Source organism: Tachypleus tridentatus, chromosome 7 (genome assembly GCF_004210375.1).
Source record: "Tachypleus tridentatus isolate NWPU-2018 chromosome 7, ASM421037v1, whole genome shotgun sequence".
In the NCBI taxonomy this organism is placed as follows: domain Eukaryota; kingdom Metazoa; phylum Arthropoda; class Merostomata; order Xiphosura; family Limulidae; genus Tachypleus; species Tachypleus tridentatus.
The window spans coordinates 171425679-171547574 of NC_134831.1; the positions used below are offsets into that span (position 1 = coordinate 171425679).

At 34.3% G+C, this 121896-nt stretch overlaps 1 protein-coding gene across 3 annotated transcripts; it reads left to right on the plus strand.

Annotated features, from left to right (window-relative positions):
- The first annotated feature begins 38183 nt into the window (after nt 1–38183).
- Nucleotides 38184–119440, plus strand: LOC143257223 (suppressor of lurcher protein 1-like). Of its 3 annotated transcripts, XM_076515636.1 has the most exons (15): nt 38185–38698; nt 66549–66647; nt 71636–71705; nt 80060–80240; nt 82003–82217; nt 83097–83313; nt 87595–87821; nt 89928–89963; nt 99376–99568; nt 102496–102686; nt 108046–108084; nt 110835–111003; nt 111539–111738; nt 118094–118141; nt 118638–119439. In XM_076515636.1, the coding sequence occupies exons 2-15, from the start codon at nt 66633–66635 to the stop codon at nt 118712–118714; spliced, it is 1878 nt and encodes a 625-aa protein (XP_076371751.1). In that variant the 5' UTR covers nt 38185–38698; nt 66549–66632; the 3' UTR covers nt 118715–119439. The 3 variants fall into 3 exon arrangements, with proteins under 3 accessions (XP_076371753.1, XP_076371751.1, XP_076371752.1); XM_076515638.1 differs by lacking the exon at nt 89928–89963 and having other exon boundaries at nt 38184–38698; nt 118638–119440; XM_076515637.1 differs by lacking the exon at nt 66549–66647 and having other exon boundaries at nt 38186–38698; nt 118638–119438.
- The last annotated feature ends 2456 nt before the right edge of the window (nt 119441–121896 follow it).

The following is a 121896-nucleotide window of genomic DNA, read 5'->3' on the forward strand; positions in this document are numbered from 1 at the left end:
TTTGTTTTGTTTCTTTTAAAACGTACTATACATTTGTATAAAACATTGTTTACCATTATTGTATTTAACATACTGTGTTAATTCAGTAGAAGAATAGATAATAATTACATTAATTTTACTCATTTTCCAAAGAACATTTTAATTACAAATTATTATTTATTTAATCATATATAAAGACTCCAATAACTCATTTTTTCTCCATTCTTATACTTGATCAAACATTTTCCCACATTTAGTTATATTATTTTCATTTTTTTCATTACACTGAATTTATATTATGAAATACATTTAGTGATATGTATCAAACATTCGGATACATAATCTCTCTTTTTAGTATTTGAATTTTATCCTTTAATCACAATTTTCTATTAAGGCGTAAATAATTGTATATTTTACTCCCAGTATTCTATTAAATTATACATAATTTTACACTTTACTCCCAGTATTCTATTAAGATATACATAATTTTATATTTTAATCCTACATTTATTAATACCACTTCGTCCTTTGTTGATGGATCTTCACAAAACTTGGCATGAAGGTTTGCTACATCTGTGTGAAGATATAAGTAAATTTATGATTTAACATTTGTGTGTTGCAGCTTATATGAGCGTGTTTTACAATTACCTACACGAGAAGTAACTTTCCATGTATTAAGTTTTACCTTTTATTAAATATGAATTTACATAACTCACGTGCAGGGACGGATTCTCTATCTAATTGAAAAATAATTTACTCTCCCCGAACAATTTTATAGTGCTTGCGAGACAGTTTTAATTTGAAAATTTATTTCTTGTAGCCCTCCAGTGGCACAGTGGTATGTCTGCGGACTTGCACACTAAAAACCGGGTTTCGATACCCGTGGTGGGCAGAGCACAGATAGCCCATTGTGTAGCTTTGTGCTTAATTCAAAAAAACAAAACAAAACAAACTTATTTCTTGTATATTTGGGTTGTTTTGAATTTCGCGCAAAGTTACTCGAGGGCTATCTGCGCGAGCCGTCCGTAAATTAGCAGTGTAAGACTTAAGGGGAGGTAGCTAGTCATAACAACCCACCGTCAACTCTTCGACTACTCTTTTGCTCACGAATAGTGGGATTGACCGAACATTATAAAGCCCACACGGCTGAAAGGGCGAGCATGTTTGGTGTGACGGGGATTCGAACTCGCGACCCTCGGATTACGAGTCGAAAGCCTTAAGCACTTGGCCACGCCGGGCCTTCTGGGATAATTAGCAGAAGCAAAAATTAATAATAAATCATCAGTAAACAAAGAAATACAATAGATCACATATATGATTTATGTGTGTTACAAAATGAATGTGCTCAAGTAATAGAACCCTGTGGAACATCAACTTTTACTATAGCTAAATTATAAAAGCCATTTCTAATAGTTTAATTTGTGCTATTTAGGTCATCTTAATGCAGTTTTATCTAGTAATACGTGATGTGATACTGTTTTTATCAAATACTTTATTTAGATCTGAAAATACACTGTGTGTTTCTTTATTATTACTTGAGAACTCACAAATATTTTGCCTGAAGTATAAGAGCTACTTTTTAGAAGAAAATAATTACATTGAGAGACATCTACAACTTACGTAATTATTCCTCTTACTCTTTACGTATATCGGAATTACTAGAGCATTTTTACAGTTCTGAAAATAATTTTATTGTTACAGGTAAATAATAAATACATATCAATTATTCTGTCATATAATTTATACACTCTTTAACTATTCCCACTGAAATTTCATATCTTTTAAACTCATAATTACCGTTTTCATTTTGTCATTACCCGTAGGAAATAAATACATGAAATTATTATTTCTCTTTGTATTCAATATTTTTACATAGTTAGTTATCAATTTATTTTTATTTTTTTTCTTTAGTTGCCGAATTTCTAATTACTTTAACTTGATTTTATCTTTCACCCAAAACACAATTATTTTTTCTTTATTTTATTTATCGATCTTCTGACAAAATTTCAGTGTATTGTGTGCCTCTCTTACATTTAAAATATTCTTTTATGGTATTTATTTTCAATGGATGTTATGTTTCGGCTTTAGGCTTACATAAGACAACAATGTTAAAGATCGCAGGAACAGTGGAACAAATGTTCGTATATTTGAATAAACAGTTCGATCACACGTAAAGTTTGTTTTAAAGCAAAGCAGCATTGGGAATCAAATCCCAGATTTTATCCTTTTAAATAAATAGACTTACCGCTGTCCCAGAATATGATTTATAGGTTATTATTTCAAAAGATAAAGTTACATAATTCTATATATTTATATATGTGTGTATGTGTGGGTGTAAATGTAAGAATATATAACTACGTCACTGATTAATCGCTGTTTCTCAACCCAGTTTTGTATACAAAAGTAAACGCCATAACAGGAAATAAAACCATTCATATGTGTAACATTTTTCTTAGTTACAAAATAATGTGGAATTTATCATTTTTACAATAGATTAACTATCCATGTTACTTAAATATCTTTTAACGGTAAATTCATAATTATCAAACGTATATTAATGTATAACCTTGTGAAAAAAAGCAATAATAAAATAAGAATTATTCAAACTTATGGTACGTGCCAGTCATTGTTAAGTAAAACAACAATGAAATAAGAATTATTCAATCTTTTGATACTTGATAATCATTGTTAACTAAAACAACAATGAAATAAGAATTATTCAATATTTTGATACTTGATAATCATTGTTAACTAAAACAACAATGAAATAAGAATTATTCAATCTTATGGTACTTGATAATCATTGTTAACTAAAACAACAATGAAATAAGAATTATTCAAACTTATGATACGTGCTGATCATTGTTATCTAAAATAACAATGAAATAAGAATTATTTAAACCTATGATACGTGGTAATCATTGTTAACTAAAGCAATGAAACGAGAATTTTACGAAAGAAACACATTGTAAACTAAAGCAGCTGTAAAATAAAAATTACTAAATCGTCTGATTTGTTAATCGAAGCAAAAATAACACAGCAACTATTAACTATATACATTATTAACAAATTTCTAAGCCTAAGTAGTAGAAGTAAAATAATAACTAAAGTATCTGAAGAGTGTATTATAAGTATTTCTACGGAATAAATACAAATCAGGCATCCAATGAAAATCGAGGTAAGGATAACCCACTTTAGTTTCGTAGCATCTTAAAGGTGAAACTTAATAAAATGACTAATTATTTATTTAATAATCATATCAGTCACATAACAAACGGCAGTGAAGGTACTTAGTTAATAAATAAAGCTGTCAGTAGCTGATTAAAAGAACACTGAGTGTTAATATAGCAACAGTAATAAGAAACACTATAAAACTTAAACAAACAAACAAAGAAACGATATCTCCATGTTAAAATCTTAACTTTTCTTCACATATATTTTTTATGAGTAGACTGTTTTGGATATTATTCTTAACCATCGTAATTGGTTTTAAATTCATAATGAATTAAGTCAAATTGATAAAAGTTTGCTCAAAGCTACACAACTGTAGTTTGACCTGATGCACTAGAGGGAAGCTAACTAGTCAACAGCGCCTGTCACCAACTATTAAACTACTTCGGTGTGAGTAAATAGTGAGGCTTGAACCACGAATCCTGTGATTTACAGCTTGGACCCAGTCCCTTAATAGTAACAATAATATTAATGTTTTTTTTTTTTATTGACAAAAGTAACTTTCCGCGAAGAATACAGAATTGACTTATTTCTTTCGATCTTCGGGCTCGGCATGGCCGAGTGCCATTACTTGAAGAAATTAGGATTGTAGTAAAACCTTCTTTGGACTAATAAACACCAGTTTTATTTGAATGTCCTTCTAAAATAGCCTAGGGTTTCAAAGGAACCAAACTGATTCCTTAGACATATGAATAATATGTAGAAAAACACAACTATCTTCCTTTCATTAAATCCAGGAGGCGCAGATTTCTTCATTATTTCACAGAAGACAGTGTTGAAGAGGAACATGGAATTTAATGATGAAATTTCAGCATGTAGAGTTTAGTTGTTACGTCTTGCCCCCATACATGAATATAGTTAACATAAAAAGTTCATTTCAAAGTACAGATGATACGATCTCAATTTTAAATTACAACTTCATCTATTTCTTGAGAATATATCAAAAGTATGGCGGTAATTTTTCTGGATATTGACAGAAAGAAGAAAACACGTGCAAGGTCAAGCAGGTGCTTCAAAAAACATCTAAGCACTGCAGGGTCTATGGGTGTCCCACAAGAACAGATGCACTCGTCCAGAATCGAGGGAGCGTCATGCCATTTATTTGTTCATTTGTTAGAGTATAATTGGGTACAGATACATAGAGCGAACCCGGATGCAGACCGTATTTAAAACTCAAGAGCTTGAGATGAATAGAAACATAAATTTCTGAAAAATGGTGAACATTAAAAAACAGTTCAACAAAGGAATACTGATACTGTCTGTTCAGTTCTTTACAACGAAGGAATATTGATACTGTCTGTTCAGTTCTTTACAACGAAGAAAGATTGATACTGTTTGTTCAGTTCTTTACAACGAAGAAATATTGATACTGTTTGTTCAGTTCTTTACAATCAAAAAAAAATCTGGAGCCTCTTCAAGAAAACAGTTGGAATTTCTAAAACTAGAACTACACCTAAAGTACCTGGACCTAAACGGCCAGGTCAGAGACTCTTAGGAACTACTGACCAGAAGGTAACCAGTGCTACTAAAAAGTCTTTATACTTCTCTCTGAAAAGAATGCTATGATATTTTGTGACTTCTATAACGTGTGCACGACTAGAATTGCTGAGCAGGTTCTGCGACACCCACATCTCGAACCCTAGATCGTTCAACCATAATCCTTACACATGAACTACCAGGCTAGTCCACGGGAAGTCTGGAATAACAAACCAACTTGTATAGATTGCCAAGAAAATGTATGAACTTTATTTAGTTAGCTTATATTTCATGCTTCGAAGTTAACGAAAAGTAAGGTAGTTAATCAAAATATTTGTGTTTAATTTGTCATTTATGTTGCAGCCCTTCAATCGATTAGCTAATAAACAGCGAAAGGCAAACTAATTGTTCGTTACTTCAGGTTGTAAGTAGGCTATTTTAATTAAATATCGTGTCAGCCTACGATTTTTACTCTAGGAATCCTTCATTATTTAGCTATATGATAAATTTCTACCATATGTTACCTCATATGGCTGTTGTTTCTGACTGGAACTTTATTTGCATGCAAAATGTCTCAGCGATTCTTATTAGTAGAGGTTGAAGATATATCAAAAGCGCATTTTTCTGAGCCACAAAAGTAACTGGTACTAATTTTCCCTAATTTTTACATAAAGCTACCCTAATTTAGTTATAATTAAACAATACAAGGTTAATTTAAACATAAGTTATTCTTCTTATATGTTTTTGTTTTTTCGATCTTAGAAATTTGTGACGACGCTAATATGACAGCCTGTCGTTGAATTGAATGAAATTAGTTGTACTCCTGTAGAAACAACAAATATCTATTTCCGTCTCTAAGTAACAGATGCTTGACTTTGTTTCCAAGCAATAAATACCCACTTGTGTTTCCAAACGACATACAATAAATTTGTTTCTTACTATTAGATACGTAATTTTGTTTCCCAGCGACGATTACAAAATTATGTTTGTCAGTAAATGATATCTAATTTTGTTTCCCAGTGACAAGTACAGTTATGTTTCTAAGTAAGAGATATACTTTTTACCAAAGTGTTCCCAGTAACAAATACAGTTATGTTTCTAAGTAAGAGATATACTTTTTACCAAAGTGTTCCCAGTAACAAATACAGTTATGTTTCTAAGTAAGAGATATACTTTTTACCAAAGTGTTCCCAGTGACAAATACAGTTATGTTTCTAAGTAAGAGATATACTTTTACCAAAGTGTTTTACCAAAGGTGTTCCCAGTAACAAATACAGTTATGTTTCTAAGTAAGAGATATACTTTTACCAAAGGTGTTCCCAGTTTTATGTTTCTAAGTAAGAGATATACACCAAAGTGTTCCCAGTGACAAAGTAAGAGATATACTTTTTTACCAAACAGTTATGTTTCTAAGTAAGAGATATACTTTTTACCAAAGGTGTTCCCAGTGACAAATACACTTATGTTTCTAAGTAAGAGATATACTTTTTACCAAAGTGTTCCCAGTGACAAATACAGTTATGTTTCTAAGTAAGAGATATACTTTTTTACCAAAGTTCCCAGTGACAAATACAGTTATGTTTCTAAGTAAGAGATATACTTTTTACCAAAGTGTTCCCAGTGACAAATACAGTTATGTTTCTAAGTAAGAGATATACTTTTTACCAAAGTGTTCCCAGTGACAAATAAGAGATATACTAAGTGACAAATAATGTTTCTAAGATATACTTTTACCAAAGTGTTCCCAGTGACAAATACAGTTATGTTTCTAAGTAAGAGATATACTTTTTACCAAAGTGTTCCCAGTGACAAATACAGTTATGTTTCTAAGTAAGAGATATACTTTTTACCAAAGTGTTCCCAGTGACAAATACAGTTATGTTTCTAAGTACCAAAGTGTTCCCAGACAAATACAGTTATGTTTCTAAGTAAGAGATATACTTTTACCAAAGGTGTTTACAAATACAATGTTTCTAAGTAAGAGATATACTTTTTACCAAAGTGTTCCCAGTGACAAATACAGTTATGTTTCTAAGTAAGAGATATACTTTTTACCAAAGTGTTCCCAGTGACAAATACAGTTATGTTTCTAAGTAAGAGATATACTTTTTACCAAAGTGTTTTACAGTTATGTTTCAAAGATATACTTTTTTACCAAAGTGTTCCCAGTGACAAATACAGTTAGGTGTTTGACAAATAAGTAAGAGATATACTTTTACCAAAGTGTTCCCAGTGACAAATACAGTTATGTTTTTAAGTAAGAGATATACTAAGTAAGAGATATACTTTTTACCAAAGTGTTCCCAGTGACAAATACAGTTATGTTTCTAAGTAAGAGATATACTTTTTACCAAAGTGTTCCCAGTGACAAATACAGTTATGTTTCTAAGTAAGAGATACACTTTTTACCAAAGTGTTCCCAGTGACAAATACAGTTATGTTTCTAAGTAAGAGATACACTTTTTACCAAAGTGTTCCCAGTGACAAATACAGTTATGTTTCTAAGTAAGAGATATACTTCTTACTAAAGTGTTCCCAGTGACAAATACAGTTATGTTTCTAAGTAAGAGATATACTTTTTACCAAAGTGTTCCCAGTTACAAATACAGTTATGTTTCTAAGTAAGAGATATACTTTTTACCAAAGTGTTCCCAGTGACAAATACAGTTATGTTTCCAAGTAAGAGATATACTTTTTACCAAAGTGGTCTACTTATGTTGCCAAACGAAAAATGTTTATATTTCAATACTAGATGGTACGTCACTTTGTATGTTTTTTTCGCTTAGAAACACGTTTATTTTTTTCGGCTTTTCTATTCAAAGTTGCCCTACCGCCGCACAGCGGTATGCCTGCAGACTTACAACGCCAGAATCCGGGTTTCGATACTCGTTGTGGGCAGAGCACAGACAACTCATTGTTCAGCCTTGTGTTTAATTACAAACAACAACCCTATCTCCATTGGCTACTTAAAGACTGGGTACAGCTGTTATTGGCCAGTGTGGCTGTTGACCACTACCTTGATATTACAGTGTGAGTTTTGTTTCTACTTCTAGAATTTTCTGCAATGATAATTTGATTATATAGGTTACCAGTTTATATAGGTTTTGTTTGTTTTTGAATTTCACGCAAGGCTACACGAGGGTAATCTGCGCGAGCTATCTCTAATTTAGCAGTGTAAGACTAGAGGGAAGGTAGCTAGCTAGTCGTCACCACCCACTGCCAACTTTTGTACTACTCTTTTACCAACAAACAGTGGAATTGACCGTCACATTGTAACGTCCCACGGCTGAAAAGGCGAACATGTGTGGTGTGACGCGGATTCGAACCCATGAACCTCAGGTTACGAGTCGAGCGCCATAACCACCTGGCCATATAGGTTACCAGAAGTTGTAATTATCTACAAAAATCCAGAATATATTTACCATTTTGTAACAATAACAACAATAGTTGCCTTTTTGTGGTAGCAAAGAGTAATATATAAACATTTCCAAGGATATTTGGAGGAAGCTAAGAGTGGAAAAAAATCTTTCTAGGAAGGGCCGAACTTAGTTTGAAACACGTTGAACTACTTTGTAAACAACAGATTTCAGAAAAGAAGACAGTTTACTGTTTTCAACAAGCCATTGAAAATTTTGAAGTTCTTTGTTAACGCATGAATACGCGTGCTTGTTACTAGAACTTGAAAATGTTCTCATAATTCTGGATTTTCTGTTATGGGTTTTTGAAAAGGGAACGAATGTCGGATAAAACCACTGTCCAATAGAGAAAGGAAAACACGAATGTGTTTTCTTTTGGATGTCAAACACATGCACACATACACGCATGTTTGACATCCATAAATGTGATGAAAATGAATTATGAATCATCTAGGACGATGCTGAGCTGAATTCGAAAGCAACAGAAAAACAAAATAGTTGGTGTTCTTTGGTAATCGGATATTTTCTAAGAACTGAGCTATTAAATAAACTACGAAATAAAAATGATTGAATGTAGTACGTTACAGAGTTAGGGTTCTCTCTTTTCTGTTTCTAGCCAGAATACATATGTTTATGATACATAAGTTATGATTTCATTTTGAACCTACCACGCCAGTCCCAACCACCACCACCAATACCACGGTAAGCTTGAAGGCTTATAACACTAAAAGCCAGGTTTTTATACCGGTGGTAGGTACAGCAGAGACACCCTACTGTGTAGCTTTGTATTTAATTAAAAACAAACAAATCATCACCCGCTGCTCTATTGTTAAGCACCAATCATCTTATGCGGTCAAACTAGAGTATCACAGAAGTTGGAAGTGGGTACTACTAACTAGCGGCCTTCTCTATTGTCTACCAGCTTCATCTTACAGAGGTCTATGCACTTATAATCTGTGTATCTTTGCGCGAAGTTTTTAAAATAAACTACCAAACCAGTCTTTAAGATTTAATCTTTTTTTTACCTTTTGAAGGTCCCCCGGTAATACAGCGGTAAGTCTACGGATTTACAACGCTAAAATCAGGGGTTCAATTCCCTTCGGTGGACTCAGTAGACAGCCCAATGTAACCGTGCTATAAGAAAACACATACACACCCTTTTTAATAATAACACCACCGTTGTTTCTTGTCATTAACAAATCACTTACTTACGAAGTAATAACATTTTAATAATCTTATGATCTTAATTGAAAACATTTTTTAATATATTTAAAAAATGCCAGAAGCAAAATCTCGATGGAAACGGCGAAACGAGATAAAAATACCAAGTGATACCATCAAAGTCAGCGGTCGCTTTCTATATCTATAAAAGGTCCAGTCAGCTGACATCCTTACGGTCAAAGATCCAGTCAACCGAGTAGTCTATAAAAGCAGTCAGTTGATATTCTCTTTCTGAAAAAAGGTCCAGTCAGCTGATATTCTTCAAACCAACGGTAACTTTCTGCAAAAGGTCCAGGCAGCTGATATCCTCCAAAAAAGTAGTCATTTTCTATAAAAGGTCCAGTCAGCTAATATCCTCCAAACCAACAGTCATTTTCTATAAAAGGTCCAGTCAACTGATATCCTCCAAACCAGCAGTAACGTTCTATAAAAGGTCCAGTCATCTGATATCCTCCAAACCAGCAGTCACTTTCTGCAAAAGGTCCAGTCAGCTGATATCCTTCAAACCAACGGTATCTTTCCGCAAAAGGTCCAGTCAGCTGGTATCCTCCAAACCAGCAGTCACTTTCTGCAAAAGGTCCAGTCAGCTGATATCCTTCAAACCAACGGTAACTTTCCGCAAAAGGTCCAGGCAGCTGATATCCTCCAAAAAAGTCGTCATTTTCTATAAAAGATCCAGTCAGCTGATATCCTCCAAAAAAGTCGTCATTTTCTATAAAAGATCCAGTCAGCTGATATCCTCCAAACCAGCAGTCACTTTCTATAAAATGTCCAGTCAGTTGATATTCTCCAAACAAGTAGTCACTTTCTATAAAAGGTCCAGTCAACTGATATCCTCCAAACCAGCAGTCACTTTCTATAAAAGGTCCAGTCATCTGATATCCTCCAAACAAGTAGTCACTTTCTATAAAAGGTCCAGTCAGCTGGTATTCTCCAAACCAGCAGTCACTTTCTATAAAAGGTCCAGTCAGCTGATATCCTCCAAACCAGCAGTCACTTTCTATAAAATGTCCAGTCAGCTGATATCCTCCAAACAAGTAGTCACTTTCTATAAAAGGTCCAGTCAGCTGATATCCTCCAAACCAGCAGTCACTTTCTATAAAATGTCCAGTCAGTTGATATCCTCCAAACCAGCAGTCACTTTCTATAAAATGTCCAGTCAGTTGATATCCTCCAAACCAGCAGTCACTTTCTATAAAAGGTCCAGTCAGCTGATATCCTCCAAACCAGCAATCTGCATCTAAAATGGTGCAGACAAGGTTCATCTTCGATAAGTGAAGGGAAAAAGTAAAGTTCTCTCGCTTTCAATAAGATGAATACCAAATTATGGAAATTTCGAAAACTCTAACCATTAATCTTGAGTCTAGCGCTTTTCTTTTGTGACATTACAATCTTTTCGTCATCTGGTATCTTCCGTCTAGCTGTTTCATGCAGACGAACTATAGGCCTTAATTCACTTCGTTTCATTAAAAAAAGAAAACTAATGCAGACAAGAAGAGAACTTTTATCATAATTCTTTTTCGCTTCTTTACATTTGTAAGCGTTGTTAAAGAAACATAAAAAATTCATTATTTCCAGAACGAATGCAACCATCATCTTGATATATTTATATTACCATTTCCGACTATAGGCAAAAAATTTATATATTTGTTTCTTTATCTTCCAACCTTTTGTCTCTCTCTATCTGTTTAATATTGGCGCAAATAACATTTAAAAATGTATTGGTGAGCAGAGGTGACTAGTTCAGTCTTTCTTTTAAGATCTTAGGCTTAAGTCACGTGGCAGCCATGAAATATCGACAGACCAATCGCTATGTTTTCTTATTGTAAATTTCGTATACAAATCAATTTTCGTCTGTGAGTTGGTAATGAATTGCTTATTTAGTTGAACAAAAAAGCGCCATGAACTTGAATAATAAAAGCGCTAACACTATAGCCAGACTGCACGTTCTTTGCTCGCGGAAGCCTTGTGAAAGCTCGTAAGATATTCTAGAACGTTAACGTGGCTTAGTGGTTAGCATGGCTGGTCAAATTCCAGTGTTTAGTAAGAAAAGAGTTGACGGTGAGCATTGTTAACTAGCTGTCCTCAGTATAGTATGTCAATCAAATTTAGGAAGAACTAGGTGCCAACGGCCGTTGAGTAGCCTTGGGAAAAAATTCGCAATAAACAAACTGGAGAATAAGGCCCTATTTATTGGACCATTTTGCCCTTTGCCTTTTGTCAGTATTCGTGTTCGTTTATTTATATTTATTCTTGATGTTACACGCTGCTAAATTAGGGACAGCTGGCGCAAATAGTCCTCTTGTGGCTTTATGTGAAATTTAAAAACAAACGAGCAATACATTTGTGTTATATCTACACACCTATAAAAGATATATTTACTCATTTGGTATCGATATAACTGATTATAACTATGATATACATTTATTGTGTTATATTTACTCAACTATAAAAGACAATCTTCTTTCGTGTAACGTTAAGCCTTATGAAATATTTAATAATTTGTGCATGCGTTACTAGTATAATGCTAATCTCTGGCAACACATGTAAGATAAAAAAAGGTCGTTTTCCTAGACACGTGAGATAATATTTAATCTTTTTAAATTCTAATAATTTATCAACGAAAACAAACAAAACATGTAATGACAAAAAGAATAACAACAGAAAATGGTGGAATGAAGTAAAATCCACGGATTTTCTCCTTACCGCACAACTCCACAGTCTAAGCATCAGCTGGTGACATCAAGACAGACACTCAATGACATGTTCTAATTACCAAAAAGCATGTCACTACAATACACGGGACGGGCATATTTTTATATGTATTATGTACAGTGTGGACACGGTTAAAACTGTAACCTTGGAAACGTTGACCAACAGCTACAACAATGACTATGACGAACTAGACGTTTGGTTATCCTTGATGACTAGTGTAACTTTACAATAACGATATGCAAGCAAACGTTTAAGGAAAATAACTTTTAAAGGATTCCGATTTAGCATTGATGTAACGTTTCATTTGCCATAAACCTTACCGAAGACAAACTACCTGAAAGACAGTATAATTATACTTATATAAGGACATCGTGATCTTCTTTTGTTTACATCCTCATAAGAACATCGTGATCTTCTTTTCTTTACATCCACATTAGGACATCGTGATTTTCTTTTGTTTACATCCTCATAAGGACATCGTGATCTTCTTTTGTTCATAAGGACATCGTGATCTTCTCATAAGAACATCGTGATCTTCTTTTCTTTACATCTTCATAAGGACATCGTGATCTTCTTTTGTCTACATCCTCATAAGGACATGATAGCTTCCTTTGATTACATGCTCATAAGGACATCCTGAGCTTCTTTTGTGTACATCATCATAAGGACATAGTGATATTCCTTTGTTTACATCCTCATAAGGACATCCTGTGCTTCTTTTGTTTTCATCATCATAAGGACATAGTGATATTCCTTTAATTGCATCTTCATAAGGACATCCTTTTGTTTACATCTTCATTTGAGTGTGATGATTTTTATTTGCGACGATACTTAACATATTTATTAATAGTCATCTATGAAATATAAGCACAGTAGGCTTGGAATTTCTTTCTTATTTCATTATACGAATCTCTTTTCACGGATATAGCTGTGACAGATCTTTTAGACATAAATCGCACGTGGCGGCACTGTCGAATAGACGAGAATTCGCTGTTTGTGAAAACATATTATCTATGTTCGAAAGTTATTTCATTAACATATACGAGGGCTGTTCAAAAAATACGCGGACTGTTTCAAATGCGCGGCTCCAGTTGGTTCAAGGGGAATCCGCTTGGTGTTGCTAGGTTCGCACAAATCAGCTGATTACGACGCCATTTCCCGATTGCAGATATCTTCATTTGTGTATTAGCTACGCGGTTTTAAGTGAAGTGCGATTTTTTCGTTTGGCGGATTTCAGAATGAATGACCTGAAGGAGCAACGACTTGCTGTGAAATTTTGTATTAAACTTGGAAAATCTGCAACTGAAACTTTTGCTATGCTTAACACGGCTTACGGTGATGTTGCTATGAATCGTACGGCATGTTTCAAGTGGCATGAACGTTTTAAGGATGGTCGACAGTCCATTGAAGATGATGAGCGTCCTGGACGTCCTTCCACGTCAACTGACGAGCCACACGTCGACAAAATCAACACCCTGGTGCGGGCAAATCGACGTCTGACTGTCAGGGAGCTTGCTGAAGAGTGTGGGATATCAGTTGGATCTTGTTACGAGATTTTGACCGAAAAATTGAAGATGCACCGCGTTGCTGCGAAATTCAGCCCTCAGAACACGTGAGTTTTTGGCCAAACACTCGATCACTGTTCTTCCCCACTCCCCCCTACTCACCTGACCTTGCTCCTTGCGATTTTTTCTTGTTCCCCAAACTCAAAAGACCCTTGAAAGGAAGAAGATTTGAGACAATTCCCGAGATTAAGGCAAATGCGACGAAGGAGCTGGAGGACATTACAAAAGAAGCGTACCAGGACTGTTTCAACAAGTGGAAACACCGTTGGGATAAGTGTGTGCGTTGGGGAGGAGAGTACTTTGAAGGGGTCCCAGACCTGTAACTTCTAAATAAAGTACGTTTTGTTTTATGACGTCAGTCCGCGTATTTTTTTAACAGACCTCGTACAATTTGTTCTATAAAGTGAGATTAGCTCTCTATAGAAGTACGAGAGAGAAGTCCAACATGGTAACCATGTGTAAGGATACAGTGTTTCACCAAGTTTTAGAATAATTCAATATTCATCAGATTCCTTAAGCTACTTGCCTTACAGCCCTTGCAAGAAACAGTCCTGAAAAATTGTTACACTTTAGTGAACAACCGACAATTCATCTATATACATTTCTATTTAGTTCGGGAATGCTTTTAAAATAACATTTTAATTACGCTATTTCTTTCAGAAAAAGGTTTTCAGATATATTTTACTAGCCTCCCATTGGAACTTTAGAATTGTATTTTGTATTCTGGAAAATTAATTAATTAATAGCCTAATTAATTTAATAACCATGTCATGCCCAATAAATAAATATAGAATTAATACATTATTATCGAAAGTAAGGAAAACATTCCGCATATGTCGTTATTACATTTTATATTGTACTATTGTTTTGTTTGTAACTAAGCATAAAACTACACAATAAGCTGTCTGCTCAATTCGAGTATAGAAACCCGAATTCTAGCGGTGTGAGTACACCAACATACCGCTGTGCCACTAGAGAGACATAGTGTACTATATATATTTATATATATATACATATAAAAGAGTTAAATGTAAATCACAACTCTGTATCTTGAAATCTATAAAAAGTCGACTGTTGCACGAAACGTCAGCGCTTTCTTCCGTGACAAGCAAGTTTATCGTTTTAAAATTATTTCATCCATATATATGCACCATTTTGGAAATACAGTTAGTTTTGAAGGTAAGTTCGTAGAGATCGTGACAAGTAATAAACTTCAATTGGGTATACGCGCACACCACACTTGGTATTGCTGGTGCACAAAATTCATAATTACTGATTATTAACCAAAATTCTCCATAATGTTTGCTAGATTATCAAGGAGACACATTGACATAACATCACCAAATTTTGTGCAATCGGAACTCTCGGATATAATAAACATTATGTTTAACCCGCAGCACATATCAATTTTGAAAATGCCCAAACTAAAGTGCGCTTTTTCATCTCATTAGGTTAACAAAGCTCCAAACAAGGAAGGCAGTCCAATGAGAAAATAATAATCATTCTCCGTATCTATATTGTTATAACATTATAATTAATTTTATAAAACATGTTTATAAAACATTTATTTAGGAATACATTTTAGAATGAAAATGAATCACTATTCCGTCATACAGCTGGCATTCGCCCCCCACTAGTACAGCGGTATGTCTTCGGGTTTACAACGCTACAATCAGCGGTTCGATTTCCTCGGTGGGCTGAGCAGATAATCCTTTGTGGCTTTGCTATACGAAAAACACACACACACAGCTGGCCGTCACCATGTTCATGTTATAAAACATTATTATTTTATACAGATGTCACCAGTATATACAATAAATGTTTAAATATGTGAAATAAAGCCTGACACTTATGATTATAAACTTAATATCTTAACTAAAACATAAGAAAAAAAATATTAAAATTACAACCGTGTTAACTCCATTTTGAAAAGTTCAAAGGTAGAATTGATTCATTATTTAATTAGAATTTGCAACTTTTAAAATGATAGTTTTATTTTTTACAAAATTAATACCACGATGGTTTAAAATCCGGACACGCAAGTAATTTGAAACAACCAGATGATAGGGAAGTATTTTTATGAGCTTACGTATTTTATGAAATCAGGAAAACTACTGAAGCTGAAAGATAAAGAAAAATAAGAAATCACAAAATATATTTATAAATATTCAAAATATACTAGCTACCAGATGGCGAGAAAAATTGCGAAGAAGTTACGTGTAAGTAATACTGTACGTTCATAAACAGTTAAGATGATAAGGGTCGTATAAAATAGGAACACGGTACAGTGTATTTATTATTTTATCAGTGTTCTGTTTACAACATCTGTTTTAACCAAAAAACGAAGATACTTTTCGTAAGATTTATAAGAAACAAGTAATTATATTTATTCTTCTAACGAAAAAAAAACATTATTGATTGAGAAATAAATATTAACTATGGTTAAAAGGATTAGCAGTTATTTATTGATACCTATTAAAGGTGATGATGACGAAAGAAGGAAGTTAACAAATAGGTGACTTTTAGATCTGTGCTTTAGTCGAAGTTTTATCTACGTCATTATATTTGTTTGTTTTGTCAGGATATTTTTGTGACGATATCTGACATAACAGTCCCTAATATTTAACTGATAGAATAGAGGGAAGGCAGTTGTTCAACAATACCCACCGCCAACTCTTTGGCTATTGCTGTTTGACCAAGTCTGGAATGCGATTTTTTCTTAGTACGGGATCGATAATGTGGACCCGTGGATCTATAGTTCGGCATGATGTCCACTGGGCTGCGCTCAACTCGCATTGTTATAGCAAGATATTGATCTGTGTTATCAAGAGATAAATATACACAAATTTCTCTGTCTCAGATTTCTACCCATTCATGATAACGTGGTAATACTTCACATGACAAACCGATGTTCACTGATGTCACCAGAGATTTCACATCCTAATAAACTAATTTATTTAAAACATATAAAACGTTTTAGCTGCGAATACAGAAAATAAAACACCACAGCTGAATTTATAAGTTAATACAATTTAATGCGTTTTATTTCCAGAAACGACAGTATTCGATTCCGATTAACTTGAATAACATCAGAGGTCATCATATACTATTAAGAAGCGGCAGGGGCCCGGCATGGCCAAGCGTGTTACGCCGTGCGACTCGTAATCTGAGGGTCGTGGGTTCGCATCCCGTCGCGCCAAACATGCTTGCCCTTTCAGCCGTGGGGCGTTATAATGTTAAGGTCAATCCCACTATTCGTTGGTAAAAAAGTACCCCAGAGTTGGCGGTGTGTGGCGATGACTAGCTGCCTTCCCTCTAGTCTTACACTGCTAAATTAGGGACGGCTAGCACAGATAGCCCTCGAGTAGATTTGTGCGAAATTCAAAAGAAAACAAACAAACAAGAAGCGGCAGACATACAGTGATGGGGTCCGGAATAGCCAGGCGTTTTAAGGCGTTTGACTCGTAATCTTAGGGTCGGGGGCTCGAATCTCCGTTGCACCAAACATGTTCGCCTTTTCAGCCGTGGGGCGTTATAATATGACAGTTAATGCTACTATTCGTTGGAAAAGAGTAGCCCAAGAGTTGACGGTCGGTGGTGATGACTAGCTGACTTCCATCTAGATTTACACTACAAATTATGGACAGCTAGCGCGGGTAGCCCTCCTGTAGCTTTGCACGAAATTAAAAACAAACAAACATACAATGACAAGAATGTATATACACTGCTAGCCAAAATCTTAAGGTCAATGAACATAAAGAAAAATATACATCTTTGCGTTGTTAGACTCAACCACTTATTTGAGTAGAGTTTCGAAAGATGAAAATAAGAAAAGGGAAAATAAAAAAAAAAACTTTTTAGCATTTAATAGGGAAAATGTGAACACTAGGAAATTAGTCTGAATACTAGCTGGTCAAAAGTTTGACACCATACCAAAAAGAAGTCCTAAACAGGGTAGGAAATGCCCAACAAGAGATCTCAGTAGTGAGTTGCACGGCCGTCATTGCGAATAACTTCAAACAATCACTTTGGCTTCTCGATATAAGCGTTTGCAGAAGGCTGGTTGGAATGTTATTCCAAGTGGTGGAGATGGCTTCACGAAGATCATGCGCTGTTTGGAATTGATGTCCATTTCTATAGACTTTCCTTGCCATCCACCCCCAAATATTTTCAATGGGGTTCAGTTCGGGTGAACACGCTGGATGGTCCAAAATAATCATGTCATTCGCCATGAAAAAGTCCTTTGTCCTGCGGGCATTGTGGATTGCAGCGTTGTCCTTCTGAAAGATCCATTCATTTTCACACAAGCGAGAGCCTTCAGTCAATAAGGATGTTCTCTCTAACACGCCAATGTTGCCAGCTGCTGTTTGACGCCCCTGTATAACCTGAAGCTCCATTGTTCCATGGAAGGAGAAAGCACCCCAGATCATAATGGAACCTCCTCCACTGTGTTGTGTAGAAAATGTCTCCGGTGGGATATCCTTATCGTTCCAGTAACTTTGGAAGCCATCTGAACCATCCAGGTTAAATTTTATCTCATGAGAGAACAAAACCTTCTTCTACTTTTCTACGTCTCATGTTTGGTGCTTCTCATCAAAGTTTAACCAAGCTGTTTCATGATGTGGAAGCAGGCGTGGCCTTTGAAGACGTTTACGGTTTTTAAAGCTTTCTCTCGTAGATTTCGTCTTATTGTTCTTGAGCTGCATTCTGCGTCTGCAAAGGCCTTAATCTGGTTCGACGATCGGCTGGTGTCTTGCCGGACAACCCGTCGAATCCTCCTGCTCAAGGCCGGAGAAATATTCTTGGGCCGATCACTTGGAATTCTCGTTCCGTATCCCTTAGAAATTTGCAACAGCAGTTTTACTACGCCCAATCTCACCAGCGATGGCACATTGAAAGAGACCTTGCTTTTGCAGCTCGACAATTCTGCCACGTTCAAACTCTGTCAACTTTCTAGCCTTTGCCATGTTTTTACCCAATGTAACACAGGAGATGTCAGTGGGAGATGTTGACAACGCTAATGCGTGAACACAAATGACTAAATTTCGTTACTTGTTTACCGATTAACGCTTCGTTTCAGTATGGTCTTAAACTTTAGACCAGCTAGTATTTAAGCTAACTTCATAGTGTTCATATTTTCCCTATTAAATGCTAAAAGTTTTTTTTTTCCCTTTTCTTATTTTCATCTTTCGAAACTCTACTCAAATAAGTGGTTGATTCTAACAACGCAAAATGTATATTTTTTCTTTATGTTAATTGGTTTTTAGATTTTAGCCAGCAGTGTATATATTTATATTCAGCGCATGCTTTGAATAAAAGAAATAACACTCCGCTAACATCTTACGTTGTTTAAAGAAAGTTTTGTGTGTTTTTTGTTAAGCACAAAGTTACGTTACGAGTATCAAAATCAGAATTTTCGTGTTGTTCAATCTTCATACACACCGCTGTGCCATTTGAGAAGTGGGATGAAAAGGAGGCTTAAAGTTCTCAGCAAACAATGTTGTGTTCCATTCTTACCAGCAGATAAAAGTAATGACGTCATGATTACGTAGTCGTCCACCACCAATAAAATGTTATTTGTATATTTGAATTTGGTCTTGAAAAAGAAAGGTCCACCTTTCGAAAGCACTTGGGTTATAGGGTTTTTATTTCATCTCTGTTGTCCTTAAACCTACGTGTTTTTCTAACATCATTTGCGTTATCTCTCAAGAATTTTCATATTTATATGCATATATTTACTTTACTAAATAATTTATTATTTAACTTTGAAAATGGAAGAGACGGACATAAACCTTTTTTTACAGGGCGATCGAAATAACTACGAAGAGAAAGATGAGTCCATGTAGTCCACATGCTCTCTGTTATTGGATGTTGTTACGGGAGTAAACCAGGATGGTGTTTGAGTCCAATAAATCGACGGTCTATACGTGACGAAGGAGACAGAAAAGTAATTGTCCTAACTTGCGTTTTAACTTTCTGTAGTTTCACGAGTTTAGACTTCTGCAACTTCAGAGGCTGTGATAACAGCGTTGTCATTTCACTTCTACAAACGGTTATCACGCTTTATTTGTTTTAACATCATAAAAAGTTGTAAATTTTAAGAGTTCATTTATCTAAAACAAAAACAACGGTTATTTGAGCCGTTGTAAAATTACACGTTTATAACAACTAGCTCCTACTTTAAATGAAAAAACATTACAATATTTGATTTATGATTTAAAAAATGTCAAAAATAAGCAGGTGGTTAATTAAACGAGTGAATAAATAGGTAGTTAAATGACTAATTAAATGGTTAATTAAATGTTTCCAGTGTTTAGCTTAGGGAAGTTACAACTCTGACAAGAAGAATGACTCGCTGAGTATGTTAATGTTTAACTCAGGGAAGTTACAACTCTGAAAAGCCCGGCATGGCCAGGTAGGTTAAGGCATTCAACTCGTAATCTGAAGGTTGCGGGTTCGAATCCCCGTTGCACCAAATGGCTTGCCCTTTCAGCCGTAGGTGTGTTATAACGTTACGGTCAATCCCACTATTGGTTGGTAAAACAGTAGTTCAAGAGTTGGCTGTGGGTGGTGATGACTAGCTGCCTTCCCTCTATTCTAACACTGCTAAATTAGGGACGGCTAGCGCAAATAGCCCTTGAATAGCTTTGCGTAAACTTCAAAAACAAAATCAAACAACTCTGAAAAGAAATTGGTTTCGATACCTGTGATAAACACAACACAAATAGTACATTTGGCAGCTTTATGCTGAAGTACAAAGAAACTGCCATGCTGCATACCAACATTATTTTGTCACACGTTTACTTCCAGTTTTGGGACAATAAAGTTCTGAAAAAAAACAAACAAACAGAGCACTACGAAGGACTCTAACGTTACTTCCAATTGTATTAATTCATTAAGGTAGGTGTTGGTTTTACCACCTTTTTAAATTCTGTATGTGTGTGACATTCTACTTTAAAACGACTTTAATTGGTCAGACAAAATGTAAAAACGTCGTTAATTTGTTCAAAGAAAATGAAATAAATTAACTTAATTGGCGTGAACAAAAAAGGCATAATTACGCTACTACTTGCAATAAATACTTGTTACAATGACTTCTTCTCACCAGTCAATTAGTGATTGGCTTGGGATCGTATAACACTAAAATTCATGGTTGGATCCCTGTTGTTAATCCAGCACAAACAAAATTTTAAATTATATGTTTGATAAGTATTTTATAATGTTATTAACAGATCAGCAGTAAGTGAATTGATTGTTGTAGTGATGGAGGTTTGGTAATTAGACAGGATGGTAAAGCGAAGGAAAATGGCCAAACACCTACGTATTTAGAAATTAGCCAAAATTGAATTACACAAACTCACGTGATCATATGTTTTGCAACTGATATGAGAACGTAATTACTAAAGCCAAAAATAGTATCTCAAACATGAAGTATCTGTAGGTGTTATATAAATTATTTAATTTTCACCTGTTCATAATATTTAATTAATCTCGGAAATTTGAGATTTTATTAATCAAATTTTTCGAATTACATTTCCCTCATTAACTCACGCGACACAATTAGGAAATGTCACATCTAAAATTATTACCTTAACAGCCATTTGTGTCTTATTCGACCGAATCGTAACTACAGTGTTAAAAAAGTTAATTATCTGTCTATCTGCCTGTCTTTCTATCCTTTTGCAAGTTTATAAATTTACTGAGCAATGAACTTCACTTATGTTTTGTTCCTTTATCTCATCGTCCGCATTTTCTGTCTGTTGATTGGCTTAATTAGACCACGTGATATCTGAAGTAAGCCTTGAACATTTATAAACAAAAAAATAATTTTAATGTTAGTGAAGACTGAGTCACTGTTAGTCCATCTAAATTAAATCCTACTGTCTGTTGCATGTCCATGTAAATACTTCACAGGTTGTGGATAGACATTCACCAAAATGGACATTATTAGGTCCACGCAGGAGTATATACAAATTTTCAGTTTGCGTTTTGCGGTTTTTATGGGCGTGTTTGCTTTTTCTTTTACCACTACTTCGCCCCCTCTAAATGGATCTTCACCAAATTGTTATGGAAGTTCACTGGGTCCATTGGGAGATAAATTCCAAATTACGGTTGCACATTTTGTGTTTTAAAGTTTTTATGGGTGTTTTTTTTTTACAATTACTTATAAAGGAAGCAACTTTCATGTCCTAAGATAACCTTTTGTTATTCACGAATTTACATAACTTCTGTCCAGGAGACGGAAACTCTAGCTAGTATATAAATAAAGTAAAACATAAGAGAAGAAACAACAGCAGTTAACACAGTTTCAATAAGAGAAGTGGTATCACACACACACGAGAAAACATGGCCCACCTTCTGGTTGTATTTAGGAGAGATTTATTTGTGAAAACATTCCTGACATCAAGAAGTAAATGTACAGTCTGGACCTATAAGCTAGTAAATAACCAGCGACCTCTTTAATTATACACACCTACAGATGTTTAACAAAACAAATAGAATAAATATGTTTATACATACATAGTTATAACTCAAAAACAAGCCGAAACAAAAACAAATTAACCAAAAACGCTGCACCAACTGAAAATATTCCAGAGTACAAATTACAGTGTGGGATTATAAAATATACCCTAGGTTTTGGAGGTGACTGCGGAAGTAGGACTCACATACTAGCGGTTGGGAGCTATACTAGTTTGTTTGGACAGCTAGATGGGACGCTTCATGTTGGTATAGTTCGTGTGCTGTGTTGTCACTTGGTGCCTTTCTACTATATTAGGGTCTGGAATGCTACATTTAAGAGGTAAGTTTTTATCTTACTTACCCCCAAATGGTAGTACCATATTTCCTTATTATTTTTATTATATTATTTCAAATAATTCTTTACTTGGGAGAGCAGTAAGCTTCCAACAACTGTCTGCAGCCAGTGAAGGGTGATACAGATGTGGAACGTTGTGAGCCTGAGGACCCACATCTCGCTCTCCTAATTTATATTTCTATATCTAGTACCACTCTTTATTTCTTAGGTGAGACTAGCAAATGGAAGCTAAGACTGAAAGATGATGTATTCCCACCACAAAGTGAGTCCTACTTCCGGACTCACTCTCAAAACGTAAGAAACATTTTAAAATCCCACATTGCAGCTGGATTTTTTTCAGTTGACGCAACATTTTGTTGTTTCGGTTTGTTTTCAAATATAACAAACTAATATAATTAGTCAGAGGTTTAAATTTGCTGTTTTAAACGCAGTTCGTCCTAGTGATTTTACTTTTTTACTATTTAACTTCATTAAAATGTATTTATTTTCACTAATATATATATACAGTTATATACAGTAAAAGGAAATACAAGAAATATGTATTTATATATATTGTTATACAGAGTACAGCAAATAGAAGAAATGTGTATACATACAATTGTATAGAGTACACCAAATAGAAGAAATGTGTACATATACAATTGTATAGAGTACACCAAATAGAAGAAATGTGTACTTATACAATTGTATAGAGTACACCAAATAGAAGAAATGTGTATATAGAGATATAGTTGTATAGAGTACACCAAATAGAAGAAATGTGTATATAGAGATATAGTTGTATAGAGTACAACAAACAGAAGAAATGTGTATATACACATATAGTTGTATAGAGTACAGCAAATAGAAATGTGTATATATAGATATAGTTGTATAGAGTACAGCAAATAGAAGAAATGTGTATATATATAGTTGTATAGGGTACAGCAAATAGAAGAAATGTGTGTATATATAGTTGTATAGAGTACAGCAAATAGAAGAAATGTGTATATATATAGTTGTATAGAGTACAGCAAATATAAGAAATATGAATTTACATACATATAGTTATATGCAAAGTAAAACAAATAGAAGAAACATCTTTATATTTATCCGTTAAAAGCTAGCTATGATTAGTGGTCGATTATTCGAAAAACAAATCCAACAAAGATCTGATTATTTTAAAGAGAAAGGGCTTAATAGAGCGATGCGTGATGTTCTGACATCAAGTGTCCGAGTTTGGCAATTAGTGTTAGTACCTTTAGTGTGTGTGTGTGTGCATGTACATGTGTATACAACACAGTAGAAACTCACCATTGTTTGCCACTTTTAGTAGTTTTCGTTTTCAGATGGTGTAGTGTTCAGTAATAATTGTCACAGCTGTAGATTCTCAGTTAGGAAAAGCCATGTTGATTAGTTGACGAGTGGAAACGACGTAACAAACTAATGTATTGTTCATCATAGAGAATTCTTCCAATTTTAAGATTTTTGAAAAGAAAACGCCCAAGGACCAAATTAAGACAGTTTTTTTTTTTTCTAAAAGAATGATTAGTTTTCACAATGAATCATTGCTGACGGTAAGGGATGTTGCCACCTTACGGGAGTTGTGTTTTGTTTGTTTGTTTTGGAATTTCGCTCAAAGCTACTCGAGGGCTATCTGTGGTAGCCGTCCCTAATTTAACAGTGTAAGACTAGAGGGAAGGCAGCTAGTCATCACAACCCACCGCCAACTCTTGGGCTACTCTTTTACCAACGAATAGTGGGATTGACCGTAACATCATACACCCCCACGGCTGGGAGGGCAAGCATGTTTAGCGCGACGCGGGCGCGAACCCGAGACCCTCGGATTACGAGTCGCACGCCTTACGCGCTTGGCCATGCCAGGCTATTTACGGGAGTTGAAGAAGGAAATAAATTATGTATTTAATATATATATATATATTAAAGTTTACTTTTATTTTTCTTGCATGTTGAGATTGTAAATATCTTGTGAATGAAGTTAAACCAACTTTTTCAGAAAGTTATGAACACTAAAATAAGAAAGTAAAGCGAGTTCCCGGGTTCGAATTATAGTTTCTCTGACTTTCACCTTATTGTAATAATCTTCCATAAATTATAACCTCTTTGCCTTTTCCCTTACAGTTCTTGGTTTCAAATTTTACGTCTAACCAAAATTTGTAAAAATATAACAGTTTATAGCAAAAACGTCTAACCACAATTTGTAAAACTATGAGTTTATAACAAACTAAAAAAACTTGTAACCAAAGTTTGTAAAAATATAACAGTTTATAGCAAAATCGTCTAACCACAATAAATGTATAACCAAATATAACAGTTTATAATAAGTTTTTTTTATTTTTGTTATATCTTTACAAATTTTGGTTAGACGTTTCTTAAATTTGTAAAAATATAACAGTTTATAACAAAACGTCTAACCAAAGTTTTTAAAAATATAATAGTTTATAGCAAAAATAAAAAAACTTGTAACCAAAATTTGTGAAAATATCACAGTTTATAGCAAAAACGTCTAAATAAAATTTGTAAAAATAGAACAGTTTATAACAAAAACGTCTAACCAAAATTTGTAAAAATATAACAGTTTATAACAAAAACGTCTAACCAAAATTTGTAAAAATATAACAGTTTATAACTAAAACGTCTAACCAAAGTTTTTAAAAATATAATAGTTTATAGCAAAAATAAAAAAACTTGTAACCAAAATTTGTGAAAATATAACAGTTTATAACAAAAACGTCTAACCAAAATTTGTAAAAATAGAATAGTTTATAATAAAACGTCTAACCAAAATTTGTGAAAATATAACACTTTATAGCAAAAATAGAAAAACTTGTAACTAAAGTTTGAAACATTTAACAGTTTATAACAGAAATAAAAAACGTCTAACCAAAATTTGTAAAGATATAACTGTTTATAACAAAAACGTCTAACCACAATTTGTAAAAATACAACAGTTTATAACAAAAATAAAAAACTTTAACCAAAGTTTGTAAAAATATAACAGTTTATAGCAAAATCGTCTAACCAAATATAACAGTTTATAAAAAATTTTTATTTTGTTATATCTTTAAAAATCACAGTTAGACGTCTCTTAAATTTGTAAAAGTATAACAGTTTATAACAAAACTTGTAACCAAATTTTTAAAAAAAAATAGTTTATAGCAAAAAAAAAAAAAACTTGTAACCAAAATTTGTGAAAATATAACAGTTTATAGCAATAACGTCTGACCAAAATAAATGTATAACCAAATATAACGGTTTATAAAAGTTTTTTATTTTTGTTATATCTTTACAAATTTTGGTTAGACGTTTCTTAAATTTGTAAAAATATAACAGTTTATAACAAAAACGTGTAACCAAAGTTTTTAAAAATATAATAGTTTATAGCAAAAATAAAAAAACTTGTAACCAAAATTTGTGAAAATATAACAGTTTATAGCAAAAACGTCTAAATAAAATTTGTAAAAATAGAACAGTTTATAACAAAAACGTCTAACCAAAATTTGTAAAAATACAACAGTTTATAACAAAAACGTCTAACCAAAATTTGTAAAAATATAACAGTTTATAACAAAAACGTGTAACCAAAATTTTTAAAAATATAATAGTTTATAGCAAAAATAAAAAACTTGTAACCAAAATTTGTGAAAATATAACAGTTTATAACAAAAACGTCTAACCAAAATTTGTAAAAATAGAACAGTTTATAATAAAACGTCTAACCAAAATTTGTGAAAATATAACACTTTATAGCAAAAATAGAAAAACTTGTAACTAAAGTTTGAAACATTTAACAGTTTATAATAGAAATAAAAAACGTCTAACCAAAATTTGTAAAGATATAACTGTTTATAACAAAAACGTCTAACCACAATTTGTAAAAATACAACAGTTTATAACAAAAATTAAAAAACTTGTAACCAAAGTTTGTAAATACGTAATAGTCTATAGCAAAATCGTCTAACCAAATATAACATTTTATAAAAAGTTTTTTATTTTTGTTATATCTTTACAAATTTTGGTTAGACGTCTCTTAAATTTGTAAAAGTATAACAGTTTATAACAAAAACTTGTAACCAAAGTTTTTAAAAATAGTTTATAGCAAAAATAAAAAAAAACTTGTAACCAAAATTTGTGAAAATATAACAGTTTATAGCAATAACGTCTGACCAAAATAAATGTATAACCAAATATAACGGTTTATAATAAGTTTTTTATTTTTGTTATATCTTTACAAATTTTGGTTAGACGTTTCTTAAATTTGTAAAAATATAACAGTTTATAACAAAAACTTATAACCAAAGTTTTTAAAAATAGTTTATAGCAAAAATAAAAAAAAACTTGTAACCAAAATTTGTGAAAATATAACAGTTTATAACAAAAACGTCTAACCAAAATTTGTAAAAATATAACAGTTTATAACAAAAACGTCTAACCAAAATTTGTAAAAATAGAACAGTTTATAACAAAATCGTCTAACCAAAGTTTGTAAAAATGTAACAGTTTATAAGAAAAACGTCTAACCACAATTTGTAAAAATATAATAGTTTATAACAAAAATAAAAAACTTGCAACCAAAGTTTGTAAGAATACAATAGTAACCCGTTTGAAAGGTTGACTTTTCTTCGTCAGGGTCCAAACAGTTTATGATGATGTTCATTCAAAGCTAAAGCCTCCTGGTGACACAATGGTAAAGTTTACGAACTTAAACGCTAAAGTCTAGAAAAAAGAATTGATTTGTAATTTAATTGTGAACAATGCTTTTAATTCTATATTTCGAGTGGACACGGCTTAGCAAAAATAATTTGCACTATACTTGCAGGGGCCGTTGTATACCTATATCACGTATTTTATTATACTTGTCACATTGCATGGCCTATTGTCGTAGATCAGAAGGCTCAAGGTTCGATCTACAATACATTGTTGAACACCTTCTATACTTTCAGGCATAGAGCATTACAAGTGCAACAGTCAACCTTGATATTTAATTAAGAACAACTGCGGCGGGTGTTGTTGAGTGGTTGTTTTCTTTCTGTGCAGCAATTCCAAATTAAGATAATAGCTACGCCTGAACTTTAAGGATCCCTTATCTAGCTATTTATCCCATGTGTTGCGTAAGATTATTTCAGGTTAAAGACAGTCGTTCATTATTTTACATGTTTAATATTTAACTTCCCCTAGATGACGGTAGAGGGAGATTCATTTTAAATCCCGTAAAAAACTCTGAATGTTTTCATCAAATTTTGTTCAAATTTTTCACAAAAAACAAAGAATTAAATTTCTTTAAATATATATCAAAAGGCAAGATCACAAGGATATGAATTATGGTGAGATTAGAAAACTGAAACCGAAACCTCTACAAGGAATGGTAGTTTTACCTTATAATGTCCGAAGAGCTTGACTATAGCATTTTCAATTATCACAGCTGTAGCGTAACATCAGGCGTTATTATAAATGAAAGAGATGAATTGAAATCCTTATTTGTTATGTCAAACCTCTGAGCGAGAACCTGTGTATCTATAAACCTAGCTGACATCACTCACTTCTTCATATGCTTATAACGATAAGCCATTTTTCTGACCCTTAAATTAATAAACAAATTCATATGTACACTTTTCATTTTTCTAGAAATGTTTTCCAATTGCTTCTCTTATGTCGATCACTAAGGTTATTCATTAGCCGCATCTTCGTATATATGAAGCTGGTTATCAATCACATATTTTTTACCCTTAAAATAACCACAAACCGTACCTTCGTATTCACAAGTCTAACCATTAGTAACACATTCATATAGACGTGTTTTCATCGCATACATCAGTTAATTTAACATATTTCTTCTTCACTAGAGAACTCATTAGCCGGGCTTTCGTATCCTAAAGCATATCACCAATTGCATCTTCGTATCCATAGGTCTAGAAATTAGTTACGTGCATTAACCCTAAAGTTGCTGCAAAGGCGAAACGTTGTTTTACAAGAAAATATTTTATTTTTTATTTGTCTGGAATATAAAGGTCGTTTTTTCTTAACTTTTATCAAAATGTAGAAATTAGCCGTAGTTTTGTATCTCTAAGATTATACATATGCTACCCTTTCGTATCCATAAATCTATTCTTTAATATAAATTGTGTATTATTTGATTTATTAATTAGTCGCAACTTCGTATTCTAAAGAATACCACCACTATCCATTTCGTATTCTTATGCTTAGCCATTATTTTCGGAAAAATACTTTGATTGTAAAATTCGTAGACAGGACAAAAACATATCACAGTCTTAAGCAACTGACCCCTATATAACTTTACTTGACCAGGGTATCCCTCAGTGAAAGGATAAATAAGTACCACTGTTTTCTCAGAGGTTCAGACAGACGCAATCAAAGTAGCAAAACTGAATATACTAATATAATGATTGCCTTTATGACAATAAGAACGGTCATTATCGAGGCATAGAAATCTACATAAAAGTTCTAACTACCATGTGGGCTGCCATAACAAAAATAGTACCAACATGTTTTCATCATTAGCACTGTACACACATACGATACAGTCCTTAAACACTTAAGGACTGGTGGTAGTGGCTGGTCACAGGGCGTACGACTTTCATATTAAAGTTTAGAAACAAAACTGTGAGGTCGCTTTGTTAAATTTCAGGGTACAATCCGCCTACCTCTTTCTAACTATTATTTAAAGCATTATCGCCTCGTTTACGTAAGAACGAAGAAAGAACAAAGAACCGAGTAATTAGTTTATAGCAAAAACTAAAGATCCCATACTTGTTTTGTTTCTGCGTTCCTAAACACAGGTTTTATCTTTGTAAAGAGTATTTTGGAAAAGTTTGAACCATAAATCTAAAACTCTTCTCATTGGATAGAAAAAAGCAGCAGATTAAAGGAAAATTTGGCGTTGTAAGTTCTTTAGCTTACCTGTGACCTCACTGGGATCAACTGCTGCTCAAGTTAATTTAACGTTGATATTAGAGCCAAACAGAAGCACAAACTCATCAAGAATTAGGCCTGCTATTAGAAATTACAAAAAAGACAAACTAAAAACAAAAGATCAAGAATTAGGCCTACTATTAAAATTTACAAGGAGATAAACTAGAAACAAAAATTAATTTAGTTACATCAGACAGTACACGTTACGTTTCCATCTCCAGCCTATATCAGCAAAACTGAATAGATCAGGGACCAAAATGACATAATGCAAATTTAGTAAGTTTTTTTTTGCATTTTTTTTCTCTTTTTGAAAAACGAAACACAACAAAAAACATTTTCCCCGCACAAATTATTTACTTCACAAAGTAATAATTACCACCATATGTTTAAAAATTAATTAGACAAAATTTATTCCACAAAACAATTTGTGTGGTCATTTATGCCCTGCTTAGAGAATTTCAGCTTGTAATACTTCAATATTTAAGCGTTTCCCTTAAATGTTGTAGTTGATTCGAGTAGTCGAAGACATCTTAATTCGAGTGTAACAAGAAACAGTTTTCTTACGTACCACGCACCTTGTAGTAGTGACGTCACTTCTGAAAGGGATTGTCAGGATCATTGTGTTGAAAAATCACTTGCTTCGTATTCCTTCACTGGGAATGATTTATGACACAGTAGCTTTCAAAGGAAATAGAGCGTCACTCTGCGTGTGTAGAGACATAGCGTTGTAAACGTTCAGTTGGCTTTACTAGCTCACAGAGAATGGAACGTGAACGTCTGTGTCCGATATATTGATCAGGTTCCTTGCGCTCGATCACACTTCACGTGGTCAACAATTGTTTATTTTTTCTTTTGCACTTCAATATATTCTTCTTCACACACACACAAACATTCTGTTAAGGGTACAGTAAAGAAAGGTTTTTGATTTAGATTGATTAGTAGTTCTACTATTCTAGAAGTATGGATGAATCTTAGTTATCATTCAAATAACTTTTTTCACTTGTTCAAAAAGGGTATATTTTATTACTCCGCAATGTGAACATAAGTGTATTAATCACTCATATATGTAGTTGATTCTTATTTCACTCCTACAAAGGTCTACATGGCCTTTTCATCACTCCCACAAAGGTCTACATGCGTTATTCTTCATACAAAGACGTACGTGATTTTTGTTATTATAGCACACGTGACATGTGTCTAGCGTATAATTTTTTTTATAGTACTAACTAAAGTCAATTTATTGAGGTATCCTAGCTTCAGTTTACTAAACTGTTGACTTCCACAACCTCTAAGTGTTTTTATCAGACATTTGGACATGCTGTCACGATGCATCAGACAGAGTTAAGTACGTTAGGTATTTATATTTCACCAAGATCATTTTCAAAGTTAAAGACTCGAATACTTACAAATATTTTCCATCGATATACGAATAGTTCCTGTATATTATAGGATTCAGTCATATAAAAGTCTAAATCAGTGAAGTAGTTCTTAACTATTAGGCCTAGCAAGGAAGGTTAAATCATGTCTGATTGAAGCTAGATATATACTGTATTTTTTTATATTTTATGTGATTGGTACTCTAGAATCAAACACAATTCTAATCGCACCTGTTAGGCCTAATTGGCTCTGTATTGTAAAATGCAGAAAACCAACCATAGATGTTCCTCTTATGCCTAAAGCGCATGTATTGTAAACTGAAGAAAAATAAATCAATCATACATACTCTTGATAGGCCCAAAGAGTATTTGTTGTTAGCTAAAAAAAAGTAATTAATCGTACGTACTAACGTTAGGCTTAAAGAGTATGTATTCTAAACTAAATAAAAAGAAATCAACTGTAAATACTTTTGTTTTGTAGAAAAGACAAATATTTAAAAATTATTAATAACTGGGCGTACTAAATCGAGTTAAAAGGAATGGGAATGTAAATTAATTACTGAAAGTTAATCTGTATTCATCCTTAATAAGAAACGTTTCAATTTAAACACCACAAGAATTAAGACTAATCACTATTTTTTCTTATGACACGATCTTTAAAATTGAAATAGATGGTGTTACTGAAGCAAACTAAAAAATAAATGTTGTCAATAATAGTCAAAATATTCAATAAAATAAAAATTAATCAAACTTAATAAAACAATACATCACTTTGAATTTTCCTTCTATAAAAATAACCTGTTATGCTGTGTGAATAAATAACGTCCAGTTTCAACCCATACAACCATGTAAAGAAAAAGTTTACTAAAAATTCATATAATTAGTAACAAATAAATTTGTTGTAAAGAAATTGTTAGTGTTGGCGGTTTTTCTTCTTTCAGTGCGAAAATATGCAGTGGACTATCTGTACTCTCTCCATCAAAGGGAATCGAGCCCAAGATCTCAGAGTTGTAAGTTTACAAGCTTACTGCTGGCTCATTGGAGAACTTTTATAGAAATAACCTCATAATGTGATTTAAGTAAACCTTTATTTTGAAACTTGTTCTCAGCTATTTCTTTGTACCTTCTGGTTGCTACTCTCAAGGCTTATTTACTTAACATTGGAGGACCAGTGCTGCTAACACCACCTTATGAGAAGAAGTAGATCTGGTCAATATATAGGTCGGCTTTGTGGACTCTTCTCAATAATTCTGTGGCACATTAGTGATTGATACTGCCAGTGTAGATAACGCGTTGGTAATATCAAACATATCAATCGTTAAATGTTAGAAAGAAGAAACCGTTTATGGCACATTCTGTATAAAGTAGTACATTCAATACCCGTTTTCTAGCAATACTAACTAATACATTTAATACAGATCTCCTAGAAACACAAAAAACACATTTTCACACGCGTCTTACAGCAAGATAAAATCATATACGGGGTCACGAGGTTGAAGGTAAACACAGTACACAAATACGATTTATTTTATGTTTCATTTTACCATCACTAGAAGCACTTTTCATACACAAGAAAATATATTACAACGTATCAAGTCATCAACGTCAAATTGCCAGAGGAAATTAGTTCATATACAAAATTTATCAATTCTCATTTGAAGTTCAGCTAGCACGATTTCAACTTAATTACTCAAATTCTAATCAAATAATTATCATTAGGACTCAGGACACGACAGTTTATCGTAATCAGACTCTGGGATGTCTCACATTATCTTATTAACTTCGTGTTTATCATCACGTCAGCTCCCATTCTTTCAAAAGTACCGAAAACCTTCGAGTAATCAGACCTTCCACAGCTAGTGTTAGGAATGTTGCCTTATACTGGTCAACATCCAAGTCTATCAACGTTCCTTTAATCAGTAGAGAAATATCAGCACGAGAAAGACTTTGACATTCTACCAACTCTCTACTTCTAATGTGCGCTGCTGTGAAGCTATAAGTGAGGCTATAAATTAGAACGAACGAACAGTATGACAAGTACCGTGTTTCTCCGAAAATAAGACAGGGCTTATATTAATTTTCACTCCAAAATATGACACTAGGGCTTATTTTCGGGGGGATGTCTTATTTTGATATATTAAAAAAATGAAGTTACAAAGTAAAACTATTAAACTAACCATTTAAAATAAACTATTAAACTAACTGATTAATACTTAAACAAACTAATTAACTAACTATTAAACTAATTAATAAATTATTTTTTTTATTTCTTTCCTCTTTCTGCCACTTTTAACTAGGGCTTATTTTAAGGGTAGGGCTTATATTAAAACTATCCCCAAAAATCACACTAGGTCTTATTTTATGGGTAGGTCTTATTATCGGAGAAACACGGTATATTGGAGGAGAACAAGAGATAGAAATGGCGTCGCTTTGCTACCGGTCAGTCAGAAGTTGGCTGTCAGAAGAAAACGAGGAACAATTTCACTCCTGCTTTTACTTACACAGATTAGAATGTTTTGTTTTATCAGTTTGATACCCTTACTTTTAGTAAATCTATACGTTTGATGCTCTTAAGTTAGGAAAAAATCATTCAATCACGTAATAGAATTCTAAGTTTGCCTGGTCAAAGGAAAAACGCATTCTTTAATTTAAATTTGTAGAAAGGAAATGGGTGCGGCGAACATATAAACTGCTCAGGATTGTGTGCTTATTTGTATCATTTACTCACGAAACTATCAGGATACGCAAACATCAAGAATTTAAATTAGCTATATTAGCGAGTTGAAGGCTCTCAACCAATTAAAACGCGGTTCTCATTTTATTTGTAAATCACGTTTATTTCCTGTACAGCAGACTAACACACTGGGTTCGAGAGTACAAAATGGCTATTACATTTTCCCAGCATGTTCTAGAAACGTCCTTGAATCATATTTGTGCTACATAATTTTGATGTCTGTTTAATCCGCATTAACTCAAACTCAAAGTTTAACATCTTGCAAGGACTAGCCAGTATCTGTCAACACTTTAGAGAAGATATCTTTACTATCGGCTCACGTGCAGTGGTTGAAAAATTTACTATGTATTTTATAGCAGGTAGTTAGCTTACTTTTTTCTTTGCTATTAGTAAAGTTTTTATTTCTATTGTCGGTATTAAATTAGAACACACATAAAAAATTGTTTAATTAAGGAAAATTATTTTGCTTATTGCCTGGTCTGTCCCTACTGTCTCATTGGTAAGTTTGAAGGCTTGTAGCGCGAAAAACTGGTTTCGATACCTGTGATGGGCACAACACAGATAACCCTCTGTGTAGCTTCATACTTCACAACAAACACACGTGTTATGTTTACCAGGAATTTTTCTCTTCATACGTTTTATTCGTACATGTTTATATCTTCTCAAGTCTGCGGGCCAACCATGAACTTGTGGTCAGCGTGCTCAGTCTGTGAATGCGAGAGTTAACGACAGCTAAAACTCACTGTTCGGTGTAATAGGAGTAAACTCAAAAGTTGTTATTAGCCTACCAGTACAAAATTAGTGACGGCTATGCACCAGAATTATAATAGCCCAAAAGTTGTCAGTGAGTGGTGTTGACTAGCTGCGCTGTCACTGCTAAATTAGGAACGTCTAACGCAGATAGTCCTAGAACATATTTGCGCAAAATTTAAAACAAACCAAACAAATAACGTAATAATTGACTCTCCCAGGTCTTCAAGAAATACTTAACACTCCCAGGTCTTCAAGACCTGAATTCCGGTGACAATCCCGAATACCGTTGCCTGGGTTGTGTTTATAGTCATTGTCCAAGTAGACTTGAGGGCTTCTGAAAACCTGACAAGATAACTGTTTTAAAATCGACCTCATATTATTCCAGAATATTTTAAAAATGGATTGTGTGGAATCAATTGTGGTGGATAATGACAGTCATAGAAGCGAGTGTGATTAATTAAGTAGCTCCAAGTGGACCATGGGACATTGTGCTAATAAATCACAATAAACGCTAATTGTATGATTAATAACAGTTTCAAAGCTCATAAGCCTATACCTACTTAGGTTATTTAAATTTTTAAACATTTACCAAGTTTTATACACAGTGCTATAGGCATTCGGACTTTGAATAAAGTTTGGCTAAATATATTCTGGTAACTTTTACTGATAGTACAATAACCATAATTAAAGCTAATTTAAAGAATTCGTTTTAGTAAACCTTACAAAGACTGTTCTAATACAGTAACGATAAACAATGACATTAATAAAATTAGTACTGGAAAAGACACAAAAAATGAATACATTGTTAACGAATCAGCACTGGAATAGTTAGGTCCGGCATGGCCAAGTGTGTTAAGGCTTTCGACTCGTAATCCGAGGATCGCGGGTTCGAATCCCCGTCGCACCAAACATGCTCACCTTTTCAGCCGTGGGAGCGTTATAATGTAAGTGTCAGTCCCACTATTCGTTGGTAAAAGAGTAGCCCACGAATTGGCGGTGGGTAGTGATGATTAACTGCTTTCCCTCTAGTCTTACATTGCTAAATTAAGGACGGCTAGCGCAGATAGCCCTTGTGTAGCTTTGCGCTAAGTTCAAAAAACAAACAAACAAACTAGTATAGCTATGGTTAAAAGTGACAACTTGGAAAATATTTTATACTTAAAAATAAACCGAGTCCAAACATTGAATGAATAATAATGGAAGTTAAGTTTTGTTTAATTACAAATCACTGTGTCAAGAGTTTCTTGAATAACTCGCCTGCTTCCTGCTGGTGTTCTCAAGATTGAACGATTCTACGGTTTGAACGATGTTTCGAAACGACTTATATCATATTTCACATTGGATTTTATAAGTAATTATAATCATCAAAATAAAAAATAATAAAAAACAGTTCGTCCTCTAACCCACCATTCTCACGACCTCTAATCCTCGTTTCGAAAACTAGAAGGATAATTAGAATTTGTGAGATTTGAAACGAAGTGTACGCCTTCCCCTAGCTTCCTATACAAACCTGTTCTTTAAAACATTTCCCACACTTGTCAGTTTGATGCACGTGCACATGAACATGAAGAGAAATGAATGGTTTTTACCTGAACCCTATTTAAAATGTAATGATTTTTCACAAAGAAAGAAGTTTGCAATATCGACTGATCTGTACATATAAAAGAAAATTCTATAATTTTGTATTTTTTTTCATAGTCCATGTTTTATTTATTCGACGTGGATGAAATAGAAAGTGTTAGGAAAACAAATAAATAGTGACGAAACAGAGAGAAAGAAATGTATTGATTTTTATCAAGGAGTTTTAAGTTAATTTTATTCAAAACGAAGATGTAAAAATTACACTCAGTGTTACCATTACGTTATTTATGTACGGTACTACAATCACAACATATAATTAAATATGTCTGCAATCTTAAACAAACAAACAAAAAACATCATTGCATATAAATCCCACCATATTTTAGTTGATATATTCAATGCATATTTAGGAGAATAATGTAGACTACCCAGGAATGTAACTTCTGACTGTGAGTAGGAGAATCAAATAGGCTAACCAGTAATAAATCAGCAAGATGAAGTACTAGCCAATAATAAGTCAGCAAAACAAAATGCTAACCATTAATAAGTCGGGAAGTTAAAATATCAACGTATCACAAATCAGGAAGATGAAGTATTAACAAATAACAAGTTAGCAAGGTGAAATATGTGTGGTAATGTTTGTCTTTGGGATAAATTTAAAAGGTAAACAAAATACTCTGTTTGAGTATTTTTTTAATTTTAAAACTCTTTTCATGAAGTTTCCTTCAGATAAATCATTTGAGGTGAAACTAGGCATAGCATGAAATCTTAAGTGTGAATTAAATACATATTTTGTTCAGTTTTCCTATTTTATTGTGAACAATAAGAGAAACTTACAACAGCAACGATTCTAGTTATCCAGTGATCCGACATGGCCAGGTGGTTAAGGCACTTGACTCGTAATTTGAGAGTCCCGGTTTCAAATCCCCCATACACCAAGCATGCTCGCCCTTTCAGCCGTAGGTGTGTTATAATGTTACGGTAATGTTAGTTGGTAAAAGAGTGGCCTGAAAGTTGGCGGTTGGTGGTGCTAACTAGCTGTATTCCCTCTACCCTTACACTGCTAAATTAGGGAGAGCTAGGGCAGGCAGCCGTCGTGCAGCTTTGCGCGAAATTCAAACCAAACCTAATCACCCATCTGTCAATAAGTAGAGCTGTCATAACAACTTATAAGATTAATATGGATATTTAAAAACGTATATTTTAATCAAACTTACCCTTACATTTTAATATATAATGTAAGTTATTATTAGTATATAAATATATTAAGAAAAACATATTGTGGTATATCTAAGGGGAATCAATTAGTTCCTTAATTACTTCAAAGATGGCGCTATATAGTGTATGAAACTGCAAAAAGAAAACTACGCTTTTATACTGCGTGGAAAACATAGTGTTGTTCATATTAAATTACGTAATTTCAATATCTAACAATTAAGCATTCCCATGTTATACCTAGCAACCTAATGAAATAAAATAAGGAACGACGAGCATCGAAAAATTGTTCTGTTTCGTCAGTCCTAAGATGTTTTATGAAGAAGAGAACCGCTAAGTGTATGAATTATTATTATTTTTTGGATCGAAAATCCTCAACTTTTGATAGTGTGCATAACGACCTATAATAATATTGCATACATTAGTTTCACTGCCACTCCAGGTGTCAAGTATGTTCTTCCAAGTGTTATTGTCATGATGCGAAAACGTCAGTTCATTTAATATTTATAGCTTTCTAGTTTCCATAGCAACAATTACATCGCACATTTCGATAATGTTGTCGTTTGAGTGCTTACTACACGAGCCTTGTCTCGTGGAAAACATATTTCCATCGTGACTAATTCTCGTTCATCCAACTCTAGGGTCAGATATGTATCCGAGAGTGCATCGTGATGTCATTTGCTTTTATGTCAATTTGTTGTACACGGCAGCACGTTTTAAGCTGCCAAAAAAGACATTATGAAATGAAACCTGTACGAAATGATTTAACTTCAATTGTTTATTGTTTTTTTTTATTGTTGTTTGTTGTTGTTTTTTGCTTCTTCGTACTTCGTAAAATAACAAAATGAACGTAAACAGGCTGGACCGTGTAACGTTATGCGATGTGTATATCCCGGGGCTAGGTTAAGCGACATATCCTATAATTAAAAACTGTCGGTCATAAATAAGGAAATAGATTTTAGTGTCATATTAAACCTCCCAAGGCCAAGAGGTAATACTAGCACAACGAGCTGTTATAACTATATAAACTTTTCTTAATTGAGATATAGGAAAGTGTTTTTTTAAAACTTAATTCCATTCTATAGCCAATTACAGTTTCCTCTCGCTTCGTTTTGCATGTGGCATTGCAACAAACGATCACTGGGCTTCGGTCATTTCGTGTTGATTTCACGTATCTCCCTTTGATCATTCACGAGCGCCATCTGTGGAATTTATGTCATATATTATCAACGGAGTCGAACATTCGTCACGAGACCACAATGTTTTTCACGTTCGCCGCGTAGAGAACGTCAGTGCGATCGCGTCTGTGAACGATCACTTCTCGTACGCAGGTACTCGTTTTCGTCGCTATCGAATCTCGCTCATCTTCCCGCGTTAAACGCGTTTGTTTATTTCTGTCACATAATTTCAAGGCAGTCACATGCATAATACTTATGTATTCCACGTAACCGATTAATTGAAAACGGCTACTGCCTAAATGCTGTTAGAACAGTAGAGAAAACAAAGAAACTCAATTAGGCTTGTAAAAACAAAAACAAAGAACTAATCCGGTCTGGACGAGAATATACTTTTCAAGAATTTATTTAACTGAAATTCCTTCGCTATTATGTATCAGCAGGTGATATACGTATACATGAAAAACCGTTAAAAAGGATTGGAAATAGAAGCCAGGACTTTTCAAACTTTCACAGGTGAGTCCGATAAACGGACGACTAGTTAAGAAAGTGTTATATGTACCTAAAGTATCAACTACTTAGAACGTTATAATGTAATGGAAATAACTATACATCTGTTAGAAAACACGTAGGTTCAAAATTTTTTGATAGAAATGAATAAAAACCCTGTAACCCGAGCGATTTCAAAAGGTGAAAATTTCTTTTCTAGCCCAGCTTGGCCAGGTGGTTATGGCACTCGACTCGTAACCTGAGGGTCACGGGTTCGAATCTCCGTCACACCAAAGATGTTCGCCCTTTCAGCCGTGGGGGCGTTAAAATGTGCGATCAATCCCACTATTCGTTGGTAAAAGAATAGCTCAATAGTTGGTGATGGGTAGTGATGACTAGCTGCCTTTCCTCTAGTCTTACACTGCTAAATTAGGGACGGCTAGCGCAGATAGCCCTCACGTAACTTTGCGTGAAATTCAAACTAAACCAATCTTTTCTAGTTTGCCTCTGAAGAAGAAAGGCCCACTTTTTGAAAGCGCAGGGGTTTTTATTCATTTCTATTTATCTATCTATATGTCTTAAGGCCTATTTTTATATTTCTCCCTTTGTCTGCTTATTTATTTATGTATTTGGTAGTAAGTCTGGAGCCTTACCTGCGTATTAATCTGTTTGTTTGCCTATTTGCTTTCTTCATAACTGTCTGCCTTCTGTCTATCTGTATATCCATCCATTTATCTATGTCTGTCTGTCTCTTAAAGTACATGATTATGAGGAAGATACTAAATATTCTTTACTTCATTCTTCTTTCAAGTTTTAAAACAATCTTTATTAATAAAGGAAAGAAAATATCTTCTGTTTGTGTTTGAGAACTGACGTGTAACAAGTATCCTGTGTAACAACTATTCTGTCTGACAACTACCCTCTGTAACAAGTATCTTGCGTAACACGTATCCTCCGTAACAATAATCCTGTGTAACAAGTATTCTCAATAACAAATATCCCGTGTAACAACTATCTTGTTTAGCAAGTGCCCTCAGTAACAAGTATCCTCTCTAACAACTACCTAGTGTTTGAACATAAATGACTGGATGTGCCCTACGACTACAGAAGTTCGATTTTGTTACGTGAAGTGAGACAAAAAGAAGCTACAGACAAAAAATACAGAATTGGTACGACAGGTGTAGTAGAGCACACACACAAAAATAGACTAGAATTTTCTTACCCTGAAGATTTTCGGAAGCCTAAAAGAAAGGTTATTACAGGTTTTATAATCTCACCCATGGTGTGTGAAAATCTTAGACATACTGCCACAAAAAAATTATTTTCAACTCATGGTCTCGATCAGTAATTCTTAACGTTCTGACAACTTGCTGATATAACTTTAAAACAGGTACTTATTTTTGATTTAAATTGCCAGGGGTTATAACGTTAACAAGGTTATCTGTTAAACGATTATCAGTTTAAATAACATTGTTACGGATAATTTATCAGGTTTCAGTGAAAAACGTTTCATAACATAACTTCGCTAACTTGAACAATTTGGAGATTATAGTTTCAGATATGGTAATATTGAATCTTTAAATATATAATAGCACTGCCCGTGGCCCGGCATGGCCAGGTGGTTTAAGACGTGCGACTCTTAATCCGAGGGTCGCGGGTTCGTATCCCCGTCGCACCAAACATGCTCGCCCTTTCAGCCGTGGGAGTATTATAATGTCAATCCCACTATTCGTTGGTAAAAGAGTAGCCCAAGAGTTGGCGGTGGGTGGTGATGACTAGCTGCCTTCCCTCTAATCTTACACTACTGAATTGGGGACGGCTAGCGCAGATAGCCCTCGAGTAGCTTTGTGCGAAATTCAAAGATAAACAAAGCACTGCCCGTTGTGTGTTCATGTAACTGCTTTGCAGAATGTGGCTGGACTTCACCAAATTTAGCATGGAGGTTTACTGGGTCCAGTGGTAAATAGATAAGAATTTTCAGTTTTGTATTTTGCGATTTTAATGGGCTTTTTTTTTAAATTTTACAATCAAACTTAAGAGAAGCATATTTTCATGTGCTAAGATAACCTTTCATTAATTATGAAATTACATAACTTCTCTCTAGGGGGCGTATGTTTCACGTAGTATTAAATAATTTTAATATTATAATCGACACCACTGTGTCTTTTAGATAATCTGTTCTGTACTTTAGCTGAAAGCCCCCTCTCTAATGGCCCAGAGGAATGTCTGCAGACTTACAACACTAAAAACCGGATTTTGATTCCAGTGGTGGGCAGAGCACAGATAGCCTGTTGTGTAACTCTGTGCTTAATTACAAACAACAACAATTTATCTTAAAGCTATTTTTTTTCTAGAAATAACACATAATGTAGATTGAGGCTACAATATTTTTAAACCTGTACGTGACACATGGAACAAATGACCAGTTCACAGACCTACTGACCAGAAGGAGGATAACCAACCAGCAGCACCATCCGCCACAAGATCTTTTCCAACCTAAAACAGAATAATGATGTTTCCTACCTCTGTATAACGTATGATATGACAGTGAAAAGTGTGTTCAGTGGCGAACCTTGGACCTTCCTCTTTATATAGGTTGGCCTAAAGTGATTGAAAAATCTGAAAAAGAAAATTCCATCGGAGTTCAATTGCAGCGTATTTCCTATAGATTTTTCAAACCAACTTTCTACTAAAAGCAGAAGAAAAAATATTTTTATATTATTGTTTATCCTTAAATCACTGTAAATGTCAAATGACCCTAGAAGCTAATTTTTGCGGTTAAACAAAGGCCCTGAATAACAATAATTAAAAAGGGTGACAAAATGAGTTTCCGAAAATAAAAAATCCTGAAAAAGTAGACTAGGAGATCTAAATAAACGAAACGTGTACATATGAACAAAGAATACCAACATTGTGGAACACAAAACTACGTGTTAACAGTAGTTAGACGGGAGAAGAAACGAGCTGAGAACTTTTTTTTAGTAGACCCTTTAGAATTAAGGTCAGACTTACTGAAGCAATTTAAATAGAGAAATTCTTTAATGAGCTACACTGTACTCCAGAACGACAGCTCTCAATCTGCGATCTGTGGAGAGGTTGCATAATTAGGGAAAAGAAGTTATAGCAGAGTGTACGGATTCAATGGCGGTCCTCGAAAAAGTATATATAAAACTCAGATTGTTAGCGAACGTAAAACTTTGAGAATTACTGGTCTACAAGAACTAGAAATAATGAATTATCTTCCAATACTTTTTATTTATTTTTTCCAGTCAGACAAAATATTTCAAGAGGAATCCTACTCCCTCTAACTACCAATGGTTCAGTAGTAGTTTTAAACCTTATACCACTGTAAATCGGGTATTAATATAAACGGTATGCACGACATAGATAGCCCATTCTGATAAAAATCAAACAAGCTAATCCTACATTACGATAGTTGAGTGGATGTGGTGAAACTTTGCATACAGTCCCTTTTAAACTAGGTGATTCCAAAGAGAGAGAAATGAATGTTTCACATACATACAAAGTAGTTTGATAAATTATGGTAGAAAAAACAAAGAATAGAAAACATGATGTGTCATATATATAACAGTATCGATCAGACTAAAAAAAAATGTTTGTTTTTCTTAAGCGCAAAGCTGCATAATGAGCTATCTGTACTCTGCCCACCGTGGGTATCGAAACCCTATGTTTAGCGTCGTAAGTATGCATAGTAATCACTGATTACTGGAAGGTCCCAGACAAATAAAATATCGATTTAAAATGTGTTTGCGCGAATTTAAGTAAGACTAGAGACATCGGTGTTAGAAAGGTTTATTATGTTTGTAGTTTCTAAGCCATAAAGCTACTAAATGGGTTGTGTGTGCTTAGACCCACACGGGTATCGAATATGGATTTTAGCGTTGTAAGACTCGAAGACTTATTATCACTGTGCCACAAAACTACACAATCCGGATATCAATAACTTTTGTTTTGACGGTATAAGTCCGCAGAAATAGTGCTGACACATTGATAGGTGGGAACAAGTTTGGGCAAGTTTATGATAAGACATTTTGTCACGAGAGTCTTGTTGTTAAAGACATTAATAACACACCAGATAATTGTTTTGGTTATGTAATGTCTAAAATAACATAAAAAGTAAAAATTCCATTCTGAACCAGAAATGTAAATCTTTGCAGAGGTATTCATTTCTCAACGAATTATTTCAGTCAAAACTATTTGCTCTTAAACATCTTCCCACTGTTAAAAGCCAGTTACTATTAAAGCATGCCTACGGTGTGACGTTTGTCGCTCTCTCAGTTGATTGGATGAACTGCGTAGCGTAAATGACATTCTTACAGTTAATTGGACGAACCACGTGACGTAATAAACGTCGTTGCTAATTTCTTATAGTTCTCAAAACTGGCATTAGTGTCACGAATTACACAGTAAGTAAAAACTTTCGAATGTTAGTTTTTATCCTAGACCAGGGGTTCTTAACCTTGTTGGAGGTACTAAACCCCGGAAGTTTCGTACTTGCATTCACTGAACCCTTCGTAATTGGAAAAATAAAATATGATTTTTTTCAAATTCAGAACTCTGCTGAAGTTCAATGATTTCGTCGAGGTATTCATCATTGACATCTGCTGTTGCAACACTAAACGGGAACGGCTGTCTCACCCATGCTGGGTATAACTCTCTGGTGGCGAAGTATCCGTCGAGAGACTTTCCGAGCTCATCTAAGTGCATGGCAATTGCTTACTTCAGTTCCCTGGGTACGGAAATGTCTCCGATTTCAGACACATCTTTGATCTTACTTACACAGTCGTCCAGCAGGGGAAAGTTTGCGAAGTTATCATTCTCTGTTCGTCGTTTCCATAACGGTAGCTTTTTTTGAAAAACCTTCAGGTTTTCTTCCGCTTCGATGATGTTGACTCCACCGCCCTGCATCTGTTGATTGAAAACATTGAAGATATCGGCCATGTACGGCAAAATGAGAATAAACTCAGATTTTCGAAGCAATCTGCAAGACAATGTTGGTTCTCTCGCAAAAACAGGGCTAATTCCACACGCATGGCAAAAACACGTTTCAGCACTTTTCGCTGGGATAACCACCGAACGTTAGAATGGTACAGAAGTTACTTCGAATTCAGAGCCCACTTCATTACACAGCTCTTTGAAGATGCGGTGCTTCAGGACACTATTTCGCACAAAGTTCACACATTCCACTACAATTTTTAATACTTCTGCCATTTTTAAAGGCAAGGTTTTTGTTGCCAACCTGTGTAGAACACAGTGCGTTACAGTAATGTGTGGAGCATCGGCTTTTACCAGTGCACCAAAACCAGAGTTTCGTCCCAGCATGACTGGATCTCCGTCCGAACAAACTGCAGAAACCATATCCTACGAAAGATCGTTGTGTCTGAAGAAGTCATTCACAAGTTTCTTCACGTCGGCTGCCTTAGCTGTTGTTGTAAGAGGCTTACAAAATAAAAAATATTCTTTTATCTCGTCGTTCTTCACATAGCGCACGAATACAACAAGCTGGCTTAGATTGGAAACGTCGGTGGTCTTGTTGAGTTGAAGGCTGAATTTTGCTGGGCTTGAAATCAGATCTGCAACTACTTGAGTCAAGATGTCATCGCTCATGTCATCTATTCTGCTGCTGATGGTGTCACTTTAAGGAGGAATTTGGGATAACTTATTTTCAGCAGCTTTTCCCAGCATGATATTCGCCATCTTCAACGCATCTGGTTTTACGAGTGCTTCACCAATGGTGTGTGGTTTGCTCTGCTTTGCGATCAAGTACGCGACTTCGCACGATGCGGTGAGGATCGGTTTGTTGATGGGTACAAAGCCGAGAACAGGCAAAGTAGCCTTTTCATCGAACCTGGCTCTCTATACCTTGAATTCAGCAAGCGTTGTGTTCTTGCATTTCCCATCTCCATGCAGCTTAAGGGAGTATTCTCTTAGTTTTGCCGGTGCTAGACTAGAATTTCTCAACTTGGCTTTGCAAATCATGCATTGAGGACGGTGACTCCCATCGTGTTCTGTTATACACGTAAATCCATATTGTACGTATTCGTCCGACCACTTTCTGCTTTTGCTCGACATAGTTAGTATGAAGGGATTGAAAGATTAGGAAAAAAATCACAAATGACGCACGATTACTACAGTCACAAGTCGACTGCTAAGCGCACGAAGTTCCCTGCAGCACAGATATTAAGGCCAAGTGATGTGACATGATCAGCCGCAGCCAATGATGGCCAAGAGAATCATGACGTCACGAATCATACGAGTGGGGTGAACGGAATGGACACACACACAATGTGTGTGTCTTGACCTCCGCCTAACCCCTGAGACTGGCTCACCGAACCCCTGGGGTTCGATTGAAACCAGGTTAAGAACCACTGTCCTAGACAGATGAGTAGACAGTGAAATACGTAAATAGCTATACAGCTAAAAAGCAGAACAATATATATCTATATAATATTTTGGCAAATAATATTCATGTAATGAATAAACAATACAGGTAAATATCTGTAAGTAGAAATCTGTCCTTAAAGAAAAGAGTAAACAAGGAAAACGGAACGTGTTTACCTTTTCAGTTACTTTTCAAAAGGAAAGTATTAGCTTTTTTGCTCCTTTACCACGCAGGACAAGCCTTTTTTTCTGATGCTTACTAAACTGAACACATTTTCTTTTAGAAACAGAAAGCATTCTTTTTCAGGAACTTACTAAACTGCGCGTGTTTTCTTTTTCAGGCACTTATTACATGTATATGTCTGGATTCGTTAGGCTCTCAGGAACCAAAATAAATCAAAAAGTAGAAACATTGTCACCATATCAGCTCATAATTTATATTTAACACCTGCTACCAGGAAACTGAACACATTTTTGTTATTTTAACAACATTTATCAGAAACTTAACATATTTTCTGTTATTTTAACACCTACTCTAAGGTAACTGAACATGTTTTTTGTCACTTTAACACCTTCTATCAGACACTGAAGATATTTTCTGTTATTTTTAACAATTACTGTAAGGAAACTGAGCTTGTTATTCCGCTAGAATAAGTAGTTTTGAAATATAGTTTCATTTTGGTGTTTTATAAATAATAACTTTGAAATGCTTGATTTTTATCATATGACAGAAATACTGATAGAGTTTAATTAATTTATTTTTATAATATGACAGAACTACTGATACAAGTTAATTAATTGACTTTTATCATGAAACAGAAATACTGATACAGTTTAATTAATTGATTTTTATCATATAACAGAAACACTAATACAATTTAATTAATTGATTTTATCATATAACAGAAATACTGATACAATTTAATTAATTGATTTTTATCTTATAATAGAAATACTGATACAGTTTAATTACTTGATTTTTATCATATAACAGAACTACTGGTACAATTTAATTACTTGATTTTTATCATATAACAGAAATAATAATGGAGTTTAATTAATTGATTTTTATCATATAACAGAATTACAAATACAGTCTAATTAATTTCTTTTTATCATATAACAGAAATACTAATACAATTTAATTAATTGATTTTTATCATATAACAGAAATACTGATAGAGTTTAGTTAACTGACTTTTATCATAAAACAGAAATACTGATACAATTTAATTATTTGAATTTTATCATATAACAGAAATACTGATACAATTTAATTAATTTAGTATATTACGTTGTTTCATCGTTTTACTTCTTAGGAAAAAGAGGGTCGCGGGTTCGCATCCCCGTCGCGCCAAGCATGCTTGCCCTTTCAGCCGTGGGGGCGTTATAATGTTACAGTCAATCGCACTATTCGTTGGTAAAAGAGTAGCCAAGAGTTGGCGGTGGGTGGTGATGACTAGCTGCCTTCCCTCTAGTCTTACATTACTAAGTTAGGGACGGCTGGCACAGATAGCCCTCGAGTTGCTTTGTGCGAAATTCAAAAACAAACAAACAAACAAATAATTCTTAGGAAAGAAATGGTTTCTTTAAAACATATTTTCATCCTTTAAATAAGTATTCAGCTTAGAATGTAAAGTCTATATAAAACAGATGGAAGGTTGTCAAACAGTCATTACGTATATATGAAAAGTGATGGAAGGTTGTCAAACAGTCATTACGTACATATGAAAAGTGATGGAAGGTTTTCAAACAGCCATTACGTATATATAAAAACAGATGGAAGGTTGAGAAATAGTCATTATGTATATATGAAAACAGATGAAAGACCTTCAAGCATTTATATTTTTATATTGGTCTACTTGCGTCCTATACTTTCCCAGCCCTTAAACTGCCCATTCATTTCGTGACGTCAGTGTCCTCTCCTTCTAGTCAATAACAATACAAACTTTCAAATTAAAAGAAATGTAATAAAAATTAGCCTAAAAGAAAAAAAATATAAACATATTTAATCAAAGTAGGGGGTGTTAGAAGATTTAGTTGAGGCTTCCACAGTTGATTAAAGAAAAAAAAATATAAAAAACGTAGTGGTCCTTAAGAAGTAATAAAAATTCAAAAAAGACATACTATTCTTTGTGTCAATACAAGACGACATGAAACGTATCTCATATCTTCCCGTGAGATGGAGCCTAATCAGTTCTTGTCTCGCACTGGATCGGTCTTGAAATGTTGTCTGGTGTGTTAAGTGGAATTGGTCTTTATAGACTTATATTACTCGAAAACTTTGAAGGATACGTTCCATAATTCCCCAATGTCATACCGGGAGTTCATGGTTTTGTTCTCTTTGGATTCTATGTACTCTAATTTTGTACTGTTTCACTCGTTTATGAAATGGAAAATTTCATGGATAAAAAATAATCATTTTCTTCTGTTAAGACAAACTTACACTCTGCACTGACTTGGATTTAAGAACTTTGTGTCTCCTTGCCATGATTTACATAGGTGATTAAAACGTTGTCTCACTCTTAATGTTCGATAATATGCGTTATTTTTGAAGAAATATCTATTTGAGTGGACTAGATGTACTTCCACGAGGTCCCGAAAAGTGTTTTGTGTCAAGTTTAAATAAAACCAAAATTAAGAGCAACAAATATTTGTATTTGTTGTATTTGTAGTTCATATTTCACGCTGTGTTGTAGCCTATAGAGCGTATAATTCTTTTCGTGATTCTTGGCACGTGCACTTTGTAGTGACGTTGCGAAACTACAAATTAGACTGCTATGCGTCAGTTATGTGACGTCATTTTAGTGTGTTTTAACTGACCGACAGATAACACACTACTGAAGCGAGTGGTTAAAACAAGTTTCTTGAAAGTAAAAACAGCTGATTTACACACTGTATATTGAGACTGTTTTCGAACATTCAAGACAGTTCGAGTATGACCTTTAAAACAACAGTATATATACTCGTATCAATGAATGCACATTTGTGATAGTTTGAAACGTCTCTTTGAATTTGCCCTTAGCTCTTGCAATCTATACGATAATTATAATTCTGTTTTAAATGCTTCTAAAACCATTTGATACATTCGTTATACTGAATACAAAACATTTAACCTATAAGACAATATTCTTATAATTTCTGTTGTTGGGACTTTACGCTAGTTATGGGAAGTTTCCAGTCTTTAAACGTTATTGAGTTTAAACTGTGATCAAAGTTTAATTTGAACTGATTGTTTGTTTCCAAGCACAAAACTACACAAAACTACAGTTTTTAGTTTGCTGGGGGTCGTAGAAAACTGCCAGCGGGGCTGTAGTAAGTAAATAATGTTCTAGGGGTTCTGTTGTGGGGACATTTCAGAGCTCCTGGCTTGTTTATTTAAGAGGCTACCATTTTAGAGTATGGCGAAGAGAAATAGATAAAGCCAATTTTAATAGCGCTGATTTAAACATAACAATATTTTGACTTAAGAAACGTAAACACACAGTCTAAAGTTTTCCGAAGGAAGGTAGGGAACCGTTTGTAAAATGCACTTCTATATTAAGCAAGAAATAAAAAGGTTGAAAGCTATTTACTCTCACTTATTTTATTTTAAAGACGGTCAAGAACTACAACTCTTTTTTTTTTTTTTATCAAGCCAGAACAACGTTAACATACAAAGTGACTCTCTCGTGGCTTAGCGGTAAGTCCGAGGGCTTATAACACTAGAAATCAGGTTTCGATATCTTGGGTGGGCTCAGCAGATGTTTGTTTGTTTGTTGTTTGAATTTCACACAAAGCTACTCGAGGGCTATCTGTGCTAGCCGTCCCTAATTTAGTAGTGTAAAACTAGAGGGAAGGCAGCTAGTCATCACCACACACCGCCAACTCTTTGGCTACTCGTTTACCAACGAATAGTGGTATTGACCGTCACATTATAACGCCCCCACGGCTGGAAGGGCGAGCATGTTTGGCGCGATGGGGATGCGAACCCGCGACCCTCAGATTACGAGTCACACGCATTAACACGCTTGGCCATGCCGGGCCCAGGGCTCAGCAGAGATGGCACATTTTGCGTATTTGTGTTTAACACGTAACAACCAAATACCAGAGACTCGTGACGTCTGAATGCTGTTCACAATCACGTGACAATATTAAAATACTTGTGTTAACTCAGCAAGTCTTACAAGGTGATGAAGCATTCCAAGTTCAGATCTACCTATCTGTCTATATCTGTCTGTCTGGCTGCAACCACGGAAATATGGACACATATTAGAGTTCTCCATGTGCACGATAGGTTGACTTATTCTATGACGTAATACTTGATATCGTGTCCTCCTTCCCTCGTAACAGCTGAGCGTTAAGTCTGAGGGCGTATAACGCTAAGACCGGGTTTCGATCCCCGTCGCTGGCAAATCACAGGTAGCATTAAAAATCTTCATATTTCTCTAAATTTGAAGGTTGGTTTTTAGGAGTTCTCACAACAGTAACAGTTATCGTATTTAACAGTATTACAATCTAAAGGCCTTGCTAGTTTTCATGAATTTGCACGTGAGACACTCCCCTTTCGTCAACAAAACTGTTTAGAAGACTTTGTGTAGATTATTTTCATTCTCTACTTGCTAGATTAATACACTGTTCTCTCTGGCTGGTTGTTTACACTTCCTGATATAGCATGAGTTAAGTTAATTAAACAAATTTATCATAACTTACAAAAACGAAACAAAAACTGCATCTCGTTAGGGTTACATATTGAAATGACGCTTGTAGTTATCTCACGGTTCAGGCTCAAATCGTTCTTAAATGACCGTTGCACGCAGTATGCTGTCAGGACTTATCAGCACATGGGTTAACTTGTTAGAAGTTCGTATGACAGCTGTAAAGAAAAACATGTGTAAAGCGCAGCTTCGGTCGTTGATGTGCGGCATTAATATTATGAACTGTCTATTCGTCAGTCTGTTATCTAATTATTCACTTAACTTTTTGTCTATCTATCTGTTCATTAGCTCACTTGTCTGTATATCAATATATATTTATTAACGCACCCGTCTGTGTACATATCTATTTATTAGTATACCTGTGTATACATACATATTTTTTTAACTGACCTGTCTTATCTAACTGTTTATTAATGCTCCTCTCTGTTAATATATCTATTTATTAGCACACCTATCTATGTATCTAGTTATCAGCATATCTGTATATCTATCTGCTTATTATCTGTTTATTCTTCTATCTGACTATTATGTTACCCGATAACTACTCCTCACGTTGTTTATTGTTTATCAAATGAAGAATTGATATTTCAGTAACATCGAACCGTGAAATCTTATCTGAGTTACTTCCAGCAATTTGTGACCTTATACTCTCTCAAATTCTCTTTGTCTCATAAGGTCAGTGTTAATAGTTAATTTATTTTCTACAGAATGATACCAATGAATGGTCAAGAATTTTTTTTCGGATAGTCGAATAAAGTTATTCAAGAGCTATCTGGACTAACTATTCTTCACTTGGAACTGAAAATATTTTGAAAAAGCACTCACGGCTCCAAAGTACAGAGTGTGATCTTGAGGCAAGGGGACGCGAACCATGGGACCTCAGATTTAAACTTCCAGCACGCAGATGACTCATACAATGCCGACTCGTGAAGACGAAAATGAGTTATCGTGTTCTTTAACATGATTTTTGTAATTTTAAAGCCTTGTAATAAATTCGGATGAAATGATTTTAAAGTTCGAGGAAAATCACAGAATTCATAAAAAATCTCATGATTTATGATATAAACTTACACTTTCGGGTAATTAATTAAAGATTAAAAACTTTTTATTCTGTCATTCATGTGATCAATGAGGTAAGCTTTGCAGGTAACATGTTAACTATAACCAGTATATATATCTACAGAAATGTCAAAATGGTATGATTAATCCTAAACCGAGTTGCGTTACTACTATGTGATAACTATGCACTGACTTAGGTGCTACTTCAAAGTAAAAAAGTAACTACAATGTGTTACATGCTACTTGAAACGTTTCTCAGCAACAGGATTAGTTCTACAGTGAGTTATGTTCACTGGAACACAAATGTTTTGAAGCTGTAAACTCAGCTCTTATAATGTTAAATGTTGTATCCACAAATATAAGAGAGATTAGCTTTCAGTTACCCTTTTTTAAAAATTTTATGTTAAACCACTACTAAGGAAAAAAAAATAAAGTTAAGGCTTGGAAGATCAGAGCAATACTTATACGTGTGATTCGAAATGTTGATTCTGGAATAGACGGCATTTGTATATAAGAAACTGAAACAAATATTTAGTTTCTAACAAAACTCTTCTGCTATAAATGCAGAGAGTTGAATATATATTAAAAGTGTTTTGAAGCTTCACCACGTCGTTATAGTCCATGTCGTCACGTGTGGTCATGCTTTATCTGCTAACAGTATATCTTATCATGTACCCTATCGTACCGTTTATAAGAACCCAAAGTAAGGATTTCATGCTTTATATAAACCATCTACTGCGTGAATACGGCTGTTTATTAGGGCTTCTTTCAACAGTTTGATTACAAAGAAATTCATAGGCGTCAGGCGACTGGACCGATATACCACAAATACCTGTTTCATTCTTCAATTGCTTGAAATATGATATGGTTGATAAGGAGTTATGACTAAAAGTCTTACCTTGGTGAACCCACAAATTTTTGGCTTCCTTTCCAGACAGAGATCCTTTTGGACTATGTTGCGTACTGCTGCATAGGACATCGAACAACTTTTGCCACTAATCTCTGTACTCACGAATTCTCATTTGTTACTGACCACGGCTGGGGTACAGCTTATTGCAGGTCTTTTTCTTAATGATCCTTGTACCCCAAACTTATCCATATTCCTTTGTTGTCCAAGGCTATTAAACAGTACGGATATTCCCTTCTTAGAAAATACAAATCCTTGATCTGACTACATCTTTACAATGTGAGAGCAATAATATTCAGGATTGCTTTCAAAATGTGACTAGGTTACGGTGGCATCTGGGTACCTACGACATGCCAAAGAACATCAAAGTGTAGTTCTAATACATGCCGTTCCACCACAACTTTATACCGGTTAGCACGTGATCTGATATGCATATTCAAAATAATTCTCAGATAATGTAATCAACCTTGTATTAACCTAGATACGTCACTTCTTTAAAAGTTATTCCACTATTAATATCATGTTATATAAAAAACATTTTACTTCTATAAACAATCTTTGGTTATGGCTAAGCAAAAATCTACATAATGTGATAGCTGTGGTGTGCTCACTACAGGTATCAAAACCCGAATTGAAGCGTCATAAGCTTACGCCTATAAATACTGATATGAGTGTTTAAAATAAGTCATATGTAAGTGGTCTGATGTTAAGAAAGCGTGTTCTAGAGAGACTTCTTTGAACTTTGAAATACAAGTTTCTCGACCTACTATATTGCCAGAAAAGATTAAATGCAATAGATTCACTTAGCGCTTTGTTTAAACACGTCTCAAGACAAAGTCTTAGAGTAAACTTCTTGGTGTCGAAAACAGATCATGGTACGCATGCTCAATGACTGTCTAAAATCATATTGTAACTTGTTTTTTATACTTCTCTTAGAATTATCAAATACTTATTTCTGTGCTTGGAATTCAGAGATAAAGTTCATAATAGATCTCGTTACAAATTTGATTTCAAACTTAGGAAAACGTTATTACATTGTGAACATAAAGAAAAACGTTTGCCGAATCGCCTTGTTTCTTTCTTTTCGGTTTTAGTTATCGAGTGTTTCTCTTCGCCAGTTATCGACACGTGGAAAACCCAGTGAAACATGAAAGCTTTTTTCTTATTATACTTGAATTGATGGGATAGTTTCGTCTTGTATACTTGTAGATTAGTTCGGAAGTAGTTAATTAACGGAACGGTTTGTAAAACTTTTGTTGACACTTCATTATTTACGTCTCTTCTTTTAAAGCTGTTGATGGACAGACAAGTAAGACAATTTTTGCTTTCTTTTCTTTTACGTATGAGAGGTTTTTATTTCTCTGTCTGCGCAGAATGGAGATAGGATATTGTACGTAATTCTATTTCCCCGTTCGTAATGTAGCGCACCGAAACGTTGTGATCTCCCGTTAAATAACAGTTTGATTTTCAAGACAGAGAGAATCCATATAAGTGCGTCATAAAAATCAGCTGGAAAATAAACAACATTTCACATTATAAGACTATACCTAACACAGAAACAAAACCAGCTAAAAAATAAACACTTCAAGTTACGAGACTGTATCTAACACAGAAACAAAACCAGCTAAAAAATAAACACTTCAAGTTACGAGACTGTATCTAACACAGAAACAAAACCAGCTAAAAAATAAACACTTCAAGTTACGAGACTGTATCTAACATAGAAACAAAACCAGCTAAGAAAATAAAATAACACTTCACGTTACAAGACTGCATCTAACAAGGAAACAACATATTATGAAATGTACTTAACATGTAGATGAAGCCGTATTTTATATTAAAGTTGAGCTTATATAGTTGCGTAACGGAACTACGAAACAATTTGATTATTAGAGCATGCGTACTCCTCACAAACACAAACGAGACTGCGACCAACAAAACTCTTTATTTCCAGAATAACAGAAAGCTTTAGATTAACCGAAAGCTTTTGTGTCAATTCACATAGATTACCCTAAATCTTTTCTGCTCAGTAACACAATTACCCTATAAGATAGATTAACCTAAGCCTTTTCTGTCCACTAACATAGATTAACCTATAAGATAGATTAACCTAAGCCTTTTCTGTCCACTAACATAGATTAACCTATAAGATAGATTAACCTAATCATTTTCTGTATATTAGCCTAAGCCTTTGCTGTCCATTAACATAGATTAAATTTAGCTTTTTCTGTCCATTAACATGGGTGTGAATATAAATTTAGATAACCACGTATATGTAGGACTGGCTAAGATAGAACTGAGACGAGAAAAACAGGGTATATTTGCTATTGTGTGGAGATCCTATCCATGTAAATACCCCTGTTGCTCAGGTACTCTGTACCTTCCCAAAGTATAGTTTTATTTGTCTGTTCTTTAGTTGCAAAGACTTTTCGTTTCTAGTGTAGCATTTGTAAGTATTTACACATACCTATATAGATAAACACACGCACACACACATATGCACAAATACGTTTTCTCGTTAAATGAAGGACGTCTGATGTGCCCACCAAAGGGATCGAAACATTTTTTTAGCGTTATAAGACTTCAGAGCTATCGCTAAGTCACTAGGGGCTACTTTATATAGATTTATATTGTTTCAGTTCTTATTACATACATATGAAGCAGAAAATTCCGTTTGAACAAAGCCTTACTGGATCTCAAAAGTGGCTTAAGGTACTTAAAAGTATATAATAAAGAAGAAATAAACAGTAGAATTTGAGTTCGTTTAAACCTCAGTGCTCGGGTAAGAAGAACTACTGTTTGTTGAAAATATACTGGTGCATGAGTGACCAAGTCATTTGTAAGTCTCTCTATATACTGGTATATACTGGTGCATGAGTGACCAAGTCATTTGCAAATCTCTCTATATACTGGTATATACTGGTGCATGAGTGACCAAGTCATTTGTAAATCTCTCTATAATTGAGGTCCAATTTTAACTTTCCTTTGGAAAAGAAGAACAATAAATCTCGCCCTTTTAACTTGCTTTTTCTTACCTCGCCAGTTAAAATCATGGGTGTAAAAATAAGATCTACACTGTTGAAAGAATTACTACTTTATTTTTTTATTAGTCGTCTATGGTTTAATTGTAATTCTTACACTTTCCATTTGGTTACATGTAAGCCACTTCAGAATGTGTCATTGAAAAAAATTTCAAAATGGAACTGAAACACTGTTCCTGACAGTATGATATAACAAAGTACAGTTTATAAATTAAAATAGATCAGTAAGTCGCTTTAGCAAATAACTACTCTTTTCGGTCGTAGAAAATTACTCAAATTACTCTTTAAAGTACTAGCTAATAACACTATGTAACACAAATTTTGTTCCTGAAAACCTGTGTTATTTCTTAATTGCTTATGTTGTAAAAGTACAGAAAATGGCCATTATTCCCTTCAAACTTTGCTTTTGTGACCTGGATAATGAAATTTAGAAATTAACCTATTTTCTATGTAAAAACGGACAAATTTGCACATTTTCATTTACTTAAGGTCTGAATAAAACAACATGTGAATCAAGATTTACATGTATTTATACTAAAGTTATACAAAAATGTTTAGAAGTGAGTAGTTTATCGAGATTTGCGACTAATGTAAATCACTTTCACGTATCAGTATCTAAATATAGTCTCCCATCATGTTTTCGTTATATGCTCCTTGATAGCGGCGTTCAAAGTCCAGTATATCTTGGTGGAAGCGCTCGCCTTGCTCCTCTGAGTATGCTCCCATGTTCTCCTTTAATTTATCAAGGTAAGCGTCAAGGATATTGACTTTCAGGGACTTCCTGCAACCCATTTTGCCATAGTTCTTCCCCAGAGCCTCAATCAGTTCCATATAATGAAGAGGCGCCACTTGTTCGGGTTACAAGCAATTCCAATTTCTCGCGCAAGCCGGATACATTGTGGTAGAAGCAGAGCCCATCTTTACAAGTGAAGAAGCTTGAAAAATATCGGTTACGTTTCCTCTGACTTGCGACTTGCACACTTTCATCTAACAAATTCCACTCCTTGAATCTAAATGTCAAAAGCTCGGCATTCGACTATGTTAGATCAAGATCTCTGATCAAGTCATTGAGTCTCATTGGTTGGGGTAGTATGGATTTCACTCACCAGCTGTACCTCTGAAATTGTAATCTGGATCTTCAACATCTACCTCCTCTTTTGACTTGCTGCTCTCTTCTGAGGATAGCTGGTTTCTCTCTGGTGGAGGGGGTACAGTGAGCTCAGGCCAGTGTGGCACCGGGGCGATTGATGATGGAAGGTCTGAATACATAATAGCAGACGCATCCTTGCTAGCCGACGTTTGGAAGGGTCCACTATGCAGAAGTAGAAATTGCTGGAGTGGTTAGTGGGTTCACGTCAAATTCTTGGAATAGCGAACTTCATAGCTCTCTTTACCCCTCTATACCATCCTGCAAAAGAGCAAAATAAAATTGTTATTATGTAAAATATATTTATTTCATCCACAACTAATGTGTAAGATTTTCATGCAAATATTTTATAAGTGATATCTTTTCTATACTATTGAAAATTAAAAAATAAAAGATATTTAAATTTTAAAAGGTCTAAAATTTGTATAAAATAAAATCTTACTATTCAAATAAGCAAAAATTGTCCATCTTACCTTCTAGAGTTTTTTATGTAGTGCTTGCAGGTAAAATGAGGTTCCCAGGGTTTGTATTGATCCCTGACAGGCGTGTCGAAATATACCTTGTAGGATTCACACATTTTAGCAGATGTTGTCACAGAGTACTTTTTCACTTTTGTCTTGATAAATTGGCCACATACATAGCAGAATGCGTCTGGAGAATCCTTGCAGCTTCTTGATGCCATCTCTGATAAAATCAGATTGGTCTAGGTCTTCAATTAGGCAGCTAGAACTAAACTGAAGTGGTGAGTGGTAAGCACCTGTATATATATTACTATGAAAAGTTCTAGAAAACTTTTATAAGTTCGAGAAAATTCTCTATCAGCCACTCAGAACTGAATCTACCTGGAATGTTCTGGAAAATGGGTAAATTTGAAAATTTCATTACCCAGGTCACAAAAGCAAAGTTTGAGGAGCAAAATAGGTCTTTTCCTTTTACTTTAGGCATAAACAATTGGGAAATAACACTTTCTGCTCAGGAACAATAAAAAAGTAAACATTTTTTTACATAGTGTAATAACACATCACAGGACGTGTAATGGACCAAGTTACTTTTTAAAGTCCTATTTATTACTATTTAAAGTACTAACCAATATTAACATTTCACAGGTCGTGTGATGGACTAAATTACTATTTAAAGTATTAACTAATAGTAACATTTCACAGGTCGTGTGACGGACTAAATTACTATTTAAAGTACTAACTAATAGTAACATTTCACAGGTCGTGTGATGGACTAAATTACTATTTAAAGTACTAACTAATAGTAACATTTCACAGGTCGTGTGATGGACTAAATTACTATTTAAAGTACTAACTAATAGTAACATTTCACAGATCGTGTGATGGACTAAATTACTATTTAAAGTACTAACTAATAGTAACATTTCACAGGTCGTGTGATGGATCAAATTACTATTTAAAGTACTAACTAATAGTAACATTTCACAGGTCGTGTGATGGACTAAATTACTATTTAAAGTACTAACTAATAGTAACATTTCACAGGTCGTGTGATGGACTAAATTACTATTTAAAGTACTAACTAATAGTAACATTTCACAGATCGTGTGATGGACTAAATTACTATTTAAAGTACTAACTAATAGCAACATTTCACAGGTCGTGTGATGGATCAAATTACTATTTAAAGTACTAACTAATAGTAACATTTCACAGGTCGTGTGATGGATCAAATTACTATTTAAAGTACTAACTAATAGTAACATTTCACAGGTCGTGTGATGGATCAAATTACTATTTAAAGTACTAGTTAATATTAACATTTCACAGGTCGTGTGATGGATCAAATTATTATTTAAAGTACTAACTAATAGTAACATTTCACAGGTCGTGTGATGGATCAAATTACTATTTAAAGTACTAACTAATAGTAACATTTCACAGGTCGTGTGATGGATCAAATTATTATTTAAAGTACTAGTTAATATTAACATTTCACAGGTCGTGTTGGGATCAAATTACTATTTAAAGTACTAACTAATAGTAACATTTCACAGGTCGTGTGATGGATCAAATTACTATTTAAAGTACTAGTTAATATTAACATATCACAGTCTGTTTAGTGAAACAGATTTAAGATGTATTAGTTATTTCCAGCTGAGGAAAATTTATCACATTTGAATTAGCTGTTGTAACGTATTTAGATAATTCATCCGATTTTTAATGCACTTCTTCTTTTTAATATTTAATGCAATCCTCGGAGCTAATTAGTTTTACCTTATCAATTCCGAATTTTGATAATGATATGGTTAGAGTGGGAGCGCTCTAACGAGGTCTAATTACAGGTGTGGTGACTCTTTCTCGCTCGTGCATTTCTTCCTCCACAGATCTAAAACTTGGTAAACTATATATTAGAGTATTTTAATAGAATTACACCTGTCGAGTTGAGACAGTATTATTTCCACTGATATGCAACTTAAGAGTATGTGGTTTGTGTGAAAATCGCAACTCGATATGTTTCCATCTGACTTTTGGTCCAGTTTAGTAGAGGGGTTAAGGGTCCTTGAAGGACCAATGTATAACAGTTTGGTTATTACACTGAAAATTTTTCTTCATAATGGTAACAAACTGGAATATTGTAGCGATAAAACTCGAGTATAAATTGGCATAAAAACTGGAACTTTGGTTCAAGACCTCAGTTTCTTGAAGATGACTAATAATTTGTATAAATTTTAGTTTATTTATTGTAAAACTAAAATGAAACGTTTGAGTGATTTTCTAGTTTATATATATTTTATAGTTTATATTAGGTTGAGGAAGAGTTCGTGAGCGTTTTTAAATAATTTCATTCAAGCATTACATGCAAAACTATACAATACTTCAATGCATGAACACATTACACCCAAAACATTTATTATGATACTTTATTTCATGTAATACCTAGGTATATAGTATGCATTGTCGTAAACGAAATTGCAAGAAATTAAATGCGAAAAGCAGATGGTGTCGAAAATGCTCGATTTTATCCACTTGACATTCCATTTAATGAGCTGAAAATGAAAGCAAAAATTAAAGACATATGAAAATCAAACACACCATCTATTAGAGCAAAAAATTATTTACCAAATGACATGAAATATTTTGCGAAAGCGTTTCATTTATGAATATTTTTTTTTAACTTGAAAAAACGCTCACGAATTATTCCTCAACCCAATACACATATATCTATATATGTAAGTGATGTTGACTCTTTTGAAAACCGAACTGAAGATGTAAACCCTATTTTCACGCACTGTAGTTTTATGAATATAATTTAGAATTCAGTGACTTCGCCCTTGAATGAAATGCTTCAATAACGCCCCAGCCATTGGTGCATCGCTTTGATTTATCTCCAATAGATGCTGATTCAAGGAATTCCTAATCAATACCCGTTAATATTTACCGTCCTGTTCGACTTCTTTGAAGAACACGAGCTTGTAACTATCTCAGACGAAACTATTGCTGTGGTTTCTCACCTTCCACAGCAATGTCCACCTCTAAAGTATTCAATCATATCTTCTTTTAAATTAAACAGCTATTGAAAGACTGGTCAAACTTTCTATCCACCAAGTGTAATTGACCATCACATCACCATACATAGGTTCTTATTGGGCTCACTGACCATTTCTGTGACAGTTTACTTGGACAAGCTTATTTGCATGAAATTGTGACCTCATGGGGTCAAAGGTCAATGTCGCCGTACATTAAGCTTAAGTTTAATCTATATAAGATTAGGTGTTTGAAATACTTTGAACAGATGAAGATCATATTACAAAAATGTTAGGATGAAAGTAATGTTAAGATTTTATTGTGTAAGCATTAAAGTCAAGGTTTATAAAATTAAGTTCATTGTATAAAGGTTAAGGCTGGGATATGTTCTTTTGAGGTCAACATACGTCAGGATCCTTCGACTGAAATTCTAGATTTATAAATAAGATGTCATCACCTCTTGAACTTCTACTTTGGAAGTGCTCCAGTCGAAATAAAGGTTAAATTCCTCTGGAGAAATTGTATACAATAATTAAACTAAATGACTTTCAATTAAATATTTAGTTCATTAATGGCCAAAACTTACAAACAATCAACGACATTAGATCTAATGCTTAGTGCTCTAATTAATTCATTAGAAATTGAAAATTTATTATTTAAGCCAAACCAGAGCTGCAATGAATTATTAAACGTTGAACAATATTTAAATTTCTGACAATACTTAAATTACCAAACGTTAACGATATACTGTCACTATTCTGATCAACAACCGAAAACCTGAGTCTTGAGTATTGAAGAAATGTTGTCAGTAAGAGACAGTATGTACTGACTGGATTATACGAAATATTGAGCAGCTAAACCGCATTTTTAAAAATCTTCAAGTCGGTTTAAGATTTCTAATTACCTTTATACTGTTAACTAGCAATGAATCTGCCATTATACAACAACTTTATTGTCAGACACGACACTCTGTTGTTATTATCGATGTGTTGTAAACAATTCTCGCAAGATACTTTATCGTAATAGCTGAAATGTTTCAACTCACACATGTAACTCTTTAATTTTCCAAGTTGCAGTGGTCACATGAATGGAAAGTTTTGATAGGGCTCGAATGAGTGTCCGTAAATATTCAAAAATCTTGCTTTTATAAGCCTAAAAAGGCTGCTTACAATATCATATCCTAACACAACATGCAAAACATCACTGCTCCAAGCATGACATAGTGACCTCTAGCGTTGAATTTTAGTTGGATGGTAAGAAATCAAGCAAAATAAAGTAGAGTAAATTTATTTTTATCACGAGTGTCTCTTCGTAGTCCAGTGAAAACTCTGGGTTTAATCATGTATTACATGATATAGTTTCCTAGGCTGCTAAAATTTATCTCTTATAAAACATACTTCATTGTCTGGTCCTGTACATAAACTATAGTATCAGTAAATTCCTGTTTCTCTGGTATTGTTGCAGTTGTTGCTTGTGGAAGAACAATTTTCTCCATCTACTCACACGCCCTCTGTTACTTAGGTTGTATAGCAAACTACTATTTTATTAAAGGCACTATTATGATAAAATTACCATTGGTGCTTTATTGAATGAGACATAACACCTGAGACACACCAAGTGACATGGACGTTTTTCTAAACGTGGTGCCAGGTGTTTAATATCTTGTATATAATATTAGCTGTTTACGTTTTGTATACAGTATTAGGAGTTAAAAGTTTTGTATATATGGTTAGGTGCTTCACGTTTTGTATATAGTATTAGGTGTTTAATGTTTGTATATATAATTAGGTGTTTCACGTTTTGTTTTTATATATACATATATTTCTAGATGTCCTTACAGGGGGGGGAGGAACTGTCTCTATATTTTCACTTAATACGCTTATCAGATAGTGCAATTTAAGCCGTATTTTGGCTCGTTTCAAATCGCTTCTATGATAGAAACACTCAAACAACAACAAGAAAACAAACTCGCGCGTTAGTGATATAGGATTGCCTGCAGATTTAGATAAAACGGCCCATAAACTTTTACACTTTCGACTTATTACCAGGAGGCGTCCTTTCTCATAAAGCAAGCTATCAGTGTGACAAGAGAATGTGGTAACGTAACACGTCTTCGCTACTCTGACAGGCACAATTAGAATTGAAATGAAATCTTTTAACGAATTATACCTTAACTCCCTGTTTTGTTATCAAGCCTTAAAATATTTTTTGAGCCGCTATTCACCACAAATATCTGATTTTATGGAGTCTATACGATTCCCGCAAGATTTTCCAACACAAAACAAGGACTGAAAAATAATTTAAAAGAAGGAGAATTATAGATGTCGCTATGCGTTTGTATCAGGAACATGTTATTTATTCTTCGGGCTAGCTACTCGTACCTGCAGGTTTTGAGATTGCTGGGGTTTGTTTGTTTTATTTGAAGGAAAAAGAAATGAAGATAAGGTTTACATCACTATCATCATACAAACTATTTTATCCGTAACTATTAGAGTCCATTTTCTTTAAAGTTCTGCAACGTGATTACGGACAAACTGAAAATAAATTGTGATTGAGCGGCTAAAAAATGTTTCGGACCAAAACGAAGTAAACCACAGAGTATTCAGTAAACTAAGGATGATGTATAATGTTGATAAACTTACAGACTATACATAGGATGTCATAAAATGAATTGTTTCTTAGAAACGTTAGGCCGAACAGTTTTGTATTTTCAAAAGAGAAAAAACAAAATAAAACAAAACTCAACATTATTAAGCAAATACTGACAGGTGTGTAATACAATAAGTTGTTGATGTAACAAACGTTTAACTTAGTCTGTAAAGTAAGTATTTTAACACGTGTTAAGTTGTATTTATTAGGATATTATGTCGCATTAAGTTGTATTTATCAAGGTAAGCATTATATCACTTTAAGTTGTGTTTATCAAGGTATTACATCACATTAAGCTGTATTTATCAAAGAAAGTATTACATCACATTAAGTTGTGTTTATCAAGGTAAGCATTATATCACGTTAAGTTGTGTTTATCAAAGTAAGTATTATATCACATTAAGTTGTATTTATTAAGGTAAGTATTACAGTTACGACAGGAAGTGTTCATACCCCTGCGTCCAGAGTGGTTTTTTGCTCATAACTTAAAAAAGTATCACGATTAGCCTAATAGACGTATGGTATATTATAAATATTATACTAACACATATCTACATAAATTTTTATGTAAATTAAATGACAAATAAACTGTTTATAAACAAATAACCAAAAATAAGGGAGCAGAAAGTGTTCGTACAGTTCAGAACGTGTGAAAAAACTGATATTCCTGTAAAAATTTTGTTTAGTTTGGCGAATAAACTACATTATACCATTCCAGAACTAGACACTGGGTTCATAATTATTGGAATTTAGCCAGCAAAAATTTATTTCCGGCAATTTAGCTCCGTCTCCGTCATTATTTGCTTGGTCATCATGGCGAACAGGAAACAACTGTCCAGTGATTTAAAAAACCGAATTATTGTAAAATACAATTCTCGTGTGTCTCTTTCCGGTATTGCTACACAACTTAATGTGCCAAAAATCTACTGTTCAAAGCATAATTGCCAAGTTTAAGCTCACAGGATCAACTGCTAACCCCCCTCGTTCCGGACGCCCCATCAAAATTCCAGAGAGAACCAAGAGGAAGGTTCTCAAATAAGTTAGTTTAACACGTAATGACATACAGAAACTGGTAAGGGAAACTGGGGTTGAAGTAAGCATCTCTACAGTTACGAACAAGTTACGCTCTTCTGGGTTCAAAGCATGCCGTCCTCGTAGAACTCCATATTTAAAGCCTGTTCATTTTGAAGCACGATTGAGGTATGCAATAAAGCATGTAGATAAACCCTTTACCTATTGTAAGAGTATTCTTTGGTCAGACGAGACTAAAATCGAGCTTTTCGGCCACAATGATGTTCGCAACATTTTCCGCAAGAAGGGGAAACGAAATCTTCTAAAGAACACCGTCCCTACAATTAAACACGGAGGTGGCTCGATCATGCTATGGGGTTCCTTCAGCTCTTCTGGTGTAGGCAGCCTTCACCGCGTCAACGGAATCATGAAAAAAGAAGAGTGCGTTGATATATTAGGCACTTATATCAAGAATGATGCTCGGAACTTGCGGCTTGGGCGTCGTTGGATCTTCCAGCACGACAATGACCCTAAGCACATATCAAAATATGTGCAATCCTGGTTGTAGAGGAACCATATAAGCGTTCTGAAGTGGCCATCGCAGTTACCTGATCTCAACCCAATTGAAAACGTTTGGCATGAGTTGAAGACCAGGGTTCATCAGCGTTATCCGAAAAACTTGCAAGAGTTGGAGACCTTCTGTAAAGAAAAATGAAAGAAAATACCAGTCGAGTACTGTTAAACGATCATGGAGAGCTATGAGGAGAGATTGCGCCAAGTAATTCACCTGAAAGGCTACACAACTGACCATTAAAGTAGACGCACGAACACTTTCTGCCCATCCTATGCTTGGTTATTTGTTTATAAACAGTTTATTTTTCTTTCAATTTAGATCGAAATTTATGTAGATGTGTTTTAGTATAATATTTATAATACACTATACTTTCATTATCCCATTCGTGATACTTTTTAAGTTATGAGGAAAAAACTATTCACGACGCAGGGGTACGAACACTTTCTGTCGTAACTGTAAATCACATTAACCTGTGTTTATCAAGGTAAGTATTATGTCACATTAATTTGTGCTTATCAAGGTAAGTATTATATCACATTAAGCTGTGTTTATCATAAACGGTTGATGTGAGATCATACGAACGATTTCCACCGTTAGCTTAAACTAATTTTATTGGCCTTAGGGGTCATTGTATTTATTAGCTGTATATACAATATTCTTAATTCTTGTCTGACTAGATACCTGAATTGAATGTTTTATCAGAACAGATGGCACTTTCTGTCGTTTTGTAGATAGTTAGGGTAAATAAAAAATAGCTGAAAGTAGACAGCAGTAGTTAGATGTCGTTTTTTATTACCATTTTTCAAATTTAAGTAAACGAAGCACTGAAAGATTTCATCGAAGTGGCATGCTTCCTTTTTCAAGTCTTCAATACAGTTACCGGTTCATGATGTTTACGCGTCCACCAATGAGAAGTGGTCATATTTTTCACCAATGACCAAACGAATGATTATATTTTCACCAATTGGAAGAATTGGTCATATTTTTCACCAATGATAAGAAGAGGGGTTACATTTTTCACCAATGGGAAGGAATGACCATATTTTAGACCAATGAGAAGAAGTGGTTATATTTTCCACTGATGGGAATGAATAACCATATACACCAATGAAATGTGGTCATATTGCTCAACAATTGGAAGAAATGATCATATAAAAAATTGTTTTTGAATTTCACACAAAGCTACTCGAGGGCTATCTGTGCTAGCCGTCCCTAATTTAGCAGTGTAAGACTAGAGGGAAGGCAGCTAGTTATCACCACCCACCGCCAATTCTTGGGCTACTCTTTTATCAACGAATAGTGGGATTGACCGTCACGTTATAACGCCCCCACGGCTGAAAGGGCGAGCATGTTTGGCGCGACAGGGATGCGAACCCGCGACCCTCAGATTACGAGTTGCACGACCTAACACGCTTGGCCATGCTGGGCCTGGGGAAGTGTCAATAAGGGTTTTGTTTAGTGCTATACTGTGTATTTCTACATAAGAAGTTTATTGTTGTGATAATATTTTAAATTTGGTTCGTCATTAAACTTGAATTCCAGTTAAGAAAAATGACACAAAAGCCGAAATTATTCTTTGACGCACTACTACTACTGCAGCAAACTAGTTTCGCTGTATTATCGGCTCATCATTGCTGATTGAAAGGTTCAATCAAATAAGTAAAGTAGGTCTAATATATTAGAAGAAATTAAGCAGTTTGTTTAGTCTTAAGACTAATATACTGGAGAACAATAAGCAGCGTGTTTGGTTTTAAGCCTAATAATTTGGAGAAAAGTAAGTAGTTTATTTGGGATAGGGCTATTATACTGGAGGTAAAAAAAACAGCGTGTTTGATCTTAGGCTTATATTACTGGAGGAAAGAAACCGTGTTTGGTTTTACGCCTAATATAATGGAGAAAAGAAAATAGCTTGTTTTGTTTTAGGCCTAATATATTGGTTTGTTTGGTTTTTTTTTTATTTCGCGCAAAGCTACACGAGGGCTATCTGCGCTAGCCGTCCCTAATTTAGCAGTGTAGGAATAGAGGGAAGACAGCTAGTCATAACCACCCACCGCCAACTCTTGGGCTACTCTAGTGGGATTGACCGGAGATTGTAACGCCCCTATGGCTGAAAGGGCGAGCATGTTTGGTATGACGAGTATTCGAACCTGCTACCCTCAGATTACGAGTCAAGCCAAGCTTTACTATACTGGAGGACAGTAAGTAGTTTGTTCGGATTTATTCACCTTTAATTACCTAAAACATTAAGTGTTTGGATAATATGTGACATACTTTGGAATTATTTATCTATTCTTATTCAGCATGTTAATTGGCTATTTATTTAACTGCTAGTTTCTTTTCTTCACCAAAACATAAATTTCACGATTTTATGATTTATCAATTATAGTGCTTGATTTTTATTTTTATTTTAGAAATCTTTGAATGACACGAATATTTATGGTTTTTAGACTTTTGTTCATACTTTTACAAAAAGTGGTATCTAGCAATACGAAGTGTAGCTACCTAATTATGTATATAATACGAAGTGTAGCTACCTAATTATTTCGTTTTATAAACAATATTCAGTCGGAAAATTTCCTATTCTTAGAGCCCGGCGTGGCCATGTGGTTAAGGCACTCCACTCGTAATCTGAGGGTCGGGGGTTTGAATCCTCGTCGCACCAAGCATCTTCTTCCTTTCAGCCGTGGGAGCGTTATAATGAAACGGCCAATCCCACTATTCATTGGTAAAAGAGCAGCCCAAGAGTTGGCGGTGGGCGGTAATGACTAATTGCCTTCCTTCTAGTCTTACACTACTAAATTAGGGACGGGTAGCGCAGGTAGCCCTCGTGTAGCTTTGCGCGAAAACCAAACCAAACACTCTTCTGAGAATTAATAAGCATTGTTTGTTTTATTACGAGCAGAGCCAGTCTGCGGTGATAGCTTATACGGAAGACGGCTGGTCACCATCATCCGCTTCCAGCTCTTGGGTTTGCCCTTATCAACGAATGATGGGTTTGTTCGTAAGTATTATAACATCCAAACGACTGAAAGGACATGAATTTTCGGCGAAGAGTTTCGATGCTGTGTCTTCGGATTGCGATATTGTAGTCTTAGTTACAAAGTTAAAACAGACCGTAAGACCATATTTAATTAAACAATACTTAGCTAGAAATAAATACGTATATTGAAAAAAAAGTATTTATTTAGTAAGGTCCGGAGGAGAAATTTAAGCTGACTGTTTTTTGTTAAATTAGGGCTTCGTCTATATATATAAATATATAAAAAACTTAAGGAAATCGTTAGAGAATAGACAGTCGGTGCAAACCAATAGAGACCTCTTTCGTAACTTAAATTCTCTAACCTTCTTTCCATTTCAGAAGATATCAGATCAAACAAATTAGTTCTAACAATCTCTTGTTTCGCTACACCACATAAGTTTTTCACAGCCTTGTGCGTGATTAGGTCTTATACGATCCTCCAGTGAAGCACGTGCTCCTGACATGCGAGAAAGGAGTTGGGACTACTTGCGCATGTCCAACATCACGCTCTTGTTAGCGCCAGAAAATCCTTTTATAGATTAAGGCAATACGTTTCAGAGTACAAAGAGAAATGTATAATAAAATAAAACACTATGTTGAAACTCAAGTGGTAAAGCCTTCTCATTGGCATTTACAACGCTGCGAAATCCATTAGCCCCTCATACTCGTCGTTTCTGATTCCCATGGCAAAGACTGGTAGTTGATAAAAATGCAAATATTATGACGCTTAATTACAAAGAATAAATAAACATTTCATCTCATAAAAGCGTGGAAAACTCTAATCGATTCGAATCTAATATCACTTTTACAGCTCAGAGCAAACATAGATCATATTGGAGTGAACGATTTATTTTTGTAATTAATCATTTCTTACACATATCTAATATCTCCGAAGCGTAAATACATTAATGATTTTTTGTAATTCTTGCCAAGTTATTGCAATTAAAAGTGACCCAATTTTTGTGAATTTATGATTCTCCACGTTGAATTATCTCAAGTTTTTGGATTTGTACCCATAAAAAAAACCAACAGAAAACAAACACGAAACAGATTTTAATACCATGTGAGATGTGATATTTCATGAAGTTAAAATTCTGTGTCTGTAATCAACGTATTTAGAACACTTACACAGAAATGAAACAGAGAATGCCTTTTTTCGCTACAACCAGTAATCACGCTAAACGACGTGACTGAAGTGTTCAGATGTGGCTGTGATAAACGTTGACATTAAAGTATTCAGATCTGGCTGCGCCAAATGGAGTGGCTAAAACGATTTACTCTGTCTATCAGTTTTCTTTTATAAGCCCGATTAAGATCAATTCGACCCAGATATGTTCTCCACTGAAACCGCTTGAGTATGCTTATATTGTAGACGCACTAACTGGTTTCTTTCATTTGTAACCATAAATCACAGTACTTTAATACATTTCTATATGTTAAAAGTAAGCGAATTGTTTTTTTTTATTTAATAACAAGAATAATGATAGCGATGTCTGTTTACAAAATAACATGATAATTCAGCAAATATTCAGTATAGAGAAGCAAATTTACATTAACAACGATAAAACAGAAAATAGCAAGTCACGTGATAGCCATAGCGAATATAAAGTTGTGACAGTAGGTGTCAGGTTTACAAATAACGTTGTTTGGCGTGTCGTAGATCGTATAATATCACTTCTGAAAGGTTTGGTTTGGTTTTTGGAATTTCGCACAAAGCTACTCAAGGGCTATCTGTGCTAGCCGTCCCTAATTTAGCAGTGTAAGACTAGAGGGAAGGCAGCTAGTCATCACCACCCACCGCCAACTCTTGGGCTACTCTTTTACCAACGAATAGTGGGATTGACCGTAACTTGATAACGCCCCCACGGCTGGGAGGGCGAGCATGTTTTACGCTACTCGGGCGCGAACCCGCGACCCTCAGATTACGAAGCGCACGCCTTAACACGTTAGGCCATGCCGGGCCCACACTTCTGAAAGGAATATGGATCATCTACGGACACCAAAACCATCCAGAAAGAGACTTACAAAAAGATGTTCCCCAGCTATATTTAACAATGTATGATGTCTGGTAAAAAGTGGGAAACCATAAACACAAAGAACGATGATAAATCCGTAAACGTGCTCCATGCAACAGTGTACAGCAAATCAATTTAAAAACAAAACAAAAAACTTTACAAGTCATGCGTACGAAAGTTACTTTCACGACATATACATTCAGTTATCATATACCTCAAAGAGTTGGCAAACGAAAAGGAAACTTATGCTTTTCCATACAAAGACATGTTCTTAATTTGCTTGCACAATCAGACAATTGAAATGGAGGTTAGGAAAGTTCCATCCTCGCACACTAGATGGGTTATGAAAAGCCCGCGGATAGAAGCAGAATGCTTTGCATGACATTCTGACAACGGAGCTCTTTACAATAGAAACAGCGCTGTACGGCCGTTAGACAGAATGCATGGAATGCGTCATTGGTTTGGTTGGTTTGTTGGAGCAATGCTCCTACCTCGAAATAATTATTCAACATATTTTGCCACTAAATATCCAACAAAAACCGAAATAACGGTTTCTCACTTAAGAAACACGAAACCAGTTTACATATAAATTTATTACTTCAAATCACTTGGAGGATGTACCGATGGAAAGGCTTAGGGAATTTTACAATTGTGGAACGTTTGTTATATACTTATGGCGTTGTGAGGTGTCTCTGACTCACACAGTATGTCTGTAGAACTTGAAGAATAAGGTTTATTGTTGGTACTAATTTATTCTTCTGTATGAATCTCTATTTGTCATTCATTTGTGATTCAGTTACACCAGTTTGGACTGTTCCACTCCCCACACTCTTTTGATTGGCCCTGATCAGGGTTACCGATAAGGGACAGAGTCCTTCTGACCGTTACTACTCAGCAACAAGTCCAGCTTGGGCTTCTTGATTTTTCGTAGTTTGTACTTTCATCTCAACAAATCTGTGAGTTTAGACAAAGACATGACCATTCCTTTCATTTACTACAAGATTCTAACTTTGGAACAAACAAAAATATCCCCCGCATAGCTTAAAAGAACATGAATATTAATGTTATTTACTGATTAGTTTCCTATATTAATATAAGGAATTTGATCGAAATCGTGCTTGAAACAAATATTACGACATAGACTCCAAAAGATTGTTACAGCAAGTATAGCACTGGCACTTTATCACTTAGGGCTAACTTAGGGCTAATTATACAAATTTTCTCATAAAGTCAGTCACGTGTGTTTTTATTTCATTTTTATAGATAAAGCTTGTTTTGTTTGTTTGTTTGTTCTTTATAGCAAAGCCACCTTAGGCTATCTGCTGTGTCCATCGAGGGGAATCGAACTTCGGATTTTAGCGTTGTAACTCCATAAACCTACCGCTGTCACACCGTGGGACAATAGATAAATATTAATAATTTCGAGAATGAAAATTTTCCGAAATTTTCGTTGACTTGTAATATGGCCTGGCATGGCCAAGCGTGTTAAGGCATTCGACTCGTAATCCGAGGGTCGCGGGTTCGAATCCCAGTCGCACCAAACATGCTCGCCCTTTCAGCCGTGGGGGCATTATAATGTGGCAGTCAATCCCACTATTCATTGGTAAAAGAGTAGCCCAAGAGTTGGTGGTGAGTGGTGATGACTAGCTGCCATCCCTCTAGTCTTACATTGCTAAATTAGGGACGGCTAGCGCAGATAGCTTTGCGCGAAATTCAAAACAAACACACAAACTTATAGTAAATCAAAGGTTAGAGCAGTTTTTGTGCTTATCCACAAAGATTCGTAATTTTGGGAACGAAAAACAAACAAACCTTCACAACAGACTATACTTCCAGTGCTAATATTAATTTGGAAGTGTTTCTAGCTAGACTTCTGCTAATGTACTGCTTAAGCCAATAATATACAGTTAATCAGTCAAAAGGCCGGGCGTGGCCGGTAGCTAGTGTGCCGGCTGTAGATCAAAGGTTCAAGCCGTGATACATCAAAGAAAAACAAATTACATTTTCAGCCGTGAATCGACCTGTTCATGACACACTACTTAGTCGAGTGTAGCTGTATGGGCGGAGAAAGCTACTGTTTGGCTATGACCTTTGACCTGGCTGTCTTGCTCACGCATGTGTGGCATAAAGTTATTAAATTCAAGCTAAGTCTCGTGGTATATAGTCACGTTGTTTACCATAGTTGACTTGATGTATTGATTAGTATGACGTGATAACTAATTCATGACAATATTTGAGAAACAGACATGCGCAAAACCGTCCAATTAAATTTAAATACCTTAAAACTATTTTGTTTGTTTGATGTGAATTTCGCGCAAAGCTACACGAAGGGTACCTGTGCTAGTCGGCCTTAGTTTAACAGTGTAAGACCAGAGTGAAGCCACCTAGTCATCATCACCCACCACCAAATCTTGGGGTACTCCGTTCCAAAGAATAGTGGGATTGATCGACACATTATAACGCCCCAGGGCTGAAACGGCGAGAATGTTCGGTGTGATGAAGATTCAAACACGCGACCATCAGATTAGAGTCTAACGCCCTATTCATCTGGCCATGCTGGGCTTCTTAAGACGGTAATTGACTGTAATAAGTTTTTTTTATATATGATTTAGACACAATAAAGATCAAATTGGAACCAACTTTTTAGTTCACATTGATCTTTCTGAAGAAAGTCTTGGAGGAATAGCCTAGAAAGCAGTACAGATGGAAAAGGTTCGAAATTAGTTAGCGATTAGAATCCTGTAAATATTAAGTTAGTAATCACATTTCAAACAATGGTGTCTTATGACTAATTTAATATTTTCTAATTCATCTAACAACAAGATACTGACGGTTTGTATTCTGAATTTACTCTTTATATTATTACATATATGTAATTATCTTGTGCTGACAATGTTGAAACATTTTAAACTTTCAAATCATGTGTAATTAAAATCATCTTTATTTTACCACCAGATGGCAATGTCAACCTTTTTTATGTGCCTTCAGTTTTCCTTTTTTATGACTGCCAAAGCTGTTAACGCAGGTAAGTGCTTTTTATCAAGACCCTCAAACTTGTTAATCCATGTCTTTCTTGTTTCACGACTACTAAAGATTGTTATATAGACAAGTCTTTCTTCTTTCATAACTACCAAAGATTGCTGTATAGTTAAATCTTTCTTCTTTCATGACTACCAAAGTAGTTATATAGATAAGTCTTTTTTTTCATGACTACCAAAGATTGTTATATAGATAAATCTTTCTTCTTTCATGACTACCAAAGATTCTTATATAGATAAGTCTTTCATGAATACCAAAGTTGTTATATAGATAAGTCTTTTTTCTTTCATGACTACCAAAGTTGTTATATAGATACGTATTTTTTCTTCGAAAAGTTGCGTTTCGTACAATAAAACACAGAGAAATGTGGCTCGGCATGGCCAGATGGGCTAAGGCATCGTAATCTGAGGGGGCGTTATAATGAGACGGTCAATCCCACTATTGGTTGGTACAAGAGTAGCCCAAGAGTTGGCGGTGGGTGATGATGACTAGCTGCCTTCTATCTATTCTTACACTGCTAAATCAGGAATGGCTAGCGCAGATAGCCCTCGTGTAGCTTTTCGCGAAATTACAAAACAAACAAACAGAGAAATGTAAATCCATATGTTTTGGTAAATTATTCATAAAAATATGGTAAAATATTTTTCAACAAAAAATAACTTTAAAATATATTCGGTTATTACTAAACTATACTGGGCCTGGCATGGCCTAGCGCGTTATGGCGTGCGCTTCGTAATTTGAGGGTCGCGGGTTCGCGCCCGAGTCGCGCCAAACATGCTCGCCCTCCCAGCCGTGGGGGCGTTATAATGTGACGGTCAATCCCACTATTCCTTGGTAAAAGAGTAGCCCAAGAGTTGGCGGTGGGTGGTGATGACTAGCTGCCTTCCCTCTAGTCTTACACTGCTAAATTAGGGACGGCTAGCACAGATAGCCCTCGAGTAGCTTTGTGCGAAATTCCAAAAAAAAAAACAAACAAACAAACAAACTAAACTATACTAACCCCAGTATTAGATTGGCCAGTGAAGTGTGAAAATGTGAACTAAACAGAAAGTCTTGCTGGTGATATCTCGATTCATTTTGAAATGTTATATTGTAAATAGTCATGCAACTAACAATCATGTCGTATAAGTTAGAAATCACAATAATAATAAACAATATAAGTGAATCCCGACTGCTTTCAGATCTTAAACTTTTCCTTTTCACAGGGTTTATCTCCAATCTAAAGGTTTATTTTGCGAAAGCTCTCGCAATTCACTCACGAAGGAAAAGAACGAGTATTTTCACAAAGCGCTTACGTTAGAAGGTTTCCTGGTTTTTATTTTAAACACACCTTGAAAAGAATTTCATTCACTGACATATTAAAAGATAAATAGAAGCAAAGATGAAAAAAACAACAAAAAAAATAACACAAACAATCAACATCAACCACGGTTAGAAATCAAGTTAGTTTTCTGAACAAAATATTAAACTCAGTCATATACATTTCTATCGACCAAGTATTAAGTTTCTATTTAATTAAAAACTAAAAAGTTAAAAGACAAAAAATAACTAGATTGTTTTCATAAATTAATAAATCTTTGTTTCCACTTTCTTACACAGTTTGTGACGCTAGAAATGAAATTTAGATTCCATTTGAAAATTTATGCTTTTTCTTACCAGCAGCTCGTGTAATTCGAAACTCGAATACTAGTTTTCGTTTTCTATTTCTTTTAATGTTTTTTATATGAGTAATAGCTTCTTCACCGAGTAATATCAGAGACTTATATTGAGAAAGGGGTGTATTGTTTGCTCTATACTACAACGTACTGTTTCAATTAGAAATTAAGGGATTTCTACCAAATAATATAAACGCTGTTTTTAATTCTATGTTTCCTAGCACGTAGATTGACGCCAGGCAGGTGCTATGATTTTTCTGTACGAATTGCGAGTGGTCAGATAAGTAAACAGTAAAATATTATTTATTTTTTGGGTTCAAAAGTTATTTAAATTAAAAATATTATTAAATACTTTAATAATTTCAAACTTTAAGTATTTGGAAGTATTTTGGATCACAAACAGATCCACACAAACAAACTACTATGGTCAGAGAATGTATGCTATAATTTACGTAACCGAACTACCTTACATTTCTTCGCAGTTACAAATTTGCAATAGCTTTTAAAACACTGAAAGCACATAATATAAAAAGTAGAAAACAAATTAAGACTTAGTTCGAACAGTTAAACAATAGTCAAACTACCTTACTTCAGATTATAAAACTAAAACTCAAAGTGATAAAGCGACAGGATATTCATGAAAAGTATTGTGTATATTTAACAAATCGAGTCAATCATATTCCTAATTTACAAACAGAAGTGAAATTTACGACCTGACAACTATATTTATAATTTTATTGGGTAACAGGAATGAAAGAACTAAGAAATATGAAGTATATATTTCCAAATTCAATTTAGATTCACATAGATACAAATATGCTGCCTCATTTACTAGAATGTAATTCACTTTATACTCGCTAGGCTTACAAAATCGAAATTACAATATGTCGTGCACTTTATCAAACTAAAAATGTCGAGTATAGACTGACCGAAATCTTAAGTAGTAACAATAGTTTGAGCAATACCTTAAGTTGTAACAAATTTTTGTCCAATACCTTAAGTAGTAACAATAGTTTGATGAACACCTTAAGTAGTAACAACAGTTTGATCAACACCTTAAGTAGTAACAACAGTTCAACCAACATCTTAATAGTAACAATAGTTTAAACAACACCTTAAGTAATAACAATAGTTTGACAAGCACCTTATGTTGTAACAACAGTTTGACCAACACCTTAAGTAGTAACAACAGTTTCACCAACACCTTAAGTTGTAATAATATCATATGATAGTTTGACCAACACCTTAAGTAGTAACAATAGCTTGTCAACACCTTAATTGTAATAAGAGTTTGAACAACATCTTACATAGTAGCAACAGTTTGACAAGCATCTTAATTTGTACAACAGTTTGTTCAACACCTTAAGTAATAACAATAGTTCGATCAGCCGCTTAAGTTGTAACAACAGTTTGCCCAACATCTTAAGTAGTAACAGTAGTTTGACCACCACCTAATTTGTAGTAAATTTTCTATGGAACATCAATATTCATCAGTTTCATTTTCTGCAAACATTGCTGATAAAGAGGCTGCTGTTTAGAAACGGTTGAACATAAGTTTCTTCTGTTTCAATCAGTAATTGTAACACACTTCGGTTTTATAATTAGAACGAGATTGAAACTCGAATCAAATTCTTACTTCAAAAAGGCGTTTGGTCAGACGTTTTCGAGCAGACTACACAAAGGCTATTGACAAATAGTACTCACTTTTTATACTCATTCACGGCTCCAAAGTGCGGAGCCCCTTTTAGGCAAAGTGACTCGAAACGTGAGTTTTCAGATTCACAATCCGGTTAAATAACTGTTAGACCAAACCCAGCCTCTTTAGTAAAGGCATATTTTCAGTAAACGCCGTAAATAATAATAGAAAAAATCATATTAATCTTCAAACAGATATCAGCTCCATCTAGACTTAAATAAAATTATAAACAAAATAATTAAAATTGTCAATCAAACAGTCGTATTTGATAGATTTCATTTACAAAAGAAAAAAAAACACCTTTTTCCTTTCTTGGTTTATTAAAATATTCATAAAAATGTAATTCCAAGTATTAAAACATATATACTGCTATCTAATTCTTTTACACACCCCTCCGTTCTTAAATCCTCGAAGTATGACATTCAGACGGTTTATCGTAGCGTAGCACAATAGCAAAAGTCACTTTACATCAGTTCTGCGTTTTTAGGTTACTTGTGTGCTGCGGTTATGATACCCTGACGTTGGTGCCTTTTACAGTTAAAACCACGCTGCAGGGCTATAGACAACATGCACTTTCTTCGGACAGATAATGACTATCTGTGACGACACTGAAAGCTATGACGTTGTAAGGCTCCAAAATCGTTAAAACATACGCACCCAATTTTTTATACTAGATTGGAGGCGGCCAGCTCATAGCACCTATCATCAGCTCTTGAGCTACTCTTGTCTGATATAATAGTGGTATTTTAACGTACGGCTTCAAAGCGGTGAGTGAGTGTTTTGAGGCAAACGGATGCGAGCCATGAATCTCCAGTTTCAGAGTCCAGGCATCCCAATCATTAGACTATTTTCTACTTGCGCGAATGTGTTATTAACCGAAAAGCTACATTAGGCCCGGCATGGCCAAGCGTGTTAAGGCGTGCGACTCGTAATCTGAGGGTCGCGGGTTTGCATCCCGGTCGCGCCAAACATGCTCGCCTTTTCAGCCGTGGGAGCGTTATTATGTGACGGTCAATCCCACTATTTGTTGGTAAAAGAGTAGCCCAGGAGTCGGCGGTGGGTAGTGATGACGAGCTGCCTTTCCTCTAGTCTTACACTCCTAAATTAGGGACGGCTAGCACAGATAGCCCTCGAGAAATTCAAAAACAAACAAACACACAAACAAACAAAAAAGCTACACAATCACAATTTTGTCTTGGTCTCACTGCAGGGATCAAATCTTGATTTTTAGCGCCGTGGACTTTTAAACGTGCCGCTGAGCCACAGGCGTTAAAAGAAAGTATACTAAAGGAGTGTAATAAGAGTGGAGTGTCTTAGTTATTTGGCAGAAGTAAGTATCTTCCAACATCTGTCTTCCACCATCATGTAGAATCTATGTTGTCGATTTCGCACAGCCTTTGATGCATGAAAGAAGAAATAATTTTGGAAGTAAGATTGTTGGTCTGGTTTATAAAATTTAGCCACACTGGGTTATCTGTTGTGTCCATAACAGAGAATCTAATCCCGGATTTTAACGTTGTAAGTCCGTATACTAACTGCCGTTACATCAGGTAACTATGGGGAAGGGGGGGGAAAACAAGATGCAGCAGGATACATCGTTTATTTGTAACATAGAAGCATCTTTCTGTCGTAACAACAAGAACCTAACGATTGGCAGGCTTCTAGTATGTTACCTCGATCTCGTGATTCAATACTATTATCGTCTTCAGGGAGGTAACAGTCTGGATAAACACTCCCTCTCTCTTTCTTCGATTTTTTATATTTTTATTCGGATTTTGACGTAGCGATTCCTAATGTTTACCGTGGATTTTCAGATTTAGGAAACGGTTAACAAAAATGAAATTTTTCTTTCTCTTTTTTACATTAGATATCTTACTTTCTATTTTTTTACTCTTCTAGAAGTTCTAGAATTGAGGAAAGTCCCAGTTTCTCGCTTGCCTTGTGACTTTGAAAGCTTTTCTTGTTTATCCTCAGTGAAAATCAACTAAATCACAGTTTCAATTTTTTTCAAATTTATAAGCAAAACGAACACACCTACCACTCGAATTCATTTTGTTTACACAGCTTGATTAAAGTGGAAAACAACTCGCGTTCGATTCTTTGGGTGGAAACGGTGAGAAAAAAACAAGTAATTTTGAGTTGAACTAAATTAACCTGGTCAACATAATGTAATTTACTGAGGAAGAACACGTAATTTGCATATGAGTAATAACCTCAGTTAAATTCTGACAATCTTAGACTGGTAAAAATAAACGTTATTCAAGGGAGAGTACAAATTGACAGATTTTGGACGAAGGTGCCCCTGGCGATTCGGAAGAAAACTTGAGGAATTAAAACCTTAAATCTAGGGTTCGATAGCTGCGGTGGAAACAACGTAGACAGTTTATTCTGTAGTTTTACACTGAAGCGTGAGCATCAGCAGTGAATGCTGAAAAACTGTAAACTGATATCAGAATATTTAACATACGTTTTCATCCTAAAGTATAAAACTCGTTAAGCCTAATTAGCAGATGACGAATTCTTGATTGAACTTGTAAGCCTGTAAAGTCCACGCTGTTATTTGACCATTCTGTTGAAAGAGCATAAAAGCTAATAAATTACCAACTAAGGCAATTAATGAACAGCACACACCGCCAACTCTTGGGCTATTCTAATCTGAATTTAATTACAGGATTTTGCGCTAGTGAGACGCGAACCATCATTCCTTCGATTCACTGTTCACGTAAACCTGCATATCCCAAGCTGTTGCCATCTACGTTCTCCTTTAATACACGCAATTTCTTGCTCGACCCTTTTAGAAAAAAAATTAATGAAAGAGTGGATTAATTGAAGAGATGTAATACGAGGATATACAATAAAATGCTTTATGCGTTGTAGTAATTATTTATTACTTTTTCTAATAAAAATATATCAAAAGACTTAATTCTTTCAATATTGCACTAATGGACCTACCGTAACCGTTCGCCCCCTCTAAAGGGATCATTTGCTCCCCCTAGTGGCTCACACAACACTTTGGGAAACACTGGAGAATTTGCGAATAGCGTTTTTCTTTGCCGAAGACACAACTTTATTCTTGAAATACAGAAAACTCAGAAACAGTCCGGTTTTTTTTTTAAATTTGAAATAACATCACAAACAACAAGAAACAAACATGGAAGGGCTAACAAAACATCACACATACTTAGCCTTTATTAGCCAAAATAAATATATTTGTTTTTTTAAACGTTTCATTTTGATATCTATGATGATTCATATGATATTCTAATATGCTTCGGTTTTATTTGAGCATGCTCATATGTATTTCTCTCAGAATATCCTGACGCCATTTATCCACATGCTTATTTGTGGCTTTAAAAATAACTTTTGTTCGGAAAGTTCATTAGAAAAGAGGTAATTAAACTAAATATTTTAAATGCGGCTTATCTTAAAAAGTTTAAATTTCTTTATTTTAACAGATTCGCATTTGTATGTTTCGTTTTACTTTTGATCTGTGTGTATTTGTGTGTGAAAATTGCCGTTTGTTACGGTGATGGCTTCAAATTGTTTGTGAAGTAGCAGGATGACGTGTTTTTTGTCGACCACAACTGTTATGCAGAAAATAATGCTTTCAGGGGTTACAACAATATGATCCCTAGATTTCAACTTCGTGCTGACCTGTGTGTTCTGGGAGTAACAAATCAACAACAAGAGCCACAGAAACTTTAATCCTGTCTTCAGTATACATTAGAAGTTGAAGACTTCTCTGCACGTGGGAAAAGTATCTTTGCGAACGTGAGCACGAGTTGCAACGACGAGATTCAATGGTTTAAAAGGTTTATTCCAAGCTCCCCTTCTAACGTTAAGTTAATTTTCGCAAGCAGATGAAGCTCGCGTTTTCACATTCTTCAAAAATTGTATTCCTTACCTGAAGATGCTTCAAAACCTTTCTGAAATCCCAAGTTTTATTTATTTTTTTCTTTCTTAATTTCGCGAAAAGCTACACGAGAGCTATCTGCGCTGGCCTTCCCTAATTTAGCGATGTAAAATTAAATGGAAGGCAAGTGGTCATCACCACCCACTGAAAATTCCTGGACTACTCTTTTAACAAGTACTAGTGGAATTTAACGTCACATTATAACGCCGGCACGGCTGAAAGAGCAAGCATGTTTGGTGTGACAGGAATTGAACCCGCAAACCTCAGATAGCGGGCCGCATTTTATTTGGTAAATAAATATGCACAATCTAATAATTTCGACAATAGAGGGCCAAAACTTTCTGGTTTTATTTTTGAATTTGAAATATATTCAACAAAAATATCATTAGACCATAATAATATGAGAGAATATCTTGTAATAAAACTATATTAATAGATATGAGCTAAACATTTCTCTCATGAAGCTACAGAACTAATCTTCCTTAATGAAACTATGGAACCACTCTTCCCAAAGAAGTTATAGAATCAGTTTTCTGTAATGAAGTTATACAACCAATATTCTCTTAATGAATTTGTAGAGCCAATCTTCCTTAACGAAGTTACAGAACAAATATTTCCTAATGAAGTTATAGAACCAATTTTCTCTTACGAAGTTACAGAACAAATATTCTCTAATGAAGCTATAGAACCAATCTTCTCTTACGAAGTTACAGAACAAACCTTCCCTAACGAAGTTATAGAACCAATCTTCCCTAACAAAGTTACAGAACAAACCTTCCCTAACGAAGTTATAGAACCAATCTTCCCTAACAAAGTTATAGAACCAATCTTCCCTAAGGATGTTATAGAATCAATCTCTCCTAACAAAGTTACAGAACAAATTTTTCGTAACGCAAAAGTTATAGAACCCGTTTTATCTGATAAAATTAGAGAGCCAATCTTCCATAATGAAGTTAAAGAATCAATTTTCCTTCATGATCGATTGTGTATTGGAAATGTCGCACGCTAGACTAAATACAATTGATGACGTCACCAAATGTCGTTAAATAATAGTTTATAAAATATTGTATTTTCAGGTTGCCAATGCGTCCTCTACGATAGTACGTTCGGAAAAGACTACGGTATGTTTACGTCACCGAACTGGCCAATCCCATATGAGGACAGCATAAACTGCGTACTGTATACTTTCCACGCCCCAGAAGGTGAGATTGTGGAAGTCACCTTTGACGAGTTCGATGTCCAGAAGTCCAAACTGGAGTAAGCATGACAACAGATATAAACAAAACCTTTTATAAGAATCGGACATGTGTTTATGCACTCGAGTATGTAAACTGTAATGTACAGTTGAGAAACACGTTTGTTGTTGAGGTTTTTTTGAATAACAACAGTTAGCAGCACTGATTTCTAAAACTTAAAACTAATTATAGGAAGTATTTTTTGTGTTAAAGCAGAACTTGAACACATTTCTATCTAATATCTATAAATCACGAAGCTACCGCTGAGACGAAGGCTTTAATCTGGGTACAGGGGACTCGACTAATAAGTTTGAGAGTGTTTTCTTTAGATTTGATTTGATTTACCGCACTTTCTCGTTTATATCTACTTTATTTACCCACGCACTAGAAAAGTGTAACTCAGACAAGACAGAGGGCTCCCTACATTCCATTAAGACACGACGCCGTATGACGCTTGTCAATGCACAGTCCAGGTAGAGTTGCGCCATCTTTAATCTTTGAATCATCCACCATTGAAAGGCAACCAGCAGGCAGCAGTAACGTTTTATTTATACTTTATTATTAATCATTTCGCATCGTTCTATTTTTATTACAGTCATTCTAATTCCAATATAAATATAATTATTTTAATAATACTTGTACTACTATTACACACTTGAAGTGTTTGGCCACTGGCCTCGGCACGGACTCTCTCCCTTCTCGCAATAATTTCTTCAAGGTTATTCTAGCTACAATGACCACCTTGGTTTAATTTAACTAGCTTGTTTCTTTACTCATTTCGTTGTTAAGCACAAAGCTACACAATGAGCTATCTGTGCTCTGTCCACCACGGGTATCGAAACCCGATTCTAGCGGTGTAAGTCCGCAGACATACCGCTGTGCCACTGGAGCGCTTTTATTGTTATAAACCTTCACATTCACCGCTGACTCATTGCGTGTGTGTATGTCTGTGAGTGTGTGTGTGTGTGAGAGAGAGGTGGTCTCAGCGTATGATAAAAAAGGTAAAAACATTTTGTTCAATATGATGCAGCACGTGAATATGACCGTGATTGTTAAAGGCTAGTAAGGTTTAAGACAATATTAGAACACATCTTCCAGAACTTTCGTTAATAATATTTGAATTTAGTTACAATAAAACTTAAAAAAGAAAGAGTTGTCTGTTACTGTTGATAAGTATAAAACTACCCAATAGGCCATCTGTAGCGTGTCAATTGTGGGTATCGAAACTCAAATTTCAGGGTCATGGCCAGATTAAGGGTTGTATTGGCCCAAGGCATTTCAACTCACAGAAGCCCTCTCGAGACAAAACTTCTACGTACAATACATTTATAGTCATAGCTTAAGGTCCCCTAATTAGTGTGAGACCCTGGGCTTTAGCCCGGTAAGCCCGTACCTTATTCCGGAGTTGTTTAGGGTTATAAACCCTCACACTTACAGTTTAACCACCGGAGGTCTTTATATTAACAAATAAGTCAATTCACTTCAAACTATAAGCGGAATGAGTAAAGAATGAGGTCTAGAAATTTATACAAATGTATTTTAGTTTATAAACAAGGCTATACGAAATAAAAAAAACAACAACTCTATGCTTAAAAATTGGTTACAATCATGGCTCGTGACGTTGCTGCTTGCCGAAAGAAATAGTTTTCTGAAATACTGACTACATGTTTTAACGTGAAGTTTGGTATTTATTTGTTTTTGAAGAATGTTTCGGAAAGATATTTCGGATTGTCGAACTGTTTCACTGGTAAAATGTAGTAAACTGGTTCTAACTTTACCTCTAGGTGTCGCCTGGGAGACTACGTGAGGTTGTTTCTTCACCTGGAAGAGGCAGCTGTGGACCACAGAACACCAGAAAATGTGATTCTGTGCGGTAAGATAGCGGACATTGTCCACACATACTATTCCTCGAGTCAGGTTCTTATCCTAGAATTCCACAGCGACTGGAAAAATGGAAACAACACTGGATTTAGAGGAACTTACCGCTTTCTTAAAAAACGTAGGTGGCTTATGTTGTCACACTTAAGATTTCTAAAGACAACCAGGTGCCGTTATTTCGACAGTTACCTCCTCTCCCCAAATATTATTTTTATTCTTTAATGATCTATAAAAAATCGTTTTATTATAGATGCTAATTGTTTTGTAATTGGTCCCTTAAATTATTGATACAAACAGAACCTAAAATAATCATTCTGTTAACTGTTAAAAGTGTTAACCTGGGCCGCGAAGATGAGTGTTCTCTATAAAAAGGTGAGAACTTCGTCAAGAAACGATATTCTGAAAATAAGCTCACGATAAGCCTAAAAACGACTCCTTCCAGGCTTTCCTTATCAACTAAAAACCTTTCCTTACTCAACCTAGACATCTTTTTCTTAAGCCAAACATTTCTCTCATCTCAGAATCTTTCTGACGAAAACCCTGGGATAAAATCTTTTTCTCAATTTGATCCTTTTCTCAGAGAAAATATTTCTCTTAACCACGTGACTATAGCCACTTTTTGATGACGAGAAATCCACTTGAAATAAAAATGTATCTCAGAACAGCTAGTTTGAGTATATACACTTTTACTAATAAGTATGATCTCAGCCGTTTTGAGATACATGACTGTAGCCAAGATAATGAACCATTATTGTGAATATAGCCAACAGGATGATAAACTTACGTGACTATAGCCAACATTATTATCAACTTATGTGACTAAAGCCAAACTTCTGTGCGAATAGAACTTATAATCAGCTTCAGTTTTAATTCTAGGTTTATTTATAGACATTAAAATCCGTTTCCGTTTGAACTGTAAGTTTGCTCATTGAACTTGGCTTCTTTTTCGGTCTCGATTCTAGTTTATAGCACTTATTGTGTTTTTGTGTCTCGATTCCAGGTTTGTTTCTCACAGAAGGAGATCCTCTGTACGGTACCAAGTGTGACTATCAGTTCTTCAGAGGCAACAAGTCCTACAACAAAGGGCACTTTTACTCACCTCTTTACCCCAGTATTTACCCCCAGAACGCCAAGTGTGCCTATCACTTCATGGGGAGGTACAACGAAAGAATTACTGTCAACTTTGAAAAAGTTCGTTTCCAACGAGAAGACTTAAGGTAGGGTATTTTTTTTAATTGTTTATTCGAATCAAAGATCAAATTATAATGTCCAAAAGCTGACAAAAAACAGTGATTATTAAGCTTTAAATAGTAAAATATAAATAGAAGTCATATTTTTACTATAAAGTCAAATTTCATGTCAGCAGTGATGTCGAGAAAACCCACTTGTAGAGAAAAATATATTTTTTTACATATATAAATTTCATATCAGTTTCGTAATATTCTTTTACAGTATTCCAGAAACTGGTGATTTAAAACCCATCATAATTGAGTAATTAACAGAACTGGAAATGTGTACCTAAAAATTATAACAAAGACTATGCCAGTGTGAAGAGATCTGGAACTTGTTTTTATTAAAATAAACACCTTATGTATTATTTATCAGTACGTTACTTTAGTATTATTTGATTTTATTGTCATAACTAGAGAACCCTCTTCTAATCTCTAATATGTATTATTATTTTTATTTAATATATTTTATTCTTAGATGTTGTTTGTTTATAATTAAGCACAAAGCTACACAATTGGCTATCTATGCTCTGCTCACCACAGGTATCGAAACCCGGTTTTTAGCGGTGTGAGTTCTCAGACTTACTATTCTTAGATATATTTAATTTTAGATTACATTTATTTATATCTTTGAGGATTAAGGTATTTTTTATTATATTTCAAATTTCATGTACAGTTAATTTATTTTGTTCAATTAATTGTTTCTCATATTAATAATTACTTCCGAAATTAACATACATTTCAAAAAACATTTCTGGTTTGTACCAAATTCTGGCTTGGTTTCACATAGATGTATTTTTCGGTAAACTAAATTCCAATCTGTTTATAACCTGCACATAAACAAAGCTCTACACGAGAAAGAATAAGACGATTATGAAAATCAAACCTAAACGGAAAGCCAGTGAAGACTTATAAGATATTACGTTAAGAACACATATAAAAGGTAACGAGTGCAGTTATAAGTACAAAATTAACTAATATGAAACAACAGAGTTTGTGTGTCTTGGTAAGGAATTGGAATAATTATTTCTGACAGTATTTATGTGAATGAACAATACGTCAGAGGGCGGCTTTGCGCAGTCATTACATGATAATTAGGCTCAGCATTACGTTCGACTCGTAATCTGAGGATCTCGGGTTCAAATCCCCGTCGCACCAAACATGCTCGCCCTCGCAGTCGTGGAGGCGTTATAATGTGACGGTCAATTCCACTATTCGTTGGTAAAAGAGGAGCCCAAGAGTTGGCGGTTGGTGGTGCCATTCCTCTAGTCTTACATTGCTAAATTAGGGACGGCTAGCGCAGATAGCCTTTGAGTAGCTTTGCGCGAAATTAAAAAAACAAAAACAAATACATAATAATTATATGTTGTTTGTACTTCATAGACCTATTACAAGTTTCGTTTGTTATACTGTGAACAAAATGAAGTTTCTTTATATGCTTACGGTTCTTTTAAATCATTTATAATTATATGATATTGTACAGAAGTTAACAGAAGTAGTGGTTTCCCACAAACTTGTCAAGGCATTCGACAGAAGAAAGAACTTACTGAAAGAATAATGTAAAATACGTTCTCTATATTACAAATTACTGACAGAACGTTCGCTAGCTCTTTCGGTCACTAAGCTCGTCACCCATACCTACAATATTTTAAAATGCATTTTAATTTAAAACACCAGTTTTGTTCTCTACCAGTATTTTCATATCATATTTGTTTCTACTGGCTCAATTGTTTTTCAATATGTTTTTAGCTTTTCTAATTTTGTTTTTACAGTTGAGAAAAATAAAACCAAATTAAAAAACATTAAAAAACAACAGCAAACAAATTATTCCATTAAGTTTTCCGTACAACAGCTTGTAACGGAACAGCTTGAAAAATTAAAAGGAAAAAAAAAGTTTTGTTTACAAATTCAGTTTAAAGGCGTAGCATTAATTGGGTCAGGATTTTCATGGTGGGAGATAGCGTAGCGCAAGAACTAAGTGGGAGAAGGAAAAACAGAAACTCTAAGACCGAGTAATAGCAGTTACTTAAAACGCATGCTTATTAGTAAACTTGTCATTGACCCTTTCTAGTTTCCATGGTAATAATTTTCAGTTGATTCTCGATACTGTTGTAAACATGTCGCTTCTACAACTTGACGTTTTCCAAAATGTCACATTATTGATTACCTTACAGAAATAATATCTATTAATTTAATCAAGCGGTTTTAGTTTTGGCATCACTTGTTCAGGAATTAATCTTGACAAAATAAAAAGTTACGTTGCTAAGTAACATATTTAGAGTGCACTTTCGTAAGAAATTATAGAGGACGCTAATGAAAAATGCGACATTTTGTCTAAAATAAGCCTTGTCCAAAACAGCATCTTAAAAGCACTAGCTTCTACGTCACTATTAATAACTTCGTTCATAAATTAATTTTGTCAATAAGTTATAAGCAAATATACTATAAGTTAATTATGTCTTTGACATTTATCCGCCATTTCTCAGAGACATGTTAAGTCCTTCGCATCACAAACAAAAGAATGAAAAACGAAGGTATTGTTGATATAAGGCAATCAAACCGAAAATTGTTGTTAATGTACGTTAGTGTGGGTAGTTCAAGGTAACAATAACAACAAGAAATCCTCAGAAATATTCTCTTCTATTTTCCTTTCTTTTTGCTAACGATCGTTGCTGACGTTTGGCGCGAAAATGCTTTATTTAAGAGTAGAGGGTCGAGTCCTCGTTTTAAACTGTTGTAACTGTCTAACAGTTTGTTTAACGAGAAGATAAAGCTGAAATATTAGGTTGCCCAGAAATAAATGTCGTTTTTGAATTGCAAAGTTTGGAAAAGTATGAACCAGTGTTGTAAAACATGCTTTAATCAAAATAAGCACAATTTGTTTCAATACACGTTTGCCAACTGTTTGTACCCCTGCTGTAGAAATCATAATTTCTATGGTCAATGAAGCTTCTTCTGCAGCTGCCTGGTTTTGAAACTGTTTATTGTTCAAAAAGTTGTCAAAGTGCTTGAAAAAGTGAAAATCTGTAGAGAAAAGGTCTGGGTAATGAGGTAGATGAGGCAGAACCTCGATTCCCAATTTGTTCAATTTTTGGAGCGTCATCCTTGACAGGTCTCATAACGCCAATTTTGTTGATCTTCAGTCAGCTCATGCTGAACTCACTTATCCAACTTTTTCGTATTTCCAATCACATTCAGGAGGTTGGTAATGCTTGATTTGCTTGTGCCTAGTTTTTCTGCGAGCTCACAGACTATTATGCGAGGGTCTGTCTCAACTGCTTTCCTTAATGTGCTTTCATCTAAGGATGGCTTCCTTCCACGACCTTCGTTGTCTTCAAGACATTCATCTCCATGTTGAAGAATGTGAAACTAACAATGATGTATACGTTAAGTAACAGATCCATGGCTGAATGTATGGTTGATGTTCTGTGTACTTTCGGTAGCTTTTTGTCCAAGTTTGAAGCCGTAGAGGAAAATCAGACGAAAGTCCTTGTCCATGTTGCCTTGGGGGTTGTGAAACTTACTCTGAATAGAGTTGAAACAGCAGACAATTGAGACACCTTGTAAGCGAAAAACATTGGATTAAACCAACCAATCAACGATAAGTTACTCAATATTCAGATTCTAAACATCATCGTGAGAATTCTGACACTTATTTCTGTATGAAATAAATTCAGCAAAGTATTTTAACAAGAGTAAAATCTATTTTGAGAAGGAAATTCAGTTCTTACGCAGACTCGCAATTTCGTAAAAATGTGTGTACGAAGTGAATAATAACTGAGAAATGTATTAAATATTCAGGAGAAATAGGCTTAGCTTAACTGTGCATCTTTGAGTTACAGCGTTTAGATAGAGTGATACCACAATAGCTAACATACAAACCTATTTCTATCGTAATTTAGATGGTTAGGGCGATCGACATGTAATCTAAGGGTCGCGGGTTCGAATTCCCGTTGCACCAAATGCCTTGCCCTTTCAGCCGTGGGTTTGTTATAATGTGACGGTCAATCTAACTATTCTTTGGTAAAAGAATAGCTAGAGAGTTGGGAGTGGATGGTGATGATTAGTTGCTTTCTTAACACTGTCAAATTATGAATGGCAAGCGCAGATAGTCCTGGTGCAGCATTCTACAAAATTCAAAACAAACTTTTGTAATATCAAGTTGTTATTCATAGGATTTAGCTAAAATGTACGTTCATTACTGACTTTTTTATTTACTTAAATAACCAAACAGAAAGGTATCGATTCTTTTATTCTTTTTTTTTTTAGCTGTCTAAAGAGCGCAGATAAAGTCACGATACATGATGGTAAAGATGCCAGTAGCCCTGTTATTGGAGAGCTCTGTAGCTACCACGATTTTGTGGAGTTCGTTTCCTCTGGACCGGATCTCTATATAGAGTTTAAGAGTCAGAACCGAGTTCCTGGACAAGGTTTTAAAGCAACTTTTCAATTCTATGAAGAACATCTCAACATGGGATCAAACATTCCTTCGACAGGTGATAACCTAAAATAAATTATTCAATAGTATCGACATAAGATTTCCAAACATCCTTGTTAACGACCATAGAAATTAGCGGTTTATTATTGGATTCACTTTTCCATCTAGTTTTATTAACTCCTTGATAAATAAACGAAACACTTTACACACACAAACACAACAAGAACGTTTCAAGATGTGGATTTTCATGACATCCAATTCCAGTAAATGGAACATTTAAGATGGAACTTTTTATCTGTCGACTTATCCACTCCTTAGCTTCTAATGCTACCTGGTAAGATATTCAGCCTAAAGTATACAGTGCCACCTGACGGTACTTCCAGTCTCTACCTTCCAGTGTCACCTAGTGGTATGTCCAATATATAACACCTAGTGTCACCTGTCAGCATATCACTTCTTATGTATTCTTAAGACGGCTGGTATGGGTATTAAAAAGTTAATTAAAATGACGTACAGAACTCTCTTTGTTAACCTGAAGATGACCTAAGATCGAAACGTTGTCCTGTACTTTATTTTAATAAACGTGTTAATAACCATATCAGCCGTCTTGAGAATACATTTTTACTTTAAGTGGGTTTCTCGTCATCACGAACATCACTCTTACGCTGTCAGTGCCACCTGCCAGCATTACTAACCTCTATTTTCAGGAAAAATTTAGCTCGTCTTAGACTCAATATTTTGAATTACAGTTTTAGTAATATTTTCATAAGTTTATAATTGCTGTTGATAAGAACTATAATTAAAACAAACACTAAATTTTGTTTAAGTTAAATACTAGTAACATAAACCACGAAAAACATATGCATTTCAATAATACACAGAGCAACTCGTGGGGTCCATTACTAAGATTTCTTTTCTACTTCTTCCTTTTCCAGGACGTCAAGTTAAGCTTTCCTTTTCTTTTATTGGTTGAACTACTTGTTTCCTACTCGGTGAGCTTACTCGTATATATCTAAACAACTTAAAAGTTAAAGCAGTAAAAGGAACGCACAAACGAAGGGAAGTACTTTTAAAATCTATAAAACGCCACCCCGCAGCAGTTATTATTCAGTAATAAATATGAGATTCGAAAAAGGACTTTTCTTAGTTTTTTCTTTCTTTCCCCTTTTATAATTTCTATTAAGAAACAACCGGCTCGACTCACAAAAACCTAAATTAGATATAATATTAATTGAACTTTTATAATTTGTTTGTTTCAGAACAAAGGTAAAATGGACTACATGTGAGTAATTGAACCTAAGTTTTTTTTAGCAGTCCGTAAACTTACTGCTAACCCATCGAGGAACAGGACTTTTATAGATGACCATAATAAAACCTTACGTAATACAATAAAATGTATCTACCTATTGGCACCACGATTAACTGTTTTCCAAGAAAATAAAAAAGGAATGTATCTATTCAACTGTTGTTTATCTGTTTATCTATTTATTTATCTATCCACTTACATTTGGGTTTGTTTATATATCTTTCTTTTAGTAAGTCTGTTATCTGTTATAAATGCCTAAAGTACACTCTTACATCGTCTGTTTATGTTCTGAAGCTTATTTTAACGTCCTATATATGAAAAAAAAAACACTTTTCCTTTTCAGTATTTGCTGGAGTGAAAGCGATTTTATCAAGAGCTAGGTTATCCATTCGAAAGAAAAATATTTTACAACGATAGAATAAAATTAAACTTTTCCTGTTTAAATAATTTTGACATAAGTACGCTATTAATTTCTATTTAATATTTTCTCAGGTTTAGATTTCACTGTAAAACAATAAACTTCGGTATAAGTTAGCCAAGAGACATTTTAATGTGTATATTTAGAATAAAAAGATTGTTTTTTCAATTGAAGAGTTATAACAAGCCAGTTTATTTTCAACTAACACTAAATTACAATCACAGCAAGTTTTGAGCGAAACTAAACATCAGCCTAGCGGTCAATATTACCTATATACATAGATCAAAGGATAAAATCGTGTCAAATTTTTCGTTAAAAGCCTGGCTTTGAAAGAGATGAATAAAATAAGCATTAACAATCTCATTTGGTTTCATCATTGAGAATTACGAAATAAGAAGTCTTTATTCGCACGATTTTATGTCCATGTTTTGATTTTCCAGAACCACAGAACAACGGTTTGACCTTAGCAGTCAATGGTAAGTATACTAAACCCGTTTCGTTCCATATTTGTTTTTTCTCGAACCAGTGTGAAAATCTATAACTTTTTATTGACCAAGAGTAAGTTCGCACCATTCTTGGTCTTCTTTCACCACAGGAAATCATACTTGTAGAAAAATAAAATAACCAGAAAAACTCCAGTACCTTAGCTAAGCCTAATGGCCTGAAAAGTACCTAAGCTCACCAAATGCGTTCTCCACTTCAGTTTTTTTGTCGAACCACAACATAAACATATAATTTTTTATTAACCAATAGTATGTTTGTGTCTTTCTCTTTCTTCTTTCATCACAGGAAACCATGTAGAAAAATTGAATTGCTTGAGAAATTCTAATACTTTAGCTTTGGAGCTAAACCTAACGAGTTGAATACATTTGACTATTCCGATTTTATTTTATTTTGTTTTTGTTCTTTTGAAGAACAGGGTTAACATACGAGTTTTTATTGGCCAACAGCAGTGTCATGATGATGACTTTCTTATTTAAAGACTGGAAACAATGCTTGTAGGAAAACATAATAAACAGTGAGACCACAATACTTTAATGTTTGAGGTAAGCCTAATGGTCTGATTGATGAAATTGTCACACATAGTTTTGAACTAGGCCGATGCTTGAGCTCAATGATTGAAACATGATTTGGTTTGAAGATTTTAAAAGTTTTAAGAGATGTTCCAGTAAAAATACACGCGCCAGTTCATCCACATTTGTTTGTTCAGTTCGTTCGTGTTTGTAAATGTTTTCTAACTTTTTCAACTACATTAATCTCAGGCCTTAGCTAGTGAATCAGCAAAATCCGTTTTAATTTTAGAGTTCTGCTTATTAGTGACTCTTGTTAAAACCTTAAACCAAGTAAAAAGAATGAAAACGTCATATTATATTAGGTTATGTTCAAGTACTTCTGACTTAAAGGGGGTACTTAGGTTAGGATTTTCCTTTATTCATTTTAACAATTTTCTTTTATTAGAACCAATACAGTCCTGGTAATAGCAAGGTCAAATAAATTTATAAACTAAATACGAAGATTGTAAAGCAGGAATTTGGTCCTCAACTTAATAAAACAATCACAACCCTAGGCAACAATTAGGTTTAAATGTATACTTTAACTGTATCTATGGGTATACCGCTCGAATGCAGTTTAATACCTTGAAAATAGTATCTTTGTCTGGCATAACTAATGAATTCTGGTATTGAACAAAAAACTTATTGGACGGTGACTTGTGGGAGACACAAATAGACCTGAAATGGTATTTTTTACATACACGCTTCTAACTTTAAATCACAATGGATAAATCAGGAGGTATGTGAGAATAAAATAACCCCCACGTTTACCTAGTCTTTTTAACGAGATTCTATTATGATTTTAATATATTAAAATATTCTAAGATAATGTTTTTATATATTTTTATTTCATTAACCAATGAGCGTGCATTTATAATGAAGACAATACAATACGTGTAATAATTTCTTTTAAGCAATGGATTATTGATTAAATGTGGTATTTTACAGTAATGTATGATTACGATAAACGTTTATTTATCCCTGTTTAGCATAAGTTCCTGGCTTTTTCAAGTTGCTTAACTCGATGTAATGGGGCTAATACAGAGAGAATATTTTGATAAAATAGCTCTAATTAGAAAAATTTAACTTACGTCATTTAAGCTTTTTTTACAGGCAAAAGAAAGCGCATATTAAAACTCGTTAGAAAGAAAGGGATAAGATAATTGTAAAACAACATAAATGTATTACGTTGATAAATTAATTAATTTATGTGTTTTTAAGAGTGTGTTCGACGGAAGCATTTAAATGCAGACCTATTTAAGATAGAGAGCCAATTACTGAAAATTATTTTGGTAAAATTAATAATAATTCATTTATCGTCTATTTTTTTGGAGTCTGAAAGGCTCGCACACATCTATAAATGTAAAACTACATTAACTTCTTGTGATAGAAAATCTGGATTTGTACTAACCAAGCTTCCTATATCTTCACAAAAGACATGAGTTTGTTATTCTAGCAGATTTTCAGAAGGCAACACGGCGCTACAGTTGTTTGGTTTTATCTAATACACGTACATATCGTCACTATTAGCGACAGAATAAAATAGCAGAGCATAAATTTCAAACTTCTGTCTTATGGAGGAAACGGTCTGCCCGTTTATTTGTTGTTAAGCGCAAGGCTACCCAGAGGACGTTTATTGGATGACTTGTACTGTTTAAACCAGTAGTCGTGAATGAAGACATGTATTTTATTTATGTATACGAATAGAGATTAGGCTTAGCTATAGTTAAGCCTTTTTTATGCTCTGTCCACCACATTTGTTACAGTTCAAATCGCATAGAAATTTCTACATGACTGAAAATATGGTGTACTTTCATTTCTTGTTAGCCAATTAAAAATGTACTAAATGATGTTAATAAAACTTTTTTCCATGCTTATTTTTTCAGGAACGAAAATTAATAATAGGAAAAAGGTCTATCGTTAATTGTCTAGTTACACAGAATCTAGTAGAGGATATAACATTCTTACAGCCCCCCGCTAGTACAGCGGTATGTCTTCGGAGTTACAACGCTAAAATCAGGGGTTCGATTCCTCTCGGTGGGCTCAGCAGATAGCCCGGTGTGGCTTTGCTATAAAAAACACACAAACATTCTTACACATTGCTAGTTACACAGAATATAGTAGAGCATAAACACTGTTACACACCATATGAATAATATATTAGATTATAGTTGCATCTGCTAGGTATCATATTTACTTACTTTTTGTTTGTCTGTGACACTCATTACTGCCCCCCCCCAGTGGCTCAGCGGTATGTCTGCGGACTTACAACGCTAAAAACCGGGTTTCGATACTCGTGGTGGCCAGAGCACAGATAGCTCATTGTGTAGCTTTGTGCTTAATTCAAAACAACAACAGTCATCATTACGAAATCTAAAGCAATTGAAACTGGAATGAAATTAGTTTTCTATTCAACTTCAATAATTTTTGAAAATGCTGTTCATAGCTTCATAGCTACATTTGCGACAATTAATTAAATACAACCACAATGATTTTCTCATTCTAAAAAGTACAAAGAAATATTTAATCCACTATTGGAGATCTATTTCCCTTTACCAACGACAAAGTAGGCCTAATTTGAGTTAAGCCTATTTGAGACTCGATAATATGGTCACATTTCTCTATTGTACATTCTCTACATTATACTACTGTATCTCAGACAGAAATGATATGTTAAATGAACCAGAATAATAGATAAGATCCAATTTAATTCTGGTTCACTGTATCGAAGTTCTTCTTAACAGAACAACATCAAGTTTAAAAATTAAAGGATCAGAAAAAGACCTAATGTTTCAACAATATTTCTCAGGGTATTAAACCAGAGACATATCTTGGGTTCTCCTCACTTGTTTCTGCAAAGTATTTCAAAATATTCCATTCTAATGTTTGTAATCTTTCCAATTGGATCATGTGCAAAAAAACAACAAAGTGAAACAGTCCCATTCATTTGAATATTTTATTAGGAAAGGATTAGCTAGAATTAAACTGACTGCATTTGTTTAGTGTATTGATTACTATAGAAGGTGCTTGTCCTTTGTGCATTCTACCAAGGAAATAGCCACATAAAACGAAACGCTGACGTAATCGCCTTGTATGACATTTAGACGACTAGTCTTAAATGAAATGACAGCGTTGGCGAGAAGAGTTTGTTGGGAATGGTTATATATTTAAATATCAAACTCCTTCTATCAATAGGATACGTTATTCAAAAACAAAACAAAACTGTACTAGTCTTTAGCGTATATGTGAATGCTGCACAATTAGGAATCTCTGGATCTTATAGAAATGAAATAAAGCATCCCTCTAAACAGAAAGAACTGATTGCTTTTCTTAGAAAATTATGAAATAAACAATAGATATTTGAAACAAAATTTGTAGGATAAAACATCTTTTAGGGTTGGAAAGTTTCTTAATAAAACGTTTGTTATTGAAAAGAAAAGGCTTATTTGATATATTGGACTTTTGGGTTTTGTTTTATTAAAGTTAATTTAATGTTATTAGATATCCAATCTCGTCACTGACATGTTCGTTTCGTGTGTTTTCCGTATCCTCTAGTATTGTTTACACGGTTCTTTTCGTGTTACAGTGTTTACTTCTATAGACACGACATTCGTAAGAACATAACCAAATCGATCCTGTTGTGATTAAATTACACTTCGTAATACCTAATGGTTAAAGTTGTTGATTATAGCACTAAAAACCTCCAGTATAAAACTACTAATTCTGACACTAAACACATCAAATACTAAAACTACTGATTCTAATACTAAACACATCAAATACTAAAACTACTGATTCTAACACTAAACAGATCGAATACTAACATCACTACTTCTAACACTAAACTCTTCGAATACCAAAACAGACGCTATAATAATGAAAGTAACTGTTCGTTCTGTGATTGGATTAAACTAAGAATCAGTCTATTGGAAACTCAAGAGTCAAGTACAAACGAGATTTTTTTCAAAAGAACATTTGAAATGTTTTATTTTCGTCACTACATCAAGAAATATAATGAAATAATAGTTATAATTAAAGTAAAGCTCCACCTAGTGGGATGTCTGCAGACGTACAGCATTAAAAACCGAGATTTGATACCCATGGTGAACAAAGCACTGATAGCCCAAAGATTAGCTTTATGTCTAAACTTCAAAAAAATAAATCTAAAGACGTGAAAAAGAGAAAAAAATATTCAAAGACAGTTTTACCACCAAAACGTATGTATAGCTTTAATTAGGTAATTATTATGGATTTATCAGACAGAGACATAAAATTATTTTCACAGAATAATCAGAGAATGTTATAGAAAATATACGTTTAAAAAATTTTATGTGATAAAATACTGGTATTATAGAATACATTTGTCAATAGCAAAAAATAAATGTCAGAGTATTAACACTGGAACATTTTCTACGTAGGATGAGGGAGATCCAGTAGGAGGACGAACATAACTATAGCTATAAAGTGTCTTTGACTAGCCCTTAAAACAGCTCTTAAACAGAAATGTATCAACTAATCAAAACTTAATGAAACTTTGTATTAAAAGGGTTTTTAATTTCCTAACTGTTTTTGTTTTCTTATTCATTTACTTTGTTATATGCCAAAGATGGTACGACTTACGACAGTTGTTATCACTGTTGTGTTTTGTTTATTTCCTGTTTTTATTGGTTGCTTGTTAAGCACAAAGCTACAAAATGGTCAGTTTGTGTTTTCTCACCAACAAAATAGCTAAAATGAGTTATTTTATTTGTACTAGTTTTAAGTGGTAAATTCTCAACCGTTACTTTCTATAGCGAAGAAACCTGACTTTTTTGTTTTGTTTTTGGAAACCGGAGATTTGTTTGTTAATTTATTTTTTAAAAGTTTGCACAAAGCTACACTAGGGCTATCTGCATTAGCTGTCCCTAATTTAGTAGTATAAGACTAGAGAGAAGGCAGCTGGTCATCATCACCCACCGCCAACTATTGAGTTACTCTTTGACCAACGAATAGTGGGATTGACCATAACTTTATAACACCCTCACTGCTAAAATGGCGAGAGCATTTGTTGTGACGAGGATTCGAATCCGAGATCCCCAGATTACGAGTAGAGCACCCTAACCACCTGATTTTGCCAGGGCCTTATCGGTTTCATAGTTATGATTAATGTCCACACCTACCTTAAAGGTTTATGTAATGCTAACAATTACTAAGATACTGTTTTCTGAGCCTAGGATCATTATAGAGTATTGGTTGCCACACGGTCTGGTAGTTCTCTATAATAGGTCTCTTGGCATTGACTTATGCTGAAGTTAGTTATAACTGTTATCAATTTGTCTGTATTATTGTTTTAATTTTTATTCACCACTTATTCCTCTGTTTCTCAGTTTAAATAAAACAACTAAAATCATTCTAATTCATACTCTTCGAGTCCTAAGGGTTAGCTTTCCGGGCTGCTGATTGTAAGATCCAAGGTTCGCGCCGTTAGATGCAGTCTCCATTTTGGTATGGGATTGCTATAAATCCTGCCATAGGATTACGAGTAGTCTCGCAGGTGGCGAGCAATAGTTTTATTGCTCTACCTGTGGCAAAATGCTCTAAATTAAGAATGACTACACCTGAAACTTATATAGGAACTAATGACCGTGTCTTCTAGTATCTTGGTTCTTGCGTCGCATAAAAAAAAAAGGTGTTTAGATCAAAATACTGACTATAATTCCTCAAATTGGAAGATAACTTATGTTTATAGAGACATTTCTAGAAGGTTAGGTCTGAAATATTGTCAAAGTTTCAAACCTTCTAAAGGACAAACATTCCGCAAAGATTAGCGTAAAAGGAGATACCAAAACGGACAAAGATTGGAGTGTAATTAAGTTACTTTGAATACGTAACACCAATTTCCTCTTTTTAGGCCCGATGGTTTTTAGATCAATAATATCTCATGGTAACGGAGTTTTTTTTTACCCTTTTAGAAATTCTAAAAACGTAATTGTGAAAGTTTTAACCTAGGAGCCCTCATTAGTTACACTGTTAGGAAGACTAGAAACATGCATATATAAAGATAATTCTTTCTCTTAATATGAATCTAGCAGCCTTATTACCCACGTTGGCATATTCTATCTCGCCAGGAAGCGGGTTTATGTCTTGTCTGTATTTTGTCTGTTTTCTCCAGTTGTCAAAATATTTGAAATAAAAATAGCAAATAAAATCGAACTTGAGAATAAAATAATTTTTTTTGTTCTTAAAAGGCTTAAATTAGTTTTAAAAACTCAAAGTTTTGAGAAAAATCTGTGGTTACTAAATATGTCGCCAGGTGGTTAGAACGTTCGACTCATAATCTGCAGGTTTGACTCCCCGTCCCACAAAATATGCTCGCCCTATTCAGCCTTGGGGGCATTACAGTGTTATGCCATTTTCATTGTTCGTTGATAAAAAAGTAGCCCAAGAGTTGGCGGTGGTTGTTGATGACTAGCTGCTTTTCCTCTAGTTTTTCACTGCTAAATTAGGGACGGCGAGTACAGATAACCCTCGTGAATATTTGCGCTGAATTAAAAGCAAACATAAATATTTCACGTGACTTCCTTTATTTAGTAAATATCCAATCAACTTCAACCACGGTCAAAGATACAGTGTCTCTATTTCATCTATCTTTCTGACGTTTTTGTAAACTGCTTATGTAAGTAAGGACTAGCTAAAGTTGGGTAAGGTTAAGCACTACTGCGTTTAATAGAGGGTTTTTGTTTTAATTAAGTTTGATTTGGACATTTAAATTAAAGTACTAATATTTTTACGTGTTGTTATCAATTAAATGTGTTATTTCTGTTTTCATTAACATAATACTTACGCTGTGAATTCAATACCGCCACCCTCTCGTCTCTATAATTAAATAACAACGTGTTGTAGTGATATTTATGTACTTATAATAGTAAATTTTATTGTGTACCATATAAGTACTTCGTATTCATATTGTCTGTTGTGTACCACGTAAGTACTTCGGAGGATGTGGATGGATCTTCATCACAACTAGTATAGAGGTTCGTTAAATCCGTAGAACTAAACGCACATTTTTAGTTTTACGCTTCGTGGATTTTCTGGACATTTTTGGGTTTTCGTGTTTTGAACCACTAATTCGTCTTCTTTTGATTGATCTTCACCAGATTTGGCGTAAGTGTTTCTTGGATCCAAGGAAAGATACATACAAATTTTCGGTTTCACAATTTGTGTTTTGCAGTTTCTATGGGCTTTTATTTATTTATTTCTGCAATTACATATAACGTAAGCAATTTTTCGTATCCCAAAATAACCTTTGATTAATCATGAATTTACAAAACTTCACTCTAGGGGGCGAATATTCCAGCTAGTATATTGTGTTAAGCCACTCAAAACCTCACTGTTTTAGCTGTTTTATTAATATGGTTTCACTGGCTACTAGACATTGTCATGGGGGAAGGGGGAATAAGTTTTAAATACATTAATGTTAGGCCTTTTCAAGAGAATTTGTGATACATGAGACGAACAATTAGTTTTCACGTATTTTGCATATAATTTTGTTTCTTTCTATAACGTCAATTTTATAGTAGTATTGGTAGAAACGATTAATATTTAGAGTATAGCTTTTATTAACTATCATTTTTTTATCATACATACATGTATACATATATGTTTTTTATGAGAATTATTCAACGCTAATAGTTTAATGTAAGAAATATAGATTAACCCAAATGTCATACTCTGGCTAAATGGAGATAATATTTTTTTATCTATTCCTCTTGGTACCTGTTAATTTTACGTTTCTTTAGAGCTCCGTGTTTGGTTGCAATTTATCTGTTTATTCGTTTATTAACATTATTTTATGCTTTCCAATAACTGTAATAGTTTCCTTTCTTTACATCCAAATAAAAATATTTATTTTTTCCGTATCTTTTCTAGGTGACATTCCAGAAAAAAAAAATCAGTAGTTTCTGATCCCTGATTTCTCGTAGATCATCACACGTATTGGACGTGTCTGTATCTTCAGTGTACCAACAGTTTTCAGTATCTTATGTTATTTTGTCATAACGGGTTCTTGCAGTGTTAGAGAAATTATACCAACGTTACGATCAACAGGAAATTTCCTTTACAGACTTTGTATAACCTGACGTTCGATAACAAAGGTCGTCGAGTAATATTTATATAATCGTTTGATTATTTTTAATGGCTGAGACAATTAAGACTGGCTACTATACACGTTGTTGACATTTGTTTTAAGGTGTAAAAGCGTTTGGCACTCGTTGACAATTTTGTAAACTGTGTACATTTGATACGACTGGTCATTGTTTATTCCTGCTGAACAGGCCTTCATTTGACACGTCGTACGCTAGGGTGTCATTATATAATGTTAATGGACAGGTTTCCATTTCACATGTTGTTCGCTAGTGTGTCATTGTATAATATTGTTGTATATGTCTCCATTTGACATATTGTCCACTAGTGTGCCATTACTTAATATTGCTGGACGGGTATTTACTTCACGCGTTGTCCGTCAGTGTGGCAAAATTTAGTCTTTCTGTACAAATACTTTTATTTTGAAGCGTTGTCTTCTAATAGGTAAGCAACTAATTGTGCTGAAAATATATACTTTTATGATCAGTCAGGTTAACTTATGGATTCTATTTTTTAAAATTCTTCGAACTTTCCTGTGTTAATTATATTATTATATAAAAACGTAATTTTTATTATATTATGTTTATTTGTGGATGTTAAGTCAAATATTTGTTTATACAATTGTCTGTGATTTTTACAACTAGTTATTGATTGTGTTTGCTATCATTTATTGTTTTTATACTAACTAAAGTGCTATTTTGGTCATTTTTCTTAGGTGTACACTGTGATAAATGGATTAGTAGCACTTTTTCTAAAAACGGAACCATCAGTAGCCCTTACTACCCCGAACCTTACCCCAGCGGGGTCAAGTGTGCTTATCATTTCGCCGGTAGAGGGCGTGAGAGAGTCCAAATAATTTTTATCGACTTTGATCTTCACCAGCCTTTACACAGTAAAGTTAGCAGAGAGTAAGTAAAAAATACAATCTTACATATTCCATTGTAATACAATACCTTGTAAGCAAGACATTTTAATTTAACTTAGGCTTAAAATCAAACAAACTCTAAACCTAACGAGTGCAAAAACAATTTCTAAACATTTTCCAATTTTCTTAATTTGAAATGATTGGTTATGAAAAAACAACTACAATGTCAGATGTATTAAAATTATTATTACTGCGATTTTTGTATTATTTTTGAAAATAATACACACTTGTGTCAACAGGTAACTGTGACGCTTCAGTGAACGCACGATTACATAGTTTGTTTGTTTTTTGAATTTCGCACAAAGCTACTCGAGGGCTACCTGTGCCAGCCGTCCCTAATTTAGCAGTGTAAGACTAGAGGAAAGGCAGCTAGTCATCACCACCCACCGCCAACTCTTGGGCTACTCTTTTACCAACGAATAGTGGGATTGACCGTCACATTATAACGCCCCCACGGCTGAAAGGGCGAGCATGTTCGGTGCGACGGGGATGCGAACTCGCGACCCTAAGATTACAAGTTGCATGCCTTAACACGCTTGGCCATGCCGGGCCACGATTACTTAGAAATATGCGTAAATCAAAATACTGTTTAACAAAGCTCAACATTTACGTTGTGAATTTAATTTAAAATTTACATGTTTTAAATTTCAGTTATCTGGCAATGAACAGATTTACGAATATGAATGTAATATTATTCAAGCTATCATCTGTAGATTATTAATACTTTATGGCTATTATAATTACGTATTGATTTCTTATTTAGTTATAAACTTTTCATGATTCATTAGAATTTCAGAGATTTTATGAGTTTTATTTGATGTGAACTAATGTTAAGAAAGTGTGTTCAAATATCAACGTACCAATTTGAAAGATATCTGTACTAAAATCATTTCTTTATTCTAACTCGCTGAACAGTTAAGTTCCTTTTCTCATGGGCGTTTAATTGGATTGGTTTGAATTTTGCGCAAAGCTACACGAGGGCTATCTGCGCTAGCCGCCCCTATTTTAGCAGTGTAAGAGTAGAGGGAAGGCAGCTAGTCATCACCACCCACTACCAACTCTTGGGCTACTCTTTCACCAACAAATAATGGGATTGACCCGTCATCTTATAACGCCCCCAAGATTGAAAGGATGAGCATGTTTGGTGTGACGGGGATTCGAACTCGCAACCCTTGGATTACGAGTCGAGTGTCTTAACCACCTGTGCATGCCGGGCCTTAAGCGTTTAAAAGAAATCCCTTATGACATTCCTTCACAAAATTTTGTCTCCCGTTAGTACAGGCTACGGATTTACAACAATAAAATCAGGGGTTCGACTCCCTTCAGTAAACTCAGCAGATAGCTTGATGTGGCTTTGCTGTAAGAAAACACACACAAAATCTCATTAGGTATAACCATATTTATCATGCTATCGTTTCAATTTACAATTTTGCCTAAGGAATTTTTCAACTAATTTGCCAAAAGTACCTCATTAGATCAGCATTAAGATTAGAGACTTGTAACACTAAAATCCAGGGCTCGATTCTCTCGCTGGACAGAAAACTGAAGGCTAATTGTGTATCTTTGCCCTAACATAACAAGAACAAATTGTCAATACCAGTTGCTCACAAGCGCATTATGTAAAGATGAATTATTTCAAACACTGGTTTTGCGAACTGTACGTGAAACGTCACAACACCCATAATCCAGTTCGGTAAAGTAAATTAACTTCTCTAAAGAAATATCAAATCTTAGTCGCCCTTGTTAATATTTCAATGATAGCTGTCCTTTTGCACGAACATGCATTTCAAATACATTTGAAGCTCTTTACAGAAAATCAACGAATATTGGGGCATTTTGCTTTAACATCAAATTTCTGAGTCGGTTGGACCAATTTTATAATTTTAAGTAGCATAGTAGGCTCCAAACAAAATTCAGAATTCTAGAGACTTTTGATTAAAGTATAAGGATTTATAGGCCTTGATGTGGGAAGGCATTTATTTGGATCTATCTATGGATATTGAGGTCTCAATGGTTTTCTATCTCCCCAAAGTTAAACCCCTCCCACCGCCTGTTTGCCCCCAAGTGGCACAGCAGTATGTCTTTGGACTTACAACGCAAGAAACAGGGTTTTAATACCCGTGGTACGCAAAATACAGATAGCCCACTGTGTAGCTTTGTGCTTAATTACAAATAGCGACACACCCTGTAATTATAGCTGTCTATGTCTTCCGATGATTCTGTGAAGATGCCTAAATCCCCTTACAACACCGAAATTCAGGGTTCCATTCCTTAAAGTGAAAGAAAACAGATGTCTCAGATGTATTATTCCATTTTTTTGTTCGTTTGCTATATTTTTTTAACACCAATGGAAAAATTTCTCTAGCCTTTTTTTACGCTTTGTCTTTTTACAACTGTTATCCCCTTCATGGACACTAATAACACATCAAGCACGTTTCTACTTTATACGTACAAGAAGGCTTCGAACGTGATGCTTTTGTGTAATCTTGTCTCAAAATTTGCTGACAGTGCTTATGGTTCTATATCATTAATGGCTTCGCGAGAATCTTCATACATATTGTATTACATTATCTCCAGACAAGGTTTACTAAAAGAAATATATCAACTCACCACGAAAGAAAATCATTGAAATCAGTGAGTATCTTTCGCTTTTATTTTGTTTTTAAGTTTTGGAGTTGACGATAACTGTTGGGTTTCTCGTACCATAGTATATATTTAGTACAGTTTAAAAGGGGAAGATTAGGAAAATTAAATAAAAAATAGAACGAAATGTTTATTCATTGAGGAAAGAAGATAAACTGGCGCCACCTTATGGTTAAATATTAGATTTAAGATATTTTGGAGTGATTAACTGTTTTGATACACGTTGTTTTATGTACACTTTCGACTTTATTTTTTTTCTGCTTGTAGCTGCGAAGGAGTGGACATTGTTGAGACGTTCGTAAAGATTGATGGTCAAAAAGAGAAAATTAGAAACTTCTGTGGCAAAACTCTTCCCACCCAGTTAATGTCTAATGGACCGTGGATGACCGTTGAATTCCATTCAAATAATACTTATTCGGGTGCTAAGGGGTTTCAAGCTATATACCGATTTGTTACCGGTAAGTGAGGATTAAATTATGAAATAATTCCGGAACGGTTTTAATAAAGATACTAAGAATATAATATTCGTATTAGATTACGGCAACAATGTGAGGAAAATAAATGAAAACATTACGTCTTAGGTTAGAACAACAAGTGAAATAAAATAAATAAAAACATTATGTATTACGCTAGGTCAAAAATGTAAGGAAAAATAAAAACATTATGTATAAGGTTATGACAATAATTTGAGAAAAATAATTTAAAACATTACGTATTAGGACAAAAATGTGAGGGAAAATAAAAACATTTCGTATTATGTTACGGCTACAATGTAAGGAAAATAAATAAAAACCATTACGTATTAGGTCAGGACAAGAATGTGAAAAAAATTAAAACATTATGTATTATGTTAGGACAAAAATGTAAGGAAAAATAAAAACATTATGTATAAGGTTATGACAATAATTTGAGGAAAAATAATTGAAAACATTTCGTATTAAGTTAGGGCAGCAAATGTAAGGAATATAAGTAAAAACATTACGTATTAGGTTAGAACAAAAATGTAAGGAATATAAGTAAAAACATTACGTATTAGGTTAGAACAAAAATGTGAGGAAAATAAATAAAAACATTACGTATTAGGTTAGAACAAAAATGTGAGGAAAATAAATAAAAACATTTTGTATTAGGTTAGGACAACAGTGTGAGGAAAATAAATAAAAAACATTACGTGTAGGTCAGGACAACAATGTTAGGAAAATAAATAAAATCATTATGTATTAGGTTGGGATAACAATGTGAAGAAAATAAATAAAAACATTGTGTATTAGTTTGGGCAACAAGTGAAGTAAAATAAATAAAAACATTATGTATTACGTTAGGACAACAATGTAAGGAAAAATAAAACATTATGTATTAGGTTATTACAACAGTGTGAGAAAAATGAATGAAAACATTGCGTATTAGATCAGGACAACACATTTTTATGTTCACTCGACATATTAAGGGGATCCTGTATTACATATAGGTTACCTCTCCCCTGACGCTGTGATTAAAGGAGATTAAACCTCGTTCTTGCAGTCAGAACTTGTTTGTTTATTAACTTCGAGAACAAAATATGTCACTACATCTCGGAAATAAAAACCAAGTGCTGTTCCATTCTAACACTAAATTCGGTTTGTTTCTCTCTTGCTCCTCGTATTAAATGCGTCTTTGGCTTTAGGGACATGAGTAATGAAGTTGTAGAACGAATTCCACTGTGACGTTGGTGTTTCTGTTGCTAGAAATCTATTTATTACACATGAAAAGCTGTTATTTAGTTTACATTCTATTGTCTCGTATACCCTTAAGATAAAAGAGTGACTAACCGATAAAGTTCTTTAAAACATCTGTAAAACACACATAACGACCCCATCTAGTGGATATTACATAAACTATGATACATTGCGATAGAAGTAAAAGAATTCAAAACCTTATTCTATTCAGTTGCCCACTGGGGATCTCAGACTGTGGTGAAGATTACAATACTTGTTTTGTCATAACATCTACCAATATTCTTCTGTTGCGTAAAAGAGGTCACAAGAGGACATTTTTAGAATGACATCCGTGAAACAAAGTAGCGTCTCATTCGACGGCTGTTGTTTCTGGTTTTGAAGTATTTTGTGGTATAGTGACTTGTTTGTAATGGTCAGTTTTTCTGCCCAAGTGAGAATGATGTGTCCTCGTAAATTTCTATTATCGTTCTTCTAATTTTAACTGGATAGACTAAAGGTCAAGCAACTAGTCGAGACCTTCCACTACCAACTCTTTACCGAGAAATAGTAAAGTTGACCGTAACATTATGACGCCCCCACAGCTGAAAGGGTGAACATGTTTGGCGTGACGGGGATTTAAACTCGTGACTCTCAGGTTAAGAGTCGAGCACCTTAACCACCTGGACATCCCGGGCTCGACGGTTTCGATCTAGCGATCCAACACACCAGGACTGCGCTTCCCAGTGGCACAGCGATATGTCTGCGAACTCACAGTGCTAGAAACCGAGTTTCGATACCCACGGTGGGCAGAGCACAGACAGCCCATTGTGTGGCTTTGTGTTTACAAATAAACAAACAAACCAGGACATGCGAGACTGGATAAAGGAAAGAATTAACATTGAACACGACTATCTCTAATAGTGTTTAAGATTTAACATCCTACGCTTTAACAATTGTTAAAAATAATAATACACCCATGATTATGAACGAATATCTTTTACCTCTACTCCCAGTGGGTCAGCTTTAAAATCCGGGGTTTGATTCCCCTTTTGTCACTCGAAACTTTTTTATAACATTAGAATTACAGCTTCTTTGTTATAAGTTATTTTGAATTTTGCGCTGTTTTACCCAATGGCTATCTGCGCTAGCCGTCCCTATTTTAGTAGTCTAAGACTAGAAGAAAGGCAGCTAGTCATCACCACCCACCGCCAACTCTTGGGCTATTCTTTTACCAACGAATAGTGGGATTGACCGTCATATTATAACGCCCCCACGGCTGAAAGGGCGAGCATGATTGGAGCGACCGGGATTCAAACCTGCACCTTCTTTGTATCGCTGTAGTCAGTTTTGTAATCAGTACAAATGATTTTTTATTTGTTACCTTCAAATTGATAACTGTTTTGTACGTTTATAAGCTAAATGACTAGGTTTCAGACTCCAGTGTTCAGACGTAACCGTATTCAGAACACATGACCTTTGTGAGGAAATCCTATCATCAACGTTCGTCACCTATGGTATTATTCTTAACTAAATAGTGGAACATATGCAGCGTCATATCGCTGGATATAACTTTGGACTTTCCAGTTTGAGATCCTAATGGCTAGGTTACTCCCAGATCTATTTATTATTAATGTAATTTAAATTACAAAAACAACTTTGTAAAAGTGGACTTTTTTTTTCTTTCAGGAAATTTAGTTAACGAACTTTAGGATTTTTAAAGTTTTCCCTCCTTCCAACAAAGGTTTTTTTTTCCTTAAAGCTTACAATGTTGCATCTTCTAATTATGTTTGTTCACTATGTTTAATTACCACAGTAGATGGACTAGTTTTGTAGTAAATTATACCAAACTCTTGTGTTTCAGATCACACCGCGAAGGATGTACAATAACTGTCCACTTTTTATGCAGAAATAAGTTTATTTTTTCTTCATTCATCAATCACTGATCGTGGCCTAGCGGTTAGCGTGCCGGACTGTAAATCCAAGGTTTCATGAATGTGGATGCGTTTTAAGAGTAACAGTCTAATTCCATTATTTGATAACAGTAGCCTAAGAATTGGCGGCAGGTGCACTTGCGTAGTTGCCTTCCAACCTGTCTGTTAGTTCAAAACGAGGTCCATTCTGCGCTAATACGAGGGCTGTTAAAAAAATACGCGGACTGTTTGAATTGCGCGGCTCCAGTTGGTTCCAGGGGAATCCGCTTGGTGTCGCTAGGTTCGCACAGATCAGCTCATTACGACGCCATTTCCCAATTGCAGATATCTTCATTTGTGTATTAGCTACGTGGTTTTAAGTGAAGTGCGATTTTTTCGTTTGGCGGATTTCAGAATGAATGACCTGAAGGGGCAACGACTTGCTGTGAAATTTTGTGTTAAACTTGGAAAATCTGCGACTGAAACTTTTGCTATGCTTAACACGGCTTACGGTGATGTTGTCATAAAGCGTACGGCATGTTTCAAGTGGCATGAACGTTTTAAGGATGGTCGACAGCCCATTGAAGATGATGAGCGTCCTGGACGTCCTTCCACGTCAACTGACGACCCACACGTCGACTAAATCAACACCCTGGTGCGGGCAAATCGACGTCTGACTGTCAGGAAGCTTGCTGAAGAGTGTGGGATATCAGTTGGATCTTGTTACGAGATTTTGACCGAAAAAATTGAAGATGCACCGCGTTGCTGCAAAATTCAGCCCTCAGAACACGTGAGTTTTTGGCCAAACACTCGATCACTCTTCTTCCCCACCCCCCTACTCACCTGACCTTGCTCCTTACGATTTTTTCTTGTTCCCCAAACTCAAAAGACCCTTGAAAGGAAGAAGATTTGAGACAATTCCCAAGATTAAGGCAAATGCGACGAAGGAGATGGAGGACATTACAAAAGAAGCGTACCAGGACTGTTTCAACAAGTGGAAACACCGTTGGGATAAGTGTGTGCGTTGGGGAGGAGAGTACTTTGAAGGAGTCCCAGACCTGTAACTTCTAAATAAAGTACATTTTGTTTTATGACGTCAGTCCGCGTATTTTTTGAACAGCCCTCGTAGTTCTTGTGTTGTTTTGCCCCAAAACAAACAATACAATTTAAGGTTGGATATCTGCAAGCCCAGAACTCGTTTCCAACAATTTCCTATCAACATATGAGCAGAGCCAGACATATTATTGACACTTAGTGAACTGGTATTGGTAGACATATTATTAACACTAGGGGTATTGGTATTGGTACCACTGGACTAAAACGTCAAATTGCAGTTGACATGTTTGTAAAAATAACTCAGGCCTGCGAATTTAGACTTCATAAAAAATTGTTTTGGTTTCAGTAACGGGTCTTTCATAATTCGTCTACACATATTTCTAAAATAATATTGATATTTTTCTATAGCATAATAATTTTTTTACAAATCGGAAAGAAAATCTCTTACTTAGATCAAATAGTTATTTCGTTTGCCACAACGAACATTTTTTATTATTATGTTTGTTTACAAAAATACAATCAAACTGAAGAAAATCGAAGAACATTGATGTCAAACTGATATGTATCCTCATTCAACCTGATTTTATTTGTAGAATCAACGTTTTTAGTCTCAAAACTACGTGTTGTGGTCTTTCGTATATGTATCGCGTTGTGATGTTTTGTGAAAATCTGTACATGATGGAGAAAAATTTCTATCAATTTGGGATTCAGGGTACATGTAAAAACTTCAAGACAATAAAACAATTGCAGGCCTGTATTATTAATAAACCTCTTACTCTACATTTTATTTTTAATTTGAGAAAGATCCCTAGGCGTCATGGTCCCACATTTTGAAGTTAATGGTATGCAGTCAGATGAAATAAATGTCTCATCTTTCAGAGCTTTTCTTGATCAATGTAGTGGCCCTCTACTTCCTCAGAATTGTCCATCTGTGGTGCAGATTTTAAAAAGATTTCCCAGCAAGGTCAAAGATGTACACAAATTATTACCTAATTTCAGAATGATGTAAAACTGTTTTAAGTTCTATAAAATTATAGTGTAATTTAAGAAAGATGTTAAACTGTTTTAAATTCTATAAAGTTAGTGGTTTCGAGGTTTCGAGTAGGGTTTCGAGCTGTATAAAGATTATATGCTTTCTGCTTTGTCTTTTTTTTTAGATTTTGGGATTCAGGAGGGAAGTCAGGATCCACAATTAGGTGAGAAATAAATTTTAAACTGTGAAATAAACTCTATAAAAAGTGTAAAATATTATATTTTAACGAGTTTAAACTTTAACAAATATTTATTTATATATTATTCACTGCAATCATTGGCCTAGAAGAACTCTGAACTGTACAAGGAATTAAAAATATAAACCGTAATTTATAACAATAAAAACTTTCGGTGAAATTCGTAAACTTACAACTTACTGAGAGTGTATCATTAAACTGACAACTTACTGAGAGTGTATCATTGAACTGACAACTTACTGAGAGTGTATCATTGAACTGACAACTTACTGAGAGTGTATCATTAAACTGACAACTTACTGAGAGTGTGTCATTAAACTGACAACTTACTGAGAGTGCATCATTGAACTGACAACTTACTGAGAGTGCATCATTGAACTGACAACTTACTGAGAGTGTATCGTTGAACTGACAACTTACTGAGAGTGTATCATTGAACTGACAACTTACTGAGAGTGTGTCATTGAACTGACAACTTACTGAGAGTGTGTCATTGAACTGACAACTTACTGAGAGTGTATCATTGAACTGACAACTTACTGAGAGTGTATCATTGCACCAAGGATAAGGTGTTTCATAACGTATGACTTTTTTTTCGTCTCATCGTCTTCGAGACCGTACACACGTGCTTATGGTAAATCATCTTCCGTAAAGGTTCATTAATCATTTCTGTCTTCTTGTCTTATTTAAACTGTTTCTGAATAGCATTACGTGGAATAAATTTGTTACAGAGAAAGTCTTTCAAATAACTTAAAACCAACTATTTTCTGTATGTCGTTCTTACACCCTTGAACTTTAATGGCAGTAGAAGAAAAGCAGGTGTGGGTGGAGGTGGGAGGAAACTCAAACAGTTGTTTAAGAAACATATGCTTCAGCTCAGAACAAACAACGGAATTTCTCTCTTTTGGTTAATATTAAGTCTGCTATTTGATATATTGTTCCATCTGCCAAGACTAATACATTAAACTGATCCCCACGCTGAGAGTATACTGAAAGTATTATCTTCTGGTGTTTTAGGCGACGCGTTTCTAAATACTCTGTAAAGCGTGGAGTATTTCTTAACAAACAATACTTGGTTTTATTATAATCTACTTGCTGAAAAACACTAAAATGTTATTAAAAACACACGAGTAGACAAAAACAGAACCTATATCTTACTGGACGTCTCTTAGGACAGTTAACTTCTATATAGGAAACGCAACGGGATGGTCTTTCTCAGAGTTCATGTGCTATCAACGCTACTGGTCATCCCATATATTTAAAAAGGGAAGATATGAGGTCCACTTGCTGATCAGCCTGTAGGCGATATAGAACTACGTTATGATAAACAATACACTCCTCCAGAGAGTGTGAAATAATAAGAATGATTTATGACATTGTGTAACTAGAGAACCGACAAGATGTACGCATAACATAATCGTTATCAATTGTTATACACGTGTGTGTGTGTGAACGTTTCTCTATTGTTAAACGGTATGCGTGAATGTTTACCTATTGTTAAACGCATGTGTGTGTGAACGTTCATCTATTAACTCCAAATAAAACATTTTTCCATGCCCGCCAACACCAAATTATCTCCAAATAAAAATATTTCCATAGCTGCCAACACCAAATTATATCCAAATAAAAAATATTTCCATGGCTGCTTTCGAATTCCAGTCACACCAAGCATGCTCGCCCTTTCAGCTATAGGGACGTCATAATGTGACTGTCGGTCCCACTATTCATTGGTAAAAGAATAGCCAAAAAGTTGACGGTGGGTGGTGATGACTAGCTGCCTTCCCTCTAGCCATACACTGATAAATTAGGGACGACTAGCGCAGATAGCCCTTGTATAGTTTTGAGCGAAATATAAAACAAACAATCCATGGCTGCCAACACTAAATTATTTTCGAATAAAACATTTTTCCATAGTGCTAAGATCTATTCTATTTGTAAAGAATCCTAACATAAATGTGTGAATAAAACTCCCTATTATCGTTCTTTATTTACTTACCCAGTTTTGACATATTGTGTACGTTAACCAAGATTGTATCAGAATAACTTTTAACACCCTGCTACTTTTTAAACTACCTTTTATTTTCTAAGTTGATGCTTTCACAACAATGAATATTCAGAATAAAGACAAATGAAAAATAATTAAATGAAGAAAATCTTAATGGTTTGTTTGTTTCGAAATTTCCTGCGAAACTACACGAGGGCTATCTGCGCTAGACGTCCCTAATTTAACAATGCAACACTAGAGAGAAAACAGGTAATCATCACCACCCACCAACAACTCTTGGGCTACTCTTTTACCAATGAATAGTGGGATTGACCATCACATTATAACGCCCCCACGGCTGAAAGGGTGAACATGTTTGGTGTGACAGCGATTCGAACCCGCGATCCTCAGATTGCGAGTCAAGTCCCCTAACCACCTGTTCATGCTAGACCGAAAGGGAGTTGAACTAAAAGAGAAAGTCTGAAGGTTTACCATGATAGAGTTTGTAGGTTAAGCAAGGTGAAGTTTGTAAAGTCTATCAAGGTATGTTTACCATGATAAGATTTACAGATTTACCAAGTTTACCATTAAATAATATGTTTTAAAGTTACGAAACCATAGAGTAAAACACAAAATTACGACCCATCGATAAATGGCTGAACAAATACGTAGATTTTTCAGTGTAATTACACACGTCTTAACGTGATTTCTTTTTTTTTTATTGGCTTGCAAGTGTGTGGTTTCATCTTCAATAGCCGGAAGAAGATTAATGGAAGTATAGTCTCTCCAAACCATCCCGGATTGTACCCTAGAGACACGGAATGCCATTATTTCTTTATTGGAAGAAAATCAGAGGATGTTCAGGTGACCTTCACCGAGTTCGATGTGGAAGGAGTTACTCCGTGAGTTGTGTTTATTATAACACTTGTGTTAGATTTAACTATACCCTTCTGGGCTACAGCTAGTTTTAGCTTTACAGGTCAGAGCCGTAACCAGTAATTTTTGTGCCCTGGGAAAGTTTCTGTTTTGTATAATTCTGCATAAATCATTGAATAACAGGCTTAGCCTCTTCTCCAGCTGTACCCTAGCTGCGATTCTGTTCACAGTGTTAAGAGTTGGCTCTAGATTTATAGTGTTAGATTTGTTTTTAGTTTTACAGTAGCTCGTGTAAGTTAGTATTTCAAAAACTAGCGTTTTTATTGCATCCCAGCCGGCCTGATAAGCTCTGATGTTGAGCAAAACGCGTTGTCGCCAATGGCTGTGGTGGAAAGAGTTTGGCTGAAATACTAATATATATTCTTCATCTTCTAAATAAAGACTGTAGTGTTAAAAGTACCTCAGGCCTAATACTAATGTTTTAGAACAAGTATAATTAATTAAGATGTTTAGGTGGCGCTGAGAGAAGACTACTAAATACTATCTTTGTCTGTATTTTAGTTGCACTGCAGATACCGCTAGTGACTACCTGGAAATTTCCACTAAGCCTTCCGCAGTCGCTGGACTTTCTCGACATTGTGGATTAAAGAAGCCCAGAACAATTCGCTCGGAGGGCAGTTATCTTCGAATCACGTTCAAGTCTAACAACCGATTTGACGGGACAGGTTTCAAGGCCTTTTATGAATTCACGAATCATACAAGTAAGTGAGCATTTCGAATAATGTTATACAAGCAGAAATTAGATATATTCGGTTAAGTCTAGAAACTTCGGACTGGAGAAAAGGCAGCCAGACAAAGAGCCCACAGCCAGTTTTTCGGCTACACTTGTCTGATCAAAGAGTGAGATTTGGCTGTCACTTTTATAGCGCAACCTTAATAACAAAATGCAACGCGCGTTTTACTTGTGGCAACAAGTATATTGTTATGAAACCAATAATTCACAGTTCGGGAACGCTAGTTAAAAATCACGCCTACTCAACAATACTAAGAAATATGATATATATGTTTGTGTTTTTTTTATCTGTATTTTTATTCCTCACTTTCTTCAGTGACTCAGTGATCATACTGAGAGCTTATAACAACGAAATCAGGGTTCGATTCACGCAGATAGCTCATTGTGAAGCATTGCATTGATAACGAACAAATTATCATAAACATTTTGTATTGCCATCTGGTGGAAAATTATTAGTATACATTAAGATTCAAATAACATTAAACTTAAATTTTTCTCCTGGAAATTGTAATTAAAATAAATAAACTTAATTTACATATGTGTTAGTCAAAACTGGTGTCAGCTATGAAATAACATATTTGTTTTTTATTATTAATCATAGCAATAATATTTAGTTTATTAGTATTATTTGTTAGCTCTGTTATGGTTTAGTTGTTAAGGCTTCGGTATGGCCTTGTGGGTACAAAATACCGTCATCAAACATGTTCATCCTTTTAGCCATAGGGACATTATAATGTTATCTCCAATTTTACTTCCCAGTGGTAAAGAGTAGCCCAAAAAATGTAGCTTAATTAATAGTCCAGTAACATGTCTTCTAGGAGCTGGTTCCCAGGTTGGACAGCGGTAAGTCTTCTGATTTACAAAGTTCCGATTCCACTCTGTAGATACAACAGTTAGCCACATGCAGCTTTGCTATAAGAAAACATAAACTGAAATAGCTGATAGAGTTCTATGCTATTAATTATAGTATTAATGTTGTAAAAAGAAAGAAGGGGTTATTTGATTAGTTTTTTCTTCGTTGACGATTTAATGGAACTGAACGAGTTCGCACATGATGGACCGCGAGAGAAGATAACGATATTTTGTTGTAATGCTTTTATCCGGTTATTTAATTAAGATATTATTTTGTTAAAACACCCTTAATAAAGAAGTTTGTTTTTGAGTGATAATTAAATAAAGAATGTGATAACATGTGTTTAAAATATTTTCAAACATATATAACATACTTTTTAAAGACAAATTGAGCGGTTCTGGCGTGGCCTAGTGGTTAGCATCCTGGATTGTTAATTCAAGAGTCGTTGGTTCCGTTCTGTTCCCGCAAAGTCGCACTTTGTACATATGGATGTGTAATAATTATACCAGTCAAATCTCACTATTCGATTATGACAGCCGAAGAGGCGGTGCTCTACGCTAGTTGTCTTCCGTATCTTTAATCTATCAGTTAAAAATCAGGATTAAATTTGTTTTCAATTTCAATTAAACTACTCGAGGACTATCTGTGCTAGAAGTCCCTAATTTAAAAGTGATACCCAAGAATGAAAGTTACTAGTCAGTACAACTCACCGCCATATCTTAGGCTATTCTTCACCAACGAATAGTTGGATTGATCGCAACATTATAAAGCCAACGCCATTGAAAAGAGGGAGCAAGCGTGGTGTATGGCAGTTAGAGACGGCCGTAACACGTGTGGTCTTTTGTGTAGCTTTGTATGTGTAGAAAATAAATAAATAATTAATTAATTCTGTACTTATAGAACCATTGTCGAGTTTAAATTTAATTAGTAAATTATTTTGTGAACTGGTGAATCAAACGATATTAGAAATAGCCCCATCTGTTGAGAAAATCTGATAAGTTTAAAAAAAGGAATTGAAAAGTTTGCAATGATGTTTGGCATAATTATTTTACATTTCTTACATCGAAAAAGAAAGCAATACACAGAACGTAAATATATATAACTTATGTTAATTTCATCAGCCTATGTTCTAACAACTTTTTCATTCTAAACCTAAAAAAAATATAGATGGCCTTATTGTACCAAATTACATTGTCAAAAAAGTACATCTTGATCAGGAAGATCGAAGCTTTGTGGTTGGTTATTAAACGATATGTCAATTAGCATATTTAATACAAATGATTCACATATATACAGTATATGTTAGACTATCTATGCAGTGGTCCTCTAGGAATTACAAAAGATGTTGGTTCCCTGAACGTCCGATAGGATTATTTTTCTGTACCACAATATTTTTTCTGTCCCGATGTTTGAAAACATTCGCGCTGCCCTCTTCTGCAACGAAGAAAAGAAAGTTGTAAGTCGATCTCTCGACTCGTTGTTGTACTTTGCACATTTTGGGGGCATGCTTGTATTGTGTCATTCACATAGAAAAGAAACTCTTCTGAAAAAACGAAGTCTCGAAGATTCCCTCGAAAGTTTGTTTTATGTCGTACGTATGCTATCCAAACAAACAAACCAGAAGAAAAAAAAAGTTTCCTCATCCCGAAGAAACACTGTTTGGTCAAAATAGTGTTAACCTTGTTAATCCTCTTTTATCTTGAATTACAAATGATATCTGTGGTGTATACAGTATATCTTGAATTACAAATAATATCTGTAGTGTATACAGTATATCTTGAATTACAAATATTATCTGTAGTGTATACAGTATATCTTGAATTACAAATAATATCTGTAGTGTATACAGTATATCTTGAATTACAAATAATATCTGTAATGTATACAGTATATCTTGAGTTACAAATAATATCTGCAGTTTATACAGTATATCTTGAATTACAAATAATATCTGTAATGTATACAGTATATCTTGAGTTACAAATAATATCTGTAGTGTATATCTTGAATTATAAATAATATCTGTTGTATATCTTGAATTATAAATAATATCTGTTGTGTATACAGTATATCTTGAGTTACAAATAATATCTGTAGTGTATACAGTATATCTTGAGTTACAAATATTATCTGTAGCATATACAGTATATCTTGAATTACAAATAACATCTGTAGTGAATACAGTTTATCTTGAATTACAAATAATATCTGTTGTGTATACAGTATATCTTGAGTTACAAATATTATCTGTAGTGTATACAGTATATCTTGAATTACAAATAATATCTGTAATGTATACAGTATATCTTGAGTTACAAATAATATCTGTAATGTATACAGTATATCTTGAGTTACAAATAATATCTGTAATGTATACAGTATATCTTGAGTTACAAATAATATCTGTAGTGTATACAGTATATCTTGAGTTACAAATATTATCTGTAGTGTATACAGTATATCTTGAGTTACAAATAATATCTGTAATGTATACAGTATATCTTGAGTTACAAATATTATCTATAGTGTATACAGTATATCTTGAGTTACAAATAATATCTGCAGTGTATACAGTATATCTTGAATTACAAATAATATCTGTAATGTATACAGTATATCTTGAATTACAAATAATATCTGTAGTGTATATCTTGAATTACAAATAATATCTGTAAAGTATACAGTGTATCTTGAATTACAAATAATATCTGTTATTTATACAGTATATCTTGAATTACAAATAATATCTGTTGTGTATATCTTGAGTTACAAATAATATCTGTTGTTTATACAGTGTATCTTGAATTACAAATAATATCTGTTGTTTATACAGTATATCTTGAGTTACAAATAATATCTGTAATGTATACAGTATATCTTGAATTACAAGTAATATATATATATATATAATGCAGTGTGTCTGGTGTTGCATCTTGATATACAAATGATATCCGTTAAAACTACAATTTCATGATTTAAGTGAGTTACATCTTATGAGCTAACATATCAATATGTCCAGTAACTCTTAATAGTACAAGCAGAAACACACCCATAAGAACAATGTCATATCAACGTCGTCGAAGGTTGCACAATGCTGTCTACTAATAGCTATTCCAAATTTATATCAAGAACGGAGGCAGCTGTTCAGTGATACCTGCCGCCAACTTCCGGACTACTTTTCTCAGAATGAATGACTGACTTATGATAATAATATTAGTAGTATTAAAGGGTGTTTGTGAAAACATCTGGATTAAAAAACTGTGTTAATTTGGCTAAACTCAGTCCACCAGACGGAGCTAGAGAAACATTTTACTATTTCTCTGGTTAACTTGTGTTCAGGGTTACTGACGAGGAGTGGAATTCTTCGAAACTAGCGTAACTCAATAACACATGTTGATAAAGGTGTAGATCGAAGTGAACCTCCCCTGATCTTAGACTTCCAGATTAAAGCAATTTACAAAATACTAAGCTTATTTGTTACATCTTCTATTGTGTAGCTGTATGACGTGAAGATTTGAATAGTGACCAATGACACTGTTTGTTCACTTCATCTATCCAGTGTATAGGTTTTTTTCACAGTGACTAAAGGTACATTCACACCAGTTTATTTTAGCTTAATGCAGAAAAACACATTTCAAAGAAAACAATTTGCCAATCGACTGAATTTTCTCAAGAAAACAAAACGCACTAAAAATAAAAATACCACACGAATTATGTCATATTAACACAGTCAAAATACGGCAGCGACACGATGTCAGAGAATGTCATATTAACGGTCGCGACACATTGTCAGAATGTCACAGAAACAATGTCAGAGTTTCATGATATGATGTCACGTTAAAGGTGGCGACACAAAGTTAGAATGCCATATTAATAGTGTCAAAGCTTTGTGATATGGTGCCACGTTAACGGCGGCGACACACTAACAGATGTTATCACTTTACCTGTGTCGGAACTTCGTGCTATTTGTTGTATTTCTCTTTATATACTCTTTTCTTATCTCTTTATATGATTTGCATTTAAAATCCAGAACTCACAATTGCTTCGAAGTAAGTTTAAAGACTTCCAATGCTAAAATCTGGTGTCCGGTTCTCCGTGGTGGATGGATCATAGACAGCCTACTGTGTAGCTTTATGCTTGATTTTAAACAAGCAAAATTCACCAAAAACCAACTAACAAATACGTAGGACTATATTTTCATTTTTTCTCTGTCTTCATTACCGTATTTTTACTTCTTTTATTAAGTTTTCTACTCTATAAAAATAGTTACGACCGACGAATATGTTCTTACTAAAGTATGACGTAAATTATTATTTAGTTCAATTATCACTCCAATAAAATATCCTAATTATCATGTTCTCATCCATCCAAATGTAGGTTTCAACTGTTTTTACAAGAACCCTAGAGAGGGCACTTTTGATGTTTCAGTAAGAAATCAAACAACAAATACGTCGCGAGGAATCGGAATTTTAATCTAATTTACTTCTACCAATCATATCTTATGTTGTTTGTTTTAATTTTTCAATTTTATCTTTGATTACGTCCTTAGTTTAGTTGGACATCGTCCAATTAAAACGGCCGGTGGGTTAAGGCGTTCAACTCGTAATCCGAGGGTCGCGGGTTCGAATCCCCTTTGCATCAAACATACTTGCCCTTTCAGTCGTGGGGGCGTTATAATGTGACGCTCAATTCCACTATTTGTTGGTAAAAGGCTAGCCCAAGATTTGGCGGTGGGTGGTGATGACTAGCTGCCTCCCCCCTAGTCTTACAATGCTAAATTAGGGACGGCTAGCGCAGATAGCCCTCGAGAAGCTTTGCGCGAAATTCAAAAAACAAAGAAACAACCCAACGGGGGACAACTTATTGTTTTGCTTATTTTAGAATTTTTATACATAGCTGCTAGAGGGATGCTCTCATTAGAAGCGAGGCAGCTAGTGAATAGCACCTGCTGTCACTTCTTAGGCTATTCATGTTTGACCGAATAGTAGAATTTGGTTCTCATTATCTTAAAACAGTCACAGAAACAGACTGCAAAGCAAACTTTAGAAGCAACAGGATATAAACCATAAACCCTCGAATTCACAGTCCAGATACGCTAGCAATAGGGCACGCTCAACCCGTTTTGGTCATTCTGTTATGAATAAGGGTTAACCAGTTTTAATAAAGTTAAATGTTTATTGTGAATAAGGGATAATCGGGTTTAATAACCAGTCCAATGTTTGGATTACTGTAAATGAAGATCAACCAGTTTTAATAACAAGTCCAATGATTAGTTTGCTGTGAATAAGAATTTACCGGTTTTAATAACCAGTCCAATGATTGGTTTGCTGTGAATAAAGGTAAACCAGCTTTGTTTAATTAACCACTTTTTAAGGAACTTTAAAATATTATTTTGTTGATTTTCTAAAAGAAGTGAGTTCCTATGTTATGTGTGAAATATCTTCTAATTCTGATAAATATTTCCTTACAGACCCTTCCAATACGAAAAGGATACATGATTCCGGTAGAAATACGTTTAGTAAGTTTTGGCTAAAGATATGTTGTTGTTGTTGTTTTTTTTACGTTTATTAATAATAATTAAAATAATTGTAAAATAAATTGATAATGTATTATTTTTTCTATCGTTAAAAGTGATCGATATTTAATTCAAATTATTATATTTTCATTTCCTGTTTAAAGCAACAGTAACAAAAATTATAATTTTCGTTAAAAATGATGTCCACAGTAAATTTGAGGTACAACACTATCAGTTGGTGTACATTTTAAATTTACGAATAGCAGATGAAAAATGTGTCAGTATCAGGTTTGTCGTTTTTGTCCAAATGTAACTCAAATCTAAAATATAATATATCAACGAGATTTTCTTTACAACGTCCAAATAATTTTATCGACAAGTGAAACATTTCATATATCTACCTGCTGTGATATTTGTTTATTATTATTATTTTTTAATAAATACACGAGTCTTTCTGACAAATAAAAGTGAGATATTTATTTATATTTTGATATTTCAGGTTTTCGGTCTTCGTATCTTTTGATGACCATGATTCTTGTACGAACTGTGGACATAGAGCAGTTGTTTATATCGTAAAGAAATGTTTTCTGTATAAAAACAGTCGAAAATGATTGAAAAATCTAGTGGTAACCATAAAGTGCCTGAACCGACTTCTTAGAAGTGAGTACACAGGCTCATTGTACTGTGATAAACGCTTCTTCCTTACAGTTACAGCGCCATCTGTCCGTAGATGAGCAGTGCCATCTGTTAGTAAAATATAATTCATCATAAGCCATGCTCGCCGATTGTTGTTGTATACGTATGTTATAAACTGTCACGTTAACCTGAAACTGTTGAAAGAGAAAAATAATTGTGAGAGTATATATAAACTCTGACTGAGTCCAAGTGTGTTATAAGAATCACGGCAGCTCGTGCAATGTGTTGACTGAAATGTGTTAGTTATTGTGACTGGATTTCCTAAATTTGATTTATTTTCCCCTAAAATAATGACTGCTATAAAAATGAACTAGCACAAATGTGTAAAAATTCAGATATCGATAAACGTAACCTGAACCAATAAAACTGTCGTAATAAATTACTCTACAATGTTTTATATTTTCCAGCAAGCAATTTTTTTATAATGAGACGAAAGTAGAGTAGAAATAAGATCTATCCAGTCTTTATTTTAATTGTTAAGTCTTATTATTCGTATTAAATAAGTGTCTCCTCAGGAAACTGTAGGATCTACTTTATAAAACTGTTCTACAAATAATATCGAAAGATTCGAACATTTAATACATATTATTAACACTAGATGGCTATATGTGCTAAATAACTTTCTTTTTACAAATTTTCTTTTAGTAATAAGTTGTTATGTTGCAAAGTGTAATACTTTATACTTTTGTCTTTCACTATGACACTCATTTAAACAGATCAAAAGTCCTTATCAAGGATATTTGTAAAGAAAAACATTTTAAACAAAAGATGAGAAACGTTACTTCACTTTAAAAGTTTGTTAGATTGTAAGGAGCATACATTATAACATCTTGAATTTCACTTTAGTTAAACCCCACCAGATGGGAAAACACCGCTACATTATTAGATAGTGGTGGTGATTTGTTGTTTAAATGGAATTTTAAAGATAACTGGCCCTCATGTTTGTACATACTAAATATATTATCGAATGCCTTTAGTATATAACATTCCTTAAACGTTTTGAAGACAGCTCGAGTGCGACTGGTATAAATTTAAACAAAAGCTTTACTATTATTGGCTAGCTTCGAAAAATGTAAGTGGTTGATTTTTAGCAACATGTATTTTGTCTTTAAATTCTATCTTTAAAAAGTCAGAAAAACAAGAAACTGATAAACAGAACAGGATAAGTAAGGTGAAGGTAAGAAAGCTTCGTTGAACTTATAAATATTGACTATGATTTAAATCAAAAAATTTAATATTTTTTCTCATTATTCACTTCCTCTCAGCTGGCGCCATCTTTTATTTTTTTATGATTTCTCTCGGTAATTTAGCAGCGTAAGACAAGAGGGAAGGCAGCTAGTTATCACCACCTACTGCTAACTCATGAGCTATCCTTTTACCAACAAATAGTGAGATTGAGCATCACATTATAACGCCCCCACAGCCTGGAAGAGCGGGCATGTTTGATGTGACGGAGATTCGAATCCACGGCTCTCAGACTGCGAGTTGTGTTCCATAACCACCTTTTTTTATTCCAAATTTTTAGACGTTGTTTAGCAAATGTTGTCTGTTCGCCAGGGGGAATCGAATACTGGATTTTAACTTTGTGAATTTGTCCATAAACTTATCACTGGCCCACTGAGGAAGTATTACGAATAAAACAGAATCAAAAGATACCAAAATTAAAATATATTATTATAAATCAAATATAATTTGTTAACTAACGAAATTTTGTATTATAAATATAAAGAAGCAAAAACACTAAAGGGGCACTATATATACTAAATTGAAGTGATAATCCTTTTATAGATTTAATATAAATGTTTGGTCACACATCAAGAAACCGGTTAACCAGAACGTCTTTCCTTGTTTTTATTGCGGGTGTTTTGTCTTTAGGTTTCGTTTAGTATAGAGAATACATCTTATGTATATAACTAAAAACTTGAGTTATATGTTGGAAGTGCTCTTGCATAAACCATAGAGGGCAGGTTAAATCCCATCATCCTTTTCGACAGAAATTGTGTTTGTTTATTTAACAGATTCAAGTGACACATGATTAGAAAGTTTTCTTTCTCTCTATTTCTGTCTGTATTGAAGCCTTTTAGTAAATAATTTAAGTATATATATTTTGTTATTAACAATAGATGACGCAATAGTATAATTGTTAAGGGTAGTGTATAGGATAAAAAATATGTTTTTTTGAATCAAACTCGAGAAATGTACAAGCCTAATTTTTGGTCAAATATTTAAAACTAAAGTCTCATGAAAGATAATATAATTAACAGTATTAATTATTTTTCTTAATCCGACTTTGTATTGGCCTAAAACAGACATCCATTAAAGTAGTGGAAAGAATTTGAACAATATCGTGTTTACGCCGCTAACGACTTTATGTGTAACTCAAGCGACATGATGAGCTCTGGTGGTGAGAGAAAAGTTTCTCCTACAGTGCTGTACTAAATAATAAACATTTCGTTCTCCTACAGTGCTGTACTAAATAATAAACATTTCGTTCTCCTACAGTGCTGTACTAAATAATAAACATTTCGTTCTCCTACAGTGCTGTACTAAATAATAAACATTTCGTTCTCCTACAGTGCTGTACTAAATAATAAACATTTCGTTCTCCTACAGTGCTGTACTAAATAATAAACATTTCGTTCTCCTACAGTGCTGTACTAAATAATAAACATTTCGTTCTCCTACAGTGCTGTACTAAATAATAAACATTTCGTTCTCCTACAGTGCTGTACTAAATAATAAACATTTCGTTCTCCTACAGTGCTGTACTAAATAATAAACATTTCGTTCTCCTACAGTGCTGTACTAAATAATAAACATTTCGTTCTCCTACAGTGCTGTACTAAATAATAAACATTTCGTTCTTTATTCTGAAAGCCAGAATAAGCGAGTAAAGAATAATGTGATTAAAGCTGTTATCAGCTTAAACATTTCATTCTTTATTCTGAAAGCCAGAATAAGCGAGTAAAGAATAATGTGATTAAAGCTGTTATCAACTTGAATACGATATTTTATAGCCATGACCAGTTAATATCAATGTTCGATAACCGAGGATTTATGTA

Excerpts from the sequence above, each read along its gene's own strand:
- LOC143257223 (XM_076515636.1), top strand. Across the intron at positions 99,569-102,495 it reads CACAGTAAAGTTAGCAGAGA|CTGCGAAGGAGTGGACATTG; the intron begins GTAAGTAAAAAA and ends TTCTGCTTGTAG. Across the intron at positions 108,085-110,834 it reads AAGTCAGGATCCACAATTAG|TGTGTGGTTTCATCTTCAAT; the intron begins GTGAGAAATAAA and ends TTGGCTTGCAAG.